Below are 143,207 nucleotides of genomic sequence, written 5' to 3'. Positions count from 1 at the left end.
CGGAGAAGACCGGATTAGCTGTGTCTGCTAGCAAGATTAGCTAAAGGCAGATGGTGAGGCCAGAATTAAACCTTCCCCCATGACCCTTCCCAAGCAGCCATCCAAGTAGGGATGTTAGACAGTCCGAATGCCCCGACCGATCATCATGCTGGGATTTAAACCGGACGCGTCTTCCTATACTCCCCTCAAAGTGTTCAAAGTGCCCATGGGCTTTTAATGGGACTTGCCAGCTCATATATCCGGGGGCTGCCTCCCACGGTGAACCGGTGTCACCTCCGAATAACGATTTGTCAGATCACAGCAGGGCCTGAAAGCTACCTGGCTGGGGTCTTTTCCAGCGGGAGGCTGACCGCGCCACCTATGAGCGTCGGCTGTTAGCCCGCGTGGTGCCCAGACAGCCAGCGCCACCCGCAGCCGGAGTTAATTGGCAAAGAGGGGCGGAAATGACCGAAACGCAAGATTAAAGACAGAAATCCTTAAGGAATCCTTAACGAAGCCTCCACAGCGGGTGATGCTAATGAGGGTGTGTGGGGCTCGGACAGGCAGGCCCTGGGTCAGCCCCTCGCATGGATCTCACCTTGAGTCTCCATCAACTATGCAACCGGAGAGCCTGCAGGTCCGACCCCCCCACCCCAGAGGGGGAAAGCTAAAGCCAACAGCGTCCTCCTCTCAATAAGAGGCTGACTGGCTGAGCTCACTGTCCTACATGAAGTACCAGCATGTCTATCAAAAACAAGTATTTTCAAAGAGACAGGAAAAAAAAAAATATATATATATTAATAGGACACACACACACACACACACACACACACACACACACGCACACACACACAATACTCCGCCATGTATAACAAGGAGTGGTGGGTGTCTTTTCAGTCCTGGTGGCTGCAGGTATCTCCACCGTGTTTAAATTAAGGGGACATTGTGAGCGGGCTGACATTACGACAGGAGCACCCTGGACCCCGCAGGAAGCCGCCAGAACAAAGGCTCAGCGGAAGTTTCCAGTAAGGCAAAAAATAAGACAAACTGAATATTGTGCGAGGTAACAATAAATAAATATGGTAACAACAACGGATGCTAATAAAAAGTAGCCCGGCTTAGCATTTCTGTCAATGCCTGGAGACGAGCTACGCACCCAGTCCTCTGAAAAAGAAATCGCGATGTCACCGTCTCTCCCTGCTCCCTCTCTCACGGGAGAAGAGAATATCAAGTGCTGTCCAACTGAACCTGAAAAGCACTTCATTATAGCTGATTCAGACCACTGGAGAGCAAATGAATTAATGGTACCAAGTCTCATCGTGCTGTCAGAAAAGGTACAGGAACAGCGAGGCCTGCGGGCAAGGAGACGCAGGGCCGATGCGGACCTGGACCACAGCCACACTGAGACGGGGGGCACTGTCGCAAGTTCCATCACAGATGGAGAACTCACAGAATAAAAATCATTAAGAGTCACTTTTACTTTACTCTGCAGCAGACAAGACACAGTTTTATAAATATGAAATGCACCACCTGGGTCAAATAATGATACTCAGCAGTGTCGCAGGATCCAGATATAACCGCAACCAAGAAATTCACGGACATATCGCTTGGGAATAGAAGCCGCTTAATTAAGATGGGCGGCGATTAGCACAGAGGTCACTGTGTGCTTGTAACGGTCCCTTACTCACGCCTTTAATATGGGGCACAGAAAGACATTAAATCCCAGCGATGACTGTCTAATTTTAATAATTTAAATGCACTCTTAATTAGGCTCATAAATTCTATTGTTCGAAGCAGGAAAATGTCTGTATTTATTGTGAAAACATAAATTCCCACAGTAGGTCAGAATCATCCAGCCATGCTGTACAAAAGTACAGCATTACAGCATTCTTGTTCATCAATAGCATCCCTCCTATTTGATATTAGCAATTTCCGACCAACACAACTGGATAAAAGATTTCTCCAAATCAGTGCCGATTTAAGAAATTGGAATGGGGAGAGAAAGAGATACCCAGTGAATTGCGAGTTTGTGTGTATAATTTAAGCCATGATTTTTGTTTTTTAAAGGAATGCAGCCTGAATGCCTCACAGCAGAGTGATGCGGAGAATCATTTAGAAAAATGTGCTTGGCTGCAGTAGCACTACTGTAGCAGAAGTGTGCCCCCCCCAACACTGCAATAGTACTTTTTTTTTTTGGGGGGGGGGGGGGCTGGGTTTCTGGGCAAATCTGCAGAGTTCCTAAACCACCACTTTTTTTTTTTTTTTTTTACCCTTAGCCATAAATCATAAATTAATATATTAGTAATGGTTGGGGGCAGGATGTCAAGGACGGAGGTTGCGGCTCTGTTCGCTTATGCCACTCCAGCAGCACGGTAGGGTGCCATGCTGCCTCCGGCCATTTAAAAGTCCCCTCACCAGCAGTTTGACCCCGGAGGGTCACACCTATGCTCCACGAACCTGCACGGCCCTTCAGAGTGAATTACACGCTACTGTACAAACAGTCCTTCAGAACAAAACCCGCTGAAAGAAGCCAGGGAAAATCGCCAGAGTAAAACGGAGCGCGGGGGGGTGTGAAAGTCGGTCACGGCCAAGCTTACAAAAAAAAAAAAGGGACCGAACTAAGCTGGCTGTTTCCGAGGGATGCATTTTCCCATGCGAGTTTTCCTGCAGTCCGAAGGCCCAAAAGCTGCTGGGAAGCAGGGCAGAGACGCGCCTGGCTGGCACACCGCCTGCATCCGGGGTCGTGGTAATAACGGAAACACAGAGAGAACCACACACACACTGCACTGCTGGGGTGGGAGAAGGTGGTTTCTCCCTGCCTTAAAAATATCACCAGTGGCAGCAACCAAATGTCAGGCGCTACACAACACTATATAAAATTATCCCTAGTATACAGTTAAGAATAAAAAAAGAATAATCAATCTGCTGCATGGGCTCTTTTCTCAGACCATTTGGAGCCTTTTACCCCCCCCCCCATGGCTGACCTTGCAGTGGTACAGTCACTGGAGATCACCATGACCTCTCGGTTCCAATGCATTCTCACTACATGTCGAATTCAGTGGAAATCATTTCCAGAGAACAGTATATCTCTACAATCTACTATGGTTTCCGGATAGCCCAGATTCAGAACATCAGATCATCCGATACTCCAGTTTACACCTCTGGTGACCTAGTTACATTTCTGTAGCAGGTACTTTCTGAAGTTAGATTACAGCTAACCTGTAAACTTAGACAGGCCTTTCCAGGGGAATAAACTGGTTTCGCTCTTCAAGAAAAAGAACAAACCAAAAGGAGTTTGAAGCAGGAGATTTGAAACAATGAAGGAATTTAATACATCTTTAGGTTGATTTTAAGTTAGACTGGCATCTGGCAACTTAAAGCTGTAACAGGCTGCACTGCCAAGTAATTTTTGATGTTGTGGGTTTAAATAAAAGATGAGTACATTATTATGTTTATGGCAGAAGGGAACAAGAGAGTTACTGGATTTGTGTAATCTGAACCTCGCTGAAGTTGATGCAAGGTCAACGAGAAAAGCAGAAGTCAAACTGGACGTTTCAGTCCATTGTTGCATTATCAACCTTATCGCACTGCAGAAACAGAAATGCTCCACTAAGAGAGTTTTTAAAACACATTAAAGTAATGCGTATCTCATGATTTCCAGAGAAAAAATAAAACCAAAAACCCATCAATTAGGAGAGACATCATGTATAACAAGTCTTGTGCAGACTTGTGCAATTGCGCCACTGCCATTCCATTACAAATCCGATGCCCACTTGTCAGAGATGAGTCAGTGCATTTTTTTGCATATTATGTCGAGGACGAGGAGGATATCTGATTTTAAACTCCCCACTTGCTGTTTTGTGACTGATGCTTCAAACATAGGCGACAGGTGGTTAAAAATTATTAATAGTAAAGGAACTAATGACTGGATCTTTTAAATGACAGTGGGAATGCATGTGCGAGCCAAACGTGAATTCAATAAAGTTATAAATAAGATTAAAAAAAAAACCCTCAAGAGTTATACAGCAGTGAAATAAGATAACCTTTATCGGTTGGTGCTGACATATGCTAGAAAAAGAGGCACATCTACCGTACCTACATTTGATCTCCCGGCATTCAGAGCAAGCGAGAGATGCCAAAACGTACATGCAGCTGGGAGGTACAGATCAGCACGCCCTGCCACGGACGTGTTGGGTAACATACAACGGCACTGGGCAACAAATGCAGCATAGTGGTGAACGGACAGGTCAGGCAAGGGAGCAGAAATCCTCTTGGGGTAATTAAGGCTTCCAACCTGGAAGAAATAGGGCACCTACCCCCACCAGTCACCTACTGCCCATCTGACAAAATCGTCCGTTGCTAATCAGCAACAGCTCTGCTTCTTTAGGTGGGGGGGGGGGGGGGGGCAGGGGGGATTTACAGGAGCTTAAGAGTCTGTCTGGTCTCATCCTGGGACCGAGTGACCTAAGCTAAACCAATTTCCACCAGACTGGTTGGGGGAGTGCCCGGGGCAGTAATGGCAGGAAGAGCAAGCAGGGTTTTTGCCAACGCAGCAATCAGATGGATGAGGGGGGGGGCAGGGGGAGAGGGAGGGGGGTTGAATAATACATACAACAAAACAATACAGAGAAGCCCAGCAGTGGAGATGTAGGACTTGGTACACTTGAGATCATTTACAAGTTTAGGTCTCTATGATGTCTTTAAAAGCAGTGGCTCACAAAAGCAAGATCAAAAACACAACAAAAAAAAGTAAAACATGTCAAAACCACCTTCGCGAAGGAGAAGGGTTCTCACGGCACCTCAGAAGACACGGGAGTTGGATACATAATTCAACATGCCCCCCGGCGTTCCCACAGCAACATCATGTAACATCCGGGAACTCCCAATCCTGCAGCAGCCAGGACAAAAGCATCTCATACACAACAGCGTCCAGAGCTGCTTCTGGTGATGCAAACACACACTGGTCAGACAGCAGAGAATGGGTCACCAGCAGCTTGAGGTTATTAAAAAAAAATTAAAATCATACTGTATCCACCACAGAGAAGAAACCAGTAAAGCTTTCCTGGGCTGAAGGCACAGCAGCCCTCAGTACTACAATTAGAAAATACCTAAGTTTGGGTGTATTCATGTTGTTGAGCTCCTGCAATCCACAAGCAAGACAGGTTGACTGCTGAAAGCGTGGACCGCTGGACCACAGCAGAGAGGGTACAGTTCTGCCAGCTCAAAAGCAACCACAGGTTGCTAGTCTTTCATGTAAGACTAATAACATCAAGAAACAGAATCAAGAGTTAGTGTGTTGCAATGTAAATTATGAAGGGTTTAATTCCTCCACTGATGTTTCAGGAATCTAAAGACTCTCCAACAAACAGTAATCAAAAATATTAGTCATTTATGTTTATTACATGGCCTTGAACACCATGGTCTAGTTAGTATCACCCAGTACCAGTGTTTCAATAAGTATCTGTGCAGGTCTGAGCGGGTCAAACATGAATGAGTTTATCTGAATGTCATTTTTCATTCTGCAGGGTAAATACATACAGCAAAGCCATCATTAACCTACAATGATGAACAGCTGTGAAATTTACAAAAACTAAACCCATTCCACCCGCAATCCACACCGTGTTATCACATGGCTCACCACTGCCATGACTGGATCAAATTGTACGTTAGTGAGCAATGTTTCAGAGACACAGTGAAAGTGCTGCACTTTTAGAAACATGTCACTTCCCTTGCATTTCATAATCATTCCGCGGCACAGGCCTGTTTTCTGACTGATGATCTCATGAAAACTTTCCTCCTTTTCCTCCACAGTTCACTGTCACTTGCTATCTTAGGCAACCTCTAAGACAGACCAAAAACACATATACTGTTATGCTTTACTTATTTTAAGCAACACAGGAGATGCAGAGTAAAAGTCTAAGTGCCTCAGAAATAGCAGTAAAACTCTGTGCCATTACCATCCCAAGCAACAAAGTCAGAGCAGCAACCCCCCCCCCCCCACTGGAGCCTTCAGTCCACACAAACACTACTGAAGCTGCTTGCTGCTTGCATGACCCAGTAACTTCACTGGCAGCATGCGCCAGAACGCCCTGCTTTGAAATCTGCCCTTAACATCATTTTTAAAGACTTTGCACGCAGGGATCGCTGACGCTACCAAACTTCAGCAGCGTCACTGCCGCCAATGGCATCGCTGAATGACCATCTGAGTTGCGGTTGCCATGGTGAAAAGCAAGCTGGTACCAGGACCCCCCCCTCCTCCATTACCACCCTGGAGTGCGAATCAACACACTCACTCGCTTGGCACATGTACGTTTGGGGAGGGGGTTGGTTCTAAAGGTGGGCCTGAATGAAGACAAGGAGTTCTGGGACACAAGCATGCTTTTATTCTTCTTATACGAGGAGCTTTTTGAGAAGTGAATTAAAAACACTGCCGCGACGAGCACCCGTTTGACAGCCACATTGATGTGAACAACTATGTCCTGTTGGTCCCAGTGTGAAGTCTCCTCCCCATGGTAACCTAAATGAGAGTGAGCGTGCTTCCAGTCTTTCCCCTCGGCCGGTTAACTACAAAATAAACCCAAAGGCCACAGACTGACCTCAAATTGATGCCGTCCAGGCAGGATGCAAGAAACCACTGCGATTAATGAGTCTTACCACCCTCATCAGAGACCAGAGAAATAAGGCAAAATAAACGGTAGGAACCTATTAAACAATGAATTAGAAATTAACTTTGTGGGACCAACTGCATCTAGGACAGGACAACCAAGCTCCATCACCCAGACAGAGGCTTACAGAATGTCGCCCTGGGCTTAGCATGAAAGTCACATGGCTCCTGTCCCCCTGCAGCTGAGCACACGACTGAGGTAACATGTCCCCCACCTAGCAGAGAGAACCACAGACCCCCAATACTGGGGGGGTGGGGGGTCTAGACACAAAGACCATTTGAAAATCCACTGTGCCTATGGGCTTGGTGGCTAGATCACTATCCCAGCACTGGCTTCCTGAGGACACAGAGTAATCAAGCTTAGGGGATTGTATTGCATTTACATAATGCAATCAACACCCCACTCTACAACTGCTGACTGGCAACAACTCACTGAGATGAGAGTACCGCCAGGCCGTCTGATGGGAAGCCAGTGCCATCCCACTGCAGCCTCCCATTTTAGAGGTACTGCAGGCCAACCTACCCACCTCAACAGGCACCACTACGTCAACCAAATGCATTTCTGTGGAGTGACTGACACTGAGCAGAGATGGTATGAGCAGACGAAGAGACGATCATACCCTGTTAGGCTGATCTGGGCGCCAGCCAACAGGGGATCACCTACAGGCAATTTGGCCTCAGCACATTTTTGGACTGGGGGGGGGTATGACCAGAGTACCCGGAGGAAACCCCCCGACAACATGGGGAGAACATGCAATCACCACACAGAACCCAGGAAGAGACTCGAACCCAGGTCCCAGAGGTGTAAGGCGACAGTACCAACCACTACACCACCATGCCGCCCCTAAACCTTTCCACTATATGTTATATCTACTCAGTCGTCTAGTGGCCTTTCACTTTGTACACTCAACTCACGAAAACAAAAAATTAGCACGGCTTAGTAAAAAGGACGTTTATCATAATGAGCACGGTAAATTAATGCTGCTGCACCAAAGCGTGAGAAGACAAATTACCTTCTGATTACGCACAAACAGAAGCACGCAGGAAAATCCATCTCATTTAAACACATTAGCAAAGTGATTATGCATATTTAATCTGAAAAATGTGAACAGGGAGGTTTAGCTAGTGGAGAGTAGAAGGGGAGGAGAGAGAGTTGTGCAGGGATCAGCAGGCAAGCGTCACCCGATAGTAGGTTTCATATGGGGATAGCAAGAGGTGAATCGGCATATAAGAATGTTCTGGTCCACCCCACTTAAGAAAAATATTATACAAAAATGACAAACACACACACAGACTGAGCAATTACATCAGAATGCAGACCATGGAAAAAGTGAGTCTCTAGATGCCTTGTTATATATCCATCAGAAGGCATAACAGTGTTTTCCAGAAACCAGTCCTCCATAGATCTAAACAACAGTTTTTTGTGTTATGTCATCCTTCTTCCCCAAACATGACTTTAAAAGGAAGGGAAACTTCACTAACCCAGTTTAATTTTGGGGAATCTGGTGTTGGAATCTGATTTTCTTGCTTAAATTCAATGAATATCCCCACTTTTACAAATGTGTGGTAACTTAATTCTTTCCAGAAGAATCACTGTGGGGGCGGGAGGTGGAGCGAAGGTAAAGGAAAAAACACATTTACGTAATTAATATGTGCTTCAGGAAAGTCTCACATCTTGCCATAAAAGCAGCCTCCAAGACCAAATTCGTGGGGTGTCACAGAAGAACATTTTCCACTTTGCCAAAGGGATTTTTATAAAGATACATTCATTCGCACTGAAAGACTGCTGTGGAATTTTGAGGGAGACTGGTTCCTCATCTTCAAAAGGCACCTGCATACTATACATTTCATGGAGTTGTGCTCACCTTGGGGGGGTGGTTTTATGAACATTTCATCCTGTCCCACTATCTGTCGAAAAAAATGGGGCACGCACGCAAACACACACACACACACACACACACACACACGGATTGTCCAAAAGATTCTCCCAGAGAGATCTCACCTAAAAAGCAATCACAAATAACCTAACAAAAGCAGCACCTTGCACTAATTTATTCGGCACTGGGAATCATGATTCTGACAATGTTCATATGCTGCCATATACTGAATGTGCCAGAAAAACCAGCCAGAGACTTGCACAGACTTGCACAGACCATGATACAATACAGGCAAGTGTGATGTAAAAAACTGTCTTTGTAAAATCAAATTCCTCTGAATATTGAATAATGTTATTTGAACAAAGATGGTTATTCCAGGACTGGAAAGAGAATTGTGTCACGAAAACGTATGACAAACTTCTTGCACCTTCTGCAGTCTCAGAGATAAAGTCAACCAATAAGAAAATCCGATTCCCCTCCATTCCAGAATGGAATCACCTTATGGAGACATTCCAGTCTTCTAGGACACACCCCTTCTGGACAGAATACAGTCATTACATAGTGCAAGTCACATGGCTAAGTGCGGGAGAGCACTCTTCCGACAACTGGAAAACCTCAAACCAGTCAGGCTCTCAACTGGTTTGAATGACAGTTGGTGCCAAACCTCTCAGAAACTACGATGATGACAAGTAATTTTCTGTGGTTTCACAACTCCCATTATCAGCTGAGCCGACGATGAGGCTCAGAAACACAAGATGACTCAGTCTTCTAGACGTATTGGAAGACTGCCTCAAAGAACTAAGGCAGGCAAGAACATCAAACATGAAATGAAAGTGAAGTATTCGAGCTTGATGGGCGAAACCCTCTCACCCGAATGAACATGGCATAACCGGATTCCACTCCCAGTTCGCCTAACAGACACACGATGCCATTCAAACCACAGCTGTGGACGAAAACCAGGGACTTGCTCTAAAACACCAGCTCAAGCCGTCTCGGTGACCCTTATCAGTCACTCCCATGTGTTAGATACACAGGGAGCACGCCACCGCAGCCTAATGCTCAGCAGCAGCGACTCCCAGCCAAGCCCTCATTGCTACAAACATCACACGGGAGACAAAGCAGCGGGAACAGGTTCAGCGGAGTCAGTGAGCTTTCCCAAGTAACCCAAGGCCACCAAATTTGGATTGCAAAGGTTACGGCATTGGGAAATCATGCACACCTCAGTCAAGACACAAAACGCCACCTCCTTCCCGGAAGGCGGCCAGCATTCGTGCCAATTTCCCGGAGACGTCAGTGTCTCTCTTGAGCATGACCAATCTCATACCTGCTTGGGAACAGTGAGTCACGCTACATCGTTTAACACGTACTCTGCTGATCACTTGGCCACACTCGCCATGAGGCAGCCAAGTCTCATTGCAGGCTACTCATCCTGGCACCACATGGATAAACAAGGTGACACCACAGGAGAATAACACTTGGGACCCCATTAAATTAAAGCATGCCGCAAAAATGTGGGTTTCCATGCCAAGCAATTCCTGTGTTTTATATGTCATTCCGATGATTCATTTTACTTGTACCTTAGGGCTACTTATGGCAACATATGCAATCAAGCACAAGACTACTTGTTTGCGATAAGTATTCTATAAAATATGCTGACAGAGAACTGAAGATAGGTTCCACACAGAGGCTGTCCACATCAAAATGGACCTAGAGGTAGGACTCACTTGGATCTCCTCAAATGCGTCATCTATGGTGGTCACCTGGTGCTGCTCATGCAAGGCAGGTTCGTCACAGAAGAAGCACACCAGGTTCTTGTCACTGAGGCAAAAGAGCTTGACCTTCTCGTGGTCTTTGCACGGGTAGGAGCTCCGCTGCGCGCTGAGGATGGCATCCAATGGGAAGGCGGAGTACCGTTCCACGATATTGGACAGCTTGAGGCTTGGGGACAGTAGTGGGTCTGCGAAGGTTCTCCGACACTCGGGACAGTCCCGAGTGCCGTGGTGTTCCTGCCTGCTCCAATGCTCAGTGATACACTTCCGGCAGAAGTAGTGCTCGCACCCAAAGCTGACAGGATCTTGGTAAATGCTCAAGCAGATTGAGCAAAGGAGTTCGTCCTTCAGACAGCAAGCCATTTACATGTACGGACCACCTGCTGGACGCAAAACTCAGTCAAGGCTGCTGTTAATCAAACGAGGTATGACGCTTGGGTCGCGCTGGGAGGTTTTGGAGAAGTTTACTCGGCGGTATCTTCTCAGGCCGGCGATCTCACAGACCCCTGCCTCTCGCGAACAAGCGGCTCCTACGGCTGGGAAAACGATAGAAAAAGAATAATTAGCATAGGTGGTGTGTGTGTCCCACAGAAGAGCAGCCCAGTCAGGAGTTGAAGAAAGAAATTAAGATCTAGCGGCGCTGCCCTCGAACGGATGAAAAGAACAATCGTTAGGAGACAGGCGATAACCCAAGACTTTGCTCGCTCCTTTGCTATTAGCCAGCTAGCACACCAACCGACGCTTCCCTTTCCTATTATTATTTCACCCACGACGCCAAACACTACCCTGCAGTTTAAAGACGACTATGGCGTTTTCGGTTTCACACTTTACCGCGTCGGGTACCTGCGGTTTCGGCGCAACACCGGTGTTTTCCTTTTGTGCTCACAGTAATTTTCAGCCAGCTCCAGCACCTCCTTTCCTGCCCCTTTGGCCGCTCTGCCAGCTGCAGCTCCGGGAGTCAGGTCCTACCCTGCGCTGTGGGACAAACCAAGCCGTCACCTGCCCGCACCGCAGGGGCGTCTGTTTTCACTTAGTTCAAACTCAGTGAGAACCTGACAAGTTCAGATAAAATTGAGCAAAATCACAGTATATTAGAACAATGATAAATTTGATTAATGCTTTTAAAACTGCGTGGTTTTGTAAATATCTAACAAATGTTGCTATTTAATCGCGCAATACACCCCTATTTCTGGGATTTGAAGATCCGTTCCTACTAAGGAAAGAGCGGAACAGCGCCGTGGGACAAACCAATCCTCCACCTGTGTGCAGTGCGGTGGGGGGGGGTGATGCCGATTGATAATATTTACTCACAACTTTACCCTTTTTATCTGGAAAGGTAGCATTGTCTAATAACAATGACACCGTTGTATGTAATTTTGTCTAATTTTAATATGCATATTTTCATAGATTTTTGAATATGTTTTCTCATTTAAGCGAGGTGAGGGAATGTGGGACCCCATGCAAAATAATGGGCATTAATGACTTCCTCATTTTTCGGCCACTTTGAGGTCTCTGTTCCCTGCAACAGGGAGCTGAGTGAGTGAATGAAGGAAGGATGCTGCTCGTCTGCAAATCAAGCACTGTGATATTTAATTCTGTTTAATATGCTAGTTTATACTTCTGATTGCCTTGTAGTTTGTGTTATTTGTGCTATATTTCGATATATTCTCAGACAGCTTGACCAAAACCCACTGAATTGACCATCACATGATATCAACGTATAAAGGGAAACGTAATTTTATTTTATTGTGTATCTGCATACTACACGAGCATGTGTTTTGTATATCAAGTTCTAAACAATGAGGTCAAAACTTAAGAAGTATTAAAATGTTGGGAGGCTTGGGCTGCTATCAGGTTCCCAAATAGCAGTAATAATAATAATCATCATCATCATCATCATCATCATCATTTGGAATGTTTGGCACCATGTTACTCCTCACAAGACCATTGACCTCCTATGCGGGGGAGCTACGGACATCAACAGGCAGGTGGCTTTGCAGTGGAACCGCCCACAATCCCTAACACCACGCAGATGGAGAGGGGCAGTGGGCCCCTGCAGCCGCATGACTCTGCTGGCTGATGAAACTCATCTAATCCACCCCCATATCTCCTTAACCTCCTCCCGCAACTTCCGGAAAGGGCTGGCTGCTTCTCCAACCACCAACTAAATCCAGCATTAGATGATGAGTAATCATACTGTTCTCAACACATTTTATAATATAGTGAAAAAACAAGATTTTGGTGCACGGAGATGCAGCATTTTTGCGTCACAGACAAAATCAGGAAAAAGAAACAAGATTCAAATTCAAACATTCAAGGCTAAAATTATGTCTATATTATATATATTATATGTCTATATTAAAATAATCAGCAGCAACAATGACACTGAAACTGTAAATCATTAAATAAATTGAGACAGAACAGCATTAGTTACATAGCTAAATGCCAGCGCATGGTATATACAGATGTGTAGATGATGTCAGCTAGTTGAAGTGCTAGGATAAAATAGATTAAAAAAAAAAAAGATGTCAAGCTCATTTGCTCAAATTCTTCATGTAGTGCATTACAGCTGTTTCATCCATCCATACATACATCTACTCATAAATCCATAAATCCATCCTCATTCCATTGCTCCCGATTGTGGAAGATTGCAACACCATTATCAAAGTGGTCTCAGTAAGTGCAACAACACCACCGGTACTTATAAAGGAAGGATGGGGCATGTGGCTGTTACGCTGAGGCACAAAACTGCCTCTGCAGTGTAACTGCAAAGCTTTAATACATTTTCAGCACCAAAGCTCTAAGGACAAAGGTTTAGAACCACTGGCTTCAAATATAAGGGGATTTTATACTTACCTGTAATAACCACGATCTCCTCATCAGCCAGCCTTCATTATTCTGTTCCGTAGTAAATCCCAAATTAATGCCAATAAAAGGGCAGTGAGACAGAAAACCATCAGTACAGTTTTGGAAGTGTTCTGCCGCCCTTAGTCCCAGTGGCACATGGTATCTGCTGTGTTTTTGTTCCGATCAAACTCTTAATGAATTAAAAGAGATTGAGTTGTTGATTGACCAAACCCTGTGAATCCAATTACTTTAATCTGTTGCTGGCTGCTGGATATTGTATATTGTATCAATATTCTCACCTGGAGAGCACTGGAGGCACTGTGAGAATCATGTTCTTTGACTTCTCCAGTGCTTTCAACACAATGCAGCCGTCACTGCTAAGGGAGAAGCTGAAGGGAGCTGGTGTGTATTGCCATCTGGCTGCACGGATCACTGACTACCTCACTAACAGACCACAGTATGTGAAACTTTGCGACTGTGTCTGATGTGGTAGCAAGTCTGCAGCACAGGGACTCTGCAAAGCACAGTGCTCTCCCCTTTCCTTTTCACACTGTTCACATCGGACTTCAGACACAACACAGACAGCTGTCACTTCCAGAAGTTCTCTGATGATACAGCCACCATTGGATGGATATCGAAGGGCAACGATCTGGAATATAGGGGGGTCATCGCCAACTTTGTTGAATGGTGTGGAAGGAATCACCTCCTGATAAACGCAGTAAGACAAAGGAGATGGTAATTGACTTCCGCCACAAGGTGACTCCATCTGCACCAGTGAACATTCTGGGAGTGCAGGTACAGGCTGTGTCTGTGTATAGATATCTGGGTGTTCATAAAAACAACAAACTGGACTGGTCACACAACACAGATGCCCTGTACAAGAAGGGGCAAAGGTGTCTCCACCTCCTGAGAAGGTTGAGGTCCTTTGGTGTGTGCTGGACACTACTAAGGACCTTTTATGACACTATGGTAGCATCTGCTATATTCTTCGTGGTGGTCTGCTGGGGCTGCGGGAGCTCAGGAAGGGACAGGAAGAGACTGAAGAAGCTGGTCAGGAGCGCTGGCTCTGTCCTGGGCTGCTCTTTGGACTCCACTGAGGAGGTGGCTGAGAGGAGGATGCTGGCCAAATTTACATCCATTATGGTCAGTCCCTCTCACCCCCTGCATGACACAGTGAGGACATTACGAAGCTCCTTCAGTAACAGACTACTGCATCCAACATGCAAGAAGGAACACTTCCTGCCATCAGACTTTAAAACACCTTAGTCACCTAAAGTTCATAAACTATGTCACTATTCTGTATATTGTGCAATATCCGCTGCATAGGCATGCAAATATATTTACATCACTTGGTGCAATCTGTATGTATGTGTATCTGTATGTATGTGTATCTGTATGTATGTGTATCTGTATGTATGTGTATATGTATGTATGTGTATCTGTATGTATGTGTATTTTGGGTCTGTGCAATATGTGTAATTGTGTGCACTAATTTTATTATTTATTATATTTATTACAGTATTTTTTTGGTCTGTTTCTTTTCTATTGCTTTTTATTTACTGGCTGTTGCAACAAGTAAATTTCCCCAGTGTGGGATCCATAAAGTCAGTCTGTCTGTCTGTCTGTCTGTCTATCTATCTATCTATCTATCTATCATCTATCTATCTATCATCTATCTATCTATCATCTATCTATCTATCTATCTATTCAAGACAACCCAAATACCTCTGACTTGAATAGCCCTCCATAGAATACTACACATTAGATGGAATAATGAGCCCTATATTCTCTTATCAGTCCATAAATTTATTAAACAAGTCAGTGGCTAACACTCTAGCTTCATACCTCTAGGGCTCCGGGTCCGAGCCCTGCTGATTTTCCAGCCTTCCTTCACATGTGAGCCAGGTATGAAGCCTCTGGCCAATCAGAATCAGTAATTATTAAACCAACTACTTGGGAGAACTGAAAACACGACCTGGATTTGGAACCAAGTTCCACAGTTGAATAGCCCTGCTCTATGGCTTGGGGTTCGAAGCTTGCAGTTAGCTCTGTGGGTTTCCTTTTTTGTGTTTGCAAAGGTTTTCTCTTGCAACCCAAAAAAGTACAGCCAGATGAATGGCCTTTAAATTGATGTGAGTGTGTGTCCTGTAATGAAGTGACATGTCACCCAGGATTTCCCTATCTATCTTCCTGGGATAGGACCCAATGATTACTGTGACTGTACTGAATAAGCATTAATGGAAGATAGACGTATTTACTATTTTCAATTAATTTTTATGCTTGCTATTTTGTGGATCAAATAAGAGGTATATATTATTTATTAGTATTACAAATATTTTTTCTTTCTATTTTCTTTTTATGAAGGTGATGTGTAGCTCAGTGTGTTAGGCTGCTGTGCTGGGGATGGCAAGGTTGCTGGTTCAAATCCCACGATCTGCAGAGTGTCTTTGCTGTTGGGCTCCTGAGCAGAGCTCATAACTCTCAACTGGAGAGAAATTCCCAAGACTCACAATATGCATTTTCAAGAAAACCTCTAGACTTAGTGACTCTCACCTATGGGCGATTTGGTACCTCAACATGTTTTTGCAAACTCCACTCACATGGAGCCATGGCGAAGACTCGAACCCTAGCTCCAGAAGTGTGAGGCACCAATGCTAACCACAGCATCATTTTACATAATAATAATAATAATAATAATAACCATATTTTGTTAATCGTGGTCAAACATAGTACAACATGTAACAGAATCAGCTGATAATAGTTTTGTAGTTATTTTAGACAGACGGTGTGCTTATTACACCCTTGTTACGTATTGGGCAAACGAAGACGGCAGCTGTCACAGGTATAGGATATTGTTTTGGGGAAATGATTATGGATTCTGGTTTCGACCTGTTTATAAAAACATTCGCATTATGTGCTTAAATCCGCTTTTAGCATCCAGTATTAAAAGCATCTTACAAAATGTTCAACAGGCATAAAAATATGCTCTAAGGAACATTGCTTACGATTAATGCCCTGTCAACTTCGAGTCACAGAACGTCCGGAAAGTCATTCCGCCCACTATGGAACCTTACCAGATCTGTTGAAATGCAGTAATTTTAATCAAAAGACCAATCATCTGGCAATGAATTGTCCGTACCATTATTCTTATATCCGAACAAAAGTATAAATACAGAATTATAGGCTACCAAAGAATGGATGAAAATGTTTAATTTCGTTACCTTTAGCTGTAAATAGGGGAGGCAATAAAGAAGAGCTCTAGCTGTATATGAAGTCTCTCACTTAATTTGTAAGAAATATGTCTACGTTCCAGTATCTATCTATTAATTGTAATTTTGTAAGTAATATAGTCAGTTCTTCGTTTTGTGTGTTATTGTGAGCGCGAGCGCTGCGGATTTTTATTTTTTAAAAAAGCTCTCTATTAAGTGCTGAGGCCCCTGAATCAACCACAGTATCCACGCCTCTGCGACGTCCAAAGCATGTGAATAATGCTGAGAAGTACTTTCTCCCGGATACTGATGCACTCTCACCACATCGTCTCATATTCCCTTATCCGGCCCTCTGCCTCCACCTGCTGGATTGGCCTGGTATAATACGAGCAGGTGCGGCAGATTGGCTCAAGCTCTCTGCGGCGCCTGAACCTCAATATGCGACCGCAGTAGCTGGGGTTTGGCACGCTTTCTGATGGAGTGTCTCCACTAGATGGCGCCCCACCAGGCCTGCACTCCTCATTTACCATTTTCCAGGCGGACCAATGAGTTTTTGGGCCAGGAAAATTCTACGTCCAGGGATGATTTTTAAACGGAAACCCAGGACATTCATAGACCACAGAGCCAGTGAAAGTCCCCAATTTTGCCATTAGACTTCAGTGAGCCAGGATATAATTAGCCCTATTCTTCCAGAGATAGTGGTTCCAAGGTGTTGGCCTCAACAGCGCCCCCTGGGAATATTCCACAATATGTCCTGTCACGTATCCATATTACTAGTGGACTGTGTGGCACAGGACACAACCTGACCTAAAGGGGTGAATATTGATAGGAAATTACCTGACAAAATTACAGCTTCAGTGATTTCAACATTGGTAGGGACCAAATTAGGCCCGGAGCTCCTCCCCCTAAACACACACATGTCCCTATACCAGTGTTTCCCAACCCAGTCCTCAGGGAACTCCAGACAGTTCCACATTTTTGCTCCCTCCCAGCTCTCAGCCAATCAGGAACACAAAATACCTGGTACAGGTGTGAGGGGAAGCAAAAATGTAGAACTGTCCGGAGTTCCCTGAGGACTGGGTTGGGAAACACTGCCCTATACCATCCATACCCAAATCAATGCCCTTACTATAAATCAATCGCAACTTAAACGGAAAGGAAAATGTTTGTTGTCTTCGTGTTATACTGCATTTCAGCCACATTTCATCATTTTGTTCACCATTAAGTACCGTAAATCTCTGATTTCACAGTTTACACACTTCAAATACACTGCTACATTCCCCAGCCCACGAGCGTTCTGTGGAATAAGGATCTGTATCGGTCTTCATATCTTGATCACAGTTTGGTTTTGTTTCCTTTGGCCAGGAAAAGATAGCCAGCCAGCAGTACAGAGTTTCAAAATGCGTTCCCTCTGCAGTCACAGTAATTTCGGGCTGTCACATGAGGTCATGTTTATCTTGGTTTTTTTTAGCCAAGTCATTTTTAAACCAGTCAGTCTCAAACATCGCAAATGAGCTGCCATTTATGTTCTGTTTAGCATCACAAAGTAGGTAAGGAATGAGCACTGATCTGTCCATTTTTCAGTTGTTCTGCAGTCTCACAAGCTTGCATTATTGTGGGTTAGGTGCCTAACCAGCCAATATCTGATCACTAGAGGGCAGACTGCACCTACGTAGGTAAACTATTGTTCCATCAAAGACGAAAGAAAATGTATTAAATTAAAAAATGATTTTGATGTCAAGGTGAAGTGGTTTCTGTGAGGGGTGGAGTTTGTCATTCTGATTGTAAAGCAAAGATTATTTCTGGCATTCACAAATTTCTCAGTCCAGCCTACACTCAGTCCTACACAGCAGATGTTGAGCATTTTGAATTGTTGTTCTGTTAGGGGAGGCAGATGCATTTCTTTTGACCTTAACATCCTCCAAGTATTACTTACAGTAGATTGTAAGCATTAAGAAACAAAATACAATTTTTAGACCGATAAGTTATTATGCAATGCTTTGCAGTTACGTTTACAATTTTTACAAATATGTAACATGTTCTGATTTCTTGTTTAAACCGTCTTGCTTCCACAAAGTTCATTATATTTTTCTGTCCTTCCTTAACTTTATTTTTCACCAACTGCAGCTATTCGACCATCCGGCGCACCCGCGTTAAGAGTCCGTCAAGAGAAGATGCTTACGTTTGTGTTTCGCCTGTTACCAGCGCACAAAATTATAGTCCACATATATAAATATAAATAATAAATAATAATAATACTACAATTTTTTCAGGTGCAAGTAGCATACGTATTTAGTTGGCATGGGGGGGGGGGGGCGGTTGGGTTTATGCCTGTTGTCACGGAGGTACTGTCCCCCTCTGCCCCCCCTAGAACCACCCCTGTTACTTCCCACTTTTGCTCCCTCTCAACCCCCTGGCAAACAGTCCACATTTTTGCCAGTACCTGGGAGGGAGCAAAAACGTGAAACTGTCATGGCAAAGCAAAATACACATCATCAACACACATCATCAACACACATCATCAACACACATCATCTAACATTTTAAAACAAACTAACTAGGGATGTAAGCAATTAATCGATTATCAATTAATTGTCGATAAGAAATTACTCGATTAAAATAAATTAATTGCAATTAATTGTATTTTGAACCCATAATTCCTTGCCAGTCCTCGTGGGACGCACTTGACGCCAGACGTACTTGACGCACACGCGGGAACACAAGCAAACAACAGATAAAACAACAGATAAAAGAGAAACGGTACACAGAGGATGAAGAGGGCAAAACGGAGTGCAGTATGGAGCCACTTCAAGTTGGTCAATGACGACAACGACGCCAAATGCACAATATGTGGAAGTATTTTGAAGTACAACAATTCCAAAACTTTGTTGAATTACCACCTAAATATGTCACATTCAGCCGTGCTACAAACAGCGAGTGTTTCTCAGCCTACAATCACAACAGCATTGGGAAGGAGGGTGTGTGACTCCACGAAAGCAGAGGGCATTACCCAGCGAATATGTAACATGGTTACTACAGACATGCTGCCGATAAATGTTGTTGACGGACAGGGATTGCATTTTTTCTTCATATCATATAGAAGATAGCATTCTATGTTACGTATACAGTAGATGGAACCTATTCAGAGGGAAATTCAGCTTCTCAGAAAAATTGCTGCTTAGCAATTAATCGATCATCGATCGATAAGATGAAACAACTATTGATTAATGAATTACTCGATAATTTGCATCCCTAAAACTAACACAATGACCAACTGAGGAAATGAACTAAGCCAAGAACTTAAATACACAAACCAGATTGAGCTAAGGAGGATAGAGGAGAGAAGTATTAACCTAACAACCAATCACAATACGAGCAACAGGTGAAACTAATGAACATGGAGAGATCACAGAACTAGGGAGGTTAAACTAGAAAACACTAATCAATCACTGGAAGTAAAAGACACAAAATACAAGAAGTGCAAAAAAACAAACCCTAACACAGGGAGGGGGGACCACAGAAGGGAGGGAGACCTGAGAGAAAACACTATGAGAACCAAAACCCAAAACTACAAACACTGGGAAACGAAAGTCAAATAAAATCCGGATTGGGATGCGCCGTCCTCAAACCCACAACCCCGCAGGTTTGCAGACTGAGCCGCACACTCAGGCCATTGTGCTGTGTGGAGGTCTGGGGAACAGGGAAAGCACATTAGGGAAGACTAAGAACTAAGACAGAGAGGGGGAAAGGCGAAATGGCCGGCAATGCCTGCTGGCCAAATGGGGAAGCGTCACAGACTAGGGACCCTGAGAGGAACGTCTGGGTTGACAAACTCTGCTTTACATGTCAGCATAAGACCTAAGAATTACCATCTGCCTGTCATGTGCTCCTTCGGTAACTGCCAACATCCACGGGATAACTGCTGTAATACCATTTTCTTCCAGTAAGCGCTGCTGGTGTGTAAGGGGGTGGGAGATTGGGGGTGCATGAGCACCTGCCCATTCTGCCCAAACTATTTAATGTGAAACTGGTGTCCCTTTTTTAACCTGTGGCGGGTGGCACCAGCTTGCACAAGACTGCTTTAATTCAAAATTCAGACATTTGGCTCTAAAACCTTACAGGACATTCATTTGAATAAAAAACACAGTCCTCCAGAGCTTTGATTTAATCACCACTGCAAAAATCCTGAGAAAAGATGAATGTAGCATCAAAACTCGGATTTTTTCTCCTCCATTCCATCAGTCTTATGTCTCAGTCTAAATGTACTGTGCAGAGGTGCAGGGGTGCAGAGGTGCAGGGGTGCAGGGGTGCAGAGGTGCAGGGGTGCAGGGGTGCAGGGGTGCAGAGGTGCAGGGGTGCAGAGGTGCAGGGGTGCAGAGGTGCAGAGGTGCAGGGGTGCAGAGGTGCAGGGGTGCAGGGGCCAGTACTGCTCACACCTGTAGAGATGAAGGTTTGAGTCTCTGCACTGGCTTCATGTGTGTGGAGCTTGCAAGTTCTCCCCATCATTGTGGTATTTACTCTGTCCAGTTTTCCCCACACAGACCAAAAACATACTGAGGTGAATTGGAATCGTATGTGTGTGTGTGTGTGTGTGTGTGTGTGTGTGTGCACGCATGGTGTGTGAGTTTCCCCTGTGATGGGCTGGTGCCCCACTCTGGGTTACTCTCTGCCTTATGCCCATAGCCCATCCAGGAGAGGCTCCAGGCCCCCGTGACCCACAAGACAAGCAGGTACAGAAAACGGATGAATTGTGATTAATGGCACTTATTGTTCTTCAATGGAATCTTGTACTTTTAGCAAAAGAAAAAAATTCCCGGGTGAGGATTCCAAGGTGTGCAAACTGAAACGCAGCACGGTTCAGGAGGCACCGAACAGCAAAAAAACAAAGACATTGAAATGCAAAGCTTTACTATCCCTGTGACCCCGCAGCACACGTGCTTCGGAAGTACAACGATACGATCGCGGTGAAAGAACATTAGACAGCCTTTTTCAAGGAACCAAAACTGCCAGCAAGAACACCATTTCCAGTATCAGCCCATAATCGTATGTAGGTCAGTGGGTCGTGGGTTCTCTCACAAAATCAACTGCAATAAAAAGAGAAGAAAATACACATTTCCTGTAATGCAGAAGCGCAGTGAGAGTTTTCTAAACACCCGGACACCTGTAACATTCCCACATCAAGGTGCTTTTGCTGCTTTGTTTTTTCTTCTGATCAAAAATACTGTGCATGACTGAGTACCATGGACTGTCACAGTAGCTGTGAACTCCTCTGTGTAATGATGAACGTCTGGGGACCTAGACCGCATCACCGCACTGAAAAGATGTCATTCACAAGTTGGTGAAGATGGGGGGTGAGAAGGAGGAACGCATCTGCAGCCTGCAACTGCACACTCATACCTGAGCAGAAATGCATTGTCTGCGCAAGATTGGCCAAAGCTGGAGACAGAGCAGGACAAAATGCAGGCAATACAAGACATTGAAGCAGGCAAACCAGGGAGTAGCTATGCTGGGTATACTGAACAAACTAGGAATAAGAATAGGCCCTGAACTTTTTCCAGGCGGGCCCACCATACGTATATACCTGAGATAAATTAAAAATTTTGCTGATTGGTTGGCTGAAGTGGGGGGTAGGGTCATGGTGAATTTGGCAGATCCACGGTCCCCTACAGTATTAAATTTCCATCTGGGCACTGGGATGCTGCTGGGAATGCCACTTGGCCATTCCGGGTGTAACTACAAGCAATGAATGCGTTCAGAATCTTTATTGTCACATGACCAAGGCCAGTGGAGGTTTTTGTTGCCACAGCTTGTTACTATTGGAGACGCCACGATAAGCATAACGATGTACGATGCAGTGCAATGCAGTGAGGAGTATATGGTGTGTGATAAACAGTAGTTTCCTCAGAGTGACCAATCAGAAATGATGCAAATCCTGTGTCCTGTAGGCACAAAAGGAGGTGAATTTCAACAGTACAAGGTTAAATTGCAACAGATTTACACAGAACCAAGCACAAACGCAACCTTTCCCCATGACTGACGTACAGCTAATTCTAATTAAATTAGACTGGGTACAACCAGGACCAGCTGGGGTGTGGTAGTGAGGAAGAGGAGGAGACACAAGAGAGAAAGAAAGCCTCTTGACATTTTTTAGTTTTCTGTTTCGATGACTTTCAATCAGTTTTCTGCTCATTTTTAATGTTTATTTCTTAGGTATATTGGGCACAGAGAATTACACACTTCAAAGAACAGTGACGCGCAGGGAGGAAGAGGTAATGACTGCCTGTAATTTTTAAAGGCACCTGGTGTGGCTCACATGGGCCCTTCAGAGTAAATTGCAGTCTGAAGCTGGTACTGTGGGCAACTAAAAACAGAGCCAGATGATAGGGCCAATCAGTTGCAAGAGCTACTAGAGCGGGGTGGGCATCATATCTGCAAAGGGGCGGTGTGTATGCAGGTTTTTGGGGTAACCTTTAGGTCAGCTGTTCAAACCCAGGTGTGAGGACTCTTCAGCCAATCAGTCCTCTAATTAGCGATCTAATTAAGGAGTTACAATGAAGACCCTTTTACACAACACCCATTTCTGGATAGGGTTGTCACCATGTACTAGAGCATTCTGAAGGATAAGGCTGCAGTTCCTTCAGGTTCCTGGTCAGGCATCCACAGATGACCGTCAGTCTTCTGCCATCTAAGAAGTCGGAGATTCACAGATATTTCCCAGAAAGTGCAGATTAGAAAGATCTTTGGCAGCTTTTCTGAATAAAAACCAGAAGTCGACACACAACCTCTAGTTTTTGTTGCCGAGCTGGATGTTGATGGCGCTCATAGCAAACCTCTTACCCAAGGTTTCACAGAAAGGAATGATATAATTAGGGCTGTCAAAATTAACGGGTTAACGCGGATTAATCCATCATCATGATTAATCTGATTAAATTTTTTAAAGCAATTAACCCATCTGCAGCGCAGAATGACTGGAAATCCCTGAAATGTCTTTGTCAACCCATTTCGGGCAGTTTTGGTGTGTTCCATTTGCCCTGGGAACTTGTATTCCGAGTCGGATTCCGAGTTTTAAAGCCGGAAGTGACGACATGCACGCTCCTGTTTCTCGGAGATCCGAGAAATGTCTCGGAGCAGCACAGAGGATCCCGAGTTCAGAATCCAAGATGGCTGCGCCTTTTATCAACAGAAGGGAAAGTTGTAGTCTTATACTGTTTAAGCACTACTTCTCATTTGTGGCTCATTAAATCGGTCGCACACACTATGCCGTCCAACTTCTCTGTGGACGTGTTGCTACGGAGTTTTATACGTAAAGCACCACGCGTAATGTGTTATCAACTGATATTGCTAACAATGGCAATTAACTGGGCTAGAATCAGATTTCATGATTAGTCGGATTATTTGTCGGATTTACGGTAGTTCGGGCTAACTGTAATTGAACGAAGATGAAGACCATTTAAACTGAGGTACCTTAAATCCGACAAGTTGTCCAGCTAACCAGAAAATCTTGCTTTTTGATATGGGCCCATGGTATAATGCACTTCTGTGGCAGATGGATTGCATCCGTATTCAAGATGTTCAATAAACATGTTAAGTGCATATATATTCCCTTTTTTCTTGAGTCTGTTTGCTCATGCAAAATGAAATTAATATAAATTAAAAATGAATTATATTTAATCGTGATTAATCTAAATTAATCCACAGCAACCCTGTGATTAATCTGATTAAAAATGTTAATCGTTTGACAGCACTAGATATAATATATCTTTATCTCTCCCAGACAGAATTGCCAGCTCAGACCTAGGGACTAACCACAGGAAACTGCACTTTGCAAAAGCTGGTTAGCTTTATAAAGCAAGGGCGGGGCTTCCTGTTGTAATCCATGAGCGAGATATGTTTCGTGTACAAAGATTTAATTGCTCAGGCAGTGTTTGCATCTGAAGAACAGAAACGTATTTAAAAAGCCTTCACATTGGGGTATCATATTGCTTATTAACAACAGTGACTATATGAGCCATACATTAAAATCAGAATCAACATGTAAAACTTGGACAAAAGGAGCAATAGCAATAACCAAAAAAAAATGCCCCAACTTTTAGCATTTCTTTTTAGGTGTGAAATGTTTAAAAAGATGATGTTAAATTTAAAAGCAACAAACAGAAAAGGTTACCAGTCATCATCAAGTGGACATTTGGTTAAATTAAAATATATTACAATAGGGTGATTTTTGTTAAAATGGGACAGATTTGCTTTCTGGAAAAATTTGTAAATTCATCCCTATGTCTTGTATCCCAATCTGATATCATTCTAAATACACTAATGCCCGTTGAACACTCCAAAGAAGAGAAAATAAAGTATTGCTAAACACATATATTAACCACAAAGTTTAACTGTCCAATTTTGCCAGATGTGCCATTGTGACAATACTCACCCTACTATACCAGTGGGGTTACAATGTTTCCATAACTGCTTCAGCCTAATGCTGATATAAAACATTTTATAGGATTAACATTAATATTTTACAGAAACTAAATGGTTTTCACTAAACTACTGTGAAGTAGTATCAAAATACTACAATACCAGTGTTAGATAACTGGCTGATAATTCTTTAAAAGAATTATAAAAAAAAAACAAAAAATAAGAATATAAAAAAGTAATAAGTCTTAAAAAGAGGTTGCATTTAAAATGATAAGATCGACGGTCCACCGTACACAACACACTAAATCGTGTTGCATATAAATGGCGACAAGATGCCGTCAAAATATATCCATTGTTGTCACTACAGTAGTTTAGCGTTACACAACACTAATGTGAAACTAAATGTTTTGTTTCTATGACACATTTTTGACACGTTCCTTATGAGCCATCCGTCTTGTGTTCTCAAGAAGAATGAATCAGGTCAATTTGCACATTAAGGACATTGCTTACAAAAACCTATCTATACGAAGGTGTTCATTTCTATACAAGTGTTTGACATAACGGTTGTTACAGTTTTTTTAGTTAAATACATTCCACTTTGAAGACTGCAGATAAAATCTCTTGTTTTCCAAAAATATCTCATCCTCACAGACTCAGTACAGGTAAGGTATACCTCTATTGGAAATGCCACTCCATCAAAGGAAAGTCTAATTAACCACCAGCTATCTGACTAAAAATCAATGAAACAAACACAATAAAACAAAAATAATGTCAGCCAATTGTTTCTCAGTGTCATGTAGGTGTATCTAGAAAATGTTCAAAGTGCAAGTGGCATAGACATGAAATTCCAAAACCGTTGCGTGAATGTTACCTCCGCACACCCTGTAATTGCCCACAGGTGAGCGATAGCCAGTCTTACGGTGTTTTCGGCTGGCCGGGGGCTGCGGGGCTGCTTAGGCTCAAACCTAGGAGCTGTTGGACAGGATGTAAGAGCAGCCTCTGCTGTGAGCAACACTGTGATGGTGGCAGCACAAGCCGGCTGGGCGCCTCAGCGCTCAAGAGGATGAGCAATGACCTCAAAGGCTGACAGAACCAGCCTCATGGTCACCTCTGCCTTGTCTGACCCCTTGTCTCCGCTGGTCCATTCCCTGTGTGCTGAGTGTCAGGTGAACTGAGAGAATACAAGGGAGCCCATGAGATGCTATGAATGCAAAGAGCAGCAAGGACGTCCTAAGCGGCTCTCAGCCTACTGCCCCCTTACCATGTCCATCAGCACACAGCCTTCCCGCTCTCCTGTACTGCCACCGGCACCTCCATGCCCTCATCCTTCTGAAATGTGTCAAGCATCTCTTCTTGGGACAAGGACAAGTTGGAGTCAGTCTTAATGAGTTTTCCAGGTGACACTGCTGCTGCCGAGAGTGGGGGGATGAGGTGGGCCTGGGTGGAAGCTCCCTGATGCAGGTTGATGGTGGTCGTGAAGCTGACGTTAAGTTTGTTTTTTTCCTTGGATACTGGCCCCACCCATACACCATGACTGGACTCTGATTGGCTGGAGCTGGAGGAGAAAGAAGGGTGCCGGGTCTTCTCCTTCGTTGGAAGGAATTTCTGGTGATGGAATTTTGTTGATGGGTCAGTGATGCAAGAACAGGAGAGAGGGAGAAGAGGAACATGAGGATAGGTGTATACTGTACATAGTTCTGACAAATGATTAATATTTCAGTCGCAATTAATAGCACATTTGGATGTAATTAATTATGATGAATCACACATTTAAAGTATATTAAAATGTATTGATGTATAGATTAACTATCCATCCATCCATATTCTATAACCTCTTGTCCTATGCAGGGTTACAGGGGGGTCTGGAGCCTATCCAGGAGCCTAAGGGCATAAGGCAATGTAAATTAACTAGATTTACCTAAATTATTTAACTATTTATATCAGGATTGGTTCCTGTCATGTCCTGTTGTGGCTCTCATTTCCTTAAGTTCCCTGTTTGGCCAGCAGGTGTCGCTGACCATCCCATTCTGCTCCCTGTGGTCTCCATGGTTTACCCTTACTCTTAGTCCCATTTGCCCATTTTAGCTATTTGCTGCCCCATGCTGTTCCATGTGTTTATGTACTCCACTATTGGTCCTTGCCTTTTGTGTCTTTGTTCTTGCCTGTGCACAGTCTTGTAGCAATTGTAGCAATGTTCCTGGTACCTCTGGGTGTTTGAGCCCCGGTGTTTGGTTAATTGTTAAGAACCCACACCTGCACCTCTGTCTGTCCTGTACCCCTGTCAGATGTTGCATGTACTTGCTGTTAGTTGATCCCTGCTCTGAATCTGCTTCAAATTCTGTGTGATTACTCTGTTTCCTTGTGTTTAATTTTAGTCTTCATTAGTTCTTGTGTTGCCTTCCTGTCTTTATTTAGAGCCATTTCATTTCTCCCAATTCATTTCTTGTTCCTTATAGTTCCCTTTTTCAATAAAGTTCTCTGTGTTGGAAGCCACCTAATGGATTGTCATCCATCCATCCATTTTCCAAACCACTTATCCCTCTGGGTCGCGGCGGGTCTGGAGCCTATCCCGGAAGCTACGGGCACAAGGTGGGGAACAACCCAGGATGGGGGGCCAACCCATCACAGGGCACACACACACACACACACACACACACAACATACACATACACACCATACACACACCCACCTACAGGCAATTTCATATCTCCAAATAACCTTAGTATGTTTTTGGACTGTGGGGGGAAACCGGAGTACCTGGAGGAAACCCCACAACGATACAGGGAGAACATGCAAACTCCACATTTGCAGTACTGTATTTGAAATGTCCAAATTTATATGGCTCCTTCATTCTACAACAATCATTTTACTGATAGCATTTAAATTAGCTGAAGGAATGTTCTTTCATGTCTTTGCATTTCCTTGTTTAAGGTTGCGTTATCACGCCCTGATATATAAATACTTGAATAGGTAGTTGATTTTGTTTTGAATTTTGCACATATATAGAAGTGTATAGCTCATGACGGTTATGGGGCTGTGCTGTTTATGTCTCAAAACGGTGTTTTCATCTGTTAAAGAAATGGTTAACCTACCTTACTGACTTCCTGGTCAGTGTTTCTTCCATCTGCAGGGAGGATAAAAGGTTAGTTGGTATAGAGTATTGTAAACAGCGGTTGCTTTGTGGAATTTCCACTGCCGTGTGAGAGTTTTCTGGGGCAAGAGACATGGCCTGTGTGTGACATATTTGCACTTAAAATAGATTTACATTTTGAAGGCTGACAGAGCGATTGCTGCAGGGCGTGTGGGGGCTTGCGGTGAGGCCGGGCGGAAACTCCCTTCATGAGCAGGTTATTGGTGGTTATTTGACATGTGAGCAGAAGTGTGGGGGCCAGGTGGGCTGTGCATATCTACCTTTTATCCTGCAGGCCAAGGTGATGGCTATGATGATCACCGTTAGCACAAGCATGGTTCCAATTATCCCGCAGATAACAACTGGGAGAGACACAAGAGGGCCAAAGGACTTAAACATGACAAACAGAAGCCCATACTTTCACTGTATTTGTGAAATACCAAAAAAACTTCCAATCCTTCTTGGAGCGTGAGGCACTTCCTGCTGGGTACTATTTTGTGTCTGATGTTAAACTGTTTAATGTGGTACGTGCAACTTTGCAATGCCAAGTTTTGATTTATATACTTATGAAACAGAAGCAGGAAGGGGATGCAGGATTGGTCTCTGTCACCTCGACGGGAAACATTAACACCCACACCCAAAACAAACATCTTCTTAAACTGTGCTGAGCAGCAGAAACGGAGGCTGAGTCAAACACGGAGCACAATATCTCCTATGCTCTTTCCGGGAGTCTATAGTCCTTGCGTAAGAAATACCCATGTGTTTTTCTCGTATGTCAGGTGAGAGCTGTAATTCCGACACAGGCTTACATATGGAGCCCTTGAATCCATCAGGTTTCTGAGAGGGTTCAGCGGGTCTTGCGGGCGTTGAGTAGGAATTGACAAGTCGGGTGGCACCTTCACACACTGTGTCTGCTGTGCTGTTGCCATGGTGAAGAACAGCCTTCCCTTGGGATGTACAGCTGAGGAACGAGACAGATACACATTAAATGGTGTGTTTTGTTAACTCCTACACTGTCAGAAAAAAGAATACCAATTTGTACCTTTGCTTGTCACTGGGGCTGTACCCTATAGGGTCTGCTAATTGTACCCTTAGCTGTAAATCAATGTACCTTTTAGTCTAATTTAAGGTACAGACATGGAATCTGAGGAACATGTCCAAGGTACAAACTACATTAATGTACCATCAATGGTACAAAAATGTTTCTCAGAATTCTGTATCTTAAAAGGTACAATTACCTAAAGCTATTGGGTACAATTGGCAGACCCGTGAGGGTACAACTCCGTTGACAAGCAAAGGAACAAATTGGTACTCAAAGAAATTTGTACTCTTTTTTTCTGACGGTGTAGTCACACATATACAAAGGAAATCGTATGACATGCACTGAAACACATGACTGCTTCTGGTGGTGACATGCTCTGACACCAGCTAGTCACTCATGCACAGGTGACATTTCTGACAGCTTATGCCAAACGGATGTGGTGACTTCAGACCGCGTCATCATCTCTCGCATGTACTTTGTTCAACCCCTAATTTTTCAACTTATAAAAACAACATTCTCATAATTTTTCATTTACAACACGGGTGGGGTTCCTGTTCCATGGAGGGCCAGTGTGGGTGCAGGTTTTCGGGATGACCTCTCAATCAGCCAATAACAATAACAAAACAGTGGTTCTCAGCTCCAGTCCTCACTGTTATTGGCTGATTGCGCGGTCATCCCAAAAACCCGCACCCACACCGGCCCTCCATGGAACAGGTTCCCCACTGCTGATTTACAACGTGGTCATCTACTTTAGATTGTGGTACAAAATGCAGAGTAGGGAATTTACATACCTAGTAGGTGGTGTTAACACGTCCGAGGTAGAAAGTGATTGGGAAAATGCAAATTATATTACTTACGAAATTTAAAAAAAAAACGTTTTGTGCGAACTCCCACTACAGGACGACTCTGCATGATCGACAAGATAGGAGATAGCTGGGGGGGGGGGGGGGGGCGAGGGGCAAGCCGCCTGCATTTATGGAAGCACATCCTCCTGTGTGTGTTAGCCCTGAAATTTACTTACTCAGTGTGTCTCTGGCACTGCTTGGTGTAGGAGTGTTTGTCAGAGTAGGTCCCAGGGTCACACGCCTTACATTTCACATTGGAGGTTGGTGCTCCTGTCAAACACACACACACACACACACACACTAACTTCAGCACCGATGCAACACAGAGCCTGCTAATTTGCAACCCATGGGTCTTAGAAGGACTAGAGATGTTAAGGCAAGAGGAGCTCCTTCTGCTGTGTAGCTTGTCTGGATTTGAAGCACGTTTCAGTTAGGTTACTTATTCTGCCCAGAAGTGTTCTTCTCTAATCTGAGATACTGTCCCCAAATTCCCTGTTGTAACCTTTGTTCTCTGTTCCTGGCCCTCAGCTTCTTCAGCCTCAATGTTCTGCACATCTGGACTTCTGCCCCCCCCCCAGCTGCCCTCAGCAGCAATTAAGGTGATTCACGTGCCTTCAGTTTCCAACAGCAAATACCCCAGAGTTTCCCCTCTGCCATTACCTTTCACGGAAACTCCCTGTCCAGGTGGGCAACTGGTGTAGCGACTGCACGCCTTACATTCCGCGGATATCACACTGCGGCAGTACCATCCTTCTTGGCAGCCACATATTGCAGCTGTTGTGCTTGTGCAGTTCTGAATATAAACTAAGTTGTCGTCTAAAAAAGAAAAAAAAAAAGTTCCCATCTCAGTTCCACACACACTCAGGTCTGGGCAACAGGGCCTCTTAGTCATCCCAAATACCCGGCTAAAGACATGCAGGGATTGTGCTTTTCAGTCTTTTGCACCAAGGCTTTGGAACAGTCTCCTGCTGTGTTCCATTCAACTGAGTCAGTTGACTCTTTTAAAAAGCAACTAAAGATTTTTTTTATTTAAGAAAGCGCTTGAATAGAGTTGACTAGTCCTCTGTTTGTATTCTGTTGTTTTTATTATTACTATAACAAGTAGTGTTCTTGTTAATACATATATTTTCCTTCTTGTGTTTTATTCCGATGGTATTTCTAAGTGTTTTAGTGCTGTACAGCATTTTCATAAATAAAGGCGATTCATAAATAACTTACTTACTTACACTTGAATTTTTGTATCTGTGGCTTGACATTGAGTATCATTTTGTGTGGTTAATTGTACTTAGCTTCTTTGAAGCAAAACTGTACACAGTACAAAAAACTGTATACAGATGAGTTTCGCATGGATACCATCACAGTATCTGATATGTTTTATTATTACTATTACTTTGGAGCAGAGGTGGGGAATCTGATTCATGGAGGGCCGTTGTGGGTGCGGGTTTTCGGGATGGCCTCTCAATCAGCCAATAACAGTGGATCCCCGGGAATGCAGTTGAGAACCACTGTTTTATTATTGGCTGATTGAGAGGCCATCTCAAAAACCCGCACGGGCCTCCGTGGAACAGGCCCCCACCCCTGCTTTGGAGACTTTTTTCTCTTTGTCCCCACAAATCTGAATGAAATCTGCAGATGCACACACCCTCTTCCAGCACCTGGCATCTAGAAGTCTGGGGCTATGATGAGGTAAAACCACGAACCTCATCCATTCCTTCTCGCTAGACACTCACCTGTCCGGCACGACTGGCATTTGTGACAATTTGCATAGTTCATCTTGTTGCTGAAGGTCCCCGGTTGACAAGGCTGACAGTCGGAGTCTCTGCCTTGGGTGCACATGACTTTCAGGCGCTTCCCTGGAATGAAGCAGGAGTTCAACATAAACAGTGTGGGACCATGGGACGCTATGAATGGCAGAGAACGAACATACACACTGTTTCTCAAGAAAATATAGAATTTCTACACAATTAAATAACTGTTTGCAGACTTTGCATGGTGTAGCAGCTCTCTAATATTAATATTTCTGCACTGAAGAGAACAGGAGTGGTTATATCCACTGCAAGTTCACCCTCATTTGCATTTTGGCAAAACAAAACTAAGCCACAGGAACAGGAAATAATTTAGCTTTTTGTTTGAGAAGAATAGTAAGTGCATAGAAGAGTGATAGGAAACGCATGTATTTTAACACGGGTGGATTTCAGGCGGTCTTGTTTATCCTGACGTTCAAGGAAAAATGTCAAGTTACTTCCTCTGTGAAGTTCCCTCGAAAATGTCATTCGTGACATGGCCTTTGCTCTCGCTCTCTCAGTGTTACATCTGCACACACTCATGAAGCAAGTGGGTTTTGTGAACCGCCGCACTCTCCTGGACTCCTGTGTTGCTGGGGGCCAAATGTGGACAGGTTTTGGAGCGGGTACCGGAAGACCAACTACAGGGCCAGCAGTGCAGTGGTGGCTTGATGGTTAGGGTAGCGCACTTGTAATTGAAAGATTGCAGGCTCGAATCCCCCACCAGCAAGTCACCACTGAGGTACCCTGAGCAAGGTACCCTCCCCAAGCACTGCTCCCCGGGCACTGAATTAGCTGCCCCCTGCTATGTCACGAAAGTCACATATGGGTCAAATGCAGAGGTCACATTTCGTTGTTGCACACTGTGTGCTGTGGTGTGTTGACAATGATCACTGATCTCTAAATTCATAGTCAACAAGGACTTTAGACATTACAGTGTCCAGCAACATGCTAAAAATTGATTCATTTAGTAACTAAAAGGGTAATTCCCAGTTTGCAGCACATTAGGTCCACTGTGAAAACAAAAGAAAAATAACTGAGACACCAGAAACTCAGGTTACTTAAAAAATTCCATTGTCTGTTTGGGATTTCCATGGGCTGTTGGTGAGTATTCTGGGTAACATGATTGGCATGACTCTGCATTGTGATAATGACTTGTGCCACCACAGTTTATGAAGTCTCGGGGTTGAAATAAACGCATCACCACAAATTCAGTTAGTGGAAAGCTGCAGACACGTAGATTGGCTGGCGTATTTGCTGTGGGGGGTGCAGTCAGCCAATCACACAAGAGGTCAGGAGCCTGCATGATTTACCTGGAGGACACTTGCTACAACACAGGTTTAATTCTTCATTCAAATATTCGTTGTCATTTTTGCATGAGGTACCTTCTGCTTGGTATGGTAGAGCACAGACCTGCAGAAGGGAGAGAGCACAGCACTTTTAAACAAGGGCACACAAGTGGAAGGAAAACAAAACCAGGATGGACTTCCTGAGTCCAAAGGTCAAAACTAGTGAGGAGGAAAAATCATCAAAATAAATGGATAAGATGTTCAAAAACCCATTGTTGTAACAATCTCTGTCAGGGTCTCCAACTGGTGTTGAGGAATTCAGACCCTCTCATTTGTGTGATGATCCAAGGGCTGGGTGTTATGGCCAGAAATGTCATCACAATAAAAATTGTCAAGTCAATTTTGATAATTTCATGATAAATGTCAAATCACTTTTTTCTTTCAGTTTAAAGGCTGATTTTTGCTCCTGAGTGACAGTTGAAGAAACCAGATGGTTCACTGCGGTTTTACACTATTCCTTATCGTCAGAACATGACAAACACCTGCCAAACAGCATTTCATATGTCACAAATTGGAGGTAGAAGTTGAAGATAATTTCAGTCAGGGCTGACAAAACACCGCCGCTCCCACATTTCCCTTTTGCCTTTATGAATTCTCTGTCGATTATTATTATGCTGATTTCCTGCGGACAGATTTTTATTGTGGACTTCCGTTTTGGATTTTGCTGGATTACACTTATTGGACGGATTACTCTGGATTTACCTGCTGTCCTGTTGAGTTGCTCTGTTGTTTTGATTGTGTTTGTTGCAGTCTCGTATTTGTTCAAGAAATCCCAGATTTGTGTTTTTACAGTTGTATGTGCTTGTGCATCCATCGAGTCACAGAGAAAGTGATGTCATTTCATTGTGATGAAAAACGATGTTGCAAACGGCATATTGGGTCTTATATCATGTCAAACGTTTATTGAGTATTTGTCATATTGATATCGAGGGAAATTATATTGGGATAATTCTCACTATTGTTTTATCGCCCGGCCCTAGATGGTCCCCAGAAACAGCTTTTCGCAGAGCTTGTTAAGCTGGTGAAATGCAGAGACCCCACTTTCTGGCACTTTTGAAGACACAATTTCCCTAAACACATATGAAACCTTGAGGAACCAACCCGCACAGTTTCCTATCATAAGGCTACAGTTACAATCTCCAGTCAACTTGAGCTTGATTTTATGCACCCTCTCTTGTAAGTGGAGAGGCCAACTGCATTTATGCCAGGAGAAATACGTTTCCTTCCTCCATTGATGGGTCCGGAAGTGGTGAAATGAAACAATACGTACTGAAGCGTCAAGACACACCTCAAACACGCATGTCACTGTTGGCCAATACAAAATGCCGAGCAAGTTCTTCAAGAAGGTCTCAACAGAAAAAGCTCTGTACTTACAGTTGTGGGTGACATCTGTTATAGACGTCATGCAGGGTTCAGAGCCTAGTGAGGTCGGCATGGCGGGGAGTGTTTGGTTTTTCTGACTTCCCAGGCGCCCTGATACCAAGACTCTTCTGAGAAACAAATCTGGCTTGTCAGGAAATTGGTTTAACTTTTTTCATCCCTACATCCTGTGATGCACAATGTTCTTGCAAAAGTTTGTAAGTGATCCGTCAGCTGAATACTGAAATGAGACAGCTGCATGTAATATGAAAAGTCGCTTGAGAACAGAAGAGCCAAATTTTGGAACAGCTTCAGGCTTAAGTGAAACAAGTCCGAAATACTCTCGCACACGAAGTGTGAAGTGGTAAGACACCACAAATACTTGGAGTATTTTACATGCATGTGTCCCCTCATCCAGTTTGGTATTTGTGTCAGAGAATCCAGCCCAGTGATCCACAGACCAGGGGAAGCACGTCAGCATCCAGAGTTTTCCTAAAAGGACACAGCGAAAGCCCTGCTGAAAGAATCACTTGAGGGTCCTTGGCATGATGAAATCAACAGCGAAAAGGACAGCCTTGCCTGTTTAACCTTTGCACCCTTGGAGTGGTTGGTTTGGTGTGGTGTGGACAGAGAAATAAAAAAGCCAGACCTTCAAAATTAGGTTGGAGTCCCCACTTGCTACCTAAACTTTCTGTCCGGTCTGGCCTACCTCTACAGCACTGATCTACTTTAAAACCTTGCTCAGCTGTCCTGAAAATGCCCCATCAAATTAGGGTGTAAAAGTCAAGCCTGAAGTACATGGCAACACAACAAATGACTTTCACAGATGACACTTTCACAGTCAGAGGCCATGAAACACAAAGGAAAATCATTTCCTCCGAGCGACGTTTGAAGTGGTCAAGATGAGTTAGAATGCGTTCGCTTTTAAAAATATAGTACATATGTATCTCTGCTGAAATTTTAATTTTATTTAACCTTTGATGAGTGGTTTATGAGCAACAGGAACAGTGATTGAAAATGTCTGAGGCTAGGCCTGTTGGTTTTTTTTTTTCGTTTTTACTGAGCAATGGGGTCATGGACTGTGCAGGTGAGGTAGACGCATTGCTCACATTGTTAGGCTGTAGGAATTATTAAAAATTATCTGTAATTTAAAAAAATAAATAGTAGGTGGGGTCAGCATCTATTTTTCATACCATCATACCAACGATTACAGCAGGATGTTGATGGCATTTTCAATGCTAGCCTGGGGGGTACATGGGCAGCAATCCATATTGCAGTTATATTACAATCAATTATTATATACAGCTACAGACATTTAACAAAACAATTTAACTGAATTCAAACAGAAGGTAAATGAACATCTATGGTTACGATAAACAGTTAACCAACAAAACTCTTAGATCAATTTGAGCAGAATTAGAACAATGGGTTACAATGAACATGCGACTTTGGATTTGCACATTTACAACATTGCACTGTGTGGTAACCACATTCCCTGCTGTGCTGAATACTCACTGGGATTCTGTATGTGGTGGACAGACACAGAAGTAATTGCGGGCTACAGGTGACAGCAACGTAAGGTGGGTTCCGTTAGATTTCCACCCGAGAAGATGGCTAGCAGACGGCATTTTCTTCTTCACTAATTCTGTGTGAAGAGCCAATCGCACTGATCACTGGCTACTGTTCCATGCCATCTCGCCTCCAGTGGCATGAGACGTAAACTACAATCACCTGATTAATTTTCTGGTTTAAAAAAAAAAAAAAAATGACACTACTTGTGGTTTTCCATACTTGATAGTGTGGTACTGGAAAACCACACCACCAAGATTTCTAAATGGGGCAGTATATTGCCCTAGTTTATTACAAAGTAAATTTCACTTGTGATGATCCAACAACCATCTGCCACAAATAAAAAAAAAAACCACTAGTCAAAACCACTCAGTCAGACATCACTCCCTGTCCTTTAGAATAAGATGAAATGCATTTTGGGAGTTTTTTACCCATCTTTTTTTATAGAGAGGTGTGTGACTCAGCATGTTAAGACTCTGCACCCATACTTGGAAGGTTTAAATCATGTGGCTGGCAAAGTGGCCTCACCACTGGGACCTTGAGCAAGGCCCTTAACTGTCATTTCTTCAGGGACAAGCTTACCCTGCATTGTCAACTGCATATTGCGTTGGATAAAAGCACCTGTAAAATCAATTTAATATAATTACAGTGGTTTCCTAGCACTCAGCCCCAGAGAGTGCTAACAGGAGGGGCTGGCAGCTAATTTCCTCACAGAGATCTGCTCTGGGGAGACAGGGAATAAACCCCACCCCACACAGGGGTAATCACCTGCACCCTCCTTTCCTGTGCCTCCTTGCCCACCACAATTCAAGAGTGAAAGTAATCGGGGGGTGGGGGTTGGTGAAGATAACATTAACCACAGGTTATCATTTCTGGCTTTGGATCACACAAACGTTCTGAGATTACAGTGAGATAAAGAGGCATTGAATACATTAGCATATAGTGCTCTTCAATCTAAGGGTTGCATTTAACAGTACTCTGATCATTCAGCCATTAGCTCTAAAAGCCTGATTACAAGGCTCTGCTGTCAAATGGTATTTATAAAGTTAATTATTTATTGCAGTTTGTTTTCACAAATGAAATGTTTAAGGCCTTTTCAAGGTCGCACTGGTATTTGCTGTTTTGTTTCACAGATTGCCACACACTGCAATGTTCTTCCTTCTTGTTAGCAGAATTTGTAAATAGCTTCAGTTTAAGGGCCCAGTGCTTCCACATTTTATATTTCCTGACTATTCTGGCTTCCTGCCACGACAGTTGCAATGGATGCTCCCTCTAAGTTGTCCATCGCATATGTGCATGTATGTGTGTGCACACGAAAGGACATCTCCTGTCTCGTACCCTATTCCTTCTGGGATAGGCTCCAGGCTCACTGGGATCCAGCACTAGATAAGAGGATGTGGACAGCAGTTACGGGGTGATTTAGAGTACAAATGCACATGTGGTACTCAGATGGAATGGATTCCAGAGGAGATTCTTTGAAGGAGCTAACAGTGCTTTAGCTCCTGTAAGAAGGTATAATACTTATGTATATGAAGGAGACCAGGCAAATCCATGAATACAATCAATGGCCTATTTCTACTGTAAGTCTGTATCTCATAATGGCTGCTCCTCTATGCATTGCACTGTGGCCTGTAAAATGGCCCCTGGTCCAGACATCTACGGATGAAACTTTTTTTTACATATTAAGATATCACATAAAAGAGTGATGCCTTCAGATATACCAGGGTGATTACACCTTCAAAGGCTTCACAGAAAAACTGAAAACCTGCCCGTTTCTCTCTGTTCCTTTGAGGTGACCCAATTGCCATCTTCAGATGAAGGTCAAAATCCACCTGAAGCAACTGGCTCAGCTAGGGCGGACGCCACACGAATGGAGTCGTGAAACGGAGAGATAAGAGAGGCATGGCAATTTCTCATAAGCGTAGCCGCTCCCTACGCAGAAACTTGCCAGCGTGCCGGAGGTGTTACAGGAAATCGTCGCTGAGAGGAAACCAGGCTGAGACGGGGAGGGCTGAAAAGAGACCTTATCATGCTCTTCACTCAGTGCTGTGTTTCTATAATACAATAATTCTTTTATGTTTGTTAGAAATTTTTTAAATAACTGCCCTGATGTGATTTCCCCCATCAACCTGAAAAAACTAAACACAGAAAATGAAAGACAAAGCTTTGGCTCTTGATCTGTTCCTACCGGAATCTTGATAAGACAAAGCAGTTTGCCTGTTCTACCACTGAAACCGGTATTGTTTTCGGTTCCTGTACTTGCGTGCCTTTTCACTTGAACTCACCGCCCGAGCCTTTCTCAGGCAGTCTGACTGTAAGATGACTGCTAGCCCTGCTGACGTCCGCGTTTTTTTCCAAATGTGTGGGACGGCGCCTGTACTCAAAGGAAACGTGAAGGCTTTCAAATAAGGGTTATCTATCTATCTATCTATCTATCTATCTATCTATCTATCTATCTATCTATCTATCTATCTATCTATCTATCTATCACCTACTTGCTGCCGCTGCTTATTATTATCCCCCCATACATACATACACACACACACACACACACACATTCTCTTTGTATGTATGCATTCCAATATCGTGTGTGCAGGGGAACTATATATATTCAAGGGAATATCTCTGCTACGTTATTTAACCAGGATCTAACACTTTCGTTGCTACCGCTACGCTGCTGATTGACTGTAGTTTAAAGCAAATCGCACTCTCCTGGGACCATTTCAGGCGGCAGCCGCAGACCTCAGCGCGCTCGCCTCGCCCTCACTCCGTCACAGCACGGTGCCTAATCATCCCCAGCCCGAGGCTGCCATGCTGTCAACGTCTGCATCACTCACGAAGTACTATAGGACTCCTGCGGTACATTGCCCATTAGGCTATTGAAAATTTACGGTATACTTGAGCGGACTTGACTTTTACAGTTTTTTATCATATAGTCCCCCGTCAAAGTGCGGGATAGCTGCATGATCTCCGCTTATTTTCTTTTTTACCGACCAGGTAGTAAAAAAACTAGATTGAACTCCGCTCGAATTGTGCTTTATAGAAATCTACCAAGGGGGAAGGTTTCTCCTAAAAAAGCATTTCTCTCTACACTGGAAGCCAATAACAGTGACACCGGGAAATTCCGTAGCCCGAACTCTTAACTGGCAACGAGAGAGAAAACAAAAGGTGTGTTAATGTGTCTTTCCCCAGCGATACCCCCGCCATCCCAAGCTCTGTCCAGACGAAGCTCCACTGCCGTACTCTCCATGCAGTCACTTCCCTCTACCACGTCTCCTTACTGGAAATCACATGGTCACTCTAAAACTGGCTTCCAGCCACATAATACAAAGTTGAGTATACACGCTTTGGAGTCTCAGTGCCCTTGCTAGATTCCAGTGGATTTCTTAAGAAAACACACTGGTTTTCATTGCGGAAGACAGCTCTGCTTTTATCGGATAATACCTGTTCCTTTCAGACGCGCTTCCTGACTATATCTGGGTAATAAACGCGTTTTCCCTTTCCTGCTGAGTACAGGATTGATCAGGGGATAGATCTCAAACTTGCTGATTGGGTAAAAGTTATATTACCACACGTGGTCACATCTGACAGCGGTTACACGCCAAGATCGTGTCCGCGATCTTATAATCACCCCAAATACTGTATAACTCTTATATAATTCATTTTCTCCATCTGCCCTCCTTTCTCATGTGTATACCACCAACAGTAGCCTACCTGTTTATCCCGCCACAGCGCCCAGAGAAAGCTAGGGTAATCACCCAATTTTCCCAGTACCCTACCCAGTAATCTTTAACAAATTACCAGCCCCCAAATGTCCATTTTTATGGTTTGCCCACATATTTAGAATATAAATAAATAAAACATATTTCTTATTTTTGAAAGTTTTCAAATGCACGCAATAAATACTGGGTGACAGACTGTAATGAATCACAGGAGAATGCTCACAGGGTAAGTGTACAGGCAGAGCAAATCACTTTACCCCGTAAGAGAAATAATCAACGACAGCCTTTCAAACGCAAAGCGGTAAGTTATTTATCTGCAAGAAACACCCACCTTATTCAGCTGCGCGAAAGCCGCAAGCCAGAGGATCAGGATTTTCCTCAACATGTTTTTTCTTTTCTTTTGAAATGCGTTCGCATGAAAAAAGCGGGGTGTGCTAGGGATACCTCTAGTACGGTAACTGGAGCGCCGGTCCTTTGAAGTTCTCAGGGGAGTGAAGAACCTTTACATTTCCTCCCGTAACTAATAGACTCAATTTGTGGTTTTATTAAGGTTTGAAATAAAAAAAAAACACTTCGGTAGCAGATTCTGCGACAAGCCAAGTCGTAGTTCAGCTTCTTCCAGGACAAATAGCTAAGAAATCGACATCAGGAAGTAAGCCTTCTCTAAGTAGGCAGTAGATTGATTTTTACAGATGCCCCCCGCCCTCGTCCACCCCGCCCCCGAAATTTGTCAAAGTAAAACTTGGTGTTTGTAAACCTTATGAAAGACCTTGAGTCTTTATGTGATAAAAATGTCGACTTATGGTACTGCAGTATAAATTACACTCCACGGTCTTGACCTTGAGTTGATGATTTATCATACTTTGTCTTATCAAGCCATGTTTTAGTAAGATATATAGCAACAACTTTAATTCTACCAAAACAGAGAAATGAAGATTTGGATGATATTACCTGTATTTTGAGAAATCATAACGTTTTGCATAACCAAACGTCAAGTCTTTTAAACTGATGGATGTCATAATTAATGTCGGTCACATCACAGATGAGACTATCTGAACTAAACGAGGCTATTTCTTTACATTTTATTTTATTAAACAATATTTTTTAATGAAATCATACATATAAAACATAACTTCACGTGCAAATCAGTCAGAGATTATTTTATACTGCAGCGAGCACCAAGTTAAAGTGTGTGGCAGGTCTTTGTAGTCTCGTTAAAAATAAAACAACTGAGACAACAATAAAAATAGATTTCTATGACAACGGACACTGCGCCAGTCCGTAGATGAAAACTTCATAACTTGAGCACGTCCGCTCAGCGAATTTCATCTCAGTAGTTTCTGAGATATTCATTTGCAGTGAGTCACAGGGCTGTCCCGTAAAACAGTGGGTGGGGGAGAACTTTTACTTCAAGTTAAAACACTGCTTCAGTTTGACACGTTTAAATTGCTTAATACCCCCCTCCCCCACAATAATAATAAAAATAAAACAAGCTGAATCTCATACAGCGGTAATTAAAAAACCTAAAGACTACTGTTTGCTTTTAAATGACGGTGATTGTTTCAGTGGTCGTTTTGTGGTCGAAATGCATTTTGTAAATGATAGAAAGTAGTTTTGTGAACAAAATGCAATTTGTGAATAATACACAGTCATTTTGTGGACAAAACTGATTCTGTGGAATCACAAAGTTCATTTCGTCTTTTGCTGAGTCACGAAAGGCACCGCGAAATCCATTTAATCTTTTGCCGAGTATTTGCCGAAAGGCACGTAGTAGGCCAGCGCCTGTGGAGGGAGTAGTGCTTTGAAATGACCATTAGGCAGAGCGCAGCTTTGACTTTGCAGACCCGTGCATCGGCATAAATTATGGGGGAGATGGGGGATTGTAGCCCCCCCCCCCCCGCCAATAAATCAAAACCAGCTAATACAACCCCCCCAAAAATCATGTTTCCCCCATAATGGATGGAGACCTCAACCCCCCACAATGTTCCAGCCAAAGTTACGCCCTTGGACCCATGTACTTAAAGTCATGGCCAACTGTCTGCGGTAAGGAAGGTTCTGATAACACCCCATGGCCTGCTTTAAACATGAGAATGTGTACTTTAAGTCCGGTGGTAAGCGAGCAATGTGTCTGTAAATCCAGAAGTGATGGTGGAATATTGAGAAATTGCCCAGTTTGAATGGCTGGTTCTCAGAAGCCCCCCCCGCCCCCCGGCACAATGTGTAAGAGATGCTGTTTCTCAACTGGCTTCTGACTCTGAGAACTGCACTGTGACTTACTCAGACCTGGACAGAAACTAACCCCAGTGCAAACTGCAGAGGAGATGAGCCTGAGTAACAAGGAATAACGTACAAGATGTTCACTGAAACAATCACCATCATTTAAAAGCAAACAATAGTCTTTAGGTTTTTAAATTCCCGCTGCCAGGGATTCAGCTTGTATTATTTTTATTATTATCGTGGGGGAGGGGGTTATTAAGCGATTCAAACGTGTTTTAACTTGAAGTAAAAGTTCTCCCCCACCCACTGTTTTGGTTGGCTTCAAAATATTAAAAGTACAATAAAAACAGTGAAATACAACAGTAAAAATTTGAGCCCTGGAGTTATTTGTATTTTTATTACATTTAAATTCAAGTTAAACATAATTATATGGGTCATCCACCATCTGCTCATTTGAAGGTATTACTCCCCCCACAGGCGCATGCCTACTACATGCCTTCTGTGACCCTGCAAAAGACAAAATGCATTTCGTGATTCCAAAAGATCACTTTTATCCACAAAATGACTGTGCATCATTAACAAAATGCTTTTGTCCACGGAATTACCCTCTTTAATTTACAAAATGCATTTCGTCCATGAAATGACTTTCTTTAATTCGCAAAATTCATTTCATGGTGCCTTTCCTGACTCAGCGAAATACGAAATGCATTTTTGTGATTCCGCAAATAAATGAATGTGTATGTGTGTGTGTGTGTGTGTGAGGGGGGGTGGTCAGGATGAGTGACAGGGGCCCTAAAAAATTTAGAAAATAATTGAATTGGTCTGGACTGGGGGGCCCAATATGATATGTTTTCATGGGGCCGAAAATCTCTAGCAATGCCCCTGCATACAAAATACAATTCTGTCCACAAAATGACTTTCTTTAATTCACAAAATGCATTTTGTCCACGAAATGACTGTGTATTATTCAAGAAATGTATTTCTGTCCACGAAATGCAAAGTGCTGATATCAATTCTGTGCATGAAAATAAGCCAAGTCTTTATGTTTTCGTGGATAAGATGTAACTGCAGTTTGTCTTTCTGTGGACAAAACGCAGCAAGGCATTACTTGATTTCGTCATGAAATAATGCTTTTTTGTGGCACAGAATGTATTTTGTGCATGGAAACGAGCACTTGACACTTGGTGCCCTGCATAGGGACAGGCAGTGAGATGTGGTGTGGCAGTCAGCGGCACGAGGCGGGGCTGGGTCCCACCTGGTCCATGTGACTGACACACAGCCTTCGTGGAAACAGGCAACCCGACAGCATCGTTCTCTGAACCTTAAAACAAAACTGATGACAATAGTGGACAATTCATCTTAAACCAAAATATGGAAAAGAAAAATACAGCAGTTAAAATATACAATAAAAGATGGAGGAAAGATAAATTAATATAAAAAGACATAACAGTACTAGGGGATGGGTGTAAAACTCTTTTTCAGTCCTTCACTCTGATAATCTCTCTTGCAGTCTTTCCTGGCTCCAGTTCTCACCCCCTTCTTAGATCCTACATCAAGATTAAGATTGAAATTAAGATGGACTTCATTAATCCCAGTGGGAAATTCTGTACTAAAACCCACCAAGCTATCACATGAGCTTCCCTCACCTTGTGGGTAAATAGTAGGAGTAAATATCCTCAAAAAGGACAGTACACCCTGATAAATAAAAAAGCACATGGACATTGCCATGAAGTGTCATCCATCCATCCATCCATCCATCCATCCATCACCAATTGCCTATTGGTGGCAGCATTTGCCTTGATCTTGAAGTGATCCAGCTCAGTAAAAAAATTCAGTCAGAAAAAATTGGCACCAAAACAGCATTTTTGGCATTAGAGTTCATAGTATGACTTCCTCATACATACAGGAACATGCACGTAGGCGTGTGAAGTTGCGACCTTCAGATTGCACAGCATACCATCCTGCAATGAACGCAGAAGAACAGAGTGGATGGTCCACAGTCATGCAGAGGATTCTCCTTCAAATCCCAATTCTGTTGTGGTCAAACCACAAATTGTGTACCCACAAGAGTCTTTATGGTGATTAAACAAAGAATGGCATTTGTCCTGGGCATGACATTGTGTAAGAGAATATCTCTGCTGGATAAAAGCTGACCTTTCAGCTGCATTCAAAGCGGTGCCCATGTGTACTTGTGGGGATTTTTAACTGGGCCACAGAAACCCCCTTACACGTTGATTGATGGGTAGTTACCAGGGCGCTTGTGTCAGAAGGAATGGCATGGCAGGTCGGTGAGGACAGTGACTTATTAAAACAAAACTGACCAGAGTTGTGACCCCCCCCCCCCCGAAAAAATATGTCACAAAAAGAAATAGGACGACACTGGGTCATCAGGATGCCTTGCCTTTCCTACTAAGGTCGCTGTCATTTCCATTTCCTTTACACTGTATATTGCCTCACATGAGTAATTTCCCCTGAACACAGAGCAGACTCATACTTCTTTGGTACCGTTCCTGTGGATTTCATGCCCTCAGTGTGCAAAGCTTCTGTATCATTATTTACTAATGAAGCAGACAAACAATTGAATTGAAAAAAAAAAAGAAAAGAAAAAACAAACTTCCTAATATCCAGTGAGTCGTTCCTTAGGCACTTCTGCTGAGGAAGAATTTTAGCATGGTTTAAAGGTCATGGATCTCCATTTTGATCTTCTCTCATGCTCTCCATTCCAGTCCCAGCCTCTGGGTTTGGGACGCTCCCCCACTTCCATCCTTACCCCAGCTCCCAGTGTGCTTATCATTTGCCTGTGGCAGGAATGGGGTAGCTCAGCTCCTTTTGGAACTCATTCTCTGTACATTCCACCACGGGGGGCCTTGACGTGCCGCTCTCCTCAGACCCAATTTCAGTGCTGTCAGGCACCCGGGCCCCTGTCAGAGATTCCTGCTGTGGGGTGCCGACGAGAGGCTGCACCTCCTCGGCTGTTCCATTCTCCTCCCTCTGTACTGCTGAGTTGGACCCCAGGACCACCGTCCCCGGGTTATAGATGTGTATCGTTCCTGTGGGGTGAAACCTGTTAAAACGGGCGACCCGTAGTGAAAGAGGAAAGAGCAAAGAGGGTAGGGAGAGTGTAGATGGCGGCCAGCTTGCCCCTCGGTGGCTCAGATCCTCATAGCATCTCCACGGTTATTCTTCTTGTGAAGCTCCCCCATGATCTCTTCTCCCAGCCGGTCAGATTAAGCCAGTTCCCCTGGCTCACAACCTCTGCTATCCCTCTGAGATACCAATAGGGTCTGGCCATTTCAACCATGTCTAGCCCACAAAATGTGAAGGAGGGATTACTCCAAGCTCCAGACTTTAGGCATCTACAAGAGCCTTGACCGTGATCCCACAGTTTGGTGGGATGCCTACACCATTCGCCAGCGCTCAACAGCAACAGAAGAATGATTTTCTATTAGGCTCCCTAGCCTGTCTTGTTTTTCGCCCCTCGCCTTGCCGTCCTCCATGACCTATGGTCAGTCCCACCAGGCCTTCTGTCTGTCTCCCTTCGCTTCCCATCACTGCTGAACCTACGACCCTACATGATGTGCTTTGTTGGCAGGACGGCATAAAAAGATGGTTCTTGTTTCACAGCCTTAATAAAGCAACACTTAAAGCTTGCCAGAAAACACATTTCCGGAAGGCAGAGGAACACAGTGCTTTGGTACAGATAAGGCAAAATTATAATCATATCCTGTTTAAAAAGTCATATCCTGTTTTCAGACATATTTTATTTTTTCAGCAGATGCTTATAAACTACAAAAGAAAAGTGTATCATCTGTGGATACAGAAGGACTATTATACAGAATTTGTTTCCTGATGTGGGCCTGTTCCTAAGAGGACTGAAAGTCAAGATACCATAACTGGTTGCTAAGTCGTTTAGCTCCAGGCCAGAGGTATGCGATTTAAAACGCCACAATTTATATTTGCCCATTTTGTGAGGAGAATAACAGTGCAGAGGTAGGGTTCAAACGATTAACAGCTTTGACAGAATCTGATGATGTTCTGGAGATACAGAGGACCAGAGCCACAGATCAATTTGCAAGGAGCCACCAAAGAGCTGAAGCCTATCAAGAAGATGAGAAGCCCCAGTCAGCACAAATGAAAAGTTTGAGGAGCTGCCTATAGACGGGGAGAGGCAGTCTGCGCAAAGTGACCAGAAAACCCTAACCCTATAGACGGGGAGAGGCAGTCTTCGCAAAGTGACCGGACAACCCTAACCCTATAGACGGGGAGAGGCAGTCTGCGCAAAGTGACCAGACAACCCTAACCCTATAGACGGGGAGAGGCAGTCTGCGCAAAGTGACCAGACAACCCTAACCCCAACCCTATAGATGGGGAGAGGCAGTCAGCGCAAAGTGACCAGACAACCCTAACCCCAACCCTATAGATGGGGAGAGGCAGTCTGCGCAAAGTGACCGGACAACCCTAACCCTGACCCTAACCCCAACCCTAACCCTATAGATGGGGAGAGGCAGTCTGCGCAAAGTGACCGGACAACCCTAACCCCAACCCTAACCCTATAGATGGGGAGAGGCAGTCTGCGCAAAGTGACCGGACAACCCTAACCCCAACCCTAACCCTATAGACGGGGAGAGGCAGTCTGCGCAAAATGACCGGACAACCCTAACCCCAACCCTAACCATAACCCTATAGATGGGGAGAGGCAGTCTGCGCAAAGTGACCGGACAACCCTAACCCCGAACCTAACCCTATAGATGGGGAGAGGCAGTCTGCGCAAAATGACCGGACAACCCTAATCCCAACCCTAACCCTAACCTTATAGACGGGGAGAGGCAGTCCACGCAAAGTGACCGGACAACCCTAAACCTAAACCTATAGATGGGGAGAGGCAGTCTGCGCAAAATGACCGGACAACCCTAACCCCGACCCTAACCCTAACCCTATAGACGGGGAGAGGCAGTACACGCAAAGTGACCGGACAACCCTAACCCTAACCCTATAGATGGGGAGAGGCAGTCTGCGCAAAGTGACCGGACAACCCTAACCCCGACCCTAACCCTAACCCTATAGATGGGGAGAGGCAGTCTACGCAAAGTGACCGGACAACCCTAACCCTAACCCTATAGACGGGGAGAGGCAGTCCACGCAAAGTGACCGGACAACCCTAACCCTATAGATGGGGAGAGGCAGTCTGCGCAAAGTGACCGGACAACCCTAACCCCGACCCTAACCCTAACCCTATAGACGGGGAGAGGCAGTCTACGCAAAGTGACCGGACAACCCTAACTCCGACCCTAACCCTAACCCTATAGACGGGGAGAGGCAGTCTACGCAAAGTGACCGGACAACCCTAACCCTATAGATGGGGAGAGGCAGTCTACGCAAAGTGACCGGACAACCCTAACCCTAACCCTATAGACGGGGAGAGGCAGTCTGCGCAAAGTGACCGGACAACCCGGCCCTCTCAGAGATTTTGTCATCTGCGAGGCTGTTGGGAAGCAGGTAGAAGTGAACCGCCAATAAGAGGGGGCACGCTGGACTCACCCACGGTATTATTGACGCCATCTCTGCCCCCACTGTGGCCCACGGTGACCTGCTGCGGGCCCCCATCAAGCTCCTCCTTTAGGCCCAGCTCATCCTTCACCTGCTGGGTGAACATACCAGTTTTCGTGCTGCTGCTTTGTAAATACGGAGACAAAGTCTGATGGGCAGAGTGGCCAGAAAGTGCTCAGTCCCTGGTGCTCAGTCTCTGAACAGAAGCACGTTAACACGGGGCGATCCGTAAAGCCCAAAAGTCAGGGGCAGACAAGCTCTGGATCATGCATCAAAAGTGTTACTTTTTAAAGAGAATGATACTCACATATTTTGAAAGTGAATGTCCTGAAAAAGACAAAAACAAGACACCTTAATAACTAATGTTGAGTCCCTGGGGTTACTAGAGTGTTATACCTCTGCACATATAAAGACATTATTCTCAGCGGTCTAGTCAGTGCTTTATTTACACTGCAGAACCCATCTGGCAAATCTATAGGCCTGGTGTGTCGGTGAGAGGATGCAAAGGTGCCCCTTGGGCGATATGCCTGTGCACCCCGTACTCACGCCAATACTGGTGCACCCGCTTGGCGCCTATCCGCTTGAAGAAAAGTAGCAGTAGTGCAGAAAACAGCAGCAAGAGTAGCAGCCAGAAGTAATGGGTATAGTTCGGATCCGTCAATCTGCCTGGAGAGGGTTGGGTGCCCTGTGTGTTTGTAAGGGTAGTGTCTACAAAACTGGAAGATCTCCATCTCATGGTATCAGGAGTGCTGTTTTCAGGGATGTCCTGTGGGACTGTCAATAAAAAAAAATACAGCAGGGCATTAATAAGTGAGGAAGTTGAGGACATTAAAAATAGATTTACATCATATAGAGCCACCTGGTGGACAACTCCGGTATTTCACTTCTCCCAAAATACAGTACGTGTATAGATCTGTATAGAGCTTATAAAGCACACATCAAAATAATTTTCTCACCCCTCCCCCCCTGCAATGCGCAAACAGTGATATGCACACAAATAACAGAGAAAGATACAGTCTTAACAGTCATAGGCTACGTTCACACTGCAGGGCAAATGTGGCCCAAATCCGATTTTTTGCTCATATGTGACTCAGATCACATTTCTTCATGACAATGTGAACAGCACAAGTCACATGGAATCCGATTTTTTCAATTCCGATTTGGGCCACTTCAGTATGTGGTCATAAATCGGATACAGGTCTGATTTTTTGCAATGCAACCTCAGTCTGAACAGTGAAATCGGAATCCATGTGACTTTTACGTCACTCTCGATCGACGTTCGTCAATTCTGCGCAGGTGGAAGTCACCATATGTCTCCGTCGGGTGCCAAACATGGAGGAGAGCACAGAAGCTGGCCAGTGGAGGGACAGTGAGCTGCTGGATTTAATAAGTATTTGGGGAGATAAATCTGTTGAGGCAAAACTGGAAGGTTCATATCGTAACCAGGCAGTTTTTGAATCAATAAAGTGACGTCTTTGTTTTTGCACATGCGCATCATGCGTCTTTGTTGTTTTGTGCGCATGCGGGCCAGTTCAGTATAGTGAACCATTCACATTGAAATCTGGTATTGCGCACATTAAAAAGAGTAATGTGAACAGACAAACAAAAAGTCCGATCTGAGCAGGAAATCAGAATTGAGCATTATACCCTGCAGTGTGAATGTAGACATAGACAGGGGACACTTTTTTTGTTTGTTTGTTTCCCGAATATCCAGCAGGGGGCATGAGGAAAAATCGGTGATGCCAGGAATCAAGTTTTTACAGATAAATTTACGGAGTCTGTGTCCCATTTCAGGGCCTGCGTCCTTCTAAGGCTGCATTCGAAGTCTGAATTATGTCACAGCAGAGCGACAAGCCTGTTCCATTGCGACGGCTCCTTTAAATGCGGCTTAGAAAGGCATCCTTCTTTTCCTGGGCCACAAAGGATCCACCCAATGGATCTTTCAGAGCCCAAGCTATCCCAAGATTCATTATACAGATTTGTATATAGACACGCCCTACAAAAACTACACTGCCTGCGTCTTTTGAAGGATACAGCCTCTGAATTGGGACACAGCTTGTGACATGAGTATAGCATTAGTTCTGGTCATTTAAATTGCTATTTCACACGGCCCAAATTGCCTTCTAATTAAGAATAATAGTCAAGGACATAGACTTACAATCTAGAGTTTGCAAGCTTAGTTCCCCATAGGGTGCTGTTGTTTGGATTTTAAATATTCGGGGGGGGGGGGGGGGGGGTATTGCACAGTGTGGTCAAAATATATTTATATTCAGTTTTTCTCCACTTTTTTTCCTGTAAATAGTTTATTGTCCTTGTCCCTGGGTCATCTGGGACACACTGTTCAAATGGGATGAGGCTCTTTGTCTCTGTTCCATGCATTTACACTGTCTCCCTCAACAACAATAATGATCATAATTTCATGCTGAATTAAAGACAGTCCACCAACATACCATTAGTTGGACTTTTGCTTGCAGTGGTAGATGGGTGGGTGGTCTCGATGCCGCAAACACTGTCAGAGGTGTTAGTACCCTCTCTAATCGTGAACATCCCTAGTTCTGTGCAGCTACAACACAGACGCACACACATGAGCACATGCACAGCTGTGAACAAATGTACACTTACATGTTCTTTATGTCAGTAAACATTGGCAATAACCAAACAAAAAAACAGAACAGAGTAAACAAACATGATTCTTCCATGATCTTAGTGTATCTTGCGTGACAGCTTGCACAAAAAAGACTTGAGAAACGCACCTGATTGTGCATCCTGGGATCCACCTATAACGGTGCTATAGTGACTACCAGTATCATCCAGTATGACGAACTTCAGGAAAACTGACCGTCACTGCTACTGACGTGGCAGCTCATATTTTCCACCACTGTTCCCGCACTGTACCACCCCCCCACCCCTTGAATGAAAAAGCCCTTCAATCCCAGTAACTTTTTCCACAAAGCTGAATGAAAGTTTACACTGACAGGCCTTCACAGTCCGTCTTGGACTGCAGCCCTGTTTACGGTGACCCCTGTGGTCCTCTGTGTACTGCCCACCCTGTGTGACCCAGCTCTGTGCATGCGGCCCCGTCTTGCATTTACTTTGTGTGCGGCATGCAGCCGTTGGCCTTGACACGGGAGGTGACGTTTGTAAAGGTTCCGGATTTGCACAGCTCGCATCTCCGGCAGCTGTACTGACTGTTGCTGATGCAGAATGTCCCCTGGATACAGTGACACTCTCTGTTGACAAACTTGCTGCAGGGCTGGATCTCAATCCTGTATGGCCCGTCTGCCAGTACATACAGAGCAGACAGAGTTAACCGCAGGTGTCCAGGCCGCCTGGGTGGCACCTCTTTACCTCGACCATGATAAGGACGACACCGAATTAACTGTAAAGGGGACATAACAGACTCCCCACTGGAGGCTAGGGAAAGCAACGGGAAGGCCTACCTGAGCAAGTGCGGGTGCATGGCTCGCAGGTAGGCTGGCCCTGCTTCATCACCCAGTAGTAATGTGCATTACAGGGGACACATCGATTCTCTTTGGGCACCATGCCTGCATGGAAGAAGGAGTTTCACCTTTTAGTCAGAGTGCAGAAAACTCATCCTGGGAAAGCTGGGAATTAAGGTGACAGGGGACCAAAAAATTCTGAATGTAATTGAATTGGTCTGGGCTGGGGCCCGATAAGACAGGCGGCACCAGAAACCCTTAGGATATGCAACCTCTACCTTGAAAGATAATAGGAGATTAATGCAGCCTGATATACCAGGAGCGACCACGGGGGATCAGAAGATTCACCCTGACGTCACTATGGCATCACAATCCCTGCAGCAAGGCTAAAACAATGGCAGTTTAGCCTAACACTTCTGTGTGTGATGTCTGAGACACAGGATGGCTAGAGATTCTCAAACAAATTTTCCTCTGACAGGGAAAAAAAGGCACCAAAACTGAAACATGAACACAATCTGCCTTCCAGCTTCCTTTGTAAGAATTCCCCGCCCCCCCATCATCCCTCCTTGTCCTTAAACAGGTACTTTGTTGATGTTTTCAGACCTTACCTGCTGGCACAGCCTATGCTGTTTTAGGATCCGCTGAGTGCTGGGCCACAGACGGGGAGGGGAAGCCCCACCTTTTGCTCTTCACCTCTTATACCACATCAGAAGGCATCTCCATCGTCTACAGTCTGGGCCTCCCACAGCTCTACGCAACACGGCACCCAGACTCCTGCGTCAAGTCTGCGCACCCGCCTTCCCAACCCCACTCATCACTTCCTGTTCACCTTCAGCGGGACCTTTTGAGATTCTTTCCTCCCTTTCAGAAACCCAAGTCAGGTTCACGAGGGACAGGAGGCCACACTGGAGAGCATCGGGTCTCCTTCATGCTAACCTTTCCAACTTTTTTTTTCTAAAGGGTAAACTAAAAGACTGGAAAATGTAAAATATAGTGTAGAGAAAGTGAAAAATACGTTTTTTTTTTTTTTTACCTTTCTCACATTCCAGGGTAAGACTGGTGTCCACCAACTGCAGAAGAAGAGCCTGCAGAAGCCACTGCAAGAGAGATATGGATAAGTGGGGGGGGGGTTAAACAACAGCAGATTCTTAATCATAAAAAAACCCACATGAATTTTACACAACAGATCACATTCCAGACTGCAGATCACATTGGTACAGTTACCATGCTCTGTGACCTAATGGGAATTCATAACTTTGTAACCAAGCTTTCATGTTTAGTTCATTATTTTCCCTCTGAGGTGTTTCCTTCTACAACCGCCATCTCTACAGCAGTGCGTATTTTTGTGGCTGTCAGCTAACATTAGCTCAGTACACTTTGCAAGTGGCGAAAGTGGCAGTCCAAACTAGCAGCGATGGTCACACTTTGAGCTGCCGGCAACAAGGACAAACACTTCTGAAAACAAGCTGGGTTTTTAATTATTCATCACGCTAGATGTCCCCCAGTCAGTGAAGATTAGCACCCATAAGGGACTAGTCCCATACCACATGAAAAATATTAAGAATGACCTGATCTCGTTGTGATATCACTGGGTGAAACCGAAAACTGTGGTTTGAGTCCAAAAGTTAGGTTGTGGTATGGTACCATGGAATCGCGATAAAGACACAGTAATTACATGTGATTTTAATCTTTGAAGTTCTGCTGTTCATATTTTAATTCTCCAGCCATTGAGCAAGCAGCTGATGACCATGTGATCTCACACAGCAAAACTTCAACAGATATGGAAACCCCCGCTCTTGGCAGGGAGCTCACTCTACTCACTCACGCTACTGAAATGGTTGGAATGGTGGAGGTGGGGGGGCGGATGAGCCAACAGTTGGTCATCATAAAGACCCATGACCCTTACAATAGCATGTCAGCTGGTGATGATTCTTTATGTGATGGGGGTCATGGCTGTAGGAGGTACGAGAGAAAACAGGACATGCAAAGACCAACCACCTTGCTTTCTTGGAAACTGCTACTGTTAAAACCCTTCCTGTATGAAATTTCGCCTCCTAACTGATACTCACCCCTTCACAGAACGCTGAATATCAGCCTGATTTGTTGTTCACACATTAATACTGTTATGGCAGCACCGCAACCCAGTATAAAACTGAAAGTCACAGAAACAGCACACCAGCCTGGATTGGTGATCTGCAAATTTGAGTCCAATATAATAGCAGACATTTCTTTTATGAGGTCATCACAGCTCTAGAATTCCGGGATTCTCAGTTAATTAGCCTTTCAACTAACTCTGACAGCCAGAATCAGAGGTGCAGTCAAAAAGTTCCAGGAGCTACATTATATATGCTCATCCCAGCTACAACCGGTGCCGAACTTTTGTCATGTTTCTCCCATTAAAAATAAAAAAATTAAAAATCATAAACACAATTAATTATTTGTTTTCTTTATCCATCTTCAACCTCTTCCTCCTGAATAGCCTGTTACAAGTTCCCAAGCCTCAATCCCACTTTAACACCCATAACAATCATCTAAGTTGTTTTTTGAAGTCTCTGTTCATACGCTCCAGTCATTATGTGAAGACAGGACACTCATTTGACTCTTGACTGTTTTGAGTGGCAGGTGCAGTATTCCGGCCCCACAGCAACAAGAAAGTCAGTTTTGCATTTTCTGTGTTTTGCACCGAGGTGCAACAAGTTGCATTAGCTACATGCCTAACAATGCTGTCGCATGTATCCTGCCCGCCAAATTCTGAAAACATGAAATTTTGCTTTCTTGCTGAACATCACCGTTTGCCCCTAGATCAGTCAGATTCCTTTTGGTAGGACAACATCACTTCTGCAAAGAGACTGCCGAGGCTCACAAGATTTGCACATGGTCACTTCCCTGGAATGTCTGTTGCCATATTTGCAGCTTGCTTTGCAATACAGGGAGGCCCCTAATTTGTTAATGCACTCTGAGGAAATACCACCTGTTTAGGAAGCACCATTTCCATGCATCCACAGTAAGTGCTTTGTGAACATGTCAGGTAGTGGCTCTCGCTTGGAGAGTCTGGTGCAATCGGACGGGTTTGGGATGAAAAAATAGGCATGTTTTCCCTGTCCTCCCATGGCCCTGCATTAGATAAGTAGCTTGATGAAGGATGGATGGATGGAGGGATGGAAGGATGGATATAATTTATATAACTAATGAGTCTGAAGTCCCAATGAAAAAACTGGTCTTCACAAAAGTCTTCACAGAAGTATTTTAATGGAGGCAAGCGGCTTGCTCAGGATGTATCAAGATGCTACATCATGGAAGGGCTGTGGGACAAACCAATACCGCAAATAGAAATGTGATTTTGATTAAGAGTTATATCAATCAAGTTTGCATCTCTCCTTCTAAAATTACAATGACTGTAAAAAAGCCAACCATAACAGTAAACAGGTATTGGTCCGGTTTCTGTTTCTGAAGTTGTTTACTTGTGGTCTAACAGCAGAAAAGATCTCTCAGGCTTGTTTGTTTAAAACTGAAGTCTGATATGAGTGGGATCCTTGCTTGTAAATGAGTCCATCCTTTATCGAAAGGCCCCTTTTTTAACCACTGTTGGCCAGACATGGCATAGATCAGAACATGTACACATCAAAGCTACTTTTAATAATGGGCACATCACCGAGTATGTCTTTAGATTAAGATTTGTTTAAGGAGCAGATATAGTGTGACATGTGGCTCCGGAGGTGGACTTTATCTCAACATCTAAACTGGGACAGACAGCTAAAAGGCTGATGGTTTTCTGGAATCCACTGAGTGTCTGTGGGCATGCTTGTCTGGCCACGGGTTGGCTGCCAGTAATCACTGCATGCTTGTCAGATAAGTTATCTCCTATCAGTTCTTACTAGAAGTTGAAGGTCAAACAGAAACTCTTACAAACCATTATCACTGGGACGCACAAAGCCATCTTTAAAGTCTAAAAAGCCCAAAAGGCTCTTTTCTCAACACTTAAACAAGGTGTAGAGCAATCACTTGCAAAACAAAATAAACTATATACAGCAAATACCAAAAATGCAATATTAAGTGAGCAACATACATGAAACATGAAAATATCAATGAAGCATATTTATTTCAGGATTTTGGTTGTCATTAGCCATAAAGACGGCTTCAGTGTCTCAAGGAGGATGTTTTACTCATGACTGATCTGCTTTTCAACCAAAGCATTGTTAAGCTCCATAAAGGTCAACCAAAACTTTCCCTAGGCCCTTTATGCAAACCATCATGGAGATGTTCTGCTTCAAGGTCAAGCTGCAATGCACAGGTTTTGTTCAATGCAAACTAATTTAGTACATCACCTAATACCAATGAACCACTGCATAGCTGCACGCACTTTTCCAGGAGTGGGTGGTGCAGTGTTTCACAGATTTGTTTATATAAAAAGTGAATTTCAATTTCTTGCACACTCAAGGACATGGCTAGAGGGGGCCCTCTCACTCACCCTCACGCATGGGCCCTTGAACATTATTCATTCTGGGTTCTTTTACTTACAGTTTCATCTTAATAACTTGATCAGAATTTTCTGGATGAAATCTTCTGCACTGTTTTGGAGTTATGTGTGGCTGAGAAAAACCTTATGATGCGGGAGATCATCGTGTCACATGAAGCGTCACAAATGTCATTTGCTGATGTCACACCTCATTATATAAAAGTCTGTGTTTTCCTTTTTTTTTTGTTTAGCAGACATAATATACTTTCACCAATAATAAAAGGCAGCACATTAACAAAGCATACAGCTCTGTGAAATTCTTAGGTAACCTAAAGAACAAAATTTTATAATGACGATTTATATAAGTTTAACTGTAGCAGCCAAGTAAGAAGAACAAAATGTGACTTAAAAATAGATACGTAAATCAACCAATAAATCATTGCCATAAATAAATTAAATAAATCTGTAGAATGAATGAATGAATGAATAATCAAATAAACAAACAAATAACATTTATTTATTTAGGCCATTTTTTTATTGATTCATTTACTTATTTCCAAGTTTACAGATTTCTTTATCTGTATGTTTATAAGGTGGGCAGCCCTAACCAGACTTATCGACTAGATGGGTTCCACAGTATCTACCACAAGGAAATCGCCATTTGCAGCGCTAAGGGTAGCGGATGAGCAGCGTGAACACTAGAGCCGTGTCCCAATTCGGGGGCTGCATCCTTTGAAGGATGAGGTCTATGAAGGCGTAGCCTTTGTAGGCAGCGTCCTTCGAACGCTGAGCCAAAAGTGTTTTGAAATGGGACAGTCTGGCCTACGAAATACTTCCCTATTTATGTCACCAGCTATTCCCACTCTTACCTTTACACCACAAACCGCCTCTCCTATCACCTAGCCAGGACATGCTCATTTTAACTCAATGCAGCAATTTTACCACAATGAATCTAGCGATAGATTGGGCTACGTAGGATCCACATCCATCGCAAAACGGGAACAGGACACTTTAGCATTTTAGCAATCGGACCTTGTAGGAGCGGTGATGGACATTTTAGCACACTGCCTGTGTATGGCCCTCAAGCCTAACTTCTTCATTTGATCAGACGCCATCTGCCAGGATCGGCTGACATACTATGATGCTGTGGGGTTGGTCAACAGGACTAATTATGCAGTTGCTTTGCACCACATCGGGTACAGCTGAAAATAATGTAAATTAATGTGTATTCATATATTTTTTGTAATGTTGTAACTGTGATATGTTTGCCGCGGGCTGCGTGTGTTTCGTAGCGTGTAACTATAAGTGTCGTGTAAATTGATGGTTTCCCTGTCTGTGCCATTGCTAGTATTGACCGAAAGTGCATGTAAATAAATGACCGACTTCCATTTCAAAAGAGCTGTCATCTTTTATCAAAATGACTCACGCAGATATCAGGTAAGATTTTTTGCGCTCTGTATGTGGGTCTGCTGCATCGAAAACATTCTTCGTAAAACTCGATTTTGTTTTGTCCGGACGTCGTTTCAAGTATGCGGCTGCCGTATCTTCCTTGCATACTTATTCGTCTGCTTTAATGACAGGCTAAATAGCACAGTTATTGGTGCGCTTAAATTGCGCTTTTACAGACGGACATGGTGCTAAACTATCAAAACAACGTCGTGATGACAAGTTGCTCATCTTTGACTAACAGCAGACATCAGTGCTTTCGACGAAGCCCATAAATTCTTTCAATTATTCTGCTAGCTATCATTAGCCAACAAGAACCCCAGCTAGCGTTTCTTCTCATCCAATCAAGGCCAAAGTAATGGAGCGCAGATCAACAGTCCACCTGACAAATAGGACTTTAGAAAAAAGTTAGTGCTGCCCACCTCATTAATATACAGATAAAGAAATCCGAAAATAAACCTGGAAATCCGTACATCTGGAAATAAATAAATGAATTCAAGTAAATAAATCTTTGGTATAAATTGTAATATTTTTATTTAATTTTCATTTAATCATTCGTTTATTTATGGCAAGGATTTATTTTTTGTTCATTTGTACCATCTATCCATCCATCTCCAAAATGTATTCATTGATAGCTTTATTAATTTTTAAGTCAGGTTTCGTCCTCCATAACAAAGTTAAAGAACTGCTCATTAAAACTTTTAAAAACATAGATGTGTCAATGCACTTTTTTTTGTAAAGAAGCAGCGTTTTCTGAGTGTCATGATGTTGTTTCAGGCATGTACAAATATCTGCGACTCACCTATAGTTAAAATGCACTCCATCACATAAAAATATAAACTCCACTGGCCTATGTTTACTAGTTACCAATCAAGTTACAATGGTTCAGAGTAGGACACAGAAAGACTAACTGCGCTTGGCTTCGCGGTTCTTGCTTGCCCTGCTCTCCGTTGCGGCGAGGCGGCGAATGAGGTGGCCGTTAACACAAGTACGGTAAGCAGAACTCATGAGCTCAGCCGTAGTAAGGCTGTCTTAACAGGAAACACACTAATAGCCACTTCCACTAATGACTAGTAAGGTTTTGCTTTATGATGGTAATCTTAAGTTTGCCTGTCATTGAGTTTCAATATGCATCTAAGTATCTGTATCTAGTCCTCCGCATTCTTTTTTTTTTATTCGGGGGGGGGGGGGTACGCCATTCATAATGCGAGTGACATTATTACTGCAAATGACACTTCAACAGTCTCAAAACGGTGCGTATCAAATTGATTGTGACACGGAATAACAAACAAAATTTCGTTAGGTCACACAGATCTAAGCGTTATTTATTGGGGATTTTTCATCGTTTGTTTGGGGAAAAAAAAAGATTTATTAACTTATATATTAAAAAAAACCGGCTATAACGGCACATTTAAAAAGACAACAACGACAATAATATAGACTGAAAATCACGTCAAATCAAACATTAAAAAGACAATCAATTCATTTACTCCACGTTAGATGCATTAAAAAGTTTTACATACATTGGTTCAAGCACATCCAGCCAATTCATTAACGACATGGCACTTTCACATAGATGATAGTTGATTAGTTATGCATTATATTCACTGTCCATATTTATTTTTTCCGCTTCGATAACACTCTGTACAAACACCAGGTAATGTATTCTTATATGCCTGTTACCTCTTTCTCTTCTCTATTGCTTTTTTCTTTTGTCTAGTAATGCACTATTAATGTTGAAATTGCACTTTTACAAAATTATATCACTGCTTGCAATTTCCACCTACCTACCATCCATCAATCCACGCATCCATCTACCCTATATAAAGCCCCAATAACACCCCAGTTAAACAATATCTCGAATGGGTGCCACGGTAGATCGTTGGACAGCTCTGTTATTTCGCTCCTGCAAGCTTTAGGGTTCACTGCGTGCAATTTGCATGTCCGTTTTTTACACACGGAGACTTTTTCTAAATTGCCCATTGTTTCTTTGCGTGTCTCTTTCCCCGATATGGACAGCCATCCCGTTTACAGTGTTCCTCTGCCTCTTGACTACCCCCGCGACCCTGCCTTAGATAAGCGGTTCGACGACGAATGGATGAACATCGTCTTGAAACAGCCCTTCCACACATACCAACCCCCTGGCGACACCACGACATTGCACTGATTACTCACCGGGATGATATGAAACCCTTTTTTCGAGGAGCGGAAGAACCAGCGGTGGCATCCCATCGTAGCAACTATGATAATAAGCCAGAGGAGAAGATTATTTATGAAATTAAAAGGTCAATGAAATGAATAAAAATCGGGACTTCGTTCCAACTGTCACTGAACTAGAGCGACGCTAGTACGCTGTTCATTTCTCGCGCGCCGGTGGGCTGCGCCTCAGACGCAAGTGCAGCGCAGGCATTGGGTCTGCGGCTTTGTAAGGCGCGCGGAAGGCGTGGCGTGCCTGCACGTGTCCGGCCCAGCCGGCTTTAAAGGGATACGGTGACATTCACGAGACGACATTACGTTATTGACAGTGCTTGAAGTGGGCCGGAACGCAGCGGAACACAGTTCCGGAACTTCTATATTTTCGTCTTTTGGGTTCCGCCACTTTTTTCTGCGTTCCGGTACTTACTGAAACTGATCCGACGCAGCGACAGTGGCCCGAGAATAGACAATATCACAAGACCGATAAAAGACTACATGTTGTTTTAATGGTTTTTCAATATTCCATTTGTGAATTAGAAAAAAGTAGCCTATGCCTATAGGTTATTGCTTGGAAGAATGATTAAATTAAAATAGTTTTTGAACCAACACATCCTAAAGACTTGATTTTTTTTTCACCGCACAAATGCCAAATGTCGGAAAATTAGAGTTCCTGCACTTTTTTTCCCCACTTCAAGCACTGGTTATTGATGTATTTATTTTAGTCATATAACAACAACAATAATAATATTAAAAATCCAAAAAAGCAAGTAGCGTCATAAAATTAATAATATGATACGCGCTTCTTGTATACGACAAAAATAGAACTATTAGCTATTACAATGCAATTCATTCAATTCAATTTTAATCACTATATAAACATTTATAAATTAATTCCTAATAACTGCATGCTTTGGGATGCTGGAGGAAAAACGCATAACACGGAGAGAATATGCAGGCTCCATTCACACAAAGGGAGTCGGGATTCAATCTCATTCCTGAACTTATTAGCCACAATTACACCTGATACATTAATATAACACTGTTTTTTAAACGTCCCCCAAATATGTGGAAACAGCTATGAAAAGATAGTAAGTGGCTCTAACTTTTAATGTGGACATTATTTGGCGTATTTTACTAGTCTGGGTTTCCACTGCAAAATCGCTCTTTACATTCCTTCCTTCACGTTCGCTTTTTAATATGTCGCTTATTATTCCTGACATTTCTATATTATAAGGTAATAAAGTTAATAATTTCAGTCAAAACTGAAAATAAAAAAACCACATAGCACCACAAATAAATAAAATGTGTTCCCCACAGAGCTAGCAAAACTTGAAAATGACATATCCAAGCTTGCTCTCATGAGCTCACCTTTGCTTTCTAATCCTGTTTCCATTCAAGAGCTTTGTTATTAAGACTACTCCATAAGGCCAGTACTGAGGCAACTGGTCCTTCCAGAAGTCTTTAGTTGGTTGAGGTGTTTCAGTCTGTGTCAAGGTTGCACCTCAGCAAAGCCAGTCTATGTTAGTAATGCATGACTTGCCTCCCACTAACACCAATTTCCTTCTTCAGATTTTGGATTTAAGTTTTACTTTTTATTAGTGTTGTAGTTCTCGAGACCGGTCTTGGTCTCGAGACCAATTTTTGTGGTCTCGGTCTTGTCTTGGTCTTGGACATAGCGGTCTCGATGGGATGGGGAAAAAAAGAGAAAACTGCACATCCTCACAGAACAGTATCATTATTTATTACGCGCCTCAATTCAAATGCAACCAGTCAGATGCATCCATTTCAAAAATGTTTCATTTTATACATTTTCTTCACGGACACTGCCAGTGCTTCACAGTCCACACACATCATACACATCGTATCATACATCGGTAAAGAAATGTCCGAAAATGTCCGCGAAGTCTATAGCATAGTTATAATCCAAATAAATTAGGTATTTTACATGGATTACAAAGCACAGTCTTGGAGGTGCAAGTCAATCTGGAGGCTCATTCTCTCCATTCTCTTCAATTCAAAGCAAAGGATCATTACATAGCTGTATTCATAGCTTACCCGAGGCCTCTGTCCCTGGTATAAGAGACTTAATATTAACATCTTTCTGGTACATCCCATCTCTTTCCCTTGACGAGGTCTGATAAAATGGTTATAGGAGAGGATTGCTGAGAATATTATTTTCCATCAGGTCTCGTAACTATGACAAATCTGGGAGATTTTAAATGAGAGACATATGGACAATATAATTGAAAAGATAACATGAATTTGATTTAACGAGTAATGACACTTTACAACAATACCTTTTTTCTCTACAGTTGATCTGGGTAATGTGATGTCGATTCTAGCCCTAGTCTGTTTTCGGTCTTGGTCTTGGTCTTGCCTTAGTGTGTCTTGGTCTTGGTCTTGGACTTGGTCTTGCTCTTGGTACCCTCAAGTCTCGGCAGTGTCTTGGTCTTGATACCCTCCGGTCTCGGCAATGTCTTGGTCTCGATTTAGGCGGTCTTGACTACAACACTACTTTTTATACAATATATCATAATTTTCTCTTGGGTAGCCTGCTTGGTCTCAGTGTACATGTATTTCGGTCATTTAAGGCAGCATTGTACAAATCATAGGCAGATGATAAATTACTGAAATACCGTGTAAAATTCCATAAGACCTTTGCACCTGGCTCATAGGGTAGTCTGTCATGGCTAATTACATCACAGTATTACTATATAAAGCTCTGGATTACCTAGGCAACTTCCTTCTGTGATGCTTAGTCAGTGGAAGGGACTGTCTTTGAACAACCAATGAGTCTGGCACCTGGTTAATTTGTGCGGATCAACAGAACCTAATGCCTCTCACAATGAAAATAGTCTTTTTTCTATTGATGAATAAAAACTGGTATTACAGCCCTACACACTATCCAGTCCACCGATTCAACTGCATGTAGACTGCAATCTCATTTTAATTTTTTTTTTTAAACGCAATTGATTATTTTATGCTCAGGTGATATGAAACATCTGTGATTCTCACTCAATCAAGGGGAATTGGGCATATGACACAACCTGAAACTGCATCGCATGACAAAGCAGGAGTGCATCTTGGTAAGATATCTGAACCACAGCGGTCACCACTGGATCTGATGGACTAGCAGTTCTACTCCAAGGCTCTCCAAGATTGATATACAGAGTTTTTCTAAAAATTAAATCTGGTACCACTCTTAAAGAAAAAACACAATTTTTCACCATTAACTCACACTTACTACTTTAAATTTTCACAGTATCAAAGGTTGCAGTTCACCTGCTGACAACGCCTAACCCATCCTCCCTCAAGTCAATGAAATCATTAGTACTAAGATGACGTGTACTACTGTATAAGGGGGCATCTGACAAGTACAGGACACGTGTACTTAACTGGAATATCACAATTAGCTATTTGAAGTAAATGACTAATTAGGCCAGTGATTCAAAATTCAACTACAGACTCATATTTTAGCCAGTGAAATGTCATCATAACGGTCTTCTACTTTAACCTTGTGTGTATTTTAAACTTTAATTTCCTCTCAGGGATTAATAAAGTCTGTGTCTTTTCTTTTTCCCTTCAGAGGTACTGAGAAGTTAGATGGATCGACGAGTAACTACTGTACCTTTCTAACTGTACCAGCTCAAAAAATGCCCTGTTTTTTTTCCGCATAGACCTCTCCCAGGAACTTGAACCTCATCTACTTGTGGAATATATTATAGGGGTGGAAAAAGTGAATGGTTTTACAACCTGACAACGTAAATTCCATACCTCCATTTTCTGTACCCCACAGGGTAGGGTAGGGTGGGGTGGGGGGGGAGGATCGGGGAGTCTGGCGTCTATCCCAGAGGCTATGGGTGCATGGTGAGGAACAACCTAAGATGGGGCACCAACCTATCATTAGGCACAGTCACATATCTACAGATAATTTCATTACTCCGATTAACCTCAGCATGTTTTTGGATTGTGGGGAGAAAACCAGAGAACACAGAAAGCCCATGATGACATGAGAGGAACATGCAAACTCCACACACATGGAGATCTGCTCCCAGACGTGTGAGGCAAGACAGCTAGACATTGTGCTGCTGCACCAGTCCAATATAAACTGATATTTTAAAAAACAGCACATGAGGGTGACAGGGAGATGTCTTTGTAAGGGAAGCACGGTGACATGGTAAGGAAGTCGTCTGTGGTGAAGACAGTAAGGGGGGGGGGGGGGGGGAAGTGAGAATTAAAGTTCACAAAGTGCTGTAAAGTTGCGGAGAAATTGACAGGGTGCAGAGGAGCAAAAGTCTGCAATGAAGATCTTGCAAGGGCTTTAAATAGTATGCAGATAGTATGGATGACCAGAGAAACAATTCTCTGAAAAATGATCACGCCTGACTTGCACATTGCTGTCTGACCCCACACAACAGTCATTCCTTCACTAGACCATTCACATATGAAAAAAAAATTCTACTACAGTTACCTTTCGTCAATCCCGAAATGCTGTCTCGAGCCATTTTTATAGGTTCATGCAACAGGCGAGTTCAGAGACAAGAGTGTGCAAGTCCTGCAGGGTGCACCGACCCACCAGAAAACAGAGTGAAAACTTCAGCGATGTCGCTTTATTTAATGGCTAAAATATGGAAAGCAATATCACTGCTTTCTACAGGTATAGAATACGTGCCCTTTGTTCTTGGACAATTTTTACTGTAAGATGAATCATTTCTACTTTTGTAATTACCAGAGGTGCTGCAGCAGTTGTTCTGAAAAATTTCCCGTAATAATTCTATAAATGCTTGCCAGACAGACCATGATCTTTGATGACAAGTAATAGAAGCTAAAACCCAGCCTGGTAGGTAGGATTGGGAGGGCAGGACAACCTCCCATCTGCAGGAGAAATGTGCCAGATGCAAAGCATCATAGAGTGTATCACCAATAGCCAGCCTGACTCTCATAATCCCGGGTAATCTGAACACTCCAGTGCAGCCAGAATGAGAAACACTACATGTTACACCGAACCATCACACAAGTCTTGATTGTTATTCACCTTAAGTTATTAAGAAATCTGGAAGTTCTCCCTGGACTCATTCCAAACCTTTAAACATACACAGATCAAATGATTTCCATGTAATCACTGCCATACTCTGTTACTGGAAAGGGATTTCGTAAGATTAACTCCTATAAATGACCTAAGAGCAGATCTGAAAATAGCTACTGAAAGCCCAGCAGCAGCTTGAGTGGCCAGCTGCACAAGGCCCACATAAACATTCCATGCAAAGCACTCAAACACAAATTATATTAATGCTGTTTTTCTGTGGGGTGGATGGGGTTCAACGGCCAGCAGTTATCTTAGGGAGGACAGTCTAGTGACTCAAATTATAAGGTCTTGGGGTGAGTCTACAGTGAACGGCATGGGACGTATCTACATACACAGAATGATTTATTTGGTAGAGGTTTTTTTTGAGAAACCAAGGTCAGACAATCCCTGGAGCAATTTGGGGGATAAGAGTCTTTCGGCACTGCCTAACAGTGAAATCCCACTTCTGACCCCGAGATTTCCAGTCACTAGCATAGCACCCTAACCCCTAGGCCACACACCACCCCAACTAGAACAGAAAGGGGAAATATACAGGGTTCTTTGACCTATGAATAAGGCAGAGGCAGGTTACCATGGCAACAGTGTGGCCTGTTTTATTTAAAAAAAAATTTTTAACTATTACCACCAACGTAAAAAAAAGACAACTGCTTTTGTTTTGGTTCCTCGAGGGGGAAGCCTTCGAAAATGTCATAACGAAGGAGAAGCTGCGGGCAAGTAAAGGGCAACTGAACCCCACGACAATACTCGACAACAAAAGGTCTACCCAGTAAGACACAGGCTTCCTTTCGCTTTTACCTTCCCTTTTTCATTTCTCAACAACAGAAAGGGCCTTCACAGAGTATTTTCTTTGTGTTGCGACATCTTGATCCATTTTTTGCCATCAACTGACTTGAAATTCCTCACGACAAAACAAAAAACAGGGATTTTTGCAAGTTTATTAAAAAAATAAAATAAAATAAATAAATGAATCTTCTGTGACCAGGACAAATTGTATATTCAGATAAGAAGGGCCTTAGTCAGGACAGTGACCAAGAAGCCATAGCCAATCTAAATCAGTTCAGTGATGCTCCTCATCCAATCGGACAGAGCTTGAGAGGATCTGCAAGGGAGAATGGTAGAGGCACACCCAATGAGACTTACAGCTCTAATTACTAGTACAGGTGACCGTACACAACACTGAAAGCATAACGGGAGCGTTCCAATTTTCATTTTCAGTAAATTTGCAATGATCCCAAGAAACGTGTTTCTGTTTTGTCATTATGGATTGTTGTGTTAACTAATTATAAAGCAATCAATTTTGAAATAAGTCTATTAAAAATATTGGAAAAGAGGAAGGTGCCTCTACAGGTGTTGAGGTAAGGCACTGTACAGGTGATCTCATTATGTTTTAAAACACAACACTTCCATTCTGTGTGCTATGCATAATTACTTTATGCTGAAGTCATAGCCAAAAATAATATTCAAACTAGAAATTATGTAACTATACTACCAACGTCGTCAACAGGAAATTAAACAAATTACATGCCCTCCCCAAAGCCTTACCAGTTCTGGTTCAGGCAGCACCTTGTCTAGGCTGCTGCGCAGATCTAAGCTGCTTGGCAGACGAGCTGCAACAGGAGCCGATCTGGACCATCCCGACAAACAGTGCTGTGGACAGAAAGTAACAGGAGGCTATTCCCGCTGTGTTAATCTTATATCCTTCAAGTCTTACAAAGCCAGACAGAGACTCTCTTAACCGGACAAGTGCATTCATCCGAAACAAAGCCCAAAAGGTTCCGTAAGGTGAAATTACTTTCTGTAGGCAAAAGTAAAAATTGTTTTTCATACATTTGCTAGACTGAGGGAAGAATTTTATGAGATAGTTGTATGAAAGTGTGCTGCAGGTATCTCAGCAAAGACTTTCACAATACATGACTCAAGGTTTGCAGTATAGTGCTATCCAGTGCTGTGTTTCCAGGAATTCTGCGGGAGGCTGGCCCTGGAAGGGTAAAGGCCTGCTTACTGAGGACAGGCCTAGGGTGTTGGATGGGTCGAAGCTGTTCCGGTGATGAGCTCTTTGCCGGTGTGCTGGGAGCAACACAGCACAGGGAACACTGACCCTACCAAAAGACATGAGAAATATCACATTTGAGACGAATCCATATCAGTGGAAGATTTTAAACCACAACCAAACCAAAAATGAAATTAAATAACAATATTTAAGCCCCCTATTTCTCAGTATCCACATCATCCTGCATGAACCTTAAATGCACCCTGCTCACCCCCATATAAGGCTCAAATTTCATTATGTGGAAATGAACTGATGGATTGATAAATATTTCACACTTATTCCACTTAAACCTGTAAACTCATACCAACAGATGACTGTTCATGATTGTGAAAGTACTAGAATCATACACTATGTAGACAAAGGTATTAGGACACCTGGCATTTACACCTAAAGGAACTTCTATGAATCTAAAATGCTCCAAAACACTCTTCTGGATAAATGGGCAAAAATTCCAACACATTCACTCGAAAATCTAGTGGAAAGCCTCCCCAGAAGAGTGACAGCTGTTATAGCTACAAAAGGGGAAACCGATTCCATATTGACACCGATGGATTCAGAATAGGATGTCATAAAACATAAGAACATAAGAACATAAGAAATATACAAATGAGAGGAGGCCATTCGGCCCATCGAGCTCGCTTGGGGAGAACTTAACTAATAGCTCAGAGTTGTTAAAATCTTATCTAGCTCTGATTTAAAGGAACCCAAGGATACAGCTTGCACTACGTTATCAGGAAGACTATTCCATACTCTGACTACACGCTGTGTAAAGAAGTGCTTCCTTAAATCCAGTTTGAAATGTTCTCCCGCTAATTTCCACCTATGGCCACGAGTTCTTGTATTTGAACTAATGCTGAAGTAACTATTCGGTTGAACAGCATCCAAACCTGTTAGAATCTTATAGACCTGGATCATGTCCCCCCTCAGTCTCCTTTGCTTGAGGCTGAACAGATTTAGTTCAAATAACCTTTCCTCGTATGACATTCCTCTAAGACCAGGAATCATTCTTGTGGCCCTACGCTGCACCTTTTCTAAGGCCGCTATGTCCTTTTCAAGATATGGTAACCAAACCTGTACACAATATTCTAGGTGAGGTCTCACCAAGGAATTGTATAATCTTAGCATTACCTCCCTTGACTTAAACTCCACACACCTGGAGATATACCCCAACATCCTATTGGCCTTTTTTATTGCTTCCCCGCACTGGCGAGAATGAGACATGGAAGCATCAACATACACACCAAGGTCTTTCTCATAATCAGCTACCTTTATTTCAGTAGGTCCCATAAAATACCTGTACTTTATATTTCTGCTCCCTACATGGAGTACCTTACATTTGTCTATGTTAAATTTCATCTGCCAGGTGTCAGCCCAGTCACTAATTAAATTAAGATCCCGCTGTAGCTGCTGAGCCGCTAGTTCAGTAGTTCAGTAAGTTCCTGTATGCATAATGACAAATTGTGTTAATACAGTGGTACCTCAGAATTCGAACTTAATCCGTTCAGAACTCTGGATCGAATCGTAAAAAGTTCGAGTTCTGATCAAATCTTCCCCATTAGAAATAATGGAAAACCAATTAATTGGTTCCTGGCCCCAAAAAATTACACCTAAATATGTTTTTTTTTTTAGCATTTAAACACAAAATGAACCACGCCCCCTCATTAACCCCATGTAGAATCCCCGTGTGATCAGCTGTTTCTGGTTGTTGTTATTAGTCCTCTGTATTTCGTCCGCATTTCAGTTTGTTTCCCCAGTTCGGTCATTGTATTGTCCGTCTGCGTTTTGCCTGCCTTACTTGTAATTAAACCCCGTATTCCCTGATACCCTGATGTCTGCACCTTTGTCTCCATTCCTTCCCTGTTTGGCACGACAATATTATTATAATTAAATGTATTAATGGTTTATTATTAATATTAAAATAATTAATAAGAAATATTTATTTTAAATGTATTTTATTATATAATTACTGTTACTGTCTTATCATTGTCTAAATGTATTTTTAATCTCTAAATATATGTATTCAGCTAGTGTAAACATGCACGATGCTATCACAGCGAATGCGAGGCTGAAACTGAAGCTTTACCCTTTGTTTCCGCTGAGAGACGTGCCGCGTGACTCATTTCCCCCCGCGTACAAGTTCTCTTAGGTCAGCGTTCAAGGTTTGACTTCTGAGATTCAGATCGAGTTCTAGGTACTTTTTTTTCTAACTGATTGGTTCGACTTTTAAGAAATTAGAGTTCTAATGAGTTCGAGAACTGAGGTACCATTGTACTTTAGTCCAATTAGTGTATGCAGCCTAATCTGTATATCATGACGGCCAAGAATGTGGAACCTGATGAAGGCTGGTTCTGCCACAGTGTGGGCGTGCTGGGATTTCGGCATCTGGCACATTGCACATGCTGCTTGGCAGTCCAAAGGTGTGGGGAAGAGACGGCTGTTAATTCTGTAGCGGAACATACCTAGAAGGGAAGAGCGGGTAGGGAAATGTGTGATGGTCCACCAAGCAAACGTCAATCATGCAACAGCAGAGTAAACAGGCAGAGAGATGAGAATGCCTTAACGGCAAACGCATGAGCATGTAGGAGAAATAACCTGAAAATACAATCCATACACGTATGCTTATCCAGCTCATACTCCATCGCCAGTTCATGCATCAGTAGTGATGGGGGCGAAATCTCATCTCGCTCCACCCTAATCGTACAAAAAAACATCCGGGAAGAGAGGCAAAGCAGAATTATCTAAGAACAGGCGGGGAGGAAACGTCTCGGAAAGGTTCACAGGAGATATCAAATTCACACTCTGCGTAAGCTGAACCCCAAAAATGCAGACTCAGACTCCGCTCCTAGAAAATTGCTTCACAACTTGACAATGATGGCCGTTTATTCTCAGTATTAGTCATTTCCAAGGTTGTGACAGCCCCAGCTGAAATGTTCTCTGCCTGCTAACCAATTCACTGCAGTCCTGGAAAAACCAGCCAGTGATCTTATAAAAGATCACGAAAGTATGACTGAAGATGCCTGATGCGTAAAGATATGTTTTGTGACTAAACTTCTAAAGCTGTTAAATGCATTTACATAGTTCATAAGAAATTAAACAGAACAAAAGCATTAATAACCATATTAAAATATCTTATTCCAATAAGAAAAACTATACGAGTGCCAAGGATGGGGAAAAACATATATAGGGCTACATACAGCTCTGGAATAAAATAAGAGACCACTGCAAAAATTATAATGTTCTCAGGTTTTATCTTTTATAGGTGCAAGTATTGAACTGAGCAGCGGTGCCTAATTAGTTTCTAAGAACTGCTGACAAAATTTCTTCTAATTTCCAAATAAACAAATATTGTTCTTTAGAGCATAACTTTAAAGGAAAATACATCAAAATAAGACAAATGATGCAGTGTTAGCATAATAATTCAAAATAGCAGAATAATTCAAAGAAAACAAATCCCCTGTTCACTATTAAAGAAAATGGAAATAATGTTTTGTCTAAAGAACGTTCAGAAATCAGTAGTTGGTGGAATAACCCCGATTTGCAATCATGCTCTCCACCAGTTGTTCACATTGCTGTTGGGTAGCTTCATACCACTCTCTCTACAAAAATTCAAACAGCTCGGCTTTGCTTGATGGTTTGTGACCATCCATCTTCCTGGTGATGTCCTTGCAGAGGTTTTCAATATAGTTCACATCTGGAGATTGGGCTGGCCAAGACAGACTCTTGATTTGGTGCTACTCCATCCAGACCTTGATTCCCCTGACTTGATTCCCAGATCATCACTGACCCTCCTCCATATTTTACAGTTGGTGCGAGACACTGTGGGTTGTGGGCTTCTCCAGGTCTCTGTCTAACCATAAAATGACCGGGTGTTGGGCAGAGCTGAAAATTGGACTATTCAGAGAAGATGACCTTACTAGAGTCCTCTACAGACCAATTCCTATGGTCTTTAGCAAACCTCAGCCTGGCTCTTCTTTGTTTCTCACTTATGAATGGCTTTCTTTCTGGCTTTGCTTGACTTCAGCCCTGCCTGTAGGAACCCGTTTCGAACTGTTCTTGCAGTGCACTTCACCCCAGTCTCAGTTTGCCACTGTGTTTGAAGGTCACTTGATGTCATGGTTCTTGAGTGACATTCGAATGAGTTTGCAGTCATCCCTCTCAGTGCTGATTCGTTTCCGCCATCTGCAAGGTTGTAACTGTGTTGTCCCCAGTGCCTGTTGCCTGACTTTGTTCTTGTGAACTGCCGGTGGAGATTTTAAGGATAGAAGCAGCCTGACATTCACTATATCCTTGCCCCAATAAAGCCAGGATTGCACCATTCCTTTCACCTGCTTTGGCATGGTCAATAGTTGTTTTTAAATTCTAGCATTGATTTGCCATCCAACTGGTCACATTGCAAGAGGAGAGTGTTGATTACAGAAGTGGCTTTTTATACTTTTCCTCATTAAATAAGATTTGATTCAGGTGATCACCTAATCAGTACCTCAAAGCAGAGAGAGGTGTGCTTGTGTAGGAATTTAACAGACACTGGCATGGAACTGTTGTCAGACTCAGATGCCGATTTACAAATAAATTTCAGTGGTCTCATTTTTTTCCCAGAGCTGTATATTGTTCATATCTTATATATTTTGTAAACCCTGTCATTCTAGGCACCACAACACAGACAGATGCTGACAAAGTAGACTTTTGAAGAGGGTCTGGTAGAGGTTCTAACCATGTGTGTGGGCTGTGGATACACTCCTCCTTGTTAACTTGGCGGAAGTTGTGTAGCTCTGTGAAGAACTGGTCTGTGCGGTCGTCCAATGAGCTATCAGCGTCCAGCAGCCCTTGGGAGCATGGTAAACATTTCCTCAGCTGCACAATAGCTCATGACCAGAACAGAAATCACAGGCACCTTATATGGTAGGGGTTCCCAACCTTTTTATGACCACTATGGACAACACTGTGCAAAAGTGTGATTTACTAAAACTTTCAAAATAGACTGTGACTAAACAAAACATAAAAATATCTTCCTGTTCATATTATTTTAATGGATTTTTTTTTTTCTTCAATTTCAGACATTCCATTTCATGTTTGACATTTGTAATATGGGTACGCTTATTTTCATTATTTTGGAATTGGAATGCTGGGACGTGATTTTTATAGGCTTTATATTTATTACTTGATATGAGTAGTGAGAGCGCGGAATTTCGACTAATGGAATGATGTTCTGGGAATCTGTTCCCACACATCGGATGTTCTTTGAGACAACGCTTAACTAAAAAAGACAGTTAACCTGGTCCAGAGCAGACTTGTTCACTTGCCTAAGTTACCATGGTAGCTCAGCGGGGATTAATTTATGACGCATTGATGGAACGGAACTTCCACTTAAATGAGCCAGACTTGTCGAAATAAGTCAGACTTTCCCTTAATCCTGCTTTGTGGAACACCCCACTGGATCTCTAACTGGCACCAACATTGAACAAAGTGCAACATACCTGCTATCCAGTCATAGCCCAGCAAAGGTTCAGTGGATCGTCTGATCAGTGAGTTGCCATTATGCTGAAACAAGGCATAATCACATTCAATGGTTTTATTTCAATTACTTTCACAAGATGAGTAATCAGGGTTTTGCACGAAATGCTGATGAATTAAAAGTGACAAATATGGCAATTCATCTGTATGCTTTTTTTTTTTTTTATAACCCACAGTAACAATTTGAATCACTGCATTTTCAATACTGGAAAATTTCAACAAGAAAAAGCATTCATTTCTTACTTGCCAATCCCAGTGCAAGGAACTAAAACAGGTAAACTTCCAGAAAGACTTGGAAAAGTGTTTTGGTAATGTTTCACTAGCAGCAGCAACAGTGTGGCAGTTTGTGTTTTCATGCACACACTAACCTTTGCGTGAAGATAGTTCTTTAAAAAAACCACTACAAATCAAAAAGCAAAGCTACTCAAATCTAAAAACCACTGATAACTAATCACTCTTATCAATAACATTCCTGAGAAATACCAGAGAAATTCTCTTAAAGCTGTAGCCTACACTATATGCAAATCAAAATGTGCGTAAAACCAGAAAGACACACAGACACACACACCCCACCAACTTTACAGAAAAAAACTTTGCGAAATGTTAAGCCAGAACAATACCTTTATGACACACACCTGAGGTTTGAAAACAAACAAAATAAAATAAAAAATATGCTTCATTCTATTAAAACAAAAAGACAACAGCTTTTTCAAATCAGAATAACTATAAAAGTGGCAAAACATACCAAGAAATGTGTAATATGTGACCATAAAAATACACAAAAATGCAGACATACGTTGCTAGACGCTCTGTCAGCATATACTTGTAAGCCTCAAGCCAAGTTTTTGATGACTCCCTGTGCATGTCTGCCTGCCCGTATCACAGAAAGGCTGAAGATTGAAGAGACATCAAATGGCAATCCAGGAATAAAGGTGTTATCAGCCAGAAAAACCAGTATGTGGGAGAAATCCGTCACACAGATGAAATTCATGGAATCCAGAGAGCAGGGAAAAACCAAAATGAGCACGAGGGACCACTTTAACCATGTTGAATTACACAAGGGGAAAATCTTATACACTAAGTCATCGGGGCAACACAGGATAGCTCTCACACAGACAGCTTGGCGGCATCAGTGTGTTTCCAGGGGTAAACACACTTCAGGGCAAAAAATATGGGCCAAATCCAAACTGCACAACATTACGCTTTGGGCTATTTTTTTGCCCAGGAATGTATATTATTTCATATCAGTCCGACACACATTTTTCACATAAAACACGACATTCATCCACATCTTACGATACAACAATTATTCCCCTCCAGCACTCAATCTTCCAACAGGACTGCAGATCAGTCAGGGCAAAGTGTAGAAGGGGATGAAAGTTATCATTCACAGCAAACACCACATCTTAATCTCGCTACGCATTTCTCTTATGACTGCACGGGGGCGGGGGGGATGGGGAGGGGTTGGTTTCATTATTAACTTTTTGAATTGGATGAACTGATAAGGGTCATCCAGGTATACCCCATAGTGGGCTAACAGCCTAATGAGAAAACTTTGTCCCCTTAGTTGTAATGTGCAATAAACAATTAAATGCAAATTATATGCAAATGAAATTAGAGTAAGAATGCACCATCAAGTGGCAGGATTGAGAACTGCTTGTGACTACAGGGCATCTCACCTGGTCTACTCCCACGCTTCGAAAATCGAGTCCTGATGTCATGGCTTCAGATTTCTTTTCTCTTCCTAAGTCTATATTTCTCTCGTCCTGCAGAAGATTGTGGTGCGGAGAGCCCCCCTCGCGCTGGCTGGGGGCCCTCAAAGGAACGATATCTTTGCCCAGGGTGGAAATCTCTGAAACATCTGAACAACAGTATATTTATGTATTATAAACTGACGGCATTATTTATCAATGATGCAAAATCAACGACCTACCTTGGGCTTTCTTGTGGCTGGCCGCTGGCGGATGGTCTTCGTCAAGTGTCTTGGGTTTGCTTAATGAGGTTCGGGCTAGACCATGTCGCCCACCGATCTCAGTAACCACTGACCCTACTGGAGAGGCGCTACTGTGACGGCTACTGTCAGCCGGCCTACGCTGTATCTCGCCGGATCCCAGGCAATCTGGATCTGTCGCTACGGCCGTCAAACACTGCAGTCTCATCCTTTGCTCTCGCAGCCTCACTAACAGCTGCTTGTTACGCTCTCGCAGATCATCTAAGTCCTCAAAAGAGGACATACTGGTTCTGGTTTGGGTCAAACCGCTGTTACTATTATTATACACAAAACAAACATTTAAACCAATCATCCGTCATCATAACGTGTAGCCAGTAAGAACAACACCCTTAAAGAAAACGGGCAAGCAAAAAACACATCAAACAACCTATTCTGATTTAAAAGTAAGTCCTGTCAAACGGTTACCGAGGCAAGGAAATAAACCAAAACTTAGATTGGTTTCCATAGAGACTGTATGTATAAAGACTGGCGACTAGTTCTGCACGTCTGAGAAACAATATATGTTCTATGTTAGCTGGTTTCACTTTTTGGAGTTTCAACATTAAATTCACCCACCTAACCACTACTTTATGGAATACGATAACAGTACTTCAATTTCGCTCCGTTAAAGGACAAACGGGAAGAATTATTTACTGCCTTTTCCCAATAGGATAGAAACTCCTTACCCACAATGCCCGCGTATTCCGGTCACGTGGCATATGTGACGTCGAGGGCTAGCGTGTATTACTACAAGTAGCGTGTAACTGCTACTTGGAGGCAGTAATAAAAAAAACAAAAAACTAAAAAATAAAAATTTGGAGGCAGTAATCCTGTGAGTACCTTGCATATTACAGCTGTCTCTTGAACGCTTATCATGGGCAAGGTTGCAGGGAAAGTGTGGGAGGATTAAACTTTTCTCGAACTGTCGTCTTTATTAAGAACCAGAATAGTGACAGCACCTTTAAACTAGCACTTTTTTGTTTTATGTATTTTTAGAGATTAGTCACGGTTTTAAAAATAGTTGGAATGAATAATGCGTTGCTATTTAAAGTATTGTTGATATCACCACAGACACAAAGTGTATATAAATGGAATTTCCTCGATTACAGAACATGCAAAACATAGGTACCTGTATTAATAATTTGTAGATTTATTACGTTTCATATGTTTGTTTTCATTTTAATGAAGCGACAATAGTATTCGAAGGTGGTATATGTCACCAATTAATGAGCCTTGAGACGACTATCTGTATATGTATTTTAATATTTTAAATAAGGCCACTTAAAATTAATAAACTGTTTTACATGGCCGCCCGCCTCAATTTTTTGGTGCCGCCTCGATTTTTTTTTTTCACCTCAAAAAATCCGTTTTTTTTCTCCTCAAAAACTGTGGGTGAAAAATCTTGAATGTCAGCCTCGGATGTTTCAATTTGACGCTTCTCGGACAATGGTTTTTATCGTTTGTCAGATTGTGTGTGGGCCCACGGTATTAAAATCTTGGCAGGGCATCAATATACCGAGTAATATTACCCTTCGCGAGCTGTTTGAGAACTTTTATAGTTTTAGTATTTCTCTGTTGCCGTTCGTCTTTTCGCTAAAAATATAAAATCCCCTACTCACCAATATTTTAGAAGTTTGAGTCATGTAAAACAATTTATTAATTTCAAGTGGCCTAATGTAATTACAGATCTTGCTAGACACTTAATTTTGTAAACAGTGACTATAGTGGGTGTGCTGATTAAAGGCTATATATATATTACAGTACCTTCTGCTGAGCAATCTAGATAAGCGGAGATGCAGTTGAATCCAGTATTCCGGGTAGTTGTTTGCATTAACCGTTTCCAGTGTCTTCCTTGAATAATTACCTTCACCGTGGTGTAGTTAAACATAATCCCTTAGTAATAAATAAAGCCAACAGCATCAATCATTCCTTGTCTTTCCACATAATGACTCTCCTACTGGTATGACATTATAAACTATTCACATTAGTTAACACAAGCCTACCACAACCATTATCAACAACGAAGTTAGAGGTTAATGTTACAGGCGGCAGACGTACAGTACGTACATTACTCATACGTTTTAACACATCCTTCCTGATGCAGTGCATAAACAGCGATCAGTTACTTTGGTGTAAAAGAATCTTGATCGTGGTACCATTAGTTCCATTTTAATCTTGGGATCGATCCATATGTTAATAGTAAATATACCAGCTGTCATGATCCATCCACGCGTTTTCCATACCTACTTGTTCAAAAGACGGCCACACTGAACATGAAACATATATCAGGAACCAGGGTACGCAAGGCAGGGAACATCCTGTACAGAACATTGAATTATAGTATACGCAAATGTGTGCATAATTAGACAGCTCCTTTTACATACACCTCAGTCATTTGGACTACGCAATCAAATCTACATGAACATAGGGCCAACATGAAAAAACCGTACATTAAGCCAGTAATGATAGGATAAGACCCGATTTTTGCTTGTATGAAGACATGGCGCTACCCAAGGCTGTCAAGATGCGATTAAATAAATTTGAAGTTTCTTATTGTATTGAGTTTCACATACACAAGATGGCGACATCTGCACTGCTGTTCTCAAGGCTTATCGTAACTACAACATTTCAGGCAGGCTTTGTTTTAAATGCACTAAAAGAAGTAAATTAGGAAGAAAAAAAAACATTCACACAACGATTAATAAAGTGCTTTTATATTTTCATATGCATTATCTTGCAAATTATGCTACAGAATTAGTATTAGTTTGAATAAGACAAAGTGTGGGTCAACTAAGGACTAGGCAAATGTGAAAAACATAACTGAAATGTTTTATTTGCCATTTGCACAAGTACATTGGAATGCTCCTTTTTACATAAGGCCATCTTTACTCTCTTTTGTGATATAAACACACTTTCAAACACACTTGAGAGCAGAGCTTGGTGTCTGAGTGCAGAAATCAGGCCAATTATCTGGTGCACCTGGAGCTTTTTTTTTTGGGGGGGGGGGGGGGGGGGGGGGGGTGGTTAAGGACTTTGCTCAAGGGCCCAGCAGGGATGTGACATATTCTGCTGAGGACAGGACTGAAGTATGCTAAGTCAAATACTGCCCTCCCCAACTGAAGTATACTGAATGTATACAAAATGCATTCCTGGGGGAGGCGAAAATCAATCTTATTCGTTCTACTCTTATATAAGGAGTGGTCATGTGATTTGTAACAACAGCAAGTAGAAGAGGCTGTTTATGAAACTATGTTTCATAATTTCTCATAAAATACCACGTGTAAATACATATATGCTTTTGCTGGTCTTTAATTGCCCATCATGGTGTTTTCATAAACCTTTCTTGACAAACATCTTGTCAAAAGCTGTATTGTAGGAGATATTTTTGATTCTATATAATGTTAATTACATTTTGAAAATCTGGCCTTAAATGCTACTAATGCATATTAGTGGATATACAGATGCCCAATCACCTAACTACATACAAGCAATAGGTGGGCTATAGGTGGAAACTGGAAACTGGAGTACCTGGACAGAACCCCCAGAACACGAGGAGAACATGCAAACTGCTGTAGGTAAATCAAAATGTGTATTAAGAACATTTTAGGAACTGGTCACCATAAGATCTATAGCTATACAAATTTGATGAGCAACCTATTTATTTATTTTTTTATGTTAATTATTCCAAAGACTCAAACTAATTTAAACACATCAGATTCCTGAATCTCCTGCCAGATCCCTTTGCAGAACTTTCTTGATATGTTGAAAATTTTTCCCAAGAAACAGGCCTTGTTTACAATTTCCAAAAAGTTGCACTCCCTGAAAGTGGAAAATGCTGGATGCTGGAAAGTGGATATTATACTTTACTGTCTCGGACATGTCAGTTCAGTAAATGATCTGAATTTCTTATAGACTATTTCCCTGAATTGGCAGGGAGTTGGAGTCACTTGAACAGATTAGGCCTAATGTATCAAGAAGTTGTCTTTATTAATCAACAAACACCAAAGATTAGTTTTAGGCATGACATACTTGGGGACCTTCCTAACACGAAATTGTGAATTTATTCAACTCAAATGATTAATGTATTATACATGTATTGCAAAATTTGCACTTGAGATAAGAACTTGCAATGCTGTTTGGTATGATAATAGGTTGACAAAGGAATGTGATAATTGTATCATTTTCTGTAAATGGTCAACACAAAACAACCATATTTTACTGTATTTGCTGACATCCTCAAGGAACGCACTGAGCATGTGCAAGCTTTGTTTCCTACAGTGGAAACTAAACTACAGATAGACTCCATCTTCAAAAACGATGCTACAAGAGATGTCACACCTCCGGGAAGCATTTGACATGGGGTGGGATGCTGGGACCAGCAGGAAATGGCTGGGCGCTGGGGTGGCACCGGTATCGAGTGGCAAAGCAGTCAGCAGCTGGGGCGATAAAAGGTGGCGCGGAGGGTCGATGGAGCCCCGCTGTTGGCTCGATAGCACGGGGGGTGATTAAGATAAGGCAGAGATTAGGGTAGGCTGGGGGATGGGGGGTGTAGACTAAGGTCTCACTAATCGACCAATTGGTAGCAGTACAGATGGAGTGGCAGTCAGATGGTACAATAGCAAAGAAGGAGAGAGACAGAGGTGAGTATGGGGTATTTCAGGGGACAGGTCATTGGTGTGTCCTGGCGTATTTAGCAGAACGCACCTATTCTGTACTAAATTTAGTCTCCCAAGACTGTATGTTTTTACAGGTGTGCTTGTGTATGTGTTCATTGTATTGTAAAGACGGCCGTGACACTGTAACAATCAGCCACTATGACAATGGCACCTCCTCGTCTTCCCTTTACCTTCCATGCATCGTCGTCTCGTAAGTGGTGCTCTTTGAGGACCTTCTCAAAAATATGACGGTGCTTCTCCTTAGTGGGCTTATTCTCTGGACGAATAAAAACTAGTAACAAGCAGAAAAATGGTACCTGTTTGCTTTGCTGACTGGCTGAATTTCCATGGTACAATGGAATCAGAAAAGTATATATGCAGCTTCTTTATAGTTGGAGACTGTTCATGGTCAGCATACTCTTCTTCCATCCTTAAATCTAATAAATATTTTCTGTGCTTTTTATATTGTCAAGTATATCAAGATGATCCAAAAAACAGATACAGAATGTGAGAAGAGTAATAATACAAAGAATATTTAAGGTGGAAATATGTAAATCCCATTACATGTGTGTCCATGACATTGGCTAATGATATTCCGAAAACCACCTAGAGGTAATTAATCCACACTGTTTATGTGCAACATAATTTATAATGTTAATCCATTTATATAGCTGGATACTCAACTAGTACCATCCAGATAAAGAAGCACTGTTTCATAGGATACAACAACAGGTTCACCCACTATGTCACCTGCTGGAGATGCATATAGGTGTGCGTCTCATTTGCGTCGACCATATATAGTTATTTGTGGGCTGCAACTGGGCCGGACCTCAGCCTCACGCAGGTATGGACCTTTACGAGAGTGGTTGAGCATTTCTGAGGGGAAATGTGTGTACGGCAGTTTTATGAATCCGAATTTTTCTGTGCCGACGCATCTTTATTTTCGTGAGTATGTTTTTTTATTTTTTTTTCCCACCACGATGAAATTAACACAGTTTAATAAATTAGGTCCCTGGTAATCAGGGAGTCAAGTTAGGTCACGTCAAAGCTAGCAGTAGTAAAGAAGGAGGTGCTAACAAACAGATAAATGAGGAGCTCAAGGGTAGATTCATCACGGGAGGTGTAATGGGGAGAGCCAGAAGGGAACGTCTGAATATCTGGGCATGTTGCCTGAGAGACTGATTTTGAAGTCAGGTGTTCACTTAAACCATTCCAGTTGGACGCCATCCAGTGGTCACTCTGAGGACAGCACGGCTGGTTCTATAGTAAATGACATGCAGAGGACATTAATTGTGTCCTTCTATGTCCTTTTCTCCACTTATTCCCCATAATGACAATAATATGGACAAATGTTACAGCACAGCAACTGATTAGCACAAACGATTATACTACACAATTTAAAAGGCAATTCACACAATCGCCATACATTTGTTTAGTTTTACTCGACCTTCTGATGAAAAATGCTATTTATAATTGAGAAAAGTTCTCATAGCAGGTATAGCTATTTGTAACTGGTTAGGATATAATTCTGGTCTGGGATATTACAGTGGATCAGTGGGTTATCTGACACCTGCAAGGCTCCTGGTCTCTCTAGTTTCCTCCCAGTCATGCCATTCAGTTGAACTGGTATTTTACACTTAAAGTGCCCCAGTGAGAGTGGGATGGAATAGTACAAATAATCATTAGTCTGAATAGTAAGTATCTAAATGGAACGTAGCAACATCAGCCCAAGATGCCCAGGATGCAATAGCTTATGGTACATTTCTTTGAGGGTATGGACTTCCACACAGAGACAGAATGGGGTTTAAAAGGCAAATGACACCTAAATTCCACATAAATGTCACATGACAGGCAAGTTTTTACCAACCAGTCAAGATAAAAGACTGAACAGTTTAAAACTTATCACCACTGATTTTTGGACCTAATCTAACAATGACAGACCACTTAAAACTTATTGTACATAATTTACTAAAGACTGCACCACCTCCTACTATGGGGCAGGGGGATCCCCAGGAAGCCTCTCGAGTAGGGGGCCACTCGGTCTCCCCCAAGCGGGGACGACATGCCAATGAGACAAGAATTATAGCAAATAAGCAAAAGTTTTATTACAACAATGCCAAATATATACATAAAATATATAGTACACAAAAGTTTTCTGGCTATGACACCACACTGGATTGACCCCTAAATCTTTGCATGATTGGAGAGCCGCTGTCGCCTGCATATACACTCACCTAAAGGATTATTAGGAACACCATACTAATACGCTGTTTGACCCCCTTTCGCCTTCAGAACTGCCTTAATTCTACGTGGCATTGATTCAACAAGGTGCTGAAAGCATTCTTTAGAAATGTTGGCCCATATTGATAGGATAGCATCTTGCAGTTGATGGAGATTTGTGGGATGCACATCCAGGGCACGAAGCTCCCGTTCCACCACATCCCAAAGATGCTCTATTGGGTTGAGATCTGGTGACTCTTTGGACCATTTTAGTACAGTGAACTCATTGTCATGTTCAAGAAACCAATTTGAAATGATTCGAGCTTTGTGACATGGTGCATTATCCTGCTGGAAGTAGCCATCAGAGGATGGGTACATGGTGGTCATAAAGGGATGGACATGGTCAGAAACAATGCTCAGGTAGGCCGTGGCATTTAAACGATGCCCAATTGGCACTAAGGGGCCTAAAGTGTGCCAAGAAAACATCCCCCACACCATTACATCACCACCACCAGCCTGCACAGTGGTAACAAGGCATGATGGATCCATGTTCTCATTCTGTTTACGCCAAATTCTGACTCTACCATTTGAATGTCTCAACAGAAATCGAGACTCATCAGACCAGGCAACATTTTTCCCGTCTTCAACTGTCCAATTTTGGTGAGCTTGTGCAAATTGTAGCCTCTTTTTCCTATTTGTAGTGGAGATGAGTGGTACCCGGTGGGGTCTTCTGCTGTTGTAGCCCATCCGCCTGAAGGTTGTGCGTGTTGTGGCTTCACAAATGCTTTGCGGCATACCTCGGTTGTAACGAGTGGTTATTTCAGTCAAAGTTGCTCTTCTATCAGCTTGAATCAGTCGGCCCATTCTCCTCTGACCTCTAGCATCAACAAGGCATTTTCGCCCACAGGACTGCCGCATACTGGATGTTTTTCCCTTTGCACACCATTCTTTGTAAACCCTAGAAATGGTTGTGCGTGAAAATCCCAGTAACTGAGCAGATTGTGAAATACTCTGACCGGCCCGTCTGGCACCAACAACCATGCCACGCTCAAAATTGCTTAAATCACCTTTCTTTCCCATTCTGACATTCAGTTTGGAGTTCAGGAAATTGTCTTGACCAGGACCACACCCCTAAATGCATTGAAGCAACTGCCATGTGATTGGTTGATTAGATAATTGCACTAATGAGAAATTGAACAGGTGTTCCTAATAATCCTTTAGGTGAGTGTATATACCACTTTTTAAACTGTCCGTAAGTCTGTAGTGGTGAATACATATTCTAAAGTAGCAATTTAAAAAATAATAATAAGTTAAAAGTCTTGTGAACGTAGCTGGATAAAGTTTTCTGATCAGACATGGTGCTACCCTCGCTTTAGCCAAACACAGGCATCTCACATACGGTGTCGTTGAAAGTTCAGCCTTCAACTGTGGAGCAGCTTTCAGTTTGTTGAGCTCTGTTGGGGTTTCGTTAGGCCTACTGGGTGACCTGTTTCGACCAGGTGATGAACGGCGATGTGTATGAAATAATAGGAGTGGTGCCAATGACCGAGGAAATGCACAAGTCAGTACTGACTGAGTACTGACCGCTCCGATGTTAGACGTAAGTCAGCAAGTCCTTGTGTAGAGGAAAACAAACTACGCCGATTAAGTAGGACCTGCGATTATCAGAAACTGAAAACACAGCTGTTAGTATTCAGGTGGATGGTTGTGGGGGTGTGACAGGGTTGGGGTCCATCCTCACAGCCACTTGCCAAATAGGTTTTAGATTTAGATTTTATCTTTTTGTCATAAACATTTTACTTTTGTTCTGAGAACAATGTCATAAAGTGTGTGTTGGGGGGTTGGGGGGGGGGGAAGACAGTTGGTAGAGCGAAACCTTGTTTAAGTCATGTTCAAAAAAGAAACTACATTGTTTGACCAAGTTAAAATCTATTTACATTATATATTTATATTAAAAACATTGACAATTTTTGTCATCATTGCAGAACACGTACGAGATGTATAATAAGGGTACAGATACCCCACCACTGTTAAAAAGCCCCTTACATAATTGGGTGGGGGGGGTGGGGGGTTAGGGTCACAGGGCTAAACATAAACCACCTCTGAAGCAATCACTGATTACCAGCTTCACCAGTGACTTACATATGACCTGCTGCTCATGTAACTGCCTCAACACATCTGCCCCTCGTCACAAATCACCCCCCCCCCTTACCTAAATCCTCACACATGCTTAACAGCAGAAAGTTGATCTAAATCTACATTTTATGATATATGTGTTTTTCATTTTGTTAACCACTTTAAACATACTACTTAAGGCTGAATCATGTTTTGAGACGAGTCTACTATTACCATCCACGTCTGGTGAAAAGTAATGTGCTTGTATTTGTCCTTCTGTCTAGATGTTGCATTACTGGCATGACCGTAGTGTCATTCCCCTGAAGGGTACGTTTTCGACATTTTTTGCGTGCTATGACGGAACACGAAAGGTGGCTCAGACTTTTCTGCCAACGTTCCTGTCAACGTGTTTCTCAAAGACACTAACGGTCCCAGAGGAGCATAATGAAAAAGCTTTCAGGCCTTGTTTTTCAAAGCACGTAATCATCGAGACGCTGAGCTTATTTACTTTCAGCCCCGGCTGGCACAAACATTCAAGGCATGTAGGTTGTGCTACTAATAGATCCCTTAATGACCAAATTTGTTCTCCTGTGCCAGTAAACAATTAAGAGACACTGTTGCGGAACGAATGACTGGTCGTGGGCTGCCTGGAAAGATAAGTCCAGGCATTAGCGAGACGGAATGACAAACATGCCCCATCAAAAGGATCCCATTTCAGCAAATACATTAAGCCCTCCAGACCAAGCAGGAGAGCGAATTGGCAATACGTTACCGGGACGAGATCCTCCGCGGATTCATACCAAATAAATTTTGAGTTAGTCGGTAAAATATGCCCATAAACTGCTATTTAACTTGCTTGTTTTCACTGACTTAACAGAAGAGACAAATGAAAAATGTATACATCTTTGAAATGTTGAAATTCAACAACTGTTTTTATTTACTTTTTAAATAAAGCACAAACTGCCCACCATTCACAGAGGAGAGCTGTGTGAGCCTATTTTCACCTGGAGTGCCACATAAATTTTAATTAAAAAGGAAATGAAAGTCAGTGCAATACAAAAAATATTTCACTGTAACACAGGCACTGAAAGGTAAAATGAATCATTAAAACGACACCTACATAGAGTCAAGGGCATAGTTTTGGGTATGGACAGTAGGGACAGATGGATGGATGGTTGGTGTCATTCATTAACTCTTCTACCTAATTAACATATTAATTCTGATATTTTTTAATCAGAAGCACATCTGATAATTGCAATTCCTCATGGCTCCTAAGAGAAACAGAAATGTACTTGAATGCTAACAGAGAATGAAAGGAAATTATGCTTTATTTGCCATTTGAGAAAGTACGAGTTGAGATACATTGGAATTCTTTAGGTCTTGCGCATATGTAGTATGTGTGATTAACAGATAAAGTCAGTGATTAAGTCAGTGGTGAACGGGCTAGACTGAAAAGGAGCAGGCGGAAACCACTAGGCCACCATACATTTACTCACAAAACATAGTCTGCAGTCTCGAACCAGAAATGACATCACAGACGAATGTATGGTACTGCCAGCTTTTCAGTTACACGGCAAAAGATTTGTTCATTGTTGTTTGCATCTACAGTGCATATTTGTTCACTCTCCAAGGATAAAAAACAAACAAATGAATAAGACAAAGAGGCTAAAGACTGACTGTACTCACGCCGATACAGAAGAGAGGCAACATAGTGGAATAAAGTCTTTGGAACAATACCCACATTCAGTAAGATTATAGACTGCGTACGACTCTCATTCTGACATGTTGCTGAAAATGTTTTCCGCATAATTATGAGATTCTGAAGCACTGAGGATTAACTGCTGACTCCATGCTTTTAATTATAATAGTACCACCCTCTACTGGATAATTGATTGGAAGATGGATGATTGTTTATGCTATAGAGCAGCATGTTAGCACTGTAGCTAGCACTGTAGCCTCTCACCCTTACCCAGCATTGGTCCAGGTACTGCAGTTTCCTCCTAGAACCCAAAAATATGCAGGTAGGCAAACCGGTGTTTCTAAATTGCCCATAATTTGTGACTATGTTTCCTGTCTTCTGCTCAGCAATGGACTGGCATTCCCTACCTACATTTTTCCTCGTGCTACTTGAGAAAGACTCCAAGCACATTGCAACCCCAACCTTGAAAAATTGTTATGGGTGATGCATAGATGAAGGATGCACAGTATGGTTCAAATAAATTATTTTGGCTCTGAGATAAACATCCCTGGTTCATCCCACGCAGCAACACCATATCGATGTGGTATGTAGAACCCCAGAATGGGAAGGGACTCTAAGGTGGACATGCCATTTAAATGGACGACACAAACAGCCTGATTACTGTTCAAAGTGGGGGCTTGAAACATGATGGGTGGAGTTATCCAGCTATCAGGCGCAAACCAGTTTAACCACTTGTTGGCTTCCGTTGAGTTAAACTAATCAGTGATTGATGGGGCTTGTAAATCTTGTCCACTGTGGGTTTCAAGCCTCCTTTTGAGTCAGGAATCAATACTGCAATTCAGAACTTCTATGATGGAACTAAGGCAGTGTTTCTCAAAGCAGTCCTCAGGGACCCCCCCTGACTCTCATGGAATTGGGAGGGAGCAAAAATGTAGACCGACTGGTGTCCCTGACGACTGGTTTGAGAAACACTGATCTAAGGGATCTTTCTCTGCAGCTTTGAAGGGCCCAGCTCAGCTCTCAGTTACTGGGGGTGCGTGAAGGGCTCAGTCCCCTTCAGGACAGACAGGAGAACCATCAGTGAATATCTGGCGCTGGCTGGCTTTGCTTGGTAGAGCGGGTGCTAATTACAATGTTTAATCAAGCCCTTAATCAGCTGGGAAACCGCAGCAGCAGCTTGCGCTGGGAACTGTGCCATCTTGGTCTGGCACCTGGGCCGGATTGGATTGGATCGCTTTGCGATTCGTTTCCCTGTGGGTGGGAGGCGAGAGTTGAAGAATAGACCTGAAGCTGAACCCGGACCTGACCCACTATCGTCCCTCAGAGGCTCATTTGGAACACAGGGTTTTGATGGTACCAGGCTCCTGCGAGGCGCCTTGTCCTCTTTCTGTTCCATCATCCTTTCATCATGCCGACTTCTTCCTCCCATCTCCCATCCCGCCTGCACTCACAACAGCCCCTCCCCCGTGCATGTCATTTTTTTTCCTTCTCTTTCACGGAACAGCTGAGAATCCTCAAGGAGAAGCACTGTGTATTTGTGTGTGTGTGTTTGGGGGGGGGGGGGGGAGACGCAGGGCGAGACTGGTAGGAAGTGGGAGAAGAAGCAGCAGTTTCTCTTGCCTCAGCATCCCCTCTTTTCTCTTTTCCCCTCTTTTTCCCTTCTCCTGTCCCTCCATCACTCCCTCGTTCCTCCACGCTGTACCACCATGCCCCTCCTGATTACTTATTATCATAGCTGCTCTCTCTCGCTCACTGCCTCTATCCCTCTCTCCCTCTCCCTCCCTCACCATGGCACGAGCTGCACAGCCTCTCTGTCCGACCCTTCCGCCCCCCCGCACCATCCCTGCTCCTCTCTCGCTCACTTTATCAGAATCACACCAGCACAGGTGCGCTGGCCCATCACCCCAGCTCGGCGTCTTTGGGTGGGCGATGGCGCTGTGGGGGCCACTTGCTCGGGGGCTGAGGATCTGAAAATCTGGAAAAAAAAGGGGGGAGGCCAAGGAAGGAACAACTTACGACACGGAACCACCCTGGACACTGGGCCCGGAAGAAGGGACTTCTGTTCTCAGCGGGCAGGTAGGGAAGCAGGAACCTTAATCAACACCTTGCACGTTGCCAATGTGAAATTGGAATCCTGATCAGGTTCATTCGCCAGAATGTTGAGATTTATGCTCCTCAGAGATACATCTTCTCCCCTGGAGTCGAGATGTATTGTGACCCCCCCCGATCTGTGGTACAGGAAATTTTCAACATTTTTAAAGGGGAAACTTATGAAATGTTTTACAAAAATATTGTAATTTGCACTGCACTAATATGGCCTTTTCTGTGCCTTTCACCACGTTTTCGCTGGCATGCGGGGCACTGAGCAAACGGGTAACGCTGTGCTCAACAGTGCGGCCCACAGATATGGCTCAACTGTGATTTTCAGCCGAGGGAAGAGCTAAGCAGAGACCTTCTGCATATAAGTACAGAGTCACCTAGTACATACTATCCCTGGGGATGAATGCGTATATCAAAGTGTATGTGTGCTTCATGGATTCTATATTTGATTTCAGCTTGTGTCAGGAAGGAGCAAAGCAAGAAGCAGGTGTTACAGGTATAAAATCAGGTAGCCAGAGTGCAACCCCCCCCCCCAAACGCATCCATCACTCCGCTGCCAGATTTGTGCCCATGAGTATTCATGAGGGGCGGCTAATGAAGGAGCAGCCGCTGTTTATTATCCGCAGTGCCGTTCGTCTCCGCGGTGACAGGAGCGCAACAGGCCGGTAGAGGCACGGTCGACAGACACCTGCTATCCTATAATTATATTCATTACGCGTCCCTACTCTGCCTTAATAACGATATAGAAACGATTATTTTAAACTATTATTATAAACACACTTATAATTATTACTGGGAAAAACACGAATCCAAAATTCAGAATTCTTAAATTAGGATTAAAGTCATAGGTATAAAATCAGGTAACCTGTCGATTCGATTATCGTACAGTGATTTAGTAGGATACGGCAGCATCCTCTCGTTTTGCAGAGGATATCCAAAAATTACGTAGATTGCAAGCCGACCGCAGTAAATAAATAAATGTAGGCCTATTTTTCGTAAATGGCAGGTAACTGGAGTGTCTGCCTTCTATTGAAGTTGAAACCATTTCAAACACCATTTCAAAACCGACAGGTAGAAAGTGTCCGCCGCTTCATCTCCCGTCCTTGATATCTCCAGCCCTCTGCTGTTAATATTTGTGTAATAACATTATTGGTTGGCCGAAACTGTACAATTATGTTTTTCCCTTTAAAAGCTAAAACTGCTGTCACTTTTATTACCGTAGACGCATCCGGCAGAAATAACCTGCTGCCCACGTTTCTTATTAAAGCGACTAGTTATTTTCTGCTCTGGTTTCATTGCTTCGGCGAGTATAGGCCTACATAATATTACAATATCACTTCTATTATTAGTATTATTAATAAAAAATATATAATTGTAACTATTAATAATAATATCATTGTTTTCTTTTACACATGTGGGATTTATATCTATTTAAATATAACTTTAACAAGTAGTCTACTACAAGACAGAAGCATCCAGTCCAAAAGCTTTTACCATGGTTCGATTTTTGTAAAGGTGAACTAGTTGGTAATTTCCCGTAACAGGCCAGTGTGAAGAGCAGTTCATACATGTCCATTAGAGACAACTGAGAAGGTTCACCGGCTTCTGTCATCCCTTCCGATACCTCCCACGCCAAAACCAGTCTTGTTAATGGGTTGGTACCTGATTCACCAGTTAGCCTACTTAAGCCGGCAGGCAAAACGGTGATCAAACAGGACAGATATCCATAATAATCGGATGTTTAGGGTCATTATTAAACGGCACGCCTCGAAAATAAATTTCAGGTAATTGTACAGATTATTGCTAATGAACTCCGCTGACTGCTCCGTCACACGCGTACGGCTCTTTGCGCATAAGTGTATTCCATCACTGGCTCTTTTAATCTCCCCCACTGCCTAAATACCGGTACTTTTTCAGCGTGCCAAGAATGGGTAAATCGGAAAGCCAAATGGATATAGTGGAGAAATCAAGTAAACCGGGCAAGCGGCGGTGGAGCGCGGCCGAGGTGGGACTGTCCGTGCTGCTGCTGCTGGTCAGCTGCGCGCTGGCTGGACTGGTGGTGCTCTACGCGTCCGCGGTCAGAGGTAAGACCGCGCTGCACCTATCGACGCGTACGTCTGCAGACCGATCAGGCACCAAACGGTCAATGACACACAGAACCAGGGGAAAATTCTCGTAGGATTTGCAGTAGTTGTGCTATTAATGTATTGTTCTCGGAATCCACGACCAAATCAACAATTCTACCTAATACCGGAGCCAAAACACCCCCACTTAGGCTATATTGGTTTTATGTTGTTTTTCAGAATTACATCCCATGACGAATCCAGTAGAATGTAGTCAATGTGATATAAGTACTAAAGACGACGGTTAAAACCGTAAGCATGTTTAATTCTGTTTCTACACAGTAAAATATGTATACATGACAAACATGCTAGTTTTAGTATCATTATATGCAGAAACTCACGCTGCAACACATTTGCAGAATCCCCCGTTCCTCGGAAATCGCTTTGCAGAGGCTAGAATGCGGTAATTAAACATGTACATATACAGAGAACTGCCGCACTATTAATCAAAAACGTACTTTCACGGGAAGCGCAACTGCGCCTATTTGCTTATTCATCAAACAAATGTATATATCATATTTTAACGTTTCCACCACGCAATAAAAGAGTATTGTTTCCAAGGGAAAGGTATTGCAAATCTATTCACGTCAAATTTATATATTGAAATTAAACGTCCATGCTGTACAACTTAGAAGTTATTTAGATGTAAAATTTAGATGTAAAATGCGTGTGAAGCTTTAACCAATTTAAAGTTGCGGCAATAAAGTTGACTACAAATAGATTTAAACGTAACTATTCTATATCATTTTGTTTGCAGTGTGTGATGAAAATGTTTTGTATGAGCCAAGATTCACCGAATCATATATCAACTTCTATTTAATGAATATCGAGGAAATAACTAAAAAATCTTGTAAATATAGGCTCACTTAACCTGCAGCAACCCAGAGTATTATGTAAATGCAACTGTTCTCAAAGCGTTGTAGATTATCCAGAAGAAATGTTGTTTTTTTCAGTAAGGTCGCTTTGAGTTAGCGGATGCTAGGTTGGATGGTGCTACAGAACATTTAATCAATTTTAGGTCCACAGTCATATCCGTGGTAGACATAATATTTCTCGTTAACATCAAAAGTTAAGAAAACGCAGCTGTGTTAATAATTAGGATATTATATAATAATTCTGTTTATGCTAATGACATCTGATGTGTCGTTAATTTTGTGCTATACATATTCGATTGAACCGACTGCTTCAGTTTCTGTTTGAAATTTCACCACAGAGCGATCGAACAGAGGAGGCCTTCCCAGGAACTCGCTAATTGACGGTAAGTCGTGAATGGAAGGGAAACTGGGTTCACTTACCTATCACTTTCGAATAAGTGGAAAACGGTGGCCAATGTGGATACAGACTGACCCGCAACCGCGTACACGTCACCCTCACCGACCGCCATCTGTTGCTTCATCAGTAATGCCTGACAATGTGAGCCAGGTGCTGCCACTAATTACAGTATGGATGCATAGCCAGCTTAAAGATACTGCAGTAATCATGTACCCATATCCAGAACTGGCTTCAAGAAGTGCTGTCATGATATTATAAACCTAATACAGCAATTAAATTGTGTAAAGTTAAGTTAGTATGCTACTAAACAGTCAAAGGAGATGTTAAAAAAGGTGAAAAGAAACACGTGGTGTGTCCAGTCGAATTCATAGGTTAGGAAACATATGTGTTAATCAGACAGTGGGGTCATAGTGGGTTAGTGGAGCTTCTCTGCTGATTTTGATGAGCTTCAAACTGAGCTTTGAGGTGCCAAGGCGGAATGCGGGGTACAGATGCCAGGATAGCTGCACTGGTGGGGTGATCATTCTGCTCTTAAATGCTGCGCCAGGGCACATCTGGCATGAGGGCTTCTCTGCAGAGGTTCTTCAGCTTATGGTCGATTGGCTTCCTCTTGCACTCTATGGCGGCCCTTTTCTTTATTCTCTACTCCTTTCCAAATTTCAAGGAAAGTAATAGAGGCTGATGAAAACTGGTGTAATGTAATTATATTCTACTTCTAATTGCAGTCTTTGCCGCAGTATTTTAAATTCCCTGTAGTACAGAAAAGGGACTATTCTGACCCATCATAAAATAGGACATTGCAATATTCCGCTCTGCTGTACACAAAGGCAAGTATATTTTCTGTATCTTGAGCAGAAAGAAACTGCCTTAAATTCATACCTCAGAAAGAATTATTCAAAATATATAAGGAGAGCCAAATTAAGAAAACCCTAATGCTTTCAGCCAAGTTAAATTTTAAACCTCAGAATCTGGAATTTTTTTTACCTGTTATATATCTTTGATTGCTTTTAGATCTGTTTTTGATCAGTCCATTTACACATATAAGCATAGTGTCTTATTGATAGAAAGAGATTGGTGTGCAGTGGAATTTAAAAAAGGTTGTTGAATCAGCATGTGATTCTTCTCTTTATTAATTATACAGTGGTACCTTTGAATACAAACTTAATTCATTCCAGGAGACTGGTCGAGTTGTGATTTGGTCGAGTTCCAAGTCGAATTTCCCCTATAAGAATATACTTATTTAAAATAGCATTAACAATCGATATAAAACTAATAGATACATGAAAAAGCACACATACAAGAGCAATAAACATAAAATAAATGACAATCCCACACTCCGAAGCGAGAGCAGACACACATGCACCACCCTCAAGTCTCACTATAATTTTCTTTTTTAGTTCTATAGTTTCACTTACTTTAATTTTTCATTTCATTTTTCTTAGGGGCCATGATTACTGCATCACTAAATGTACTGCAGATAAAGCACCAAAAAAAAAATAATCACACCAAACACAGGAACACAGCTTTCGCATGTCAAACTCAGTTGAGAAGTACCGCAAGACTGAGAGCAATACATAGGCATCAGCTTCCCAGTAGGTCAGTTTGCCTATATGACAGCCCATCATAGACGCGTCTTGATTGGTACAAATTCTAGCAGGACTGTTTTATTTTGCTGTGTTCCAAATTTTCGGTTGAACGCGTCTCGACACATACAAGTTTTAGTAGGAATAGTCGGTTTCCAAGATTTTGGCCGAGGTGCAAGTTGAAAAAAATTAAACAGACCCATTCGATGTGCGAGTTGCTTGAGTTAAGAGGCACTTAAGTTCCAAGGTTATACTGTCTATCAGGGTTGGGGCCATTCCAGAATGCATTCATCAGTTCCAGTCCAAATCAGAAAATAAAACTGGAGTTGGGATTGGAAGAAAACTATGGGGAACAGAATTGGAATTGAATTTGAATGTCAGGGAAATTTAAATTCCAACTCCAGTTCCATTTGCTGATTTGGATTGGAATTGATAAATGCATTCCAGAATGGCCCCAAACCTACTATATATACACTAAATAAAAGTGATCCCAGTGCTGAACCATGTAGAACCCAAACATAAACAAAATAGAGTATAATGCTATTTATTCATTTATAAATTAGACAAACAATCCAAATCCTAAATCAGTCAGTATTACTAAGGAATAAATCATTTAATAGTACTATATTATAAACAAAAAAATAAGTTGAATTTGGATAAAACAGCATATTCAATAACCAAGGGCGTTTTTTCCACCGCACCAGGTACCGTACTTTCGGCGCTTCCATAAAGTGCCGAAAGTATGGTACTTCTTTCGTGTCGGTTTTCCACTGACGTAAAAAATGGTACCAGTGTTCTGTCGATATACACTCACCTAAAGGATTATTAGGAACACCATACTAATACGGTGTTTGACCCCCTTTCGCCTTCAGAACTGCCTTAATTCTACGTGGCATTGATTCAACAAGGTGCTGAAAGCATTCTTTAGAAATGTTGGCCCATATTGATAAGAAGGATAGCATCTTGCAGTTGATGGAGATTTGTGGGATGCACATCCAGGGCACGAAGCTCCCGTTCCACCACATCCCAAACATGCTCTATTGGGTTGAGATCTGGTGACTGTGGGGGCCATTGTAGTACAGTGAACTCATTGTCATGTTCAAGAAACCAATTTGAAATGATTCGAGCTTTGTGACATGGTGCATTATCCTGCTGGAAGTAGCCATCAGAGGATGGGTACATGGTGGTCATAAAGGGATGGACATGGTCAGAAACAATGCTCAGGTAGGCCGTGGCATTTAAACAATGCCCAATTGGCACTAAGGGGCCTAAAGTGTGCCAAGAAAACATCCCCCACACCATTACACCACCACCACCAGCCTGCACAGTGGTAACAAGGCATGATGGATCCATGTTCTCATTCTGTTTACGCCAAATTCTGACTCTACCATTTGAATGTCTCAACAGAAATCGAGACTCATCAGACCAGGCAACATTTTTCCAGTCTTCAACTGTCCAATTTTGGTGAGCTCGTGCAAATTGTAGCCTCTTTTTCCTATTTGTAGTGGAGATGAGTGGTACCCGGTGGGGTCTTCTGCTGTTGTAGCCCATCCGCCTCAAGGTTGTGCGTGTTGTGGCTTCACAAATGCTTTGCTGCATACCTCGGTTGTAACGAGTGGTTATTTCAGTCAAAGTTGCTCTTCTATCAGCTTGAATCAGTCGGCCCATTCTCCTCTGACGTCTAGCATCAACAAGGCATTTTTGCCCACAGGACTGCCGCATACTGGATGTTTTTCCCTTTGCACACCATTCTTTGTAAACCCTAGAAATGGTTGTGCGTGAAAATCCCAGTAACTGAGCAGATTGTGAAATACTCAGACCGGCCCGTCTGGCACCAACAACCATGCCACGCTCAAAATTGCTTAAATCACCTTTCTTTCCCATTCTGACATTCAGTTTGGAGTTCAGGAGATTGTCTTGACCAGGACCACACCCCTAAATGCATTGAAGCAACTGCCATGTGATTGGTTGATTAGATAATTGCATTAATGAGAAATTGAACAGGTGTTCCTAATAATCCTTTAGGTGAGTGTATGCTGCCTTGTCGAAAAATGCTACCGTAGTGCTAATTGATAGCCCTAACCCTAACTCTTACCCTAACCCCCCAAAACCCCTTACCTTAACCCTAATCCCAAGACGGTGGAACTGCACATGCGCAGAAAGGCTCGATAGCACGTCTCGATAGGTAGTATTTTATCATATCTATGGTATTTTATGACAGAACACCGGCGCCAAATGACATCATCAGTGACCGCCCCTGACTGACATCGTCACTAAGCGAAGCTTAAATCATAATTAAAAAAAAAACAGCCCAAAATTAAAACTAACAGTTTAGGCTAGAAAATGCGGTTTATTGTTATGTCATGTTATGTCAGCTTCTATCACAGTATAAGATTCAGTAATATACAAATTGCATGAATGCTGCCATCATTTACGTTTACGTAGGTACACTTACTTTGGCTAAGCCGATCAAAGCAATAAGAATTATCTTACTGCTAATTCAGTCTTTTGAAAGCAAACAAATTATTTCATTATGTTTTTTGATTTTCAAGCGGCATTGTTCGGTGTTTCGCGTTTGCCCCATTTCTTCTAAGCGGCTTGGTATTACGGTGTTCTGGGCAATTCAGTTTCCCTATATGTTTCTCCTGTCTATCAGGAAATAATGTTTCCCCTAATATTAAAGCAAAGAGGTATGTCAAATGTCTGAAAATCACTCAGGTACATTATTACATGTGAATACAGTAGATCGTCACGCATAATATAGTCTTATAAGCAATACTTTACAGTTTTCATCAAGAAATATCTCTATCCAGCGAATTAAATAATTTCATTTATTATCTGCAAAAACAAAACCATCGAAAAGGCATGTGATGTTTTAAAATGTATGGCTTGTTTACCTAGGGTGACCAGATAATCCATGTCAGGGAGGACACTCTGAGCTAGGACAGGAATTGTAAATTACCATTTCAATTAAAAGGACCCGAATTTCACTTGAGCAATGAGCTCTTGCTGTGTGCTGATTGGTCAGCCTCCCATAATCATGCATGTGTCACTAATGCTAATGTGAAACAGCTGGATGAGTCTTTCAGTCAAGGAAACAAACCAGTCAAAGCACAAGAAGAGCTGAACTATTTAGCCGAGCACAGGAGCCTTTCAATTAGAAAGTAGTTTGTAAAACCCGAAGTAGCTCAAAGTGTCCTCCCTGACATGGATTATCTGGTCACCCTAGTTTAAGAACTCAAGAACTTCGTAAAAGACATTAAAACAACAGCGAAACCATGTACAAATCAGCGCGCGACAGGGGAAACACGGAAACTGAATTTCCCGGAACGGCAAAAACTTTTTTATTTCGAGTCGTGCCATCCAAATCCCGCTGGATCTGTTCATCCGACCATATGGCGATTGAAGTCTGTTTCCTCGTTTGTCCATCCTTCCATTTTTACTTTTTTATATTTTTGTTTCTACTGCTTTTTATTTTGTTTCTCGCTGTTTGCTGTGTGTTTCAAAAGATGGCGGTTGTATTTTGTGTTTCAGCGGCAGGCTATTTGCATAACCAATCGATAGCAAATACTTTTGCAAGTCCCACCCCAAAGTACCGAAGTACCAAAAAAGTACCCCAGCTGGTTTGGCACATTCGGTACTGGAACTTTCGGTACTGGTACTCGACCGGAAGTCAATGGCAAAGCGAAAGTACCGTACCGAAAGTACCGTACTTTGTGCGGTGGAAAAGCGCCCTAAATGAACGATTAGGTCTGAGCTCTTTCTCTACTGATTTGCCATTCTAGGTGCGCTGTATCGTCCCAGCATTAACAATGTGTGTACTACCGCAGACTGTGTCACTTCAGGTGAGTGTCCAGAGCCCAGTGTTGTTCCCCTGTCAACTTCCAGTGAAAGTTCAGGCAATATATTGAGTCCTGACTAATTTAAGCATTTTTGTAATTTTCTTCATACTGCTGCCAGCATAGTCAAAACAAATATGCCAAGATCCTGTATTCCCTCTTGCTCACCTTCGTGCTGCCCAGCTGCTCGACTCCTTCAGAACATGAATCCCAAGGTGGAGCCTTGCCAAAACTTCTACCAGTATGCCTGCGGGGGCTGGTTGGACAGACACGTGATCCCAGAGACCAGCTCCCGGCATAGCATCTTTGACATCCTGAGGGACGAGTTGGAGATTGTGCTGAAGGGTAGGGCTCTCTACGCATCATCTACGCAAGCCAAAGATCCAACAACACGCAATTGTCAACGTGATCTACACTGGGCCAACTGAACAAATGACAGAAACTATACAAATTGTGTGTATTGTAGCTATTTACCTTGAAGATGGAGAGCAAGTTAACAATATATGCTTGAATTGTCCTTGTAAGATGAAATGTTATTTGGCGGGTTGGTGACATGCCCACTAAGTTATTGTTTAATAAATTAATTTGTTTAGTCTTATGCAGTACTGTTCTCATTAATTATCCACAAAAATGACACTGTCAGAAGGAACTTCAGGTTAGTAGTTTAGCAGCATATCTAGTAACTAGGAATTGCTCTTTTGATTTCATTTGACCCTTGAAGAAGATGGTGCACCAACAAGGCCCTCCTGCCATTTATGTAGGATATTGGTGTTAAAGATTATCAATCCTGTATGTCACATGAATCATAAGGGTCTGTACTACTTTCCAATTTCTGACAGGGGTTCTGGAAACCCAGAGTGACCTGGACCGAGAGGCCTTCAAAAAAGCGAAGACCCTGTACATTTCCTGCATGAACGAGAGTGAGTCTAATCCACAATGCAACCACAAATAGCATAAACCAGAGTTAAACTCATTCATAAAAGATCTTCCTGATTGGACAGTGATGTTCCAGAGTGTTGTGTTATGGACTCAACACCATTGTCTTTTTTCTGATTGGCTCATTATCCCCCTAACAATGACCTGCAGGCCTAATTGAGCAGCGTGATTCCCAGCCTCTGCTGAAGCTTATTGACTCCATTGGGGACTGGCCTGTGGCCTCAGAGGACTGGAACAGCACAGGAGGTGGGAACCCAGGACGTGCTTATAAATTCCTGTGGATCGATTGCAAAAATTCCATGCAGAATCACTCACGGTGGAGCTCCCAGGTTTGGGTCTTTGCGGATCAGTAGAGCAGCAGAGCACTGGGTTGGGGGGGAGAGTAGTTGTCTTCCCTCAGATGTGACAGTTCTGACAAAGATAACAGAGCTCCCTGGGCTTCTGCCCTGTCACATAGTGCACCTGGGTCTTCTTCTAGGTGAGCCGTGGAGTCTGGAAGACACCTTAGCCATCCTCAATGCTCGCTTCCACAAGAAGGTTCTGGTGGACCTGTTTGTGTGGACGGACGATCGTGATTCCAGCCGACACATCATCTATGTAATGACGCCTCTGTACTTTTGTCGACCTTTCAGGGTCTTGTCCTTCTTGAAGCACTTTCATCACAAGCCGGTTGTTTATTGATTTGAGAAATAATCCTGTATCCCATCTCATTAATTAAAATTCATCAGCAATAATCTAGAATAAAATCGTTTTGGGGAGGCATCATGAGAGGAACTCATTTGTACTATATGCTTGTATTGCTTGCTTGAGGGAGTTTTACTAACACAAAATGTTTTGAGGGCAGAGCGAAAAATGATTGGTTCAGAGAGATAGCCAATCTGATTGTAGAGGAGGTCGGGCCAAGTAACTAGAGGAGGAGGGACCAAGACAACTGATTGGTTATCTCTCTGAACCAATCATTTCTCCTTCTGCCCTCAGAACATTTTTGTGTAAGTAACGTTCCAATGAGCGTATTGTACCCACAGATCGATCAACCTGGGCTAGGGATGCCGTCAAGGGATTATTACTTCAATGATGGAAACTACAAAAAGGTAGGGCTTCTTCTTCAGTCTAGCTTGAACATTATGAAGTGGGATTGCTGCAATGAAATGAGGTCAGTAAGTGCTTGGTTGCATGCTTCTGTGACAGGTACGAGAGGCCTACTTTAAGTTTATGGTGTCCATGGCGAAGATTGCCAGGGAGGACAGGAACCTGACGCAGGATGATGAACATGTCTGGGAGGAGATGACACTGGTGATGGAGCTGGAGACAGACATTGCTAATGTGAGCATTCACTGACAGCTTCTCAAACACTGTGATCACTTGTATTGGAAGGTTGTTCCTACATCAGTACTACCATAGAGACTGTATTTTAACATGCTGAAACTGATATGGAGATGGGGTGATGTCAGCGGGCTGCTCCCTTATGTTCATGCAGGCCACGTCCCCCTCTGAAGAGCGACAGGATGTCACGTTGCTCTACAACAAGATGACTCTTAGTGAGGTGCAGGAGACCTTCAACCTGAATGTATGTCAACTCCCAGCATGCTCTGTGCTTCATGCCGCAGCACAGGTTGGAGAGGTGCGCCCTAAAAACAGTGTGGCTCTTGATTGTGTGTGGCAATGCAGGGCTTCAACTGGACTCGGTTTGTGCGGAGTGTGCTTTCCAGTGTGGGCATCGACGTGCAACCGGAGGAGGAGCTGGTGGTGTATGGCTTCCCCTACCTGCAGAAGCTGAGCAATGTCCTTGTGAAGCATGACACAAGGTAACATCTAAGAGAGGAGATGGGTGAAGGCTGGGCTGCATGCAGAAATCTAATATAAAACTGCACCCTACAGAAATGGCACATGTTCTGTTGACCTGCTTTTACATTAATTGTCATCTTTGATAGGTAATTGTACAGTGATGAGAGGTTGCCTGTTTCATTTATGAAATAAGTTGCTCTATGCTTCTTCTAACAGAACTCTCCAGAACTACCTCACTTGGCAGCTCATTATCGAACGGGTTAGCAGCCTGAGTCGGCGTTTCAAGGAGGCGCGAGCGCACTACAGGAAGGTAAGGCAGAGGCAGTAGGAGAAAAAGTTACAAGGTATTTGGTTTAAGGGTTCGCGTCTCAAAGGTACATTTCTTACGTTGCTTGACATGAAATATGCTTTGTTATTCAGGTACTGTATGGCACGACGGTTGAGGAGGCACGCTGGCGAGACTGTGTGCGCTACGTGCAGAGCAGCATGGAGAATGCGGTGGGGGCCCTCTATGTCCGCGAGACCTTCGCTGGGGAGAGCAAACGCATGGTGAGACTCTCGTGCACAAAGAACTTCCATCGTGTCCTTTTGAGCTACCGGATGAGGGCGCCTGTGATTGTATTGACATGCTTCTGGTGGTATGTGAGTGCCATGTCGATTATTTAAAGCCCAGGTCACTCTGATATAGGTAAAGGACCTGATCAGCAAGGTTCAGGAAGCCTATGTGGAGACACTTGAAGAGCTGACCTGGATGGATGCACAATCAAAGGAGAAGGCCAGAGAGAAGGTGAGGAGTACCTCCACAGCAAGATACTTACAAGAGGGGTCTACTGTCTCGTTTATGGAGGCCAACTTTCTTCTATTTCCTACTTGGCTGATTAAGTCAGTGTTTCCCCAACCAGTCCTCCAGGACTCACAGACAGCCCACATTTTTGCTCCCTCTCAGCTCCTGGTAGGGAGCAAAAATGTGGCCTGTCTGGCAGAGAGCTGTGAGGGAGCAAAAACATGGACTGTCTGTGGGTCCCTGAGGACAGGCTTGGGAAACACTGGATTAAGTCATTAATTGTGTACTTGCAGCAGTTTCAGCTGAATTACTTAGCTTCTTACACCAACTTCTTCATTTGAAGACAGCTGAAAGAGGTGGAACACACTGACAGCCAAGAGCAGGACTAGATGCACTCTGCTCTGCACTACTGGCCCTGAGCAATATGTCACCATGTTCATTTACCCTTAGACAGAGGGTCACAGATAATTAATGGTGTCTCTGGTGTTTTGTGATGGTCAGTGCTGAGTACAGCATCACTAGTGAGTGGTGACCTTGCACGTAGTAGCTGATGTACTGTGAATGACACATTGCTTGTCCTACTGTGATACAGGCTCTCTCTATCAAGGAACAGATAGGATACCCTGACCACATCCTGGAGGAAGGAAATCAGAAGTTGGACCAGGAGTATGCTCATGTAAGGGCTGGAGGAGCCACGACTGGTTCGACCTACGTAAAAACAGGCATATTTTATCTGATGGATGCATGGTTTTAGGTGGTATTATACATCAGGAGGTAGCACTGATGGCCCATAGCTTCAGTTTTGTGGGGTCTGACCCAGCTGTATGTGTGTGGTTTATGTATATAATACATTGCGAGGACCAAATGTCCCCAGAGTGTGATAAAAATGTATTATTTTCACGTTGTGGGGGAATTTTTCCAGTCCCCACAAGGGGAAACTCAATTTTATACAAATCTTTGACTGCAATCAATAAACTAAAAAAGTCAAAAGTCTTGTATTTTGTTTGGTTACTTATGGTTAAGGTTAGGGCTGGGTAGGGGTTAAGGTCATCATGTTGGGATTTGGGTTTTTCCTATATAAATGAATGGAGAGTCCCCACAAAGATATAATTACAAACGTGTGTGTGTGTGTGTGTGTGTGTGTGAAATTGACATACTTTCTCTTGTCCTTTTAATGATGAAGCTGAACTTCAGTGAGGAAAACTACTTTGAGAACATTCTGGAGAACCTGCGCGCCGGGGCACAGAAGAGTCTGAGGAAGCTGAGAGAACCAGTGGATCCTGACTTGTGGGGATAAAAATCGCTTTTACCATAATTTTCAGCAAACTTCCACAATCAGAGAATTTATGCAGGATTTATACTGTGTATCTGGAAAAAAATCTTTAACCTGTCACCATAAATCTCCACATTTCCAGATGGATCATTGGAGCTGCAGTTGTCAATGCTTTCTACTCTCCTAACAGAAACCAGATAGGTAAGATGACCCTCACCAGGAAGTGCTAAAGATCTTCATGCTATTTTAAAGATGCCGTCAATATTCTGAGGAATCTCCTTAGGGAGTCTTCTGAGTGTCCATATAGTCAGGAAGATCTCATCCCTCTGCCCCAGACCTTTCTTCTCAGTTGGTCTATCTGTCCAACAGTTTTCCCTGCAGGGATCCTACAGCCCCCGTTTTTCAGTAAACACCAGCTCCAGGCCCTCAACTTTGGTGGGATAGGAATGGTTATTGGACATGAGATCACCCACGGCTTTGATGATAACGGTGGGGTCACAGCCTGGATTCGCGACTTTGCTGAAAAATATTATAAACCCAATATAAGTCCAGCTTCCTTCAGGCAGCAAGGTTGATAGTCTCCTATTACCAACGCAGGGCGGAACTTCGACAAAGACGGCAACATGAACAACTGGTGGAGTAACTATTCAGCAGAGCATTTCAAGGAGCAATCACAGTGCATGGTTCAGCAGTATGGGAACTTCTGCTGGAAGCTTGCAGGGGGTCAGAATGTGAGTCTTCACTGTTAAAGCTGCAGTACAGTTTTCAGTCTGCATGTAGACTTTTGTGTAAAGGCGAGAAGAATTGTTTATATAAATGTAACATATAGAAGTAAGTAACATGCAAGATAGTTAGCTGGTAAGGCATAGAATGCACCCCAATGGGCTGAGCAGGTCGGTACAAGAAGAGTGTTTGAGGTGGTGAAATTCCGAGGTGCATGTGCTGACGGTCATGTGACTCGACTCTCTTTCAGGTCAGTGGCATCAGCACATTGGGGGAAAACATAGCAGACAATGGGGGCATCCGGCAAGCATACAAGGTACAGGCACTGGCAGACAGTCAGATAGAGAGTCCGAATGCTGGATGCGGAAGTCATTTGTTTTGTGTATTTGAGATATGTGCTTGTTTACAAACAGCCATGGAAAAAAAATAAGAGACCACAACGTGATTTTTTGCTTCACTTATTTCTCTACTTATGGGTGTGTGTCTTTGAATAATATAACTGCAGCCTGGTTCTTCCCTGTTTCTCATTAATGAAGGGCTTCTTCCTTGCTTTATGGGATGTCGGTCCTGCTTCTAGGAGCCTGATACGAACTGTCCTAGCAGTGCACTTCACACCTGCACTTAATGATTCCCATTCCTTTTTGAATGTCACTTGATGTCATCCTACGATTCATGAGAAACTGTCGGATAAGTTAACGGTCATCTTCGGCATTAGAATGTCACTTCCGCCCTTTAGTGTCTCCTGCTTCACCTTGTTCATGTGTACCGCTGTCTTAGAAATTCTGAATCTGGAAGCAACCTGCTGCTCAGTGTAGCCTTCTGACAGCAGAACCAGGATTAAACCAGGATTTAAAAATGCACATTTGTTTAAAAATGTGAAGTCTCTTAATTTTTTTTTACAGAAGTATGTGATCATATTTGTAAGTATGTGATGTATGAGTGTTCCATTATGTTAGTCTTTGTATGTACATATTAACATTGTATTAACATTGAGTGTGTGTGGGGATGAGTATGGCTTTTTTAACATGTGCGTCTATCTGTCAGGCATACATGAAGTGGGCGGAGAGAGAGGGGGAGGAGCCACTACTTCCAGGCTTAGAGCTGGACCACAAGCAGCTCTTCTTCCTCAACTTTGCCCAGGTGTGGTGCACAGATAGAGATGAGCATTAGCACAGTCTGGGTTACATTCTTGGTTAGTAGTTTGTGGTAAATTCAGAGAGAAACCAGGAGGTTCCATGGAATACAGGTACGGGTCATTATATGCAACCTCACACAAAACATGATCTACTGTTATTGTTTTTTGGCTCAGTTATTATGTGTGTGAGTTGGGGGAGGGGACAGCAAAACCACAGATTTATGCAACATTGCACATTATTTGTGGATGTCAGGGAACTTCTGGCAGAGGTGGGATGTCTGCATTGTATTTCGGTGTTGAATGCAGACCAAGAGAAAAATACCAAAGCAATCTCAGCATGCGATACAGATGGCTAGTGAGCTGATGGTGCAGAATGAAGCGTGCTAATTGATGCAGCAGCGTGAAGGCGATGGTCTGATTGTCCTGATTGACTAGGAATGTCTGAAGGATCGACTAGTAGATCACCATCGGCTGATTGGCAACCACTGTCTACACCGTTAATATGTACTGGAAGTGACATAGATGCAGGTCATTCCATACCAAGTCACCAAGACCTCCAGTTCATGTTATGGACTTTCTTGAAACAATTCATGTGAAAACTTCCATTAAAATCATGGGACCATGCAAAATTCTACAGCTCTACTCCAAATACTTTTTTAGCTATGGATTTTTTAAGTTTGGCATTTGAGGCTTTTCGCAGTTCTTTGTATGTGTGTTCAAAGTCTCATCAATTGCTTAGTTTTCACTGGATTGGACTGAATTTTGTACTGAACTAAGAATAAGGACAATTTGAAACATGTATAAATGTAAATAGTTGATGCTTAATGTTTTACAGTAATCAAACAAATACACATTGCCTGAATGAAGAATCTTTCATTTTCAAAAATCTCCAGTAGTTTTCATTTTCCTGCAACCAAATTTTGATTCTGTGTATTAATACAGTTCTATGACATTTAGAAGTTTTTTGGTGCCGCATAAAAAAATTGAGTGGCACAGATCTTGCTAAATATAGCTTCAGAGCTTTAAAAAACACTTTTTAACACAATTTGACTATATTTTCTTTCTAATTTCCTTGAAACTTTTTTTATGGGAAAGTGTTAATATTCATTGCAGATATATAAAAATATAGAGATGTTATATTATTCCTTCATCATTTAATAATTTTCTGTAAACGAGCATTTCTTACATTTGTAACTGTGGAGATAGCCACAGAAACATGAAATATTAAATATTAAAAATGGAACTTTTATTGAAGCTAAGAAACACTTTGTCAGTCTCAGCATAAAAAGTTTCAAGTTAACAACATATTCGCACTGTATGCAAAAATACCGTCAGTAATTCCCCCAAGACACGCTTTTCTTCCATCAACTTTCTGGCAAGTTTAACCAAGTGCTCACTAACTGAATTCTTGTGCGGTCTTGGCAATTGACCAGCTTGATGGTGCTGAAGTTAGCATCTCGACTTGCTTCTGACATGTAAAAATACTGATTTTTCATAAATCCTTCTTTCAGTAAGTCATTGATCCTGTCTAAGTCTTCACATTTCTCACATCCATTGCAAGACATTGAGCAATTTCATGTGTAATGGCTTGCTAGAATTAAAAACGTTCAGGTTCCCCATAGCTGGTTTGGCTGATAGCACTGGGCTTCTGGGGAGAAAATCCTGCACTTGTAAGGTTTACGTTCATTCTGTTCTTTTCCACATCATTTACTGATGTCATAGCTTGCGTTTCTTCTCGGCCTGCAGATATTGGTGTGTAGCTCTTCGTATTCAGTCATCTGTGCATCTTCATCAGTTTTTGCTCCAATAACAATAGACTTGGTGTCTCTGTATTTATGGTCCTCAGTTACTCACCCTGCTGTTGGAATGCATGTTGAGGGAGTCAGAACGTTGTTTTTGAGGACAGATATACTGTATGTCACCAAAAAGTACTTCTGGTAATGCAAACAAACTGTGGCATCAGCAGTCAAGTCAGAACATCCACTTTTCAACTTCAATAATTCCTTGTCTGTTCCCAATTTAGCCAAACTTGAAAGATCGACTTCTCCATTAGCTATCCATCTCGTGACAGTTTTCTTCTCATTCTAGTGTTTTTTCCAAATACAGCAAGGCTCCATGATCTCACTGTCATACCAAACTGCTTAATGATTAAATGGTTTAGTATTGCACTCTTTTAAATACTTCTGGACATGTTTTGTGATCCATTTTGCGATAATCTGCCCAAACCTGTTTTTGCTGGGATAAGCCCATACTTGCTTTATTGTTTTCCAATGCTATGAGTTGATGATGTCAGAAATGAGTTCATAAAAGTTTGAAACTCAAATTAACTCACACACATAATAATTGACCAGAAAAACAATAACAGTAGAGCATATTCTGTGTTAATCAGGAACAAGACAATTTTGTGAAAACTGTGAACTGTGAAAGAAAGAAAAATATGGACATCATGAAAAAATTTGTAAGTACTGACCCAGAGGAAAGAGATGGAAATAACAGATAAACATGAAAGATAAATTTAGTCCAATAAATCATTGTGCACAGACACAGATGGCCAAAAATAATGTAAATAACTGGGGGAAAAGGCGGGGCTAAATATTTTACAGTTCAGTAGGCTAATCATGGTGCTTTCCCAAGAACATCTCATGAGGGAATCCAGACACTACAGAATTTGTATGAGTTCTGCTGTAGCTAAAACACTTATTTTTCCTTGTGTAATAAGCTGGAAACTGGAATTAACAACATTCTGGCAGAGGGGACCTGTGCAGTTGACTGCCACTATTAGGATTATGTTTTATTTGTTGAGCAGATGCTTTTAGACAAAGAAAATAGGGTGAGACAGTCCTTGGAGCATTTGATGTTAAGGTCCTTGCTCAACAGTGCAAATCATGGGATTTGAACTGGTGACCTTCCAGTGACAAGCACAACAGCAGCCTAACATTGGGCAACGAATTTCCATTTGAAAAACTTTAATGTGTGGTGTGCAACATTTCACAATCATCCAGATCCAGATTGCCCTTTGTCTGACCTGGTTAGCAGTTGCCCAGCAACATGGCTTAAAAAGCCACCTTGACCAATGTAAACCCTAAATGGATTTCGGTGCAGTGAAGCTCATTTGACTTGTCTTTCAGGTGTGGTGCGGCTCCTATCGCCCTGAATATGCCAGCCAATCTATCAAGACGGATTCACATAGCCCCCTAGAGTACAGGTAAGGTACTACACCAGAATGGGAAAAAAAAAAAAGTTTAAATAGGTACAACTGCGATGTAGCACCACTGTCAAATGTTCTGCTTTCTCTCACTCTGTCTCTCTTCAGAGTCATGGGTTCCCTGCAAAACTTTGATGCTTTTTCAGAGGCATTTCACTGCAAGCAAGGCAGCCCCATGAACCCTCCGGTAAAGTGCCGGGTGTGGTAGCCAGGGAAGGGTGGTGTTGGTGGTGTAGGTGGGGGGGGTTTATCTGTTTGATGGTGCACCCGCACATGGCCTGACACCATCACACAGCACTGGTAAACAATGCAAATGTGGATGTTTACTGTCTGTTTAAATTCTTAAGACCGGGGCTGGCAGCACCCTGCATATCTGCAGCTGAGGCTGAAGGGACAGAAAACGCCTAACTGGTTGTTAGCATAACCAGTCCTGCTGGCGGCTGCTGAGATGTGTACCCCAATTAGCAACATCCCCCTCCCCCTTTCTCAGAAGAGTTCTTAGTGTAGGCGGAATGCATCAATAGTGCACATACGTAAATAGTATCCGTGCTCCATCCTCTAAATAAGCCCTCCTTCAACCTTAAGAAGCCTTACCAGACTTTTGCTGATTAAAACATTTGGTAATAGATGACTTTTTGAACAAAAAAATGGAGAAAAAAACAAAACCGACTGACTCAAGTTAGCTTAAAATAGTGTTTCCCAACCCGGTCCTCAGACGCCCACAGACGGTCCACGTTTTTGCTCCCTCCCAGCTCAATGACAGAGAGGGAGCAAAAACGTGGACCGTCTGTGGGCGTCTGAGGACCGGGTTGGGAAACACTGGCTTAGAATGTGTTGATTAAAAAATCGTGCAAAACAGTGAAGAGGCATCAGTAATGACGCCTGTGAAGCAGTAAGGATGCATTGATAAGGAAGTCAAGTGAAACAGTGAGGCTGCACATTGGTAATAAATCCTGCGAAACAGTGGCAAGGCGTCGGTAAGGACTCTTGCGGATGCGTTGGTGCTGCAGCGGTAGGGAGGGAAACAAAAGCTGAGTGACTCTAAGACTGTTAATTACAAGCTTTAAGCCTAAATGTTTCTGTATGTTTTTAACTAAGATGAAGAACAGCTTTGAAATGCTGTTTTAATAAACTGCCTTTTCTGAACTGTGCCAAGAAACCTACAAAAAAACACCACAGCACTGTTACAAGTATCAAATAAATATTTAAGGCTATTCTATAATGTATGGTATTTTACTCGTTTTGTTTGATAGATGAAATACTATTTTTGACTGTGGTTTAGATACTCTCCTTGTATTGTTATTCATGGCTTTGTCGGGAAAAAAAAAAACGTGGCCTTTAATTCTGATTTCGCTGAACTGCTGTCTTCTAAGTAGAATTATATAAAACAGAGAAACTATTGTATAATGACTAAAAGAAAAATCTATTGTTGTCTTCATCCTTGTATTGTCTGACATTTGTTATGTGTATGAGTTGTGCAGAACTGTGACCTCTGTGTATAATCAATATACCTTAATTATGTGTAGGAGAGATGTTGTTATTAACAAAGCATTCATCGAGGTTTTTTGAGTGCACCATCTGAAACCTGTTTGTTGGTGTAGCGCCCTGGCTTCATATGATGTCAGGAAAGGACATCAGCTCGTTTTGCAGCTGGGTACCCTAAGGGTTCGGTCTCAGGTGTGTGTATCTTTGTGCATTTTCGTCCACTGGTCCCATTACATGCTGAGGGATGGTTACCATGGTACCAGCAAGATACGGCTGACGGGAGTGAAGTTACATCGTGGCCAGATGATTCCGTGTGGAGTCGAGACTCTTAATGTCGCACATCCTGAGCCATATCTGCCTCCTCTGCACAGCACCAGCCTTCCTGGGCCGAGGTTCTGGTTCCAGCTTCTTGAAATTCTTTTAAAGCAGCTTGTGGCTTTTTGTGAGAGGGAGCATTTTAGCCATTGGCACCAGACAGTTAAAAAAATGCTCCTTGCTGCTTGCATTTTAATGCGATAGTGAGCAGTAAGGAAGGTCACACCGGCTCAGCCCCCGCCCTCCACCCCAGACAGGAGCATGCTACTGATTCCACAAACAGTACAGCGCAGCACAGGAAGGAAACCCGATCTGGAAATAGCCACATTTCATGGAAAAAACCATCGCCCCAGTTGGGGGACCTGCAATCCTTCTCTGACTTGTCTCAGTAAATTGGCATCACCTTGTAACGGAATTGACCACACAATTTAGTACTGGACACATAGTTTTGCTTTGGTTTTTCGGTACCACTTTACTTGAGACACAAATAATGTAGCAGTACACTCTTAGTTCCTGGTTTATTAATACATTAACTATGTGTTAGTTACATACTGATCCCATATTGGTTCATCATAAATCAGTCATAATGGTTCATGTATTTCATTCAGTTACTATATTTGTTCATGATTTGCACATGATTGAGTTACTAAGTTACTTGTGCCTCCTTAAGTAAAGTGCTACCCATTTGTCTTACATTGAACTTACGAGTATAGTTCTTTGGGGCAAGTCTCTTTAATGTCAAATGCCTTACTTAAGGTAAACAAGCCTTTAAAATCCTTTTTTTACAGGAAACATGGTTGTTTGCATTCACTGTTTGGAATTACTCTCGTTCCTGTGTTCAGTTTTGTCCAGATTTATTTATTTGTTCTTGAGTGCAAATTTTAACAAGAGAATTAAGATTATCCAAATATTCAAATGCTTTTCATCTGTCTTCTACCACAAAGGCAGAATTAAGATCCCCTAGTTATAATAATTGACTTAAAGAGTGAGACTCAAGCTTAAGCTATTCATGCAGATAAGACAGAAAAGCAGAGACAAACAGAAAGAGGGATGAGTGCAAACAAAGCAGGCTATTCTTCGCCCATGCAGTGTTGACTTGTTCAGACAGACGGACATGGTGTCTGATTAGCACACTGGTCCAGTGTTCTTCTGTAGAAAAATACCTTGATTAGAAATAATGACATTAGAGAGACAGAACACAGAGGAAGGAGGGGGCAGGGGGAGACAGGAAATCAGTGCTAAAAGAAAAGCGCAGACACTCCTGATGAATAAGATTGGTACAAAGAAGAGGCTGGATTGCACAGCTGCAGGAGAATGAAAAGAACAAAATAGATTTTTATGAAGCTTGGTGCACATAGACATATTTAAGATGCCTTCTGTTTCTGAGAATGACTGTTAGCGCTCATTATGGAGACCAAGCATATGTACCGTCTCTACCAGGGTTCAAATACTTTTCATCTCTGTCTGCTGCCACAAAAGCAGAAAATTAGCGTTTCAAGGGGTTGGAGGGTGTCAGCAAACAGAAAGCGGCTCTCAGAGACGATGTATCTGGAAGAGGTTTGATGGGGTGCAGGTTATGCTACAGGGGAGAATCCGGTTTCTTTATTTCAGCAGTACCAGGAGAAAGAAATTCTGGAAAGCATGGCATAGAAAAAAGGGTGAAGCTTTCTACACGCCTTTATTACGAGGCCGAACCTGCCAGCATGCTTTGCGGAAACTGTATTACGGCGAAGGTTTTATCTGCTTTTGGCACAGGTCTCTCCGTTTCACTTCTCCTGCAACAGCAAATTACATTTTTATCAGGTTGTGAACCGAACTGAGCCAGACTGCAGGTCTTTCGGGGTGGGGGGGGGGGTGTAAAAATAGAGGCAACACAAAGTACAGCCTGATTTGTAACGGTCTGATATTAATACCTGTCTATTGCTAAATGTGATATTGAGCTAATAAAAGTACAACATATGAAGAATTACAGTTGCCTAGCAAAGCATTTTTGCCAAATTTTAGCTGCCTGTTCACAGCATTGCATGACATAATGACGTATATGTACTTAAAATGTGTTGTTAGACTGATTAATAGTAAATCTATCACCTGATTCCCTTCCTGGGAGCTGGTGTAAGGGAATTTTCTATCTTTCAAAGCTGTCCAAGTTGTTTTACCCACAAAACAATGTATGATTTTGATTGTTTCCCAAGTTGTATTACGAATGGCAGTCTTATGGTTTATGACTGGCAAGCTGAATACTTCTGTACGAAATCTAACTGTTCGACGAGTGTTTGCTGTGTTTTGTGATTAAAGGTGCAAACTAGATTCAACCATTATAGTTGAGTTTTCTTTGTTTATTAGTTTGCTGTGCAAATACGTAATATGTATCAGATGTATACACATCATATCCTGCATATCAGTGTTTAACATCAGCAGACACAATCATATCCAAGTAAAAATTAATGGGAAGATATTTAACATGATTACCCATGAAATGCCACTAACAGACAGCAGTCTTCACCAAGTGTGATCAACTAATTACTAGTTTAGCTTGTGTGTAAATTGGATTTAATTGACCCGTTTTTACTTTTGCAGCTCAATTGCACAACAGCTACACTGCAGTAAATGACATTGAAGTATAACTACTTTTATCTTAAGAAATAATAGGTATTTAGTCTACTGGGAATTTATTCTGCTGTGAGATTTCCCCAATGATAAATGTTAAAGAAAAAATAAAAGCATAATGTCATGTTGTGATAATAGTGACACTGACAGCCATGTCACTCGGGGTCCAAAGTCACTGCTGGTAATCGGCGATTCTTCACATTAAACTGTGTCCAGTGGACCAATTGGTATTAGATGGGGGTAATGAGTAAAGCAGGTAGTTACCTGTTTTTATATGTGAAACTCCAACTGGTTATTGCAAAAATCCAGGGAGACAAAATTAACTGAATGGCAATGAAAGACACATCGAGTGATTCAGCTGTAAGTATGTGTGTGAGACCAAGAGTTTTCCAGTGCTATTGGCTGGGGGTCTGGGGTGAGTGGGGGCCCCGTGGCCAGTGCACCCTGTGAGGTCGCTTTTTCCTGCCCACACGGGAGTGATCCATAACACCCTGCAAGTTCACGATCCCCGACCCTGATCCTGCACTCAGATAGTGTCCCTGATTGACACTGTGTTTATTGGCAAACAAAGCCCACGTCTGTCCTCGGCTTCCTGGGGCTTTTGGGGGGGGTCAAAACACAGCTTCCCCTTCGGGTGACGGAGCTGTCAAATAAACGTCTAGACACATTCCTCAATTCCATGCTTGCCTGTTTTAGCTTTGTCCCTCCGGCGAGACAGAGACGAGGGGAGGCGTTAACTGCCCTCCGCGGACATTTGCGTTTGACCAGCTTGTCGAAGCCCACGGTCCACCCACACGGATGCAGGCCAGGCGGCGGTAAATAACCCTGAGGCACTTTTCACAGCTGCAGGGAGGGAAAATCCCTGTCAAGCACATTTGTCCGCCGAAGAGCGAATTCAGTGTGCGCAAATGAAACAGCTTAACACAGGAGATATATGGACAGCGTGGCCAGCTGATGCGATACAGCGTACAACAGCCTAGAGCCTCGACGCGGAAGCTAACTCTGTGTGGCAAGCTGTTTTACCTTTAATCCATTTCTAGAGGATATCACAAATTCAGTTCTAACTAGTCAAAATGCCAATTCTTTATATCAGAAAATCAATTTTAACTAGTGAGATTCAAAACGTTTTTCTCATTCATTTCAATGGTAGTTGAAATTTGAACTAGTTAAAATGCCCATTTTTGATATCAGGAATTCAATTGTATCAATCGATACCAATAATTTAATTGCAAGTAGTTATAATTAAAATTGAATTATAACTAGTTACAACTGAAGTTCTGATATCGTAAACTGGATTTTCAGTTTGTTAAAATTTTATTTCTGTTAACAACAACTGGTAATTTCAACTAACTAAATTTGAATTCCTGATATCAGAAACTGGCATTTCAGCTAGGTCAAATTCCAACTCCCTTTGAAATGAATGAGAAAAACATTTTGAATCTAACTAGCAAAAATACAATTTCTGATAACGAGAACTGGCATTTTTACTAGCTGAAATTGAATTTCTGATATCAAGAATTTGCATTGTAACAAAGGTCAAATTTCTGATATTGAAAATTTATACTAGTTACAACAGAATTTCTGATATCAAGAAATCACATTCTAACTAGTTAGAACTGAATTTGTGATATCCTCTAGAAATGGATTAAAGCTGCAATGGGTTGCCATAACCTGGTCCCTCTCCGGTATCCACCCTGTATCGTTACATCTCCAGGTCTCGCAAACAACAGGCTCAGGAAGCTCCAAGATACAGCTCAGGTTTATTTGTCTTGGGTAAAGTTTTTTTTTTAAAAAAAGGATGTGTCATTGTGAAATAATGCCTATGGCTCCGAAACAGACCCTTGACCATGTGTGTGTGGTGCTTTGTTTTGCTTTTCTAGCGAATTTTTGACCTTTGCAGAAGACGCCTTGTACCTGCTGACGTAACATGTCTGAGGAAAAAGCAAACAACTGAAACACTAATAGATGACCGCGCTGGGCAATTCCCTAAGGGGGCCCTGAGAAAGAGACCTGGGGCCACAGAGAGGGGCCCGCCCTGGGAAAGCAGGCTGGGCTGGTAGCAAGCACTGCAGTAACAGTGGGGAGTATTTCCTCTGGACTTGTACATCAAGGTCTCCATTCCAGAATATTATTAAGGATCATGAAACTTTCATCTCATATGTAAATATATTCGGTTATTAATCGGCACATTTGCTGCTTTGACGGTGTGCCAATTAAATGGTCATTTTGTCAAATGTTCCATTATTTGTGCATTTAGGTGAAAGGTACCAGGACTAATGACTTAAAGAGTTGTGGGTTTGTGTGACTAAGGAGAGACCTGGATGTATTCAGGGTCACTAATTGCCTTTTAGTCTGTTTGACATTCCTGTGTATCATTTTTTTCTTTTAATAAATCTGAGAAATCTTTTTGAGAATAAATCTTTTTGAGAATTTCCCAACCATGCAGCTGATATCCCTGTAGATTTATATACAGACACTAGAGTGAATAAAGCAATTATATTTGGGGACTGGAGGGGGGAGCCAGATGCATGGCCAGTTCTAGGAAGTGAAATGATCATCAGTCTTTTTAGTTGGGGGGTCTCTTAAGTAAAGCACTGCTTAGGGACCCTGGAACATCGGGGGCAGCCCTGGCCAGATGGCATTGAATTCTGGGCTCTTTTACCTCCCGTTTACACCTTTTCTTCCTATTCTCCAATATTTTCTCATGTTTTATCCCCCTGGCTTATAACATGTCAAATTAATTTCTGTTTCTTCATTGTTTTCAGTTTAAATTCATTTATTAAGCCGATTCTAAATGTTTTTCAAGCCAATGACGGTGACAAGAGGTGGATACATCAGGTCCAGAAAGTAAAAATCCAGACCAAGGTTTTGTTTCAACCAACCCATCGAGCACAAAGTGTTACAGTCACAGAGTAATCAACTGGTTGGTTGAAACAAAATCTCGGTCTGGATTTTTACTCTCTGGACCTGACCTCTCCACCTCTGAGGTTGACCCTATAGGGAAGGACATTACATAAGGCTGGAGGTTTTTTTACACAGACGCAGGAAGTGGTGTGACCCATAGAGAGCGCTACAGTCTGGAGAGAGTGCCGAAGGTCAAGCGTGGAAGCATTGGAGTGACGCCTGAAACACAACCGTCCAGCAATCCCCAGGCCGATAACAATCTCAAGCCCCCCCAAGCATGAGGAATAGGAAAAGGAAGGTGTGTTTTTTCCGGGCCTCCCTGCCCTTCCATGATTTTACCTCCCTGCCTTGTGATTCACAATATGACGTCCAAGTATATCATGATCACAATATCTTTCATTTTTACCCAACTATTCTTTATTTATCTTAAGAGTTGGTAGCATTATTGGCAACAGAAATGCTTCCTTTCCTAGTGACCGACAGTAACTCATTCGGGATTCACAGATTTTCACAAAGAGATAATCGGCAGGCCGGTGGACACATGGCCGTCACTGGCTAGGGTGTGATGGCGAGCAGAGACGACCTGGGAGAAAGCTACACCCAAACTTCAGAGATCCAGTGGAATGTGGTTCATTTACAGCGTCGGACTGATACAGAGCAGCATGACATTTGCAGTAAACGGGATCTTTTGAGGGAGTTTCACTGAGCAGGCCTGAGACCTCTTACTCGCCAATGATGCGCCACATAGAGGAAATAAAACCAAATCTGGGTGCGGTGAAGCTCATCATCCATGGCTTCTCATTACCAGTGCTCGACTGGGAGAAAAAGGACCCAGCAACGACAATCATGCCTCTGATCTGGTAACAGCACTAACTAGTCTGCAGTTAAACCTGAACGCTTTGACCACAAAAGAGCACCAATACCTGGAATACCTGTCCCTTGAGAGCTACCTAAATACATAGCATTTCAAAATAGCTAATGGATTTATCATTGATGTGGTGCTTGCTATACTATCTCGTAGTTAAAAATATTAAATTTGTCTTTTGGGATCCTGATATTGTTCAGTCAGTCACTCTTGTTTCATTCTCTTTGCTTATTCCTGTATTCCTTGGTTATCTTGCTTACTGTAAACTCTGGATCTCTGTGAGTTTCCATAACCTACTATCTCACTTATGGTGGGTCTCCTTCAGCTACTCTCCATCTCTCTTGTGGTAGATCACACCTGTGGTGAATCTCCTTAATCTACTGTCTGTTTCATGTATGGTCCATGTCACTTGTGGTGGGTCTCCTTCAGCTAATCTCCATCTCTCTTGTGGTAGATCATACCTGTGGTGAATCTCCTTAATCTACTGTCTGTTTCATGTATGGTCCATGTCACTTGTGGTGGGTCTCCTTCAGCTACTCTCCATCTCTCTTGTGGTAGATCACACCTATGGTGAATCTCCTTAATCTACTGTCTGTTTCATGTATGGTCCATGTCACTTGTGGTGGGTCTCCTTCAGCTACTCTCCATCTCTCTTGTGGTAGATCACACCTATGGTGAATCTCCTTAATCTACTGTCTGTTTCATGTATGGTCCATGTCACTTGTGGTGGGTCTCCTTCAGCTACTCTCCATCTCTCTTGTGGTAGATCACACCTGTGGTCAATCTCCTTAATCTACTGTCTGTTTCATCTATGGTCCATGTCACTTGTGGCCTCTTGCCTGCTTGTACATTTGCAGAGATGTCTAAAGTCCCAACAATGTCCCACAAGAGGACCTAATCGCCACCTGACCAGCAGACAAAATAAAGAGAAAACTTGGGGTGACACCCAGACAGATGGGCACAGTGTGGATGGGAAAACAGACTGATTACATCACATGTTTATACAAATAATTAAATGACCTTAGATTTCCATTTAATGTTCTATTACTGTTCATTTATTACTTGATTATTTGTAGTTTGCAGTACAAATACTTGTTTTCTTCAAAACTCGGCACTCTAAGGCAATGCAAAATCATTCAGGTGATACTATACTGCCCCCTGGTGGTGGGGTTGAAGAAGTTGAAGTATTAACAGTAAATGGTCAGCAAACACAGTAAAACACCAATTCTTGTCAAAAATGCTACAATTATCCAACATTTCATACAAACATACTTATTCTCAACTCATTGAAAGAGATTGTTCTGTGATCTTAAATCAGGGGTGAGGAACCTGATTCATGGAAGTGATTGAGAGGTCATGCCAAAACTCCGCACCCACACTGGCCCTCCATGGAAAAGGTTCCCCACCGATATTTTAAATTAATGTCTGATTTCAGTCAGTTTAAAGGTTCTACAGGACTAAAGAAGATTATACTCTATATATTACACAAAAATGTGATAGATTCAGACTCATTAAACAATTCTTTATTGGAGCATCACTTCTGTAATGTAATTATGATGATTATCTTACATACTCCCACTGAGCTTCACAAGATGTTTAAAACATTCTTTTGACATTCTGGTCCATGCTGATGTAGATGTGTCAGCTGCACATCTATGCTGCGAATCTCCCATTCAACCACATCCCAAAGGCCTTCTTCTGGATTCAGAGCTAGTGACTGGAAAAGCCACTGAAGAACACCGAGCTCATTTTCATGTTCATGAAACCAGCTTGAGAGCTTTTGCTTTGTGGCATTGTGCATTATCAAGCGGGAAGTAGCCATTAGAAGATGGGTAAATTGTGGCCATTTAGGGATGCACATGGTCAACAATAATGCTCAGATAGGCTATAGCATTCAAGCGATGATCGATTAGCATTAACGGGCCCAAATTGTGCCAAGAAAACATTCCCAACGCCATCAGCCCCGACTATTGACACAAGGCAGGTTGAATCCATGGATTCAGGCTGTTAACGCCAAATTCTGACCCTCCCATCTGTGTGCCTCAGCAGAAATCGAGATTCATCAGACCGGGCTGCATTTTTCCAGTCTCCAGCTGTCCAGCTTTGGTGAGCCTGTGCCTGCTGCAGCCTCAGCTGTCCAGCTTTGGTGAGCCTGTGCCTGCTGCAGCCTCAGCTGTCCAGCTTTGGTGAGCCTGTGCCTGCTGCAGCCTCAGCTGTCCAGCTTTGGTGAGCCTGTGCCTGCTGCAGCCTCAGCTGTCCAGCTTTGGTGAGCCTATGCCTGCTGCAGCCTCAGCTGTCCAGCTTTGGTGAGCCTGTGCCTGCTGCAGCCTCAGCTGTCCAGCTTTGGCTAACAGTTCTTGCTCCTGTCACGGTCTCCTGCTTTTGTAGCCCATCCGCCTCAAGGCTCAGGATGTTGTAAGTTCTGAGAAGCTTTTCTGCTCACCACAGTTGTACAAAGTGGTTATTTGAGTTACCGTAGCCTCTCTGTCAGTAAGTCTGGCCATTCTCCTGTGATCTCTGTCATCAACAAGTTGTTTCTGTCCACAGAGTTGCCACTAACAGGATATTTCTTGTTTTTTTGCACCATTCTGAGTAAACTCTGTTGTGCGTGAAAATTCCAGGAGTTACAGAAATAATCAAACCAGCCCATCTGACACCAACAATCATGCCACAGTCAAAATCACTAAGGTAATTTTTTTCCTCATTCTGATGTTTTATGCGAACATTAACTGAAGGTTTGGCCCGTGGAGACAAACAAATATTCTGTCGCTGTAAGACTTGTTCTTTCCTTAAGGACTGACGCACATGATCCTCAGCTGTGTATCAGTGTGCTGTTATTTATGGTAAACAAACAGGCGACACTGCCCTATATGTGCCTCAGCATTTTTTAACGGAAATAGCTGGTGAAAGACTCAGCTCAGTCTAGATCGAAAAGGGCACAAATCCAAAAGTTACACAAAACCCATGTGGACCCCTAGGCGAGCGTCACGGCACTGCCTTCCCAGAATGTACCGCTGCTGAAAAGTTAAAAAGGGGCACTTGGTACCTTTAAAAAGAGGCACTTTAAATAGCTTGGGCACCTGCCCCCCCCACTGGCACCCCCACACATGCCGGCTCTAGTGCATTTTGAAACAGTACAGGAAAAAGAAACAAGTCACCTTTTGATTCCCAGACAATGTAAAGATCTCAGAAAAAAAGGGGAATGAAGAATGTCTCATTCCATTGTGTTGTCTGAGTATGTCTGCTTGTCCTACAAACATCTCTTAATGCCCCAGCAGGGACCTACAGAGTCGGCATTATCACGATGGTGTCCACAAGATGTGTTTACTCAGCATCAAGGTACCACCATCCCAGGTGAAGACCTCCATGTTAGCACCAAAGGGACATGACCATAGTTACATAACCATATTATTCTTAGCATTTAACTCCTCAGCTCCTTTATAGAGTGAATCCAACCCATACTGTGCACAATATGCACAAATGACTGCTATTAATTAGCCTGGGTTTGTGCTGCATTAACTGGGAGATACCAGGCTCTGGTGGATCCCCCAAATGTCAGATGTGAGATGTCCCTCGGCTTTACTGACCAGGAAGGCCATCTGGCGGCACGCCTGGCAGGCGGAGCAGCGGAGGAGGAACGGAGCTGTTGGCTGTTCACACCAGAGTGCCTGTAGTTGCATGCTCCGTGACGAGGGGGGAACGCAGCTGTGAGACAGCACCCAATTACGTGGGAGGGATTTCATTTTACTCCATTCCACTGTTCAAGCGATTTCATTTTCAAGCCATTTTAACTTGGCCCAATATATCATGCATGCTTGTCTCCGGTCGTATTTATTTATTATTAGCTTCACTATACTTGGCTGTATGTGTGATATCACAAACCCAGTGATATATAAACTTTTATATATATGGCTTATCTCTCCTGAAGATGTTTTGTTCTATATAAACGCCCACAAGTCTCATATCCAGAGAAGTCATGGTTTTAAGGCAAAGAAGCACACTTTCAGAATATATCAGTGTACAAACACTACAGCCCAATTGCCTATAATGCTAGTGCAGAAGAACGATGCAGAACACTACCAATGTACGATCAAATATCAAAATTCAAGTGCATGTAAACTGTTTCTTTGGTCGGGACCAGTGGAGGTTCTAGACCAGGGGTGGGGAATCTTATCCAGATAGGGCCATTGTGTTTGTGGGTTTTCGCTGCAACTCCCTAATTAGATTACTAATTAGAGGACTGACTGGATGAAGAGCCCTCACACCTGGGTTGGAACACCTGAGCTAAAGGTTATCCCAAAAACCTGCATACACACCGGACCTTTGTGCATAAGATTGCCCACCCTTGTTCTAGACCATTTCAATTGGGGCAGCTAGACTGGGGCTAGTTGTTCTGTTGTGGAGGGGGGAAGGGGCATTTGACCTTATTGTCTCCCTAGTATTACTTACACTAGATTGCCAGCATTAAGAAGCAAAAGACAATTCTGAAAACCGTAACTTAATTTTGAAAACGTTAACATTTTACAGTTTTTACAAATATGTAACTCACTCTGATTTCTTGTGTAGACTGTTTTGTTTCCATAAGCTTCATTATTTCTTTCTGACCTTCCTTAACTTTATTTTTCACCAACTGCAGCGACTCCGCTATACAGTGCCCCCGTGACAACATGCATGCACCCCCCCAATATTATTATTTACATTTTATATGTGTCGGCTAAAATTTTGTGGGCTGGGAAGGGGCGAAACACAAAAGCAAGCACGTTTTCGTGCGGACGCTTAACGCGGATGCGGCGGATGAACTGTAGCCTGCATACACTTGAACTTTGAACTGGATCATGGTATTCAAAATCAGAAACTAGCTATGAAATTATTGCAGGCCCTTACGTACTTACGAACGGACTGTCATAAAGCCTATTACATTAAAGAGTCCGTTTAAATACACTGATTTGTAATAATGGACGCGAACACAACTTTGTGACGTTCATGAAAACAGCGGTTCGTCGGCTCCAGGTACAGTACCGAATGTAGTTAATATAATTATTACTGTATAATTATATACTGTATTATTATTTTTCCGACTTACCTACAAATTCGCCTTAAAGACAGGCTTAGGGGACGGATCTCTGTATTTATGTAATATCTTAACAGACGATATGTAGAATTCAATGTTTATGAAATAAATGTAAATATCTCATAATATTTTCAAGATCATAATTTTCATAGTCTTTTTAAAGATTAGTTTACCTACGTTTGGTAAATCCGTTCAAATCCGTTTAACTGATAAGTTTAATAACGTGCTGGAGCAGTGTGGTTCACAAAATAAATTTCTTCTTTTGCTTCATGGGATTAACAGGATTAAGATGTCTATCCATCCATTTTCTGAAACCGCTTATGCTGTTCAGGGTGGCGGAGGGTCCGGAGCCAAGGATGAGGCGCCAGCCCATGGCAGCGCACACTCACACCATTCAAGATCAGGATGAGTGTGTTTCAAATAAAGATATAAAAATACCACTGCACGCTTGCTGGGGTTGTCATGGATACCGAATGGAAAGGACCGCCCAGACTCGGAGGTGAGAGCGCGAGGCAAGTGGATGGTCCTGATACTGCGGGTTTCAGTCCACATGCGGGGAGGGCGGGGCCTGCCGGTGTCACGTGCACAGAGGACGGCGGAGGGAGGGGTGCAGAAGAACGGTGGAAGGTTCGGGGACGCAGGATGAAAGCTGAGAAATGACCGCATCCGCAAAGACCCGGCGAGAAAAATTCTTAAAATGCAACCGGCAATATTGATAAAAACAAAACAATATTATAGTTATTTAGAGAAAAAGAATATGCTGTAATAAATGACCAGATCCCCTCAAAAGGTAATTTTCTTTCCGTTCATGTTTCATTTGCACGTCTTGTCCAGTTTAAGAACAGAGTGTTTCATTCGATCGTTCAGTCTTCACCACGCAATAATGAAAAAGCGTCAAGTCACGGTGTTTCTCCCGGCCTGTGTAACGAGGCATCATATAATTACGCAAATGAAAACGATTATTCATTTTTTTACCGTTCATGAGTGAAACTGAATCATCTTCAAGGAAATAAAGATTAATATATAGAAAATTATTTATAGTTCGTGATCTATGCTGAATTTTTCATTAGAGTATTGAAGGAAACATTCAGCTGAGAACTGAAGACACGCAGTGGTGAACAAATAAGTACAATACCAGTAAAACACATGAATGTTTCTTAGCATTCTGCTGCCTGGAAGAGCGTGGGGTTTACCTTATGACAGTCTGGGCCGCTGCATGCTTTTACCATCATATATATCACCGTTAACGTTACTGTATTCGGGTGTGGCCGGCCGTCTTTGTTATACAGTCGATTGGCGTACAATTTATAACATCTTAGTATCTTCTTGGTAGAGTTGGCGTTAAAACTTATATATTTGCAAAAATTATCTTCTACCATGTGGCCAAACCTTAAAAATTTACAAAAACTCACATGATCAGTTTGGTTCTGTATTTATGATTCCGTTTAATGCCGGGCTTGAGTATTGTTCTAAACAGTTCCTTGAGGTGGGGATAAACAGGCACTGGTACTCACCTTGTTACTCAGTACCAGGTGCAGGTACTCACCTTGGTACTCAGTACCAGGTGCCAGTATTCGCCTTTTTACTCAGTACTGCGTGCCAGTACTCACCTTGTTATTCAGTACCAGGTGATGGTACTCCCACTGTTATTCAGTACCAGCAGATACTGAGAGGTGTTGGTACTCTGAAAAGAATAACAAAGAGGTGCCGGTACTGTGTGCCGGTGAGTACTGGCCCACTTCAAGCACTAGTTCTAAGTGTGTAATGGAATGAACATTTTTGAGTGACATTAATAACAACCTTTTTCAGTGGACAGAGAATGATGTCATCCTCAGGGTTGGTCACCCCTAGTGACCCCCTCCTGGCCAGTCCAGGGGGGGGACTGGACCCAGCGTCCGATGGAGCCTGGAGGGGATCTGTGCCCAAGACCTCCAGCTTCCAGTCATCCACCACTCGCCACCTTAGCCACCGCGCCAACAACTTCCAGAGACACCCTAAGCGGCGGAAGCTCATCCGGCCATCACCGCCACCCCCCCCGAACACGCCATGCCCCCTCGAGCACTTGGACCTCAACGAGTTGCCTCCACGCCGTACCTTCCTGGAGCTTCTCTGCAACGGCTGCATCCTCTTTGGCATCGAGTTCAGCTATGCCATGGAGACGGCATACGTTACCCCAGTCCTCTTGCAGATGGGCCTCCCTGACCAGTTTTACAGCCTGGTCTGGTTCATCAGCCCCATATTAGGTAAACTGGACTCAGAGGCTCCCAGTTATCCTCTCGATACACCACTGCCTCTAAATAGTCTGATCTCTTGTAGGGTTTCTGGTCCAGCCTGTCCTTGGGGCCTGGAGTGACCGCTGCACATCTCGCTTTGGCCGTCGACGGCCATTCATTCTGGTTTTGGCAATAGGTGAGGACCGTTCAACACTGAGGAGCAGACCTTCATTAGCTTGGTCAGCTTTAGGAATGAAGATTTTTACTAATTATTACATTTGACATCAATTTATTTATTAAGCAGGCACTTTTGTCCAAAGCAACATAGAAGTGAGGAAAGTATGGTGTCAGATGGTTACTCCGCTGGCCATGGGATTTGAAGCTACAACCTTCTGGATGCAGACAAGGATATTTTAACCTAAGCTATTACAGAGTATTTGTTTAAATATCCTGTATGTGTTCTTTTTAATCCATCAATCCATCCTGTGTTACAATAACTGTGTTATTGTAGCAGTTGAACATCTCTGTTGCTCACCTTCAGGGGCCCTGATTGGTTTAACCTTGGTGCTGAATGGGCAGGACATTGGATCCGCATGGGCCGACACAGCAGACAATCACAAGTGGGGCATCGTGCTGACCGTGTGTGGGGTGGTCCTGATGGACTTCAGCGCTGACTCTGCTGACAATCCCAGCCACGCCTACATGATGGATGTGTGCAGTCCTGAGGATCAGGACCGTGGACTCAACATACATGCTCTCCTGGCAGGTAACGTGAGGCATTTCAAAAATGACCATATACCTCCTTGAAACTGGTGCTGGCTTGGTCATTGTTTCGACGGTTGTTGTAAGTATACTGTGCCCTGTGCTTCCTCATTTTCACAGGACTAGGTGGTGGTTTTGGCTACATTGTTGGCGGAATTAACTGGGACCATACGGGGTTCGGGAGGTCGCTGGGAGGTCAACTGAGGGTCATCTACCTTTTCACTAGTGTGACCCTTGTTGTCGCCACGGCGATGACCCTGACCAGTATCACAGAGCGACCCCTGGCACAGACGCAGCCCTCAAAGAATGCCAGGAATACCCTAAAAAGTCCCAACCTGCCCCTCCCTCCATCACCTCCCGCTGCCCCTGGGGCAGGCAGGGAGGAAGACGAAGAGGAGGAAGGGGACAGGCAAGGAGACAGATTCCAAAGCTACATCCTGGGCCAGCCGGACCCCTTGGTTGGGTTACACCTTTGTGCCAGTCTCACCAGTCCCATTTCCCCACCAAGCCCCCTCACTCCGAAGTACGGCAGCTTCATCAGCCGTGACAGTTCTCTGACGGGCATCAACGAGTTTGCATCCTCTCTAGGGACGTCCTACATCGACAGCGTCCTCATCGATTGCTACACGGGCCAGCAGACCCCACAGGTTCCGGACTTGGGTGATGCCGTGCGGGCGCTGCCCCCCAGTGATACCCAACCCCTGCATGGCCCACCTCGGGCCATGGCCCCGGGCATCTTGAAGCGACCCCAGAGCCTGGCAATCCAGGCAGACAGCTCTGTGGCCCCCAGCGCGGCCACAGAGAATGGATGCCGACGAACTGTCACCTTCAGCCAGCAGGTTTGTGCGGAGGCGGGTGATTCATGGACGCAGGCTTCAGGAGCTATGGACCAGGAAAAAAAATTTCCTTGGGTATCCCACCATTAGCAACAGAAAGGGGCGGTAAGGGTTAAGTGTAGCTAAAGGTTGAGGGTTAAAATCCCATTACAGCTTTGATGTTGTACCTTTCATGGAGGTCTGCAGAGCAGCTAACATCAACTATTTTATCATAAACATCTTTCTGTAATTAAATGCACATTGTCAGCTGGATCATTGCATCACTAAAAACATAACCTGACTTGGGCAAATGTAACTTCGTGAACCAATTGCTGTATTTTCTGACACCACTAGATGGTGCTCTCTGTTCAAAAAAGGACTCAATTCATGCCCCAAAGCAAACTAAGACCGCCATATAGTGGGGTAAAAAATACAGAAAACGGTGCATGAAGCTTCATTTGGCCATCACTTCTGGAGAGCATGTAGCATGGTTTTGTCTCACTCTGGTCCCCCCACCCACACAGGTGGCAAACATACTCCTGGATGGGATGCGATATGACAGTGACCTGAGTGAGGCTACGGACACCACCGACACTCAACTCTCCATGAAGCTGCTCTGTGTCGCCATCTACAGGATGCCCCCATCGCTGCGCAGTCTCTGCACCAACCACTTTTTGGGTTAGCATGGAAAATGAAATCGTGTGAATGCGTAGTGTATCTGAAGATTCTTGTGGAAGGGAATCTGAGTGTGTGTTTGTCTGCATGCCTGCAGGCTGGCTTTCCTTCGAGGGAATGCTGCTGTTCTACACGGACTTCATGGGGGAGGCCGTGTTTGGGGGGGACCCCAAAGCCCCCCAAGGTTCTGAGGCCTACAGGCTGTACAACACTGGGGTCACCATGGGCTGCTGGGGGATGTGCATCTATGCATTCAGTGCTGCTTTCTATTCAGGTAAGCTCCACACACACACAACGCTCACAGAAAGTCTTGGCTCGCTTGCTAATTCTGTAATAATGTTGCAAATTTTTTGGCTTCATAACAAACGTCTGTTGACAAGCAGTGTTTAACATATCTGCACATACAGCTCCAGGAAAAAAAATGAGATACCACTCTATATTTAATAAGAATCTGCATTTTTAAATCCTGCTTTAATCCCGGTTCTGCTGGCAGGAGGCTACGCTGAGCAGCAGGTTGCGTCCAGGCTCAGTGTTTCTAAGACAGCAGAACAGAAGAACCAGGTGAAGCAGGACACACTAGCAATGACCAAAAACCAGCCAGATAGAGGGCAGAAGTGACTTTCTAATGCCAGAGATGACCGTTAACTTATTCGACAGTTTCTCATAAATCGGACGATGAACCAAGAGACCTTCAAAGGGAATGGGAAACATTAAGTGCAGGTGTGAAGTGCACTGCTAGAGCAGTTTGTATCTGGCCCCTGGAAACTGGACTGGCCCACAAAGTCCCATAAAGCAAGGAAGAAGCCCTTCATTAATGAGAAACAGGGAAGAACCAGGCTGCAGTTTGCGTGTGTGTGTATATATATATATATATATATATATATATATATATATATTATTCACAGACGTGCACCCATAAGTAGAGAAATAAGTGACACAAAAAATCGTGCTGTGGTCTCTTCATTTTTTCCAGAGCTGTATGTTCTGCAGAGACGTTTTCTTTTTATTGTCATAATTTTTTTGACTGAATCACTCATGTCCGTTCTTGCTATTAATTGCAATTGTATTCACTGCCTCCCAAAGGGATAATAAAGACAAATATTTGTTTTTTTTATTTTTGCAAAGGTGTCACTGATTAAAAAGCACCCAATGATTCTTGTCAATTAACTTTTTAACTCAGAACAACTTTTTTACAACTATAATTTGGGTTTAAATTTTTTAGTACTTGAAGCGAATCTTTTACTTTAAAACTTTCAGCTATTTTGAATGTGATATACATCTTTGTAAATAAATGATTGAAGTAATAATTCTTGTTATGAAACCAATAAATTGATATATTACTATTTTTGCTGAATTACGCAAGTATCCCAAGACTTTCTGTGAACACTGTACCCACTTGATATACATGATTGTACCCAAGTATTGGGACACCTCCCTCCTCCCAGTCAAGAAATATGGATGGTTTGAAATATACAAATATTTATCAGTGAAGACAGTAGCATCAGAAGTACCATCTCAGTGTGGATTTCAGTAGCACCATCCCAGGTTCTCCAGCAGCAGGTCGTGTCCGTCTGTGGCTTGCAGACCGGAATTCCTCTGAGCTGTGTTTCCATGTGTTCCCGCTGCAGCCATTCTGGAGAAGCTGGAGGAGAGGTTCTCGCTGAGATCACTCTATTTCTTTGCCTACCTGGCGTTCGGGCTCGGCACAGGCTTGGCCACACTGTCTACCAACCTCTACGTGGTGCTGTCCCTGTGCGTCACCTACGGTGTCCTTTTCTCGTCCCTCTGCACGCTGCCCTACTCGCTCCTGTGTGAATATTATCAGAGCCCACAGGTATGACACAACTGTCAAACGTGTGTGTGTGTGAGAGAGAGACAGACAGAGAGAGAGAGACAGAGAGAGAGACTGACAGAGAGAGAGAGAGAGAGAGAGAGAATACCACTATGTGCACAAGTGTCCCAACAATACAAGAACTCTTAAGAAAACAGGTGCTCTTTCTTAACTGTGATTTTGAATGTTTCTGAAGTTAGGGATATTTTACAATGACATAGAAATGAGAGTCAAAACGAGGTCCCCAAAAATATATCTATACATAACAAGCATGTATTTGTACCTGGGCGAGGACAAGATGATTTAGCATATGTTCTGTAGTTATATGATGATAAAATTATAAATGTTAACATTCCTTCATTTCCATGAAGAGTACAGCACTCACTGCAGACAGCAGGTGGTTTCTGCAGCTGCCTGATAGTTTTGCTTTCATTTTCAGTTCTGTGGCTCATCTGAGGATGGAACTAGGCGTGGAATGGGCGTGGACATCTCCCTCCTCAGCTGTCAGTACTTCTTGGCCCAGATCTTGGTTTCTGTGGCAATAGGGCCCCTGACGTCACTGGTGGGCGGGGCCCAGGGCGCGATGTACTTTGCAAGCGTGATGGCATTTGTGGGCTGCGCCTACTCCTCTCTCTGCGTCGTATACCAGCTACCCCCCTCTGACAGCGAGGCCCCTCAGAGCGAGGTGCAGCCTCTGCTCGTGAACATCTAAGGATGCCTCCTTCAAACTCAGCGCATATGTCATGTCTGTGATGAGCAGAATATGACCAGAAGGGTCACCAAGGGATACCAGATCACCATTTTAGAGATACTGTTAAAATCATTTAGTTTCAAAATCTCCTGTGAAATATCTACACTGATTTTAAGGATGCCCTGCACGTATTTAGAGAAACTGGAAAGGTAATTGGAGATATGTTCACTCAAAATGATAAGAACATGTCTTGAAATCACTTCCTGTCTATTTAAAGAGATCTGGACATGACTTCCTGTCCATCTCAAGGTGCCTTTAAATGGACAAAGGTTTGTTTTAGGTATCTTTCACTCAGTTGTAGACATTCTTTAAAGTGTCGTACATAGATATTTTGGGGAAAAAAGGCAATGTCTCTAAGTCATGGTGAGATTTATTGAAATGCCTTTAAGGATTTGTTAATGGTTTAAAAATATCTCTGAACGACTATCCACTAATTGTACATATCCTCTTTTGGAAAGAGAGGACCAGCAGGCAAACATCTATTTCTGTTTGTATGTATGTGTGTGTGTGTGCGTGCGTTTGCATGTATTCTGTATGTCTGCAAAAAGCGTGCGTGAAACTGTGACTACACACTGTATGCATACATATTTTTGATGAGTATGCATGCCTTATGAGCATCAAACATCTGCATCTGCTCTCATATTCAGATCTTTGTCTCCAGAGTCTGATGTTTGTTGTCACTGTGATTCGCCTGTGAGAGGGTAAGCTGAATATGCGGGCGGCATGTCCGTCCATCCCCAGGTCCACGGTGTAAAAGCAATATTAATATTATTAGTATTAAAAATCTTTCTTGTAATTACAGAATGCAATTTACTCGTTGATATATACATATGTATATATATATATATATATATGTGTGTGTATATATATATATATATATATATATATGTGTGTGTATATATATATATATATATATATATATGTGTGTGTATATATATATATATATATATATATATATATGTGTGTGTATATATATATATATATATATATATATATATATACTCAGCAAAAAAAGAAACGTCCCTTTTTCAGGACTGTGTATTTCAACAATAATGTTGTAAAAATCCAAATAACTTTACAGATCTTCATTGTAAAGGGTTTAAACAATGTTTTCCATGCATGTTCAATTAACCATAATCAATTAATTAACATGCACCTGTGGAATGGTCGTTAAGACCTTAACAGCTTACAGAAAGTAGGCATTTAAGGTCCCAGTTCTAAAAACGCAGGACACTAAAGAGACTTGTCTACCGACTGTGAAAAACACCCAAAGAAAGATGCCCAGGGTCCCTGCTCATCTGCATGAACGTGCATTAGGCATGTTGCAGGGAGGCATGAGGGCTGCTGATGTGGCTTGGGCAATAAATTGCCATGTCTGCACTGTGAGACGCCTAAGACAGCGCTACAGGGAGACAGGAAGGACAGCTGATCATCCTCGCAGTGGAAGACCACGTGTAACAACACCTGCACAGGATCGGTACATCCGAATATCACACCTGCGTGACAGGTACAGGATGGCCACAACAACTGCCCGAGTCACACCAGGAACACACAATCCCTCCATCAGTGCTCAGACTGTCCTCAATAGGCTGAGAGAGGCTGGACTGAGGGCTTGTGTGTTCCTGGTGTGACTCGGGCAGTTGTTGTGGCCATCCTGTCCCTGTCACGTAGGTGTGATATTCGGATGTGCATGTTAATTAATTGATTATGGTTAATTGAACATGCATGGAAAACATTGTTTAAACTCTTTACAATGAAGATCTGTAAAGTTATTTGGATTTTTACAACATTATTGTTGAAATACACAGTCCTGAAAAAGGGACGTTTCTTTTTTTGCTGAGTGTGTATATATATATATATATATATATATATATGTATGTTAACAAGAATTATTTTGCTCTCAGAAATTTGTACTCTTAATGGGAAGACATCCACAGAGTGTCTTCCTTCCCAGAGGTACGCAATAGAGATAAAATTACTGGGACACTAGGAACGTTTATGACATCCCATTCTAAATCCATAGCCATCAATGTGGAGTTCCCCCTTTGCAGCTGCCACTCTTCTGGGAAGGCTTTCCAAAAGATTTCATAGTGTGTCTGTGGGAATTTTTGCCTATTCATTCAGAAGAGCATTTGTGAGGTCAGTCACTGATGTTGGATGTGAAGGCCTGGCTCGCAATCTCCTTTCTAGTTCATCGCAAAGGTGTTCGATGGGGTTGAGGTCAGAGCTCAGTGCAGGTCAGTCAAGTTCTTTCACACCAAGCTCATCCAACCATGTCTTTATGGTCCTTGTTTTGTGCAATGAGGCACAATCGTGCTGGAACAGAAAAGGGCCTTCCCCAAACTGTTCCCATAAAGTTGGAAGCACAGACTTGTCCAACTGTCTTGGTATGCTGAAGCATTAAGAGTTTCCATCACTGGAACTAAGGGGCCCAGCCCAACTCGTGAAAAACAGCCCCATACCATTATCCCTCCTCCACCAAACTTTACAGTTGACACAATGCAATCAGGCAGGTAATGTTCTCCTGACATCCGCCAAACCCAGACTCATCCATCAGACTGCCAGATAGCAAAGTGTGATTCTTTACTCTACAGAACACATTTTAACTGTTCCAGAGTCCAGTGGCAGTGTGCTTTACACCACTCCGTCTGATGCTTGGTATTGCGCTTGGTGATGTGAGGCTTGCATGCAGCTGCTTGGCCATGGAAGCCCATTCCATGAGGCTCCTGCAACACAGATTTTGTGCTGGGGTTAATGCCAGAGGAAGTTTGTAACTCAGTTATTGAATCAACAGAGCGTGGGTGACTTTTACATGCAATGCGCCGTAGCACTCGGTGACCCTTATGTGGTCTGCCACTTCGTGGCCGAGTTTCTGTTGTTCCTAAATGGTTCCACTTTGCAATAATACCACTTACAATTGACCATGGAATATCTTGCTAGGAAGAAATTTCACGAACTGACTTATTGCAAAGATGGCATCTTATGTACTGTACCACACTTCAATTCCCTGAGCTCTTCAGAATGACCCATTCTTTCGCAAATGTTTGTAAACCTGACTACATGGCTAGGTGCTTGATTTTACAGACTGGTGTGAATGAAACACCATAATTCAATGAATAAGAGGTGTATCCCAATACTATTGTCCATATAGTGTATGTTCTAGTGTCTGCATGCAGCCATTCTTGAAGCTTGGGACCGGGCTGATGCTGTCCTTGGCCCCTTTTCATGCCTTTGAGCAAATCTTTAACTTGTGGATGTCATACCATCCACAACAGCATGCATGTGGGTGACACTTGAAATAAAATGTGTTGCACCAATGGGGACAGCTGACTGGAACAGTTTTCCAGAAATGACAAGAGCTTTACAAATTATCGGATCACAAAAGTTTTTGACCTCTGGATTGCTTGGGTCATTGGATGTTCTGAGCTCTGATGATTTTACGACCCTCTAACTGGTTACGGCATTACGCTGGACTGTTTCCCCCAGCTAGGAACTCCAACCTAGTCAACTCCAACATGGAAAATGTCATTAGCAGGAGTGCAGAGTTCTTATGGGCCTTGAATTAGACTGCAAAAGTATTTCCACAAGATTGATCACTACAACACATGCCGACTCACTGCACCAATACGCGGGAGCTTCAGGTGCTGCCACACCTCTGCACGCACAACTTCAGGAATGTTTATTAACAGAAAGAATTCCCTTGTAAATGGTGGTCAGAGTTACTTTGGTTAATGGATGTTTGGATTTGTTGTCCAAAATACAGATAAAAACTCTTGAGTTATACCTTGGGGCTCTGGAGTTTAAGTGTAATCATCTCATTAAATATCATTTCCTTAAAATAACATTAAAGAGGTTTTCCTTCTTTACCAGCATGCTCATTTTCTGCAATTCCAAAATTTTTGTATTTCTCATGCACTTTTTCAGACAAAGATAAAAAAAACCCAGTGGATACATTCACAGACGGAATCCAGTAGCTGAGATAATCTAAGACAAAAAAATTCCCACCACTAAGGCTATTTTATGAGAGTTCCAGAAGATATTTAGATAACATTATATAGTGACTGCAGTAGACAATAGGAAAGTTCTGGCACTACAGCAGTCTTAGATGATATGATTTTGGGTCGTTGTCAAGAACGTTTAATTGCCTAATAAGGAAAATACTCTGTAGCCATTCAGTACGGTCAGAGCTATATGAAAAAAGGGAGTAGTTTTATAACTTGCCATTAGAGGGCAGTATTAGCAGATCGCCATTATTGGTAGCGGCTAAACCTGAGTATCAGTCTTAACAGAGGACTCCAAAATTATCTGAGTGAATCAAAGTATAACATTGCCCTATAAAGCGCAACATGTTTCATTGTTTTGGGATGAGAGAAGAAACTGCCAGTCACTATAATCCTCATTCTGGCCTGTTCCTGAAAATAGACTGCTTGTACTTCTGCACTAGATCAAACTTTTCTTTAAGCAACTCCTCAATGGAAACCTGAAAGGAGAGAGTTGTACTGAGATCTCATGACATGACCAAAGAAAAGGTATAGGTAATAAATTTGACACACAAATAAAAAGACTGATTTATTTATAATCCAGAACCAGAATATACAAAGCAGTGGTCAAAGCAACCAAAAAGAGTAAAAAAAATTGATTCAGAGGATAAGCAAGGAAACCCAGCACAGCGGTGGATGAACTCTTGTGAACCCAGGAACCAGGTTATCCAGGTTAAAACAAAAAGACGAAGAAAAAAAAATCTGTACAGAGTACAAAGCAAATCTTAAAACAGAACAGGGACCAAATCCTTAAGATTTAAGAGGGGTTAATAAACACTGCAAGAGTTTGTTATCTCAGTGGGCCTAACGACCTCATCACATACAGTAAGGACCCCTGAATCTTTCGTGCCATCTGCTGTTGTACTACAGACCAGCCAGACAGATTTAACTACTAGCAGCACATACTATTTAACCACACAAAAGGTAACAACTGTCCATTACCCCCTTCTTAAAACTTATCTTTGGTCTTAGGTGAATTTTGAGAGGTCACCATAAACGTCAGAAACCGTGTGAAGGGCACAGCTGCTTTGAGGAGCATCGGCTGGTCACGTAACAAAGTAGAAAATGTGCTTCACAACTGTATCATAAGTAGAAAGAAAAAGCACCTTTTTCGTGAGTGCCCCCCCATTTTGCAGCAGTAATTAAAACTGGCCATCAGTGACCAATAAATAACATTTAACAAAAAGGGCTGTGATGTTTCAGGACTCCAGTGCAAATATGATATCTGGGGAGGAAAATTATTTGTATATGAAAGCACAAACTCTACTGGGTCAAGATGACCATGCAGACAGAGCTACTGGAGAAGGTGAACTGAGACATTAAGCTTTCACTTCGGCTTCTGTGGAGCTGCCATTTTCTGTCTTCTGCTTTTTCGTTTCAACTTTTTCCTGGGTTGAAGAAAAAAAAAGCACAAGTTAATAGCAAAATTCTTGTAATGCCTCCACCCAGTATAACCACACTTAGGCGTGAAGCAAAGCAGAAATACAGGTATTTGGGTTCACCCACCTCCTCGTCGGCTGGGCGCTTTACAGGATGTTCTTCTGCCTCTCCCTCTGGCCCTTCCTCCGCATCCTCACCCTCCTCTCCCTCTCCTAAGAACAAAATAGATGTTTCAACAGTAAGACACTAACAGAAGGAAAAACACAATCAAACCTTGTAATTAGAACACTAAAAACACTTGCCTTCCTCCTCTTCATCCTCCTCCTCAGGGACTTCCTCATCATGGTCAGCACCATTTGTCTTCTAAATTTTTTTTAGAAAAACATCCATTTAGTTTTCTTGTTATGCTCTGTGTGCACGCAAATGAGTTGTCTGGGGGGTGGGGGACAAACACTACTGGCCGGGGTCTGCTGGTAAGGTCACGTCATCCTTGTTCAATTAACCAGATGGAATAAATACAGGGCCAGCTTAGTGCTCTCTTCGACTCACATCTGTGGCATCTCACAAACCAAACAAAGAGCTGGAAGGAGGAGCAGGGGGAGGGGTTGACCAAACACCTGCGCTATGAGAGCTCCGCAGACAAAGACCCTGAGGCCTACAAGGGGGACGCGGCCATACATACTGCTCCATTGGCAGGTGTTTCTTCGCTGCCGTTCTCCTTCTCCGCTTCCTCCACCTCCTCGGCAACTTCTTTCTTCTCCTTCAGCTCCTGAGCACAGGCAGAGGAAGGGGGGGCAAGTTGGCTTTAGCTTGGATTACGTAAAAGGCCAGTTAAGCGGGCTACGGCAACCAAAGCTTGTTTGGAAATATTGAGGAGCCAATGTTTCCACGATCACCTCTTTCCGAACATGCGGACTGCAACAAAACAGCCATTCAACGAATAGTGGGCGGAGAGTTTTTTTTTTATGAAAAAAACCCAGCTTTACCCATTACAATACGCAAATACAGATTTTTAATGCCATGCTCGGGACCCCCTCCACTAAATTAGGGCCGCACTATCCGCGGTGTTATTTATTCGAGGAAGGAGCAGAAATTTTCATTTCCTCTTCACCGGTAGAAAATACAGTCACACACTTAAAAAAAATCACCTGGTCGGCAAATGAAACCGACCGCACGCCACCGAAACAGGTCTCACGGAATGTGCAAAGTGGTGGTTAAAGTATATTATATTATATTTAACATAAGAATTTGTCAAAAGCGTGGGAATCCGCCGTATATATTCGCATTTGCCATCCGCCAACTCGCGGCGCGCGCTCGACGGGAGACAAAAGAAAACGTGGCCGTGAGGCGCGCGCGCCAGAGAGAGAGGAAAAAAACGGAAGCAGCGGCAAGGCGGCGCGTGCCGGAGACTACGAGACAGCGGGTTTCCCGCCGTTTTCTCTCCATCCCCCAAACGGCTGACAGTCACATACCGGACCGCAAGCCACTAACAAGATCGCCGCCGTTTCTATCGTACGAAGGAGGAAACGGACAGAATGCGGCAGTTTATACGCGGTGATGCCTAACGACCTCCTACCGATCGCCCGTCCTTAGCAGCGCTACCTAACGGTGACGCTGTCGAATGACACACCGGTACTTTCCCCCCTCCGATTCAGTCCGCATGGCGCAAAACAGACTAACAGCATACTGCTAGGTGTATCAACACGACCTTATTAGATTATTAGGCAGGGATTGCAGAATCGTCGCAAAAACCCTCATTTACCCAATTAACGTGTCCAGTTAATTTATTGACCACTGAACCAGAATAGTTATTAAGGTGGATAGTTGCACATTTCCCAGATCAAAAAACAAATATAGAAAAAACGTACCACCGGTACTGCCGAGTGGATATTAAGACTAATTGGTTTTACCTTAGGTGAGACCTCGGCAGCAGTGGTCGTATCAACTACGGTGTCCGACATCCTTGGTTCCGATGGGAAAAGCGTCCGAGACAGAAAAAATAAAATTACGGTTAGCTATTTCCGTTACTGCAGCTGCAGCCGCCGCTTAGCTGTACGAAGAGTAGCTGATTTGGAGGCAAGAAGAGGAGTGAGGGCAAATCAGCCTCAACCTGGGAGTTGAACAGCAGCCGCTTCAAAGAGAGCAGGTCGAGATTGCGCGCGATTGGTCCAGGAGACGAAGCTAAACACTTTTCTGGCTCTTCTATTGGTGGAAGCTGCTGTCGATTTTCTCAAATTACGCCCGCCTACACGCAGACTCCACCCTCGGACGAGAACTCTCGTTTCTATTGGCTGGATGTGCTAACCACGTCTTTCAGTCGAAGTAAAAAATTAAAAAATCAAATACAATATATTATAACCCCATATGCATTTTGAAGAGATTTAAATATTGTCAAATGAATGAAATAGAGATGTTTATTTCTCTGATCCATCGGCTTCGGAGTACCAGCTTTAGCATCGTAAACGTAACGTTTTACAATGACCAGCGCACCGTATAAAGGTGTACTGTGACTGATAAAATTTTGCAGGTGAATGTATGTCTTACACGATGTATACCATTTTTGTCCTGAAAAGGTGTGAAAGGTATGAAAAGTCGTATAAAATGTCTTTCTACAATAATAAACGAGGGGCAAACTACCGATAAATCTGCATAACGGAACTCCTAGGCTCTACGAGTCTCAGAACCTGCGATGTTGGGGATTTTTGCTTCTACGCACATTTTCAAAATGTAAATTAAAATGACCGTTTTCTTATCCTTTGTTTCTTGCGCCACGCTAACTAGAGTAGGTGGTGTCGAATTACACCTTGGGGTCGAGTTACAGTCCTTCGGAACTATTTATTAAGCCACGCCCTTTAAGATAACCTGGAACGCCCTCCTCCCTTAGGTTTAGCCGGGGACGGGAAATGATGTGACCAGTTAAATGTATTTCTGTTCTTCACCCATCACATTAAATGAATGTCATATCAGGGCGGCTAGCGAACTTTGACCGACCTTAAGTCAATTGCAAAAAAAAGAATAAACTTCAAGAGCAACTTTTTATGCTCTACTGTTGAAGTGGCTTTGGCTTTTTAAATACCTTTCTCCATTTAAATCTATTATATGGGAAGCGGAGCTTCATGTGCCAGAAAAATGGATGTATGCTTGAATTCAAAAGAACTATGATGCATAAATGATTTGCAGTTTATGCTCGCGTTAATAATGCAGATTGTGTAGTTTTGGGGAGTGCCACATAACAGAAGTATGCCATGCGGAAGGTAGAGCTTCTCAGTTTTGAAACACGACCTTATTTTTATTATAAATAGTATATTGTGAATCAGTTGGTGTGTTGATACTGAATGCACTTTTATAGAACTTTATATTTTACCAGGTTCACTGTTCTTAGCCACATTTTAACCTGTATGCTACCTGACAATCACAAGGACTTTCTGGTGCAGTTAAGTATACCATGTGCACCTCAAGATAATGAGGTGCAAATGCAATTTATTTTTATTCATTTTTAAGAACCTTTCATGTCAAGAATGCATATGACAAAAACAGCTGTGTGCATGGTTAATCAGTTTTATAGAATACATTAATGTAAATGTAAAGTAGATTGAACTGGGTTTTATAGTAGTGTACCAAGTCACTAGTTATGACCTAAGGGCTAAATCTTTAAAACACCACTTCTTGATGTGGCCAGCACTGAGCATTATTTGGCAAAAACCTGCTTGCCTGTGCTGAATTGGAAGTACAGCGTTCACTCAGTTTCATTGTTGCAACTTTTAAAAAATATTAAGTTATACTGTCAATATGTTTGCTTATAATGAGAAACGAAGTATAGTTAAGCTACTTAAAGGCCAACATAAAACGAAGCCTGCAATATTCTCGGTACTTTTTTCTGTAAATAATTGACTGGAATTCTGAACTTTTGAATGAAAGAGTATTAAATAGTTTTAAGCCGGGTTCTTAGCAGCACATCGGCGGACGCCGCACGTACGGTTCTTACGTTGACCGTTTATCTGCCCGTGTGTGTGTGCGCGCGTGCGGGTGTGCACATGCGCACACGTGTGCATGGCCAGCAAGCTGCCGCCAAGTTGATGCACACAGCAAGCTCGCTCCAGCCTCTTTGTTTATAGCCACTGTTTCTTTTGCATGTTCTTTACAGGCTATTGTGTTGCAGATGGGTCTGAGTATGCAGCTGCTCCATTCAGCACAATGCAGACCGACCCTCTGCAAGGCCTAATCTCTTCATCCCCCACCCCCCTTGGGCACAACTAAAAATGCTGGATTATCTTCCTCAACTTTAGTTTTTGTTTTTTATCCTTTTGTTTCTTTCTCAAAATTAAAATGTTAAACCATGTTATGGGTTGGCTAATTTGTTTTACTTGTGGTCTACCTGTGCATGAACTTGGAAAGTTACCATACACATTCAGGAAGTCCTCTGTCAGAGCTGTAACTTATCTCAGTTCCTCCTGCTAGACTTCATTTACTCTGAACCATATATGGTGAGAACTGCCTCCACCCACATCTCTGTATTAAACACATGAGTTGCTGACTATGGATTCTTCTTAAAAAGTAGCTTAAAATCAAAAGCAAACTTTCATGTAAAGCCATGGGACACTTTTTTGTCTCCACGCTGATGTACTTCATGTGGGCTTCCAGTAGGGGGCAGTGATTTTCAGTAGTCAAATCCAGGTTTGCTTTATGGTCTCTCTCTCTTTGGAACAGATCTACCCTCATGCACCAAATTTAGCAACAATGGCCTTCTTAGTAATCACAGATGGTGTGGGCTCCTGTCCTGCTCATTGCCAAACCCAAAACATTGTTCCAGCCAACTTAGCTGTAAAACCAGGAGTGGATCTCAGTTCTGTGGACTGGACCAGCCTGATGTTCAGTGTAGTGTCATGGCAGAAGGGTTTCCCCTGTCTTTCATTTCCGGTAAACGTTCTTGTTGCGGTTATTTGTATTTCCCCATTGTGGGTTTGTTTTGAGAGAGTATTGAAAGCCAGGAATGGCACTCAGAAACAGTAGTCTTATTAGATGGCCTTTCAGTCTTGTTCATTATCATAAAATTACTCAAGAAGAATGGATCCTTTTGTAAGGCAACTTACATTTTTACATGTTTACAAAATTATACTGGTTTTATTTTGCTGAAGTCCTTGAGTCCACTATAATAGAATGACCATTTACATCTGGGATGGGAGAAACTGTTTCCCAGCAATCCTGAATCAATCAGTTGCCTTGTTGGCAGAACAGTTGGCCTACATTTATCAAATTTGTAGGAATAAACAGTTTTAGTTTTCATTTTTATATGAACTGGATCTGTGCAGAATATGAATGTAAACCCATTTAAAACAAATGACCCTATGAATTAGGTACACTTTGTGCTAATTAATAAACTACAAGAATAACTAGATTTAAAAATGTTATTTATGTTTGTCAGTGTAATATAGTTATTGATCCTTTACATTGCTACTCTCTATATATATTTCTAGACATTAATATTTCATGTAGGAATTTTTGTTTAAACAAGAATAATTGTAAGTATAGGTTGGTCAGACCAGAGGCACGGGCAGGATTGTCTCTGATGACGTTGTCTAATTGCTTTCAAAACCATGCAGTGTGCTCTCAAATGTTAATGACCATCTGCCTCTCGTCGAACTAAGTGGGTTTGCAGTGTTATAAATGAACCAGCTGGACTGAGAGGGAGGGAAAGCCACAGACAGAAACTTTGTTTAAAATCAGTTTTAGCCTTTTGGTTTCTTTTAGTGGCTAGAAGTGAAATGTGTTTAGTTTTTGTTTTGTTCACTTAAGTTTTGTTTCTACTCATCATTCTGTTGTGTGTCTTTTAGCAGCCATTTGTCCCATTAACTAAGTCTGAAGTGTTTTGAGTTACAAAAAGCTGTGCGTGCCCACTGCCCAGGTGTGGCTGTCCTGGGCTTAGTGAAATCCTGTGCTCAGAAACGTCACATATAATGTGTATAATTGTGAGGTGCAGTAGTGTTGAGAATAGAGTATCTCTAAATTTGCTTCTTAAAAATCCACCACGTGTATGACATTTGTGCTGAGCAGAGAGTCTGTCCTCAGTTGCCGGGTCACACAGCAACCATGAATGCAGAGGGTAGGATGACAGTATGATCTTTCTATGTCTACCATATAATGTGGCAGAGTCAGGACTGAGAAGCAATTAAGTCAAGTGTATCATATGGATGAACTGGGATTATGGTCTCTCCTGCCTGCCCTGCTGCTGTACCACCTCTCATCCTGCCATCAGAAGCAGCCCCAACACCTGCCTGCTATCACCTGCCTGGCCTCCTCATTTAGACTGGGAATTTGGACTGTACAAATTAGGATTTTGTCGTTATGTTCATTTACCTTCTTTTGCTGGGACGGCATGGTGGTGCAGTACTTACTGCTGCTCTCTCACACCTCTGGGACCTGGGTTTGAGTCTCCACCGGGATTCCATGTGTGTGGAGTTTGAATGTTCTCCCTGCGTCATTGTGGGGTTTCCTCTGGGTGCACTGGTTTCCCCCACAATCCAAAAACATTCTGAGGTTAATTGGAGTTACCACATTGCCCATAGGTGTGTATGTGTATGTGAGTATGCCCTCTGATGGATGGGTTGGCACCCCATCCTGGGTTGTTCCCTGCCTTGTGTGTCTGTAGCCTCTAGAATAGACTCCAGACCCTCCCCCCAACCCTAAATAGGACAAATGGATGGATGGACTGGTTCCTCCCAAGGTTTCTTCCTTCTAGGAAGTTATTATTCCTTGCCAGTGCGTGGGCATTTGGGCAGGGATATTGTACAGGACTTTGAGACAATGTAGTGAAAATCCTACAAATGAAATTGAATTAAATAGAATTTCAGACATATCTGTGTCCTCTTTATAAGGCTAGACATGCCCTCTCTGTTGGCATATAGCATTTGATGACTACAGTGAGGCATTTTGTACTTTATTTCAAGTTTATCTGAAAAAAATGTACCCTTTAAATTTGTCTGCCACATTTAAGTCTACTTGAGCAAAGGCCTGTGAAGGAACCATATTCTGATATGTGAGTACAATGGCCTTTCTCTTTGCCAATGAGGTCCATGTGAACAGGACAGGAACCAGCAGCTGTAATCTAGAGTTTGCAGTGCGTCTGCTCTGCCAGATGTCTGGTGGTCAGATAAAAAACACTGGCAAGCATTACTCTCTCGCTTTAGCTGAAAAGTGAGAGCATAGCAAAGATGAGGGTGCCTTTGTGAAGTCATTTCCTGTCTTTCCCCCCTTCTTCTGGAGAGCCGTCTACCTTTACTGGTTTCCATGGTTACTGGAACCCTTCCAAGAACTGCCTGCTGGTGGCTTCTTTAATAGGAGGTGGTGGGGGTTGAGTAGGGAGAGAGTGGGAGGGAGCAGAGACACTGTAACGCTGTCTTCACTGTAAATGTAACTGTGGATAAACACAGTGTCTTAAGTATTCAACCCTTTTCTCCGGTACTTCATTGTGCATAGTTTCAGAATCCCACACATATACTGACTCCCGTTCTTTAGTCACTCTGTTGTTTTTGCCATGTTGCCACACCAGGCTGTCTCTCCACATTGAGAGACGTCATGAAAAGGCTGCAGCCAAAATGAGAGAAAACCTACCATGTCAGCAATATCTGCAACACTTCACAGAACTAATCTGTCTATAAGAAGTGAAGTAGGGGTTGTGAAGAAGTAGTCCATTTGTAATAAAAATAATAATAATAAATGCTCTACAAGCCTGCATGGAGTTTGCAATAACGTAACAGCTAGCGTTGAAGAGTTTTATTTGCCACATGTAACGTTTACAGTCAGACTATAACTTGCAGTGAATTGTAAGGCAGTGAATTCTGCTATAATAGACAGTATGATAAATATGTAATAAATACAGAAAGGAAACCTACACTGAAAAAAAAGATCAGAGGTGCAACACCGCAATTCAGGAAAAATGTGGAAAGCCATGTTCCGGCTTAGATGACACTATAGAGTAGAAGTTCATGGCCTAAACACGGGAATACCTAAAACTTTTTAGCTCCCTGACAAAATGTCACCTTGGGCCACCTCCAGGGATGGCGTTTCCATTATTATTATTCAGGATCTCCTATGAAGTGCTGGGCTCCCTGAATCTGCCAGGGTCTCCATGCCCCTCCAACACCCCTGGACATAAATAAGAAATATTACTGCTGGCAGAGACCCAAAGCAGCACATCAGCTAGCTGACACATCCCTACAGCCAGCGTGGTGGAGGCCGTATCGGGTATAAGGTCTGCTCCCCTGTAGCGGGAGCTGGGAGTATGGGGAGTAAAGGAACGATGGACAGAGTGAAGAAGAGGAAGACGCTACAGGAAAACCTGATTGCGTTTGCTGAACATTTACAAAACTGGGATGACAATTCACTGTTCAGTATGACAATAAACTGAAAGGGATAGCAAATATATGGAGTGGCTTAAGTACTAAATAAGGAAACGGTTCTCTGCATCCTGTTGAGAATTTCTGGAAAAAGTGCATAGACCAAAACGTTTTCTGTCCAGCGTTTAATCAACTTGAGTACGTCTGCCAAAGTGAACGGGCGAAAAAAAAGCAGCACCACTCCCGCATGTGATTTGGGCGACATTTTCTGAGGTTTCAGTCGTTTCCAAACTACTTGCACAATATATTGCATTCATAAAATCTGAATACTTTTATGGTGATTGTATATTTTTTTCCAGTGAAGTTACTGTAAATGAACTGGAAAAAAAAAACACTTTTTCTGGCAGGTCTGAAATACCAAAAAAATGCCATAAGAAGGCTTTAGTTACAAAGGCCTCCGTGTGCTTTTACTGCGAATGGGGTAAGAGTGCTTTCCACGTACGGGCTGCCACACACGGACCCTTTCGCGGCCCTGCTCTCCGAGTCGTGCTCTCCCATGTTGTGGTAGATGGGGACCAGCTCTGCATGGATGGCTTGGTGGTGGAAAAACACCATGAGGCCCGCGGAGATGATCCAGCCGTAAACCAAAAAAAGCACAAACAGCTGAAGGAGCCTGTAGGGAGCGGTTCCCACGGGAGACTCTGGCAGCCAGAACTGCCATCAGCGCAGCAGAATATGATGAGACAGGCTTCTTGTTATCCTTAAATATCGGCTGCGTATTATACAGTTTCATTCATAAAGGTGGCTAATTGAACGCTACCACTATTGGATTACATTACATGGCACTTGCCCTTCTATGAACTGAGATTGAATGGAAGTTTTGCAGCAAGAAGTATAGAGGCTTGAAAAAATAATACTCTATTTGCACTAATGTTCAAAGTCATTGTATATATTCAGTGGTCATTCCCATCGAAATTAAATGATATGCTTGCAAATACTGACTGACAAACTGCTAAACTGTAATCGAGGGGACCACCAGTGAACGAACAACCTGGAGTTTAACCTCGAAAATCACGCAACCTGACCTGCGGAATGTAAGAGCTGGAGTGGGTGACGAGGGTCAGAGGTCAGAGGTCAGGATTAGAAGGTGAAGGGTCACAGTTATCGAAAAAAATTGGGCAGTCTAGTTTGACTAGGCACTTTCGTTCCAGATGGTTGAGTGCCACATGCCCCCTGAGGCATTCCCCAAATGCCCTGCAAACACAGTACAGAAAATCAGGGGCCGGAAAAGTCCAATCAGGCCTCACCTACTGCAAGTGTATGGTAAAGGAGTGCAAGGAACAATGGTGACTTTTCGATAGCTTCCCTTTTCGTTTGACTCATCTGCTGTATGCAAGTTAAAAAAAAAATCACTGCCTGTATGGTAATATTTTTTAAAAATCACATAATGCTATGAATACCTGGTTATATAAGTGGGTGACCTTTAAAGCGTCACTTGCCCCTTTAAATAAAAAAGTTATCCAGAAATTAGTAGGAATCCCTCTGAAAGAAAGAGTGTGGATGTAAAAGGTCTAGTGCTGTTTCCCCTTTGGTCTCCGATGCCCTCAGCTTGTAACGACATTCCCCAGTGTGTTGAGTCACTGCACTGTTGTACTCTATTTACAACCCCTGCGGAGATCCTAAAAGGAGAGCCACAGGAGGAGGTGCGATCGCCCTCTCCGTCAATCCGAAGTGTAGCTCAGGTCTACGAGTTTCTTTGATTCAACAGCACCCACAGAAAATGGTTTGTGAGGCTACATGTTTTGCTCCCGACTGTAGCGAGTGATAAGATCAGTGTCAGTGTGGCGCGTATGACACAGAGAGCAGTAACTCCATGAGGAGCAAGCAGCAGGGCCACGCAGAAGAGGAGACCGGCCATGGCCGAGCAGAGGGAGGCGGCCCATTCTGGTAACCTGACACGTCTCCGGCATGCTATTGGTGTTATTTCCTGAATATGCAATTGCCCCCACCCGTCTGTGGCCCCTTCCTTGAGATTCACAGAAAGAGAGAAGGTGGTGCTATGAAAAAAGACTTCATCAGCCCTCCTTCCCCAGCCTGCTAACAATCTCCCCTCCCTACCCCACCCCACCCCACAAAACCTCCTCTGTGGAAATTTCCAGTAATGCCCATCAGTCTACAGCCTCTTCTCCACACTGCCCACCCACAAAAAGCTTCCACCTACCTGTACTTGTGACAAAGCCCTCCCATTGGCTACAAGTCCGGATGACCTCATTGAAGCAGCGGCTCATATGTCAGTGGCCTCCCTTTACTTGTAGGCTGGCTGTGATTGGCTGTTGTTTCAGCTCCACAAAGTGGGAATTTTGAGATACTTTACACAGCTTAGCTGCGCTGGCTTTCGAATGAATAGAAGAATACAGCAGAAAAAGATCAAAGTTCTGAAGCTTTGATCATATTTAAGTCATACACAACAGTCTGGACATACACATGTCTAGTTATAACCATTAAATAAAGTATATGTCTTAAAAAAGGGGGGCAGCACAAAAATTGTGGCTACATACTATATGTCGATTTTGCATTTTGCATGTTTTTGTGTGTTCCCAGGTAGTCTGTTTTTCTCTTTCAGTGTAAAGACATGTGGTCTAAGCTGATTGTCTCTAATGAGTTAGGTGTGCATTAATGTATGTTTGTGGTGGCCTGTGATGGACCAGGGTACCATACCTCATGCCCTGTGCGTCTTGATATAGCCTCAGGCCCAAGAAAGCGCTGCACTGGATCAGGCGTAATGGAAATCAGAAGGATTCTAAGCAAAAAATACAGCTGAATAGAGTACTCACATTAGTCACTGTGTTACTGTATTTAAACTTCCAGACTACTGCACTGAAACGGATGAATTATTGTCACTTTAACGTTCCTCACTTCATTTAAAATTCCCCATCCCCCACAAGCATTTGTAAGTCACATGGCGTCACTGATACACAGCAGAGTGTAGACGTGAACACGTGCCGGGCAAGTCTTTGCGTGACTGTTAGGGAGGCACGCCACCACATGACGTGGTCTTCCTCGCAAGGGGAGGACCAGGTGGCAGGAGGTGGAGGGTGCAGAGGAGCGCTCAGAGAGAAGGAGGCACAAGGTGAAGGAGATTGTCAAAGGGAGGTCACAGTGACCCCAGGCCCTATTGTCATGAGTCAACAAAGAGCCATCTGCATAGTAACCCATGTGGTGGAGAGGCTCCAGGGTGGGGGAGGGAGGGAGGGAGCATCTGGGGTGGGGGGGGGGCAACGAAAGGGATCAGCAGAAGGAGAGAAGGAGGGCTGGAGTCTGCAAGCTCGCCTCCCAACAATCCCAGGTTCTCCCAAACATCTCCCAGCCTCACCTGTTTCTGGAGCTCCACACAGTAACCGGGTGACAGTTTAACCCCATGGAGTTTCTTCTTGTCTTTTTGTTTTTCACTGACGAATTCATTCGGAATGGAACCCCAACATTCTCCGACATTCTCCGACCCACCGCCCCAGGGCAGCCCTGAATAGTCCAAATCCAGGAAGCTCGGGGAAATGTTCACACATCAATAATCTTAATCATCTCAAGCAATCCACTGCCTTTTTGGTTTTTTTTTTTATAACCGTTTCTATTAACGAACTGCAGAAATGGGCCAGCGAGATGGGGGCACGGCAGGGACGCGCCTCAGAGAGAGGACTAAACCCAAAACAGGCCGACATTCCGGAAAAAGATGGGAACAGAGTGAAAAGGGAAAGATCGAGGAAAACAGGAAATGACCTTGGCAATCTGACTGAGGTGGCTGAAGAGCAGTGTCAGGTTAAGGCATGTGCAAAGAGTAGAGAGATAGATAGATAGATAGATAGATAGAAAGATAGATAGATAGATAGATAGATAGATAGATAGATAGATAGATAAACAATTTACTGAGTAAAGGATGCAGTGATAGTGCTAGAGTTACAGAGTGAATACCTCTTCTTTTCTTACCGTGTATATTTTTTCCTTAACACGTATATTTTCCCTTTAGCCTCCCTCAGCCTTATTGACAGCCATGTAACTGAGTATAGGATCACGGGCTTCATTATATGTGCAAAGAGATGCAGGGCAGCCATGTTTGTAGAGGATGAGTTTTCTGTATTTGGGTCCTGTGTCACTGGGCTCACCTGGACACCAAGGTACGATAATGGCAATCACCTCGCTCTGATCCTCCTCCGTGCCCATCA

The 143,207-nt window shown here is 42.9% G+C and overlaps 7 protein-coding genes across 23 annotated transcripts in view; 2 read left to right on the top strand and 5 right to left on the bottom strand.

The window, feature by feature from the left end:
• trim62.1 (tripartite motif containing 62, tandem duplicate 1) overlaps positions 1–11,276 on the bottom strand; it is a 24,002-nt gene extending 12,726 nt beyond the window's left edge. Inside the window, exons 1-2 of one of the 3 annotated variants that reach the window (XM_023837553.2) lie at positions 11,176–11,276; positions 10,245–10,825 (exon numbers count right to left, since the gene is read on the bottom strand). In XM_023837553.2, the coding sequence (XP_023693321.1) occupies positions 10,245–10,652 (408 nt within the window). In that variant the 5' untranslated portion in view covers positions 10,653–10,825; positions 11,176–11,276. Of the gene's footprint in view, positions 1–10,244; positions 10,826–11,120 lie in introns of all 3 variants that reach the window. The other 2 variants (XM_023837551.2, XM_023837552.2) reach the window with 2 other exon arrangements.
• A 12,959-nt stretch (positions 11,277–24,235) lies between these two features.
• Positions 24,236–40,236, bottom strand: tnfrsf1b (tumor necrosis factor receptor superfamily, member 1B). 2 transcript variants are annotated; one of them, XM_023837642.2, is made up of 10 exons: positions 39,889–40,236; positions 32,872–32,971; positions 31,505–31,627; positions 30,435–30,590; positions 29,951–30,044; positions 28,697–28,848; positions 28,169–28,249; positions 27,850–27,881; positions 26,019–26,362; positions 24,236–25,928 (listed from the first exon to the last, which is right to left on the bottom strand). In XM_023837642.2, exons 1-9 carry the CDS (start codon positions 39,940–39,942, stop codon positions 26,027–26,029), a joined length of 1,128 nt encoding a protein of 375 aa, XP_023693410.2. In that variant the 5' UTR covers positions 39,943–40,236; the 3' UTR covers positions 24,236–25,928; positions 26,019–26,026. The 2 variants fall into 2 exon arrangements, with proteins under 2 accessions (XP_023693410.2, XP_023693409.2); XM_023837641.2 differs by having other exon boundaries at positions 24,236–26,362; positions 39,889–40,235.
• Positions 40,237–40,627: 391 nt separating this feature from the next.
• LOC111856955 (uncharacterized) lies at positions 40,628–59,041 on the bottom strand. Of its 8 annotated transcripts, none has more exons than XR_002841267.2 (10): positions 58,839–59,041; positions 51,795–51,858; positions 50,762–50,866; positions 50,414–50,600; positions 49,772–49,884; positions 47,868–48,095; positions 47,629–47,648; positions 47,313–47,415; positions 43,030–44,824; positions 40,628–42,281 (listed from the first exon to the last, which is right to left on the bottom strand). XR_002841267.2 is itself a non-coding variant. In XM_023837313.2 (10 exons), exons 1-10 carry the CDS (start codon positions 58,893–58,895, stop codon positions 43,315–43,317), a joined length of 933 nt encoding a protein of 310 aa, XP_023693081.2. In that variant the 5' UTR covers positions 58,896–59,041; the 3' UTR covers positions 40,628–43,314. The 8 variants fall into 8 exon arrangements, 5 of the variants coding, with proteins under 5 accessions (XP_023693081.2, XP_023693078.2, XP_023693082.2 ...); XR_002841268.2 differs by having other exon boundaries at positions 40,628–43,321; positions 43,421–44,824; XR_002841269.2 differs by having other exon boundaries at positions 43,030–43,107.
• A 5,471-nt stretch (positions 59,042–64,512) lies between these two features.
• Positions 64,513–74,240, bottom strand: miip (migration and invasion inhibitory protein). 2 transcript variants are annotated; one of them, XM_023837646.2, is made up of 10 exons: positions 74,073–74,240; positions 73,440–73,771; positions 73,186–73,367; positions 71,470–71,533; positions 70,707–70,818; positions 68,607–68,686; positions 68,328–68,454; positions 65,948–66,044; positions 65,488–65,592; positions 64,513–65,044 (listed from the first exon to the last, which is right to left on the bottom strand). In XM_023837646.2, the coding sequence occupies exons 2-10, from the start codon at positions 73,738–73,740 to the stop codon at positions 65,003–65,005; spliced, it is 1,110 nt and encodes a 369-aa protein (XP_023693414.1). In that variant the 5' UTR covers positions 73,741–73,771; positions 74,073–74,240; the 3' UTR covers positions 64,513–65,002. The 2 variants fall into 2 exon arrangements, with proteins under 2 accessions (XP_023693414.1, XP_023693413.2); XM_023837645.2 differs by having other exon boundaries at positions 73,440–74,238.
• An 11,550-nt stretch (positions 74,241–85,790) lies between these two features.
• On the top strand, positions 85,791–105,660 carry mmel1 (membrane metallo-endopeptidase-like 1). 5 transcript variants are annotated; one of them, XM_023837368.2, is made up of 24 exons: positions 85,791–86,261; positions 88,203–88,369; positions 89,622–89,666; positions 95,049–95,108; positions 95,229–95,447; positions 95,942–96,022; positions 96,189–96,284; positions 96,517–96,635; positions 97,064–97,129; positions 97,227–97,361; positions 97,516–97,605; positions 97,707–97,843; positions 98,040–98,133; positions 98,244–98,372; positions 98,512–98,610; positions 99,200–99,283; positions 99,791–99,894; positions 100,023–100,081; positions 100,250–100,369; positions 100,478–100,611; positions 100,854–100,919; positions 101,648–101,743; positions 104,867–104,943; positions 105,052–105,660. In XM_023837368.2, the coding sequence occupies exons 2-24, from the start codon at positions 88,213–88,215 to the stop codon at positions 105,149–105,151; spliced, it is 2,367 nt and encodes a 788-aa protein (XP_023693136.1). In that variant the 5' UTR covers positions 85,791–86,261; positions 88,203–88,212; the 3' UTR covers positions 105,152–105,660. The 5 variants fall into 5 exon arrangements, with proteins under 5 accessions (XP_023693136.1, XP_023693135.1, XP_072571273.1 ...); XM_023837367.2 differs by lacking the exon at positions 85,791–86,261 and adding an exon at positions 87,779–88,069 and having other exon boundaries at positions 95,286–95,447; XM_072715172.1 differs by lacking the exons at positions 85,791–86,261; positions 88,203–88,369; positions 89,622–89,666 and adding an exon at positions 93,656–93,704 and having other exon boundaries at positions 95,286–95,447.
• Positions 105,661–118,793: 13,133 nt separating this feature from the next.
• Positions 118,794–126,033, top strand: slc45a1 (solute carrier family 45 member 1). Of its 2 annotated transcripts, none has more exons than XM_023837376.2 (9): positions 118,794–118,980; positions 120,000–120,433; positions 120,507–120,599; positions 120,945–121,169; positions 121,286–122,004; positions 122,505–122,658; positions 122,753–122,929; positions 124,284–124,489; positions 124,926–126,033. In XM_023837376.2, the coding sequence occupies exons 2-9, from the start codon at positions 120,010–120,012 to the stop codon at positions 125,196–125,198; spliced, it is 2,271 nt and encodes a 756-aa protein (XP_023693144.1). In that variant the 5' UTR covers positions 118,794–118,980; positions 120,000–120,009; the 3' UTR covers positions 125,199–126,033. The 2 variants fall into 2 exon arrangements, with proteins under 2 accessions (XP_023693144.1, XP_023693143.1); XM_023837375.2 differs by having other exon boundaries at positions 120,918–121,169.
• A 3,760-nt stretch (positions 126,034–129,793) lies between these two features.
• Positions 129,794–132,801, bottom strand: LOC111856938 (uncharacterized). The gene is made up of 5 exons (XM_023837293.2): positions 132,568–132,801; positions 131,340–131,426; positions 130,960–131,020; positions 130,784–130,869; positions 129,794–130,665 (listed from the first exon to the last, which is right to left on the bottom strand). The coding sequence occupies exons 1-5, from the start codon at positions 132,616–132,618 to the stop codon at positions 130,597–130,599; spliced, it is 354 nt and encodes a 117-aa protein (XP_023693061.1). The 5' UTR covers positions 132,619–132,801; the 3' UTR covers positions 129,794–130,596.
• Between the last annotated feature and the right edge of the window lie 10,406 nt (positions 132,802–143,207).

Source organism: Paramormyrops kingsleyae, chromosome 8, assembly GCF_048594095.1.
Source record: "Paramormyrops kingsleyae isolate MSU_618 chromosome 8, PKINGS_0.4, whole genome shotgun sequence".
Lineage (NCBI taxonomy): Eukaryota > Metazoa > Chordata > Actinopteri > Osteoglossiformes > Mormyridae > Paramormyrops > Paramormyrops kingsleyae.
This window is presented reverse-complemented; position numbering and strand designations above follow the sequence as displayed.

What these genes read in the sequence shown, in the direction of transcription:
- mmel1 (XM_023837368.2), top strand. Translation starts at nt 88,213, where the DNA reads ATGGGTAAATCGGAAAGCCAAATGGATATAGTGGAGAAATCAAGTAAA. An exon ending in TCCTAACAGAAACCAGATAG is followed by an intron (nt 100,082 to 100,249) that starts GTAAGATGACCC and finishes TCTGTCCAACAG; the next exon opens with TTTTCCCTGCAGGGATCCTA. An exon ending in GCATCCGGCAAGCATACAAG is followed by an intron (nt 100,920 to 101,647) that starts GTACAGGCACTG and finishes TCTATCTGTCAG; the next exon opens with GCATACATGAAGTGGGCGGA.
- miip (XM_023837645.2), bottom strand. Translation starts at nt 73,809, where the DNA reads ATGATTGGTTTAAATGTTTGTTTTGTGTATAATAATAGTAACAGCGGT. An exon ending in CAGCCACAAGAAAGCCCAAG is followed by an intron (nt 73,368 to 73,439) that starts GTAGGTCGTTGA and finishes ACTGTTGTTCAG; the next exon opens with ATGTTTCAGAGATTTCCACC. An exon ending in ACACCCTAGGCCTGTCCTCA is followed by an intron (nt 65,593 to 65,947) that starts GTAAGCAGGCCT and finishes TTCTGTCCACAG; the next exon opens with CACTGTTTGTCGGGATGGTC.
- tnfrsf1b (XM_023837642.2), bottom strand. Translation starts at nt 39,942, where the DNA reads ATGTTGAGGAAAATCCTGATCCTCTGGCTTGCGGCTTTCGCGCAGCTG. An exon ending in TTGTAGCAAGTGTCCTCCAG is followed by an intron (nt 31,628 to 32,871) that starts GTAAATCATGCA and finishes GCTTCATTCCAG; the next exon opens with GGAAGCGCCTGAAAGTCATG. An exon ending in CTTGGCCTGCAGGATAAAAG is followed by an intron (nt 27,882 to 28,168) that starts GTAGATATGCAC and finishes TCCTCCCTGCAG; the next exon opens with ATGGAAGAAACACTGACCAG.
- LOC111856938 (XM_023837293.2), bottom strand. Translation starts at nt 132,618, where the DNA reads ATGTCGGACACCGTAGTTGATACGACCACTGCTGCCGAGGTCTCACCT. An exon ending in AAACACCTGCCAATGGAGCA is followed by an intron (nt 131,021 to 131,339) that starts GTATGTATGGCC and finishes AAAAAAATTTAG; the next exon opens with AAGACAAATGGTGCTGACCA. An exon ending in GGAGGATGAAGAGGAGGAAG is followed by an intron (nt 130,870 to 130,959) that starts GCAAGTGTTTTT and finishes TTTTGTTCTTAG; the next exon opens with GAGAGGGAGAGGAGGGTGAG.
- slc45a1 (XM_023837375.2), top strand. Translation starts at nt 120,010, where the DNA reads ATGATGTCATCCTCAGGGTTGGTCACCCCTAGTGACCCCCTCCTGGCC. An exon ending in CTGTCACCTTCAGCCAGCAG is followed by an intron (nt 122,005 to 122,504) that starts GTTTGTGCGGAG and finishes CCACCCACACAG; the next exon opens with GTGGCAAACATACTCCTGGA. An exon ending in CTGCACCAACCACTTTTTGG is followed by an intron (nt 122,659 to 122,752) that starts GTTAGCATGGAA and finishes GCATGCCTGCAG; the next exon opens with GCTGGCTTTCCTTCGAGGGA.
- LOC111856955 (XM_023837310.2), bottom strand. Translation starts at nt 58,895, where the DNA reads ATGGGATGCCACCGCTGGTTCTTCCGCTCCTCGAAAAAAGGGTTTCAT. An exon ending in TACCCTGGAATGTGAGAAAG is followed by an intron (nt 50,867 to 51,794) that starts GTAAAAAAAAAA and finishes TCTTCCATGCAG; the next exon opens with GCATGGTGCCCAAAGAGAAT. An exon ending in AAGCAAAAGTCCAACTAATG is followed by an intron (nt 48,096 to 49,771) that starts GTATGTTGGTGG and finishes TTTTATTGACAG; the next exon opens with TCCCACAGGACATCCCTGAA.